The sequence below is a fragment of the Acomys minous genome, assembly GCF_964271855.1.
Source record: "Acomys minous genome assembly, chromosome: 18".
Taxonomy (NCBI): Eukaryota; Metazoa; Chordata; class Mammalia; order Rodentia; family Muridae; genus Acomys; species Acomys minous.
The window spans coordinates 38,553,876-38,698,054 of record NC_140501.1 but is presented as its reverse complement, the minus strand read 5'-3'; the positions used below and the strand labels follow the sequence as shown (position 1 = coordinate 38,698,054).

General features: G+C 35.2%; 1 long non-coding RNA gene and 1 pseudogene across 5 annotated transcripts; both read right to left on the bottom strand.

The window, feature by feature from the left end:
- Window positions 1-45,663: 45,663 nt before the first annotated feature.
- Window positions 45,664-47,717, bottom strand: LOC311589205 (heat shock protein HSP 90-beta-like; annotated as a pseudogene). Its single transcript has one exon. The product of its transcript is annotated as a heat shock protein HSP 90-beta-like (transcript).
- A 3,416-nt stretch (window positions 47,718-51,133) lies between these two features.
- LOC311589337 lies at window positions 51,134-113,794 on the bottom strand. Of its 4 annotated transcripts, XR_014776505.1 has the most exons (8): window positions 113,669-113,794; window positions 104,852-105,026; window positions 98,192-98,256; window positions 97,583-97,651; window positions 95,306-95,384; window positions 92,562-92,775; window positions 54,903-55,103; window positions 51,134-51,397 (listed from the first exon to the last, which is right to left on the bottom strand). It is a non-coding gene; the product is annotated as an uncharacterized lncRNA (long non-coding RNA). The 4 variants fall into 4 exon arrangements; XR_014776506.1 differs by lacking the exon at window positions 98,192-98,256; XR_014776507.1 differs by lacking the exons at window positions 51,134-51,397; window positions 54,903-55,103 and adding an exon at window positions 78,953-79,111.
- Between the last annotated feature and the right edge of the window lie 30,385 nt (window positions 113,795-144,179).

Here is a 144,179-nt window from a genome sequence, read left to right as displayed (position 1 = left end):
CATCATATAAATTTGTGAATTAATGGGCTTATGCTTCTAATAAATTGTAAAAACATCCTGACAATTATCATTTCAAGAACTACTTCAACTATATGGTTTCTCTTTTTATAATCATTTATAATGTTTATGAAAGTAGATTCTTTCTTCACCTCAAATAAATCCTCTATGCCATTTTCCAAAAAAAATCCCAAAACAAACAAACAAACAAACAACAAAAGTGCAGTGTTCAAAATGCAACTTGTAAGATATCAATGTCTATAGATTAATAAAGTACTTTAAAATATTTCTTTATTTTTCAATGCAATTTTATTTTCAACTCAAAGGTAACTACTCCTTTCTTTAACTCTCATGAATTTATGTAACAAATACCAATTCACTAGAAGCTATAATTGTTTTTTATTCTATTTTATTTTAAAAACAACTCGTGGATATCATTTCCTCTTCAGTTGTAGCCGTTGTTTTAGAACAGGTCAGTGAGTATATTTACTTCCTTGGTGCAAAATGCAATTTGCATGCAAAAAATGTGTTGGTTTAACCAACTTATTTTTTTCAAAGTGCATGATCTTTTACTAGTTTCTCAAAGAGCTAAAGACCCATAACAGCTCAGAAGATCAGAAAATTTTCTTTGTGTGTTTTCCAAATCTCAACATCATTTTAAAGGCTGTGGTCAACTATTGCCATGAAAGCATTAGAATTAATTTTAGAATATTCTGCTTATCTAAAAGAGAAAAAATGAAATTCAACTTCACTATCAAAGATGATTATGCATTTAAAACACAAAGTAACATAGACCATCATGTCAACAAACTAAAACAGTTTAATCACATTATTGTATCAATATACCTGGAAAAAACTGTTGACAAAATCTAACAGTTTTTTATTCTATATTAAAATTTTTTTGCCAAATTAGAAAAAAGAACTGAATTTCAATTTTATAATTTATCATTACTAAATGGTACATGTAACATCATATGCTCTTAAACTTGAAATTTATTTTAACTTGGAAAGAATGGGTTTCATCTTCCTCTTTCTATTTTATGTGTATATGGGTGTTGTGTTTGCCTTCATCTGGAACTTTAGTTCCAGGTTTGAGCTGCCATGTGTGTACTGAGAATCACAGCAGGTCCTCTGAGAAAACAGCCAGAGCTCCTAGTCCCTCAGCCATCTCCCACTAGCTCTAAAGATTTCTTTCCATCAAAAATTCCTTTTCAGTATCAATATCATTAAAGGGAAATACATAATAAAAATTTAAAAAACAAAGCTTTGGCAGTGGCATGTTCATCTAGTTTGTATTTCTACACACACAAAGAACTCTTTTTTATTAAATATTTTTTATTTTATACATACACATTTATATTATTACATATATATTCAATAAACTACCTATAGCAAGAAGAAGCATGACAGAATCAGGAATTATATAAATGTTACATTCTTAGTGCTTAGGCTATTTATTTTGAAAGCCTTGAAGAAAACATCTTTTCTATATTGGGGCATCTAATATTCTGAATGTAAATCAATATCTATTATATCTCCTCATTATCAACTTAAAACATTTATCTATACCTAAAAATATCTTAATCCCTAAACAACTATACTTAATTATAAAACTAAACTATCTGCTCTTCAACTCCATTAGTGACTAGAGAAGGAATAAAAATAATTACCTGAGTATGCTAGGACTGCAGGTTCATGTCTTTCCAAATGAGAAGATGAAAGAGACAGTTTCCTAACTGAAGTGTCACCCAAATATCTCTATAATGGTGGAGCATCCTCTTCAGCCTTATGGCTGAGTATATATGACAGACATATTTGTGAGGCAGGAATTATTGTGGACTTGCTTACTTTGTCTTGGCAGAGTTGGGCCATAGACTCTGCCTGCATCCAAGCAAGCTTGCTCTTTTTTAGGCAGAATTCTGTCTGTGGTAGAAAAGAGGGCATGTTTCCCACTGGCTCATTTGCCACATTTGAAGCCATCTCTATAAGGAGGTTCTTTAATGTTCATCATCCTCTTGTGGTAGGCTGGGTGTCGCCAGGAGTTAACCTGTCTCATTTTCAATGAATCTTTAAAATATTAAAAACATTTTAAATGCCATGTTCTGCATGTCTCTGAGGTTTTTGATTTCATTATTTAACTATCCTAACTTATCTTTCTATAGAATCACATCTATCTGCTGCACCCAAGATGTATATTCTTGTGATAAAAGTAGACTAGTAGTTGACAAGACCATTATTTGATCAACTAACAATTAACTTGTAAAACTTATTTATTCTAAACAGCCTGCAATAGCACTTTCAAAGTATTGGAAGTAAACCTTGTATTATAAATCATATATATATATATATATATATATATATATATATATATATATATATGTAAAATGTGTGATGAATAATGTTAAGTTTGAATTCTATACAACTGTACAAAGCCTAGAGTTTCTCAACCTTTAGAAACTGGACCACAAATGCTATTTCTATCTTTTTATACCATTTCCTCAATTTTATTTGGGCCCCTACAAAGGTACTATTTGTGCCAAATCAGCCAGAAGAGACCTTAAGAGAACAATGCCCCATTTCCTTTAAGGGTGCTGGGTAGGTTTTGTTTTGTTTTGTTTTGTTTTTGTTTTTGTTTTTTTGGCTATAGAGGGTTGTTTTCAGTGGAAGTTGGTAGTAAGTTATTATTGGTTTTATTTAGACAGAAAACAAGGTTGGACTCAGGGATGTCTCACTTTTCCTTTATCTTCCATTCTTAGACTTGGAGATAGGGTTGAAAAGAAAGAAGGGGGAATATAGAAATATATAGGGAAGGTAGAACAGAAGTAGATTAGTGAACCAACTCCTCAACTTAATGCCTTAATAGTCACTCACAAGGTTACTTTTAATTCACTATCAGCATTTTACATTTAGATGTAATAATTATTTTGAATGAAAATTTGTGCTTAATGCCTCTGACTAACTTCAGAAAATGTCCATAGATGGGAAGTAAGACCAAAAAACTCACACTAAAGGCAGGATATTACTATCAAAAGTAGAATATGTTGTTAACACATGAAGACAAATTGAGGGTACCATAGAGTCTATAACAGAAAGCATCTGTATGAGCATATAAAATATCTATCAGCATCCTTATAAGCATAGTATCCAAGTACCTATGAGAGAGAGAACATCAGATAAACCGTTGCATTTTTACTGTGTTTTAACAAGAACTAAAAAGTCCATTTTGCATATCAAGACACTGTACTAGGCATCACTATTTATATGCAGATGGGAAAGATTGTGTCATAATATCCTATTGTATATCATTGTAATAATAACATAATGCTTCCGAGTTCATTGAGAATATATATCCAGCTTTCAAAATAAATTAAAGTTTTTGTAAGTTATTGGAGATATTCCACGTTTCCATCTCCCTATTTTTTTTCCTTATTTCCTGTCTCATATGCTGATTTAATCACTTTGTAGTTTTCATTTTACCCAAGGATTCTACAATGGTGTCTAGAAATGTTATATGGCTTCTTTAATGCTCTTTGACATTAAATGAACCCTAAAAAATTTTATACTTATGTACTCTACATCTACATTAATAATAATTTGTACTCACGCAGATTTGATAAATCACTGGAGGGAAGAAATGATGGTATGTCAGATATAAAGGAAATCACTCACTGAAATATTCAGGGAGACCACGCTAATAATGAGCATATCTGCTTCTCAGTGTTATTTCTGCAGTCTCTTCCTTTGTGCAATAATCCTTTCTCTTTACTTATAATGATCCGGAATCTGCTTACTGTTCCATTTCTATAACCTCTGACCTAAGGTAATTAGTTTTCTTTGCTAGCATACCAGTACAATAACTATTATTTCAACCATTTCCCTTTAGAGGGAAGGCAGGATAATGAGAAGTCCCTTGAATTGTATTTGAGCAGTGTAACTTGATAAAAACATGAAACCTTGAGAAGCAAGTCAAGTCTATATTATGCATGTGATGTAATACATCCCATGTGTCTCTCATCTTAAAGTGCCTCAGATCTTCATAGGACAGCGTATTCAACCTCGAAAATGATATTTTGATGAGAGCAGACATTTCAGAGAGTCTAAATTTAAAGTTAGAAGATTATCTCTAGGGTTGATCTATTGGAATTACTTATCTGAGCCAAAGTAATTCAAGTAATTCAGGTGTAGTGAAACCCTTCTAATAAATTCAGAAACACCGTGGAGTAAGTGAGATTGGTGGCTGGAGCATTTAGATCATCCTTTTCCTTATCATCCTTGACTTTTAAAGCCTGCTCTTTTGAAAATGTGATTCAGAAGTCCAAGTGCTCATGGGCATTTGATTCATTCATTTTGAAAGACTGATGAATGTCTTCAAGTGGTAAATTCTGAGATACCAAAAAAATCCAAGTGTTAGTACACACAAATAAAAAATCAGAATTAGTAAGAATGTTACAGTTAAGTATATCTTGTAATCCAAATCTTGGATAAACAGGAAATTGTATTCAAACAGTAAAACTATAAAATACCTTTTGAAAAAAAAAACCTAAATATTCACTCAATGAATTCTTGAACTTGATATTGAGCACAGAGGAAAGATTTTCCTCATAGGCCTATGTTATTGGCTTTCAAGGTATATGAGTTGCTTTCAAGGTTTCTGAAGGGAAAAAGAACATTTATATTTTAAATATATCAAACTTCAGTTCATAGCTAGGAAGAAGTTAAAATTTAAAGATATTATCTTGATTTCTCCTTCTTCTTGTCTATTTAGTCTTTCCTCCCTGTATACTTTCTTCCCTGCATGCTTCTCTCCCTGTAGTATACTGCTGTCACACAATTTGCAACATTTGTTTTTTGATAAAATAGAAATTAACCAAACAGGGATGATATTTATGACATTATTAAAACCCCCGATTTCCATCTGAAATTTCTTACTACCTTATTGTGACATGTAGCTGTGTGCATGTGCTCATTTATACTAATACATAATATGCAATTTATAATTTTTACATGATGATAGGAGAAATACTAAATAAACACGGCTCCAATTTAAGTAATGCTGTGCTTTCACTGATATTATAAAATAATTGAACAAAGGCAGTTTATGAGAGAGAAGAGGTTACTTTGTCTTATGAAGATTTCAGCCCATGGGTGTTTGGCTCACTTGCTTAGACAATGGTGGAGAGCCAAGACATCATTACAGATGTGAATGCAGACCACAGCTGCTTACATCTGACTATTATGCCTCAGAAAAGGAAAGACAGGGAAGGACCAAGATCCCAAGGTCCACTCTAAGCAAGTAATACAAATGACTTATCTTCTTGCAAGGAGACTCTCACTTTTAAATGTTCTGCCACTTCCAATGGAGCCATATCATGGGGACCGTGAGTTTAACATGAACCTTTAGGAGCATTTCCACAGTGTAGCTAACTGTTTATAAACTGAACCATTTATGTTAACTGAGTATTATTCTGATATTTAGCTAAACTTCAACCATGAGTAGCAATTTTTAGTTTGTATTAACAAAAATATTATTCAGCTTTGTATTGTAGTTATGAAAGGTATATATAATTCCCTGATCTCTAGTATGCTTGTGCAATCAGGCTAAAACTATAATTATTTCTGCTGTTTTGATTAAAAGTAATTCAGAAGGAAGAAACAAACCTTTTCTTTCTACTTGAACTGGGACTTAAAAGTGTGTGATTTCTGTGTCTGTGTCTTAGGTTTTATTTGTTTTTGTTTTATTCCCCCCCCACCCACCCAATTTGTCTTGTCTTTATTTGTAATGTTTTGTTTTTCTATTTTTTTTTTCTAAAAAGAGAGAGAAAAAAAGAAGAGTCATGGTTTTGGGTGGATATGGAGGATATCAGAGGAGTTGGGAGAGGTGAAGCCATGATTGCTTTATATTTTATGAAACAAATGCTACACACTCACAAAACACACATATGTACACATACATGTATATACATATGTAATAAAGTAATATAGTTTTGTGAAAATGAAAAACAAGTTAATATGAGAAAAATAAAAAAGAGAGGTTTCAAAATTAGGAGGTTTTCATAAATAGTGAACAACTTGAATGACACTGGTTAATAGGATGTGGTGAAGAAATGGGTCTTGCATGAGTAAAGCATAAGACTGGGCATGGTGGGAGACATTCTCCATCATTGTGCTTTGTAGCTCTTATGGAGGCTGTGAGAATTCAAGTTGATACTAGGGTAACTGTATTTCATGACAAAGAGAAAAGAAAGTTGAATGATATAAAGAAAAAAAACCTAAAAACTACTATAACAAGATGGCGATGGTTAATAATGCTTTGCATTCTAAAATAATTGAGGGAGTACCTTTTTGTTTTCTCATCAAAGGAACAGCTCATGTGGTATGCACATATTGATATGGCACTCCACAATGTGTACGCATTTCAGAAAATTATTGTTCAATATGATGTGTTATTCACGGTTTTTGTCAATTTAAATAGACACAAAACTTGTAAAACATGAGGTAAAGAATAAATAATTGCCAAACTGTAGAAGCTAAACCAAGAAGTAGGCTTCAGATACTCAGTGTGCGCCTAGCATTAGTCTTAGTGCTTCCATAATTGCCATTCATTTCAGCCTCCTGAGAAGACACAACCTCGAGATTTTCAAAATAAATTTAGTTTTATGATGACCTTTCTTACATTACAGAGTGCCGTCACTTACTTTAGAATCACTATTTTCCATGCTAGATCCCTTAACTATTAATTGAAAATTAAGGACAGAAGGAAAAAAAAATGTGTCTTTCTAGTAAGCACCTTGGGTAAATTTATTACAGAGCTAGTCTCGAAATACAAACAAGCAACAACTATTCATCTAGGTAACTTCTTGGGTATTAACACTGAGACAGGAAACTGGTTCAGGTTCTGTTCTGAAAAGGACATCTTATAATTGTTTGGTGGGGGGGTGCAATGCTAATGAAGGCACCATTGGAAGACTTAGACATTCTGAAATCACCTTAGAGAGTGTTTGTACACATTAACCTGATGGATGGCACTGGCAATAGAATATTTTGAATCCCTGTTGAAATCTCTCCAAAGCACTATTACATGGCCTTTGGTTGTATTGAGATTATTTTAACTCAGAACTCTAGAAACACCCCAAACATATTAGCTAAGAGAAAACATTCAAAAGCAATACAAATGCATGCACACATACAATATACACACTCATACAATCTGAAAACAATATTAACTTTATTTCATTGAATTGTTTTTGTTCCTGACTACTTGTGCTCAAAGCTATACAGTAAGATAGTATTGTCTAATCTATATAGTAAAACATGGGCAGACAACATGCAGACATGCCTGCTGTCCAGGCTGTGTTCTCTGTTGTGTCACCATGGCAGTCTTATTCTAACCTAATTGAGTAGTGGCTACTCTGAAAGTTGCTCTTAAAGACTTCTTAAATTAAATTGCTCTTGATTTCAGCCGCTGGCTGTGCATAACTCACTGGCATGTCATAAAGGACTGTGGAAGAGAGAGGATTTTTTGCATAGTTCCTCAGAGAATTGTATTCTGTCTCATATGCAAGATCCCAATAATAAAAGTGTAAGCCAATATAAATATCCATCCACACTTTTCTGCATTGTTCCACATTTATGCTTTTAACCTTGTGTACTCTCCCTTACATGCCAAAAAATTTCTCATTTCCTGTCTCCTACCTGGCCATAGTCTAGCTTGCCTGATCAGTAGGATTAATGTTTTCATACTCTCACTGTCCATAGCATGTGCTGATTCTAATATCTATTACAGCCTCCAAATATATCTTAATTCTGAAATTATAGTTATAGTTCTTTACTTGATGTAAATGCCTCCATTGGAAAAATCTCTTTTTTTCCTGCAGCTAGCTATATTAAATGCTCAGTTACGTTTGTCAACTAGACTTAGCAAATAAACTATTAAGAAGAATATATGAAGATGATCAAGTATGTTTCCCTCATTGTCACTATAAATAACATACTGTTGCTTGAAATATTTTGTGTTGACCATTACAAAGAAGAATGGTTATCAGTCTTGAAAAATCACCACGTTAAATCTGAAAAGAAGGCAGCCAATTTTTTTTATATCTTCATTTGATGTACACTCATTTGTAAAGTTAAAGAAAACACAATATACACACAAGAAGTTTATTTATGTTTTTATGATGCGTTGATATTCTAGCTAAGGAAGTAATTATGCATTTGTTTTAACTGTTCATCCTATACTGTAGAGACAGTTAAGAATGTGTCATAATTCCTACAAGTCTGTCTATAAGAGTAATGACAGATTAACAATGGGTTACATGTTTTTTGTGAAAAGGGTAGAAAATGGGAAAGAAAGGACACGCTATATTTTTAAATGTGCTTGAATCTCTTGTCAGAACCACTTTGCCAAATTTTTTATTCTATTAATAGGCATAAAGATAAACTAATAGAGTATATGAATGAAATGGAAATAACTGATATCAGCAGAACATTTCAGACAAAAACAAATGAATTCACCTTCTCACCACTTCACAGAAACTTCTCCAAAATTGACCATATTTGGTTACAAGCAAACTTCAACAAATACAAGACGAGTGAAATAATCCCTTTTATCTTATCAAACCACTATGTATTAAAGCTGGAACTCAACAACAAAAGCCTACAAATGCATGGAAACTGAATAACTCCCTACTCAATAAGCTCTAGGTAAGGGAAAAAAATTAAAAAAGAAATAAAAAGTTCCTAGAATTCAATGAAAATGAAAGCACACCATTCTCAAATAATGGGATACAATGAAAGCACTGCTAAGAAGAAAGTTCATAGCACTAAGTGCCTTCATAAATAAATTGGAGAGATCCCATACTAGCAACTTAACAGCACACTTGAAAGTTCTAGAACACAAAAAAAAGCAGACACACCCAAGAGGAGCAGATGGCTAGAAATCATCAAACTCTGGGCAAAAATAAATAAATTAGAAACACAAAACAATTCAAAGAATCAACATAACCAAGAGCTGGTTCTTTGAGAAAATCAACATGATTGACAAACCCTAAGCAGAGCTAAATAAAACAGAGAAGGAAAGTATTCAAATCAAGAAAATGAGAAATGAAAAGAGAAACATAATGACAAATGCTACAGAAATCCAAAGAATCATTAGATCATATATCAAAAGCCTACATGCCACAAAATTTGTGTATCTAAATGTAATGGACAACTTTGTTGATAGCCACCAACTACCAAAATTAAATCAAGACATACAAACAAATTAAAAAGTCATATATCTTCTAAGGAAGTAGAAGCAGTCATCAAAAGTCTCACAACTAAGAAAAGGCCAGGGGTGGATGGATTCAGCACAGAATTCTACCAGACTTTCAAAGAAGAGATAATATCAATTCTCTTCAAACTAGCCCACAAAACAGAAAGAAAAGGAACATTACCCGACTCATCCCATGAAGGCAGTCTTCCTGATGCCTAAGCAACAGAAAGACTCAACAAAGAGAGAGAGAGAACTTCAGATCAATTTCTCTTACAGATATTGATGCAAAATACTCAATAAAATGCTCACAAACTTAATCCAACAACTCATCAAAAATATTGTTCACCAAGACCAAGTAGGCTTCATCCCAGGAATGTGGTTCAATATGTGGAAATCCCTCAATGTAATTTATCATATAAGCAAACTGAAAGAAAAATATACATGATCATATACTTAGAGCTGAAAAAGCATTTGACAAAATCCAACACCCACTCATGTTAAAGTCTTGGAGATATCAGGGATACAAGACACATACCTAAAAGTAGTAAAGATAATATACAGCAAGCTGAGAGCCTACATCAAACTAAGTGGAGAGAAATTTGAATCATTTCCACTGAAATCAGGGACAAGACAAGGCTGTCCACTCTCTGTATCTTTTCAATATAAGTACTTGAAGTTCTAGCTAAAGCAATAAGACAACTGAAGCTGATCAAAGGGATGCAAATTGGAAAGGAAGAGGGGAAAATATCACTATTTGTGAGTGATATCATAGTATACATAAGTGATCCCAAAATTTCTGCCAAAGAACTCCTACAATTGATAAACACCTTCAGCAAGGTTGCTGGATACAAAATTAACAGAAAAAGCAAGAGTTCTCCTCTATACAAAGGACGGAGTGGCTGATAAAGAAATTAGGAAGAATACACCCTTCACAATAGCCACAAATACTATAAAGTGTCTTGGTATAACTCTAAGCAAGCAACTGAAAGACATGTGAAAAAGAACTTTCACGAAGAAAAAATTGAAGAAAATATTAAAAGATGGAAAGATCTCCCACGCTCATGGATCAGGAGAATCAACATAGTAAAAATGACCACCTTATCAAAAGCAATCTATACATTCGATGCAATCCTTATCAAAATACCTACATATTTCTTTCCAGACCTTGAAAGATCAATTCTTAACTTTGTATGGAAAAACAAAAATTCTGAATAGCTAAAACAATCGTGTACAACAAAAGATCTTGGAATCTCCCTCCTGTATCTCAAGCTGTACTATAGAGCAACGGTATTAAGAAGACCATGGTACTGGCAAAGCAATAGGCTGGCCAATCAATGGAATTGAATAAAAAATTCAGAAACAAACCTACACACCTATGGACACTTGATTTTCGACAGAGAAGCCTAAACCATACAATGAAAAAAAGGCAGCCTCCTCAACAAATGGCGCTTATCTACCTGGAGGTCCACACGTAGAAAAATTCAAATAAACACATATTTATCACCCTGCATAAAACTAAAGTCCATGTAGGTTAAAGATAACCTCAACATAAAATGAGACTCACTAACTATGTTAAAAGAAAAAGTGGGGAAGAGCCTTGAGCTCATTGGCACAGAAGATGACTTTCTAAACAGAACTTCCTAAACAGATCAGGCTCTAAGGTCTGCAATAAGTGGGACCCCATGAAACTGAAAAATTTATTTAAGGCAAAGGACACTGTCAACAGAACAAAACAACAGCCTACAGACTGGGAAAAGATCTTTACCAACAATACATCCAACAAAGGAGTAATATCCAAAATATATAAAGAACTCAAGAAATTAAACACCACCAAGCAAAGTAACCCAATTAAAAAATAGGATACAGAGCTAAACAGAGAATTCTCAACATAGGAATACAGAATGCCTGAGAAACACTTAAAGTAAAGCTCAACATTCTTAGTCATGAAGAAAGTGCAAATCTAAACATCTTTGAGATTCCCTCTTATACCTATCAGAATGGCTAAGATTAAAAATTTGAGTGACAGCTCATGCTGGCCAGGATGTGGAGAAAGAGAAACGCTCCTTCATTGCTGATGGGAGTGCAGATTTGTACAACCACTTTGGAAATCAATCTGGCACTATTTCAGAAAATTGGGAATAGTACTACCTCAATACTTAGGTATACCACTCCTGAGCATAGATATGAAAGATGCCACAGCATACAACAAGGACATATGCTCAACTATGTTCATAGCAGCCTTATCATAATACCCAGAATCCGCAAACACACTAGATGTCCCTCCACTGAGGAATGGATAAAGAAACTGTAATAAATTTACACAATGGAATACTATTCAGCTATCAAAAACAAGAAAACCTTAAAAATTTCAGCCAAATGGATGGGACTAGAAGGATCATCCTGAGTTAGGTAATCCAGACCAGAAAGACAGGCATGGTATATACTCATTTATAATTGAATACCAGCCCAAAATGGATGTCCTCTGAGAGACTCTACCCTACACAAGATAGGGACAGATTCTAGGATTTGCAGCTGGACTCTATGCTAAGCACTGAGAGTTGTATGGAAAAGAGTTAGTGAGTGAAAGGATGGGAACAGGGGGTATAGGAGGTATTTTCAGGAGCAAGAGTGAGGGCTCTGGACCCAGGGAGGCCTGAACAAACTGATGTACCAATGAAGGACATTGCAAGCAGAGATCCTATAACTCCTGTTTAGATGTATCCAATGGACAGTTCATTCTCCAAGCGAGGAAAAGGGTGGAAAACAAGAGACTGCCTCTGCCAGACCTCTGTTGTACAGGATTTGATCACTTCCCCTTAGCTGAGAGGCCCTTTGGGAACACAGCAGAAGGGGATGCAAGCTATCCAGATGAGACATAATAGGCTCTGGTCAGATCATGGGTGAAGAGGACCTCACCTGTCAGAGGTGTAATAGAAGGGAATAGGGAGAAGAGGAAGGAAGGGTGGGATCGGGAAGTTGAGAGCTAGGGAATTATAATTATGATGTAAGGTGACTAAGTTACAATATAAATTGAACAAAAATGGACGAAAGATTGAAATTCAGTTACGCTCAGCAAAGTATTGCAAAGGACTCTGGAAAAAGAAAGAATTAACTGGTATTTGCTTATTTAGAAAACAGAAAGATAAGAAAACTGTGTCTTATAGCATTGTAAGATAATGTTTTAAGGTCAATTGATCACTCTATCAAAGAACTATACTATAGATGAAAAAGACTATTTTCCCTCAGAAAAATACTATATATTCCCTTATATATTCACCCATTTCAACACTACAAAATATCTGGACCATACTATTTAACTACTTATATTTTGCATCACTAGAAACACTTATATTAAGAAATAAATTAATTTTCATGCTTAGTTTTAGATTTTTTAATTTTTGAAAAGATTTGTATTCATATTTTTTCAGGTGATGTGTTATTGATGAGTCCCCCAAAGGCCCTAAAATGTTATAGAGACTATAGGTCTAGAACATTATATAGTTATAAAGCCACATAAACAGATTTTAATAAGCTTTCTTAATACCAAAGGGATGAGGAAACAAAGCAGGAATATTGATTTTGTTATTATCTGTTGGCCTCAATATTGTATATATTTAGACTTTGTACAACTGAGTAAACTTTATTGAATTGCAAGAGTTAGTTTTAAAACTTCGAGACTTGTAAAAATACAAACACAAGAAAATAACAGGCTGCCATGGCCAGTGTTCAGAAAGGAAGCCAGGAGCTCTTATGTATATTTCTTCTAATTTGTTTTCAAATATGCATAAGCTCATAGGACATTTTGGTAAATGAATGTCCCTATGAAGATACCATGAATTTCAGGAAATGTATGATCTGACAGTTACTAAAGAAATTATTCATTCTCCTGTATAAAAAATAAAGAGTTGCATTAAATCCTTGTAAACTGTCAGAGTGTGAAGTCTGAGTGCCTCCAGCAGCAGCAGTGTATGCTCTCAGCTCATTCAACTTAATAATACATTTTCAATAACCCATAAATTAGGCAATAAATTTATGTTGAAACCTAGAAATAACTGTCTCACACCTCTCCTATCTGTATATGCCTCCCTCTCCCTTTCTATTTCTCTAGCTAATTTCTCTCTATATATCTTCATCTTGCTCTTTTATAATGATTAGTAGTATTCTCTTGAGTTCATGATATTTTGCAAAAAGAACACAGAAAAAGAACCAAGCAGCATTATGCTTCAGGCAAAATACATAATTTCCCAAAAGGGAATAATAATACATATGATCAGGAATGCTTAAGAATTTATTGCTGTTGTTATTTATAATTATTTTATATCTCTTGTCACATATTATCATCATAAAATTCTCAGAGGATCAATGATACTATTTTGAAGAGTACCCATCATATGCTTGGAAGACATGTGATTTATGAATTCACATATGAAGTGGTGTTGAGGAAAATACTTAGACTAGTTTTAATGACTTCAATTCCACATTCTTTCTACAGACTAAATAACTGAATAATATTGTCATTTAATCGTGCCAGGTTCATGGCTGTTATAAGTGCTCTGAATTTCCTTCGTTGCCTCTGCCTTATGTAAAAATTCAAGTGCTAGAAAGCCCATTTCTGACATAGAGTCAAAGATGAAAGCATGATTTTCAACTTCAAATCCATGGCCTGAAATGGACTTTATAATGAAACTGAGTTGCTGGTAGTGTAGGAGACAACCAAAAATCAATGTTGAAAAGATGAAAGTAATAATAATAATAATAATAATAATAATAATAATAATAATAATAATAATAATAGAGAAAACTCTGGAAACAAATATCTTTTTCTTTAAACACTGAGCCAAGGCAGAGGAAAACATGCTGAGATCTAGAAATGGTACAAATATGTATTTTAATTTTTCCTTTTATTTTTCATATGATAACATAATTACATAATTTCTCCCTTTCTGTTCCTCCCTCCCAAATCCCCACATACACCTTCTTGCTTGCTTTCAAATATATTGCCACTTTGTTCCTAATATATATATTATACATATACATATGTATGTATATGTATACACATGTTGTGTGTATACATATATTGCTAAATACAATTGCTGATTTATATGTGTATACGTTTCTCAGGGTTGACCATTTGGTATTGGATAATAAACTGGTGTACACTTCCTTGAAGGAGACTATTTCTCCAACTCTCAGTATTCCATACTTGCCTGTAGTTCTCTGTACAGTTTAGGTCTCATAGGCTATCCCATATCTAACACATTTATTTTAGTAGTCTTTAGTGAGGTCGTGTTTAGTCTGTCATGTTGGTGAGAGTTTGTGAGTAACTCCTGGCCGTAATAGGAGACACAATCTCCCAGCAAACTCCCTGCTCTTCTGGCTATTACCACCACTCTCTCTTCCACAGAGTGACCTTAGCCAGAGATTAACAAGTGGTTCATAGTTACATACATTGAGACTCCTCAACTCTGTATTTTGAAAGGTTGTGGTTTTCTATGATGATCCTTATCTGTTGTATAAAGAAGGTTCCATGATGAAAGGTGTGGATATAAGGGTATATTATGAACATTGCTGAGATATTTTCAATAAGGAGATAAAATATAAATATTCGTAAACAGAAATGTTGGGCATATTTTTGGGTTGAATCATGGTATAGACAGTACTTTAAGGTAAGCTTTAATTTTTTCTTAATGTCAACTTACCTTGGGTGTGTACTGAGAATGTATTTAAATTTATTTGCAAAGAAATCATTTGTAACAATGTGAAATACAAGGTTCACTATATGGGACACAGTGCAGTTAATCAGCATTGGCAGTGGAATTTGATAAATATAATTCTTAATTACATACTAGTCAAAACGTATGTGTTCCAAAAATATTTAAAGACTCAGTTTTTTACCTGATGTAATGATGAAATCTTTTGTGATATTTTCATGAAGTTAGAAATGTAGATGTTTTCAAAGTATTTTTATAGCTCATCTCTTTCTTTAAAGATCCAATTTTGCTTTTTTCCCCCCATGTTTCTTTGAAACTGTCACTGAATATCCTTTTGTTCTATTTTTTACCTAGGTTCAAAAACTTAAAGACATCACTGGAGAAAGAAGAGAGTGAAATAAATGAGTTTAGATCTTTATGATCTTGTCTGTTTGTAATAGTTTGGTAGAAACTATGCTTAAATCTAGTGAGAATTTAGGACCTACCAAGCACTCTCTATCCTGTCTCTTGCCTGGGTTTGATATTTATTTGGGTTCAATCAATTCCTTCTTCCTCTGTTTTTCCTTCTAGTCCTAGAAAGGAGCTCTCCTGATGTAATCATTGCCTCTCTTCTCTCTTTGTTGGATGTCCTTAAACCAGCCCACACTTTTGCAAATCATGTCTTTACTAATTCATCTTCAAGATTCTCTCTTCAATGTACCATCTGTTTTCCAACTGGAACACTGATCAAGCAATTATTATTATGATCATCATTATAATTATTAAATGATCTCATTGAATTCCAAGCCAAGTGTGCTTATGAAGGGGATTCATAGGAACTACCTTGAGGCTACAAGAGCCATCAAATGGCATGAGCATATGTGGAACTGTCAGTCTTATAAGTAATTATCTAATATGTCAGACACTATAAAGAGGCTGAAAACTGTGTATATTGAGAAATAAAACCATTTCACTATGTATTGATATTTAATGAGTTGTCATAAAGTATTTCCACCATATCATATGACAGTGTGTTATATAAATAAGTATAAATGTGAAAAGTAGAGCAAAACAACTTATCTTTTATTCACTTTTGGTATTCAGGAAAAAGTATGTGATTATATCTTCTTAGAAGTGGTAAGAAAAGAGGTTGTTAAGAAAAATAGACTTCCCTGCCAGGACAGCAGCTGTGAGTCAGATGTAAACATGTTTATCTTGACCTTGCTAGGACCTGCTACTTCAACAGTGGGTCACTGAGCAAGGAAGAAGCCATGATAATCAGCAAATAAATCCATAAGCAGTAAGTATGTGGATGTGGAAAATTAAAAATATTGAGTTTTTGCCACTGATGTTGGATGGAATAATTTGGTACATGATATGAACTCTTTGAATATTAAGATACTATGAACCAAATCTGCTCAATTATTTAGGTACCCGAGTTAAGTAGCCAGTAATCTAATTTTTACAATGTTTTCCTCTGAAGCACTTTAACATATTTTTAAATAGCTGTTTTCTTTTATAAAGCTATAGCAAAATAAATTAGGATGAAGAATCTTTTCCTTAAACATGCTGAGAAGAAAAGAATTCATTTTCCTAGTATTTATTGTCACTGAAGTTTCCAATATCCCACAGAGCCAGACCAGTTTTTTCTCTTCTTCCTCATTTGGTTGACTGTGGATTCAGAATTGATTGCTGCTGGCTTAATATAGCTACCACAAAGGACTCATAGATTGTTTTATAATCAATCCTGTCTTTAAATGTCTATTAAAGTTTACTGCAGGAACTGGAATGTCAAAGTTTCTGTGACAAATGGTTCTCTCTAAGTCAATTGTCAAAACATTCTAAACAAGATAGCCTAGTTTTTTTCTCAAACTCATACAGATTAATAAAAACAAAACAAGTTATAATGTTCTAAAATGGCAGGCGAGTAAGCTCTATTACCTATGGTTAACTCACAGCTCAATATCACACCAAAACTTTTTATTCCTGACTAACTATAACATAGTACATATGGGGAACTTTGGTTTGATGCAGTAGGCTTTATAAGTATCTGGAGTCTAAACAAATATTCTTATGTACATTTATTTATAAGTAAAATATTCTCATTTATATTTCTTTGTATTATGATATGTTTGGGTTTTTAAAATAAAATTCAATTGTTTCTTCTCTTTCTTCTTCTTCCCTACCTTCCTCAGATACTAGTAGCTAAAATCTAGTTTTTAGAAACCTATTAAAGATATAAAGAACTTAAGAAATTAAACACCACCAAACCAAATAACCCAATAGAGAAATGGGGCGCAGAGCTAAACAGAGAATTCTCAACAGAGGAATATCAAATGGCTGAGAAACACTTAAAGAAATGCTCGACCTCCTTAGTCATCAGAGAAATGCAAATCAAAACGACACTGAGATTCCATCTTACACCCATCAGAATGGCTAAGATCAATAACTCAACTGACACCTCATGCTGGCGAGGGTGTGGAGAAAGAGGAACACTCCTGCATTGCTGGTGGGAATGCAAACTAGTACAACCACTTTGGAAAGCTATCTGGTGCTTTCTCAGAAAAATGGGAATAGGGCTTCCTCAAGACCCAGCTATTCCACTCCTTGGAATATACCCAGAGGATGTACTACTACACAACAGGGACATATGCTCAACCATGTTCATAGCTGCCTTATTCATAATAGCCAGAACTTGGAAACAACCTACGTGTCCCTCTATAGAAGAATGGATAAAGAAAATGTGGTACATTTACACTATGGAATACTACTCAGCTATTAAAAACAAGGAATTTCCAAAATTTGTGGACAAATGGATTGAACTAGAAATTGTCATAATGAGTGAGTTCACACAGAAGCAAAAAGAGCTAAATGGTATATACTCACTTATATCGAGACACTAGTCCAAGGTGTACGTCCCCATGAAAAACTGTACCTACCAGAATAGTGGGTAAGAGGGGAGGACATCCTATTGAAACTTTAGGTGTGAGAAGCCTGGGAGAAAGAGGAAATGGAAGGACCCAGTGGGTCCTGGAAAACTACAGGCGAGTCTGGGCCCTGGGGCCCTCCGCAAACTGTGGCAACAGCCAAGGAAAAAATAGGCAGTAAAAACCTTGAACCCCTACCTGGACTAGCCGATGGACATTCTCCACTGTTGAGTGGAGAAGGAGATCTAACTTTCACACAATCTCTGGTGCCCCATATTTGAACATGTCCCTTGGACGGAGATGCCTGGTGGCACTCAGAGGAAAGATAATAGGTCACCAAGGAGAGACTTGATACCGTATGAGCATATTCAGGGGGAGGAGGTCCCCCTCAGACACAGACTTAGGGGAGGGGAGGGGAGTAGGGGGGAAGGGGGAGGAAGGGAGGAGTGGGAGGATACATGGGATGGGCTAACAACTGAGATGTAATATGTATAAATTAATAAAAATGTATTTAAAAAAAAAAGAAACCTATTAAAGAAAAATTTATTTCAAAGTCTCTCATTGACAAAGTGAGAAAAAGTATAACACATACTTATCTAAAGTCTTTTTGGATCAATGTTTGTTTTAAAAAAGTAAAAAAGACAAAAACTATCTCATTAGAAAACCAGTACTTTTATTTTTTTGTAAAATCAAAATTGTATGTGAGAATTGAAAAATGAGCTGGAAAAGGAAACAAACTTTAAGTTCATGTTTGGATTTCCTTATCTAATAACTACATAAGAATACATTTAATTATATTAGACAATAACTCTCCTGCTTTCTCAGCAATTATAATCTTATTTAGGTGAGTTTGTAACTTCTTAGAACTAGGAAGTCTCTGTCAAAGTAAACTACCTTTGAAATTACCTAGTCTATGGTATTTTGTTTGCTTGGCTTTTTTTTCCAACTAGAACAGAAATAAACAAGAGCAAATGTTTTTAGACAGTGTGGACTTAGTTAAATTTAGTTCCTCATTTCCTACTCTGTATAATATAATAAGACAATCTCAAACTAGTACCATTTTTTACATATTACATTTACTTTCTATATGAATTCTTGTTTACCAGTCCAGTTAATGGGTGACAATATTTTAGTACGATGAATAATGTAAGAATGATTTTACCTAAGAGAGGACTGCTTTTTTTTTCAACTCTCTACTTAAGAACTTGCTGTTTCTAGGGAAGAATCTGAATTGTGAAGATTTAACAGCTGTGGAAGGGAAGCTTAGATTAAAGGAAAAGAAAGAAAGAAAGAAAGAAAGAAAGAAAGAAAAAAGAAAAGAGATTATCTCCTTGTCAGAACCTTCTAAACAAACTTCTGCAAGCACCAGTGACTCAAGCAGTAATAGACTTTTTGTTTCAGGTAAACAAGCTCTAGGAACACAATAGTGTTTTGTAGTATTTATGAAATTATATCATGGAGAATTGTATCAATTTTCAATTGGAAATTGTGGTAAGAATTGCCTATCTTGGTAACAGTGAGTGAAGTTATGTTGAGTAATGGGGAACGTAAATTAGGGAATTTTTCTGTGATCTCTCACTCCTTCCCATACAGCACCTTTTTTCCCCCAGAGTGCATTATACCTAAAACAGAGAAGAGTAATGAAAATTAGTAGGTCTGGTCCCAGTTAGATTAACAAAGGCAAAAGACATTTTAAGCGCCACTCCCCCCCCACCCCCCACCCCCCCACCCCCACCCTCAACCCTGAGTGTCAACTCATCTTGGAGTGGCTTGTTATTTCTCTCATGCATTTCACCAGAGGAGCTCAGGACATTTAAACACATTTCTCATTGACTTTCACAGAATAAAGTATCGTTCTTATAATTGAAATCCCACAACTCAAAGTAAAAAGCAGTGTCCTAGCTTTATTAAAAACTACAAAACAGAAGAAAAGTGAGTAATGAATTGCTCTTGGTGAATTATTAAAAAGGAGGCAAAGACGAGGCAAAGAGGAGCAGAAAGCATGGCACTTCACAAACACTGTGTGGCAGGATCATGTATTGGAAAATTCATTTGTGTTCTTTACTCCACTGAGGAGCGATCAGAAAGAATGAGAGTTCAATGTGTTTTGTGTTCTGCATTTTTTCCTTCTGTTCTAAGAAGCCTTTTGTGTTTCTATGCCTCAGGGGCCTTTCAGGGCTTAAAGCAGAAGGTACTTGAAAATAACCTCCTTCTGGCTTTTGTAAAAGTATAAACTAGGGGTCAGAAATTCAAATACAGACAGATGCAGGCAGTCACCTAATGAACAAAGCCATTTGGGTTTGACTTTCCCACCAGGTTCAACTTGTTTGCATATGTGTGTGTGTGTGGGAATAGTCTTTGTTTACACCAAAGGAAATACTGTTTTTTTTTTTTTTCTTCATAAAATATTAAGAACTTTAGTCCATCTTTCTCCTTACTTTGAAAGTCTCAAAGAAAAGCTGCTCTGGACAGACTGAAGGAGGCACCACATGGTTTTGAAGACATGTAAGATATAGGACAAGGCTGCCAACCTATGGGTAAAAGATGAAGTTTGACTTTGTGAAAACAAAAGGTGGGGTTTTTTTTTTTTTTTTGGATAAAGTAAAATAAAGAAAACAATGATCTAGGATTTTAGGAAGGACCTGATCTCTTTGATTGGCTATTTGCTAGTCTATTGCAACCATTACATTAGGCTTCTATCTACCCATAGACCAACACTTATGGACATCTTCCTAGACCTTGCATGTTGAAGAAATAACACCCAGGTCCTCGAGGAAGACATTTCTGGATGCAACACTGATAAAACATAGAAAGAGAGCTTAAGAGCTCAAAAGCAACAATTTAACTTTCCTAAAATAAATTCTATAAGAAAAACAAAAAAACAAAACAAACAAACCCTCCAAAATAAATCATCAGATAAAACATTTGTAATCATGAAGATCCCATGTAATTGTAACAATCTTGAAGAAGAGCTACGGACACAATCACAAAAGTGACCTCACCTCTTGTAAATAGCTGTGTAGCCAAGAGCGTTGGTCTCTTCTAAGATGATGATGGTGTTAATTGGAGTGTTAAGCCTGTCAGTCCATGTGTGAGGGACATCAGGTATCCTGACTAGCTACTGCTACAAGGAGAGACAGAAAGTTAGTGACATCACGAGACAGAAAGTTAGTGACATCATGAGACAGAAGGTTAGTGACATCACGAGACAGAAAGTTAGTGACATCACGAGACAGAAAGTTAGTGACATCACATTTGTGTGAGATTCCAACTTCTCGTACTAGGCAACTAGTTTTCAGCACTACAAAACCCTCAGAGCAGATGTACCTGGCTAGTATCCTATCAACACCCTGTGTCCTCTGGCCAAAATATAAAGAAATATATCAAATACACTTACAAAGTGTGAATAAGGAGGAATGTCCTTCTGGCCAAGGTTAAAGAGTGTGAGAACTGGAATAAGTTCTGGTTCAAAAGGAACAAGTTGAGTTCATGGGTAATAAATCATGAAATCAACTCCATGGCTCTCTTTCACAGAAATCACTCAAAATTTAGAGCTTAATGTCAATATTGGTTTGACTTAAAGTAAAAGCAGAAATAGAGGGGGAGAAGTATAATTTGCATCTTATCTAATGCTCTACAGCTGAGTTATCTCTTTTATCCGCCTCAATCCAAATGTGCATGGCACAGTGCACATTGGAAGATTAGGCAAACAATGCTCTATTTCTCTTTTGTGTCTTCAATCTCTTTGTTATTGTAAAAAATTTTTTTAAATTTTACTCTAAAATCAGAATTGTTTCTCCCCTTTCAAGAGTGACCTTCTTTCTCCTCTTGCTCTTCATTTTTTTTTTCAGGAGACATTTTGGCATGTAGAACATTTTTAGGGGAAGAATAGGAGTGGTGGTCTTCTCCAGGGAAGAATATAGGAATGTTTTGCCCAGTGTCCAGTGATCAGGCCAGAAAACATACACACAAATGACATGATAACACACTCAGAATTAGAAATATATGTACATATGTTTAGCTATATTTAGAAATATATGCATTTATACTTATATATATTCATTAGCAATTAGGAAAAACAAGAGGCCATGGATATGAAGGAGAGTGAGGAGGGACATGTGGGAGGGTTTAGAAGGAGAAAATTAGAAGCTCAAAAATGTGGAAAAACCACACCCATTGATAGAGTTTCAAATGGACTCAATCTTCAAAGCAAGTGCCTAATATGTCCCAATTTAAAAATGTGGCAAGATTTATATATCGTTCTGGCTTTTGTTGTACTGATACTGCTAGTATTGCTTTTCTTACTTGTAGTAAAAAATGGACAGTCATCTATCTATCTATGTACTTATCTATCTATTTATCTAACAATCATCTATGCTATCTATTTATCTACTTATATTTTCTCTCATTCTCTATGTTTATTTATTGCTTTCTGTATAAATATAATTTACCATCTACACTGCGTTCTTAAATTGTTTTTCTGGCTCATGCTCAAAAATGATCAAAAAGAGACACCAACAAAAAATAGACTATCATAATCAACAAGAATTTATAGTCACATTATGGGATACCTAATAAAGTAATACTGCTATTATTCCAATTTTTCAGTAAATTTATGATATGCAAAGAAGAAGTCAATAGGTAAGGATGGAAGAAAAAATTATCTAGAACTTATAAGTATATACCTTCTTTATAATTATGTGTTGAAATGTTATGTAGAAGTTGAGATGAACATTTTCATGTATCAGTACAAGGAAATATACTTTGTTTCACAGAATGTTGTAAATAAATTCAAATATATACACAAGATAAGTAACTATGACTTTCAACTGCATAATTGTCTCTAGAAGAAGGTAGACACTCTCAAGTTTAAAACAACAGCAGGGATTTAATTATCAGAGAAAAACACAGTTAAATTAAAGAAAACATCAATAGAGTAGATGTGAGACTCATTTCCTTTCCTCTAAGTTTTAATTTGAGAACTATTTGAGGTGGAGGCAAGGGACAAAATTTGGAATGGTAGAGAAATGAATTTTAGAGGACAGGGTGCAGTATTTCTTTCTAGACAATTAAGAGTTATCTATAGTTTGTGTGTTGTGATCCATTAGCAACATATAAGACGTGAAATAAGAAAAGTCAGAAAACACAGACTAGAGTCTCAACTCCAAATTTATTTCTCATGAATGTTTAATTGTTTGTGAGAAGCTGTGTGGAATTACAATAAATTTCTTTATATTGATTTGTAGAGGTTTGTTAAAAGAATAGGTTATACAAACAATAATCCTAATGAGGTAAATTACAATATCTTTACTCCAGATCATATCTGTTCTTTTGTTTTCCTTTTATTTTCTTTTTCTATTTTTTCCTTTTTCTTTTTGAATTGTCTAGCTTTACTAAAAAGACATATCAACATAAATTATTAATTTTGAATCAATTTTGAGTGAATTGCACTGAAATGAAAAGGTAAAAGTAAGTAAAATGAAAAAGAAAAATAACCTTTCTTACTAAAGAATTAAAGGTAAAATCCATATCTCAGAACCCATTATGGAACGCCAGGAGTAGCTGAATGTTGGCAGTGAATACCACACATGTGTGTGAAGTTAGGTAGCTACTTAAATCATGTGATTTGGAAAAAGCCAAATTTATCAATTTCACCTATCAAAACTATATTTCTGTCATAATATCTCATTTATTGTATGTGTTCTACACTTGTCAATAAATAACTGATTGGCCTGTAGCAGAGTCAGTAAATAGGAAAGAGACATTGTTGTAGAGAGAGTAAATGCTTTGAAATTGTGAGGTTCCTGGGAAATTCACCCTGGAACACTAAAGAAGACAGATGCCTGAAACCTGAAAGGAGGCATCCAGCCACATGACATAACTTAGAATTCAATAAATGGAATATTAGTTAGGAACAAATCAGAAAAGCCTAGCAATATTGGCCTAGGATTTTGTAAGTATATTTATGTCTTAGAGACATTATTTTTGGGAACAAGAGCATGAGTTAAAAAATGTGGGTTACAGAAAAACCCCAGCTAGATATGGTATACACCATTGGGCATGTAATCCAAGATTAGGATGCTAAATTCAGGCATTAGTCTACCAAGAAGAGACTTGATACCCTATGAGCATATACAGGGGGAAGAGGTCCCCCTCAGTCACAGTCATAGGGGAGGGGAGTAGGAAGAAAGCGGGAGGAAGGGAGGAATGGGAGGATACAAGCAATGGGATAACAACTGAGATGTAATATGAATGAATTAATAACAAATAAAAAAAGAAAAAAGAGAAAAGCTACTATGACTAACTGTTTAGGATAAATAAGAAATGGAAGTTAATGTTAGTCAATCAAACACATGGTCATATCAAATAGTTGTCTAATTTATTACTGAAATATGCTTTCTAGGTTGAACAGATAGTATATAGGTGGGGGGGGGGAAGGCAAAGTTTGCCTAATATGGATAGATATATAGAGGATAGATTGATTGATAGATAGATAGATATCTTTTAAAAACTCAGAGATATACAGAATATGACATTTAATGAGTTTTTGTTATTTTAAGGATTATTTGGCAATGAGACATGTCTGTTCCTGACAGCATCCCCCTTTGACTTTCAGGAACAGAAAGAAAATCTCCTTATGGTGTTTACTTCAATGTGTCAGGCTGCCAACATGTAAGAAACTGCCCGTGCTTCAATTGCTGACAGTATTCTGTCTAAAATGGACAAAGTTGGATGCAGGCAAGTCTACTGGTAAGCTTTGTAAGGACGGGGTAGGCTAATCCTTCATAATTTCTACTTCCAACAAAAAAAATCTGTCAGATATACTGGGCTGGAGGGATGAAGATTGATCCTCCAATGTTACAGAGGAGTTTAGGTGGACTGTCCAGGCAGCCAACTTTCTCTGTCAGTTCCGTAGGTTTGGAAGCTGCTTGCTAGGCACTTCCTATGGACTCAGGTAATACTTATTCCTTCTCCAGTCTCTGGTGGGTTTGATTAGATAGCTATAGTGTCATATGCAAGCTTAAATTGTTTAGGACTAAAGACCATGTTTTAAAGTCTGAGAAGGTGTTTTTAGGTTAGTAATGCAAGCTATGTTAGAAAATGATTTAGGTACAGAACTAACTCTAAACTCACCAAGGTAGGATAGATAACTGAGTACTTTCTCCAAAGTGTCAAAATACATATGGACTGGACATTGTGAATATAAATCTTATATGATTATGTCCTAGTTATTATTGTACATAGTCTATTATTATATAAAAAAGAGCCTATTATTGAACTAAATGGGGGAGATGTAGATATAATCTCTTTTATACTGTATAGATCCCTTGCCTGCCAATAAACAGCTAACTGAACTATAGCTGAGGCAGGAAACAGGCGGGAGGAGTTCTGTTAGAGACAGTGAACATTGGAATAGACTGAAACAAGCTGGGAATTTTCTCTCGGACACTGAGGAAGATAGGAATGTGAAATTCGAGTGGAGGTAACCAACCACATGGCAGAACTTAGAATAGAATAAACAGGGCATAGCATATGAGCAAGTCAGGGAATATGCATAGCTATATTGGCCTAGCCTTTTGTAAATATGTTTACATCTCAGAGTAAGTATTTCTGGAAACAAGGGCTTGGGTGAAAAACATAGGTTAGAGAAAAATGCTTTCAACACTCTGACAAGTCCCAGTAGTCACTATTTTAACTATAGTTTTTGTGGACTATTTTTTTACATATGTGCCAACTCCACAAAAATTCTCCATTTCTTTTTGTATTGTGGTGCATCTATTTAAGTTGATCATGAATGTTCATTTTGATCTACATTCCATAAATTTATTGTATCTTTGATACTTCATTGCTTCTTTTTTCTCAGCATCCACTGTCAAGTTTTCTTTGTGTTCTCATGTCTTGTGTATGCATTTTAAATCACTGAAAATGATTATGCCACCAGTTTCATAGGTTTTTTTTTTTTTTTGCTGTCCCCTTGTAGATTACTTAAATGTGTTCATGTTTAGATGTATTCCATTTTTAGTTTCTAGTTGAATTTCATTGTTGTGTTGATTATACTTTGCTTCCCTATTCCAGAAATAGTAAACAATTTGATTGGCAGTAGTTTCTTATACCCATGCTAATGTGATACAAAATATTCGGGTTGTTTCCGTTTTAAGTCAGTATACTGATGCTTTAAGGATACAGTTTGTATTACTGGATCATTTTTTTACACACAACTAAGTTTTAGCTTTTTTCCTCATAAGCATGGAGTGGACATCACCTTCCACACATCCTTATGAACAGTTTTAGCTACGCATCTTTCTAATGGAAACTAAAATGTTTGGATGTAATAATATTAAACCATTTAAATGTTACAATGATTATATATGCCTATTATCTTTTTGTGCACTTCTAACTTTTATTCCTTTTTAAAAAATGATTCATGATTTTTATTTTTGCCATGTGGAAGTTAATTATAGAATTTTTCATCTATCCATGGGGATACTCTCCAAGACCCTACCCTAAAGACGTGCATGAAGAGACTTGATCCCCTATGAGCATATACAGTGGGAGGAGGTCCCCCTCAGTCACAGTCATAGGGGAGAGGTGTAGGGGAAAAATGAGAGAGAGAGAGGAATAGTAAGACACAAGGGATGAGATAACAATTGAGATACAATATGAATAAATTAATAAAATATTTTTAAAAACCTGAATTATATGAAAAAAGAAAACACAGATAATACTGAACAGCTATATTTATATATTTATAATAAATATCAGCTTTTTTCTTGTGTATACATACTCATGATGAAACTGATTATATAAATTAGGGACATCAAGAAATTAAAAACAATAACAAGTAATAAAATAAATCATGTGGCAAGGTACAATAATAAAAGTTATTTGAATGTGATTTTTCTCATAAGATTTTTAGTTTGAAGTATGGCAGGATATTCTTTTCTCCTTCACAATTTCATAGAGAGAAAAGTCACTTATTATATTTCTGAACAGCCCTCAGAATATATATTTTTATTCATAAGAAAAATAACCTGTACTTTATTACTGAAAGGAAATTACAGTGTATGCTTTCCCCAGCATATCATTGCCAGGATAACCACTCCTAGGACTCTCAGCCATGATTAACTAAAATATGGGTTAATTCTTCCCAATGGCAACCATATGTGGAGACATGGCCTAACACTGACACAACTCGATGACTATCAGGCAGGCAGTATATTCAATACAGGAATTGGAAAGGCTTGTATGTGGGTAATGGCAGAGCAGGATATTGTGAGATTACATCGTGTTACTCATCAAGGTGCACAATTTGAAGCCTATGAGTTTTTTACTTCTGAATTTTTGTATTTAGTATTTTGAAACTGAGGACAGTGATAGGTAAATGAATGTAATGAACATATATCAGAAAATAAAGTATAATGTGATTTTCTCCACATTAAAATACTTAGTATTCTTTTTCTGTTTTTGTTTTTGTTTTGTTTTGTTTTCCAAGATAGGGTTTCTCTGTGTAGCCTTGGCTGTCCTGGACTCACTTTGTAGACCACGCTGGCCTTGAACTCACAGCGATCCGCCCGCCTCTGCCTCCGAGTGCTGGGATTAAAGGTGTGTGCCACCGCGCCCGGCCTTAGTATTCTTTTAAACACAAGTTTTAATGCTTAGCCTTCCTTACATTTTTCTTTGGTGCTTTCATTCTCATTAGTTTTTCACCTCTTCAAGGTAACAGTGGCCATTGCCTGACCTCAAATTATTGCACAGTTTTACTATTCACTTTCAGAATATCTCCTTCAGTTCAGAACATCTGTACTTAGGCTTTACTGTGAACCTAATTCATATTCAAAGGCCTTGCTCCCGTGCCCAAGGTTTATAACTCCGTTCCACATGAAATAAATGGGCCAGCATCATCTACTTCACCAATGATCATCTGAGAATTGCTTGGGAAAGAAGGGCTCTCTCCTCCATAGACTTCACTGTTGGACTTCAGTCTTGACAACTGGCCAGGCAGCCACTGTAGAACTGCCTCAGTAGCTGCTGGAGCTGGCTGAGCTCCTCCTGCACGCTCAGTGCTCACTTGCACGACTTGGTCTCAGAGCTCTGAGCCCTTGCCCCTTCACTAAGCCCCAGAATCACCCGTGTTCTACCTGTGACAGTCTCAGGCAGCAGCATTCACCTGCCGCATAACACAACCACTCCACCTTCAGAACTCCAAGTTTCCACTGCTACTGCCGTCTGGTACAGGCAATCTCATTAGAAGAACTAACTGTAACACAGAGGCAAAACTTTCCCACATCCTGGCTGAGATCAGAAGTCTTGTCACATGGACCTCCTTCTGAAGGCTCCAGCTGTTACTGAGGAAAGCTGATCCTAGCTCTAATTGCTTCCTCCCTTGAGGCCTGGAAGCCTATGATGCTCAGAGTTTTGGGCAGAGAGGCCTGTACTTCCAGGGCAGTGACCTCTGGTGGAGCTAGGCGGCAGCAGCAGTGGGAAACAAGGAGCCTCAAGAAGGGCAAAAATGCCTCATAACATGAAAAATAAAAGAAGCATAACTCTGAAATATGAGAACACATGCCACAGATTCTTTGCTAAGAACTACAAAATAGTGATATTATGATATGAGTAATATCCTGCTAACTTTCATATGTTGAAGCACTAAACACCAGACGTTTGTACTGTGAGATGTATAGAGATCTTTAGGCACAGATGTGTCCCTTAGGGAAGTCACCAGTTTTATCAGAGTAGACGTTAGAAATTGAGATTAGGATAAGAAAGCACTAGGCTGACACTTGAACTTTGGACTTGAGCACTTCAAACTAAGGAAGTATATTTTTGGTTTTAAACCCTTCAGCTTGTTGTAGCCTGTTTAGTCAACTCTATCAAATGAATACAACTGGGTTACTATGCACATATTACTTTTAGAAAGATATCAGAAACCATATGTATTAGTAAGTATTATCAGTATTATAAAGCAGATCTTTCATATAAACAGGAACAGTCATATTTCCTGAAAATCTTTTCAGCTATTGAATGGTGGAATATACCTTAGTGCTTAATATATATATAAAGGTACAATTTAGCCTATGCGTAGTACTTTCATCTAGTAACTACTATTCAGTTTCATTTGCTATATTTTTGTAATAAAGACCTGAAAACTGAATATAAGGAATAAAAAACTCAATATATTTTCCATTAATTGGATGTAGCTATAAGCATGTTTTTATTGTACAACCATTTTTAAAAAGTGATAGTTAGTCTACCAAAACAGTTTACTTCTTTAAACAGACAGGAGTTACACAGAGACTTCTATTTCCAAGTTCTGTTGTGCAAGCTTTCCCATCTAAGAAATGGTTCCTTATTGGAATGGCAATGTATACTCCTTTGATTTAAATAGAAGTGAGGTGTATTCCCACTTTGATAGCAGAGGACCAACATAATGTGCTCATTATGTAGACCTTGTTGTCCACATTTAAAACCCTGCTGCTCTGAAATAGGAAATACTGTCCCTGCTTTGACGATAACAACAGCAGTGGCTGTATGTAACTTTCAACAAGCATGTATGGGGAAGAGAAAGCATTAAAAATACTCAAAGTATATTGGCAGGAGCTGGCTGTGCATCATCATTCAGCTGTGTCCTCTCATTTACCTGGTTATGTGGTTTTACTGCTTTTGCCAAAAGGAGCATGATGCATAAGGTAAAGGAATGGTGGTGATGAGCTCTTCTTTGATGATTTATTGAGTGCGCAAGCCTCCAGCCCTTAACTAGACTGACATTTATCTGGGTAATTTTTACATACTTAAATGATGGCACCTTCTTGGGTTGGTGATAAAGCACCAGCTCCCCAATGTTAAAGCAGGCAGGCATGGGGGACAACCACTTTCTCTCATAACATTTCTGGTGATATGATTATACATCACTGGGACAAAGCCATGTCTCACTCAAGATTTAAAATATCCTTTTGTTTTCTCACATTTAGAGGAAAAAAAGTTTCCGAAGTTTTGCAGATATCTAGTGCTAATCACAATCCATATTTCACAAGACATGCACAAATGTCTGAAATAGACTGCATTTCATTTTGAAAACCCAATAATTATATGTTTACCTTCAGAGAATGAAGTCAATAGTTAGTATTACTTAAGGAAATCTAAATGTCATCCATTTTCCTCCCTTTCTTTTTCTGTTCTCCTCTACTATTCAATCTTGTTTTCATTCTTACTTTCTCATAGTCAGAAGATTATTTACAACAGTGCTATTTTGACTTAAACTTAAAGTAAAAAATGATTTTGGCATTTGATATGTGAGTAGATACTCTCCAGGTATTTAACTTTTCTTTATTTTAATATCCTTATTTATTATACAAATCCAGTTGCCTCACTGTTTATTTGTAAGGATTAATTATGTTACCTATAGGTTTGATACAGTATCTGCCAGTATTTGTCTCTTAAAATTCATATATTCAATCTCCAAGTCTATGTTGGATTTGGACACACATAAAACTATCTTCAGCTTCTGGTTTCAGTCTGACATACCAGAAGCTACAAAATCTCCTTTTATCCGAACTAGTCAAAGAGGAACATGATGAAAATGCAACAATTCTTCAAGGTTTAAGAAAAGTGAGGTTACAGGGTAACCACAGCTTTTCTTCAGCTAGAGACAGGAACAGGCAGCAACTGAACATCAAAGCTTCTGCAGCAGAAATTTTCATGGAAGAAAATGTTAGTATAGAGAAACCAGGCTCACAGTTGATACATTGCCGGGAGTTAATCATGGAAAATTAAGAAAATACAAGTCTTGAGAAAAACCAAGTCAGAGAAGAGCCTCTGCATAACTCAACATGAGCTTTATGTTGTGGAATTTTGACATGCTTTACAATGAATATTTGAGAAATGTATTCTACTTTTCTGGCTGAAGAAGGAATGGAATGATTCTAAAATATACATCAAAGCATTATCTCCTCTTATTGCAGATTTTTATCCATGTATATAATATGTTTGGTCAAATACATCTTGCATTGCTTCGTCTTCTAATTCCTCATATATCGACCCTACTGCAGTGTGAATTTTGGTTTCTTAAAAAACCCAGTTATGTTATGTGACTATGCTTTTGTTTAGTCCCAGGCATGTGGCTGCTTCACATTGCCCGCAGCAGCTAACTATCATGTATCCCATATTCGGACAGGAGCATGATTTTTGTCAGCTGCACATAGCTTAATTCTGGGAATCTTGAGAGCATATGTATAAATGGAAGAGCCCCCCAGAAGGGGGCCTGTGTGAGCTACTGCTCCCCCTGCTGCTGCTGGGGCCTGCTGCTTTGTGCTCATGTTGCTGCTTTTCCTATTGCTGGATTGCTGGTTTGCTGGATTGCTGGATAGTCTGAGAAAGAAGATGGTACTTGTTGGCCCTAGGAACCAGATGACCCTGGTCAGGAAGAAATAGTTTAAAAAGTTTTATGTATACTTTTCCCCTTTGCACTTCTTTCTAACCTACCTAGTGTTGGACAGTTGGAAGGAGTTGGGATGAAGAAGGAAGGTAGATATAAGAACCCAGTAAAATAGTCTAAAAACTATGGCTGCACCCTACCACACTTTTACCTCATAACTATTGTTCTTTCTCTCTCTTTACACACACACACACACACACACACACACACCACACACACACACACACAGAAAGAGAGAGAGCCAGAGACAGAGACAGAGACAGAGACAGAGACAGAGAGACAGAGACAGACAGACAGGGACAGACAGACAGAGAAAGAGAAAGAGAAAGAAGGAGAAAGAGACAGAGACAGACAGACAGACACAGACAGACAGAGAAAGCAAAAGAGAGAGAAGGAGAAAGAGACAGAGACAGAGAGAGGAGAGAGACAGTCTACTTAGTGTTGTCTGATGAATATATGACCACATATCTCCTGGAGCCTGGGTAGCTCTTAAAGAGCTACCTCCCTGAACACCATCTCTTCTAAAGCCCTCAGGATCCCTCATTTCCCAGTAGTTTCCCAAATAGGAGTGAAGCTTCATGATCCCTCTTCATTCCATGCTGGAAATTTGACTAGCTTGATCTTCTGAAGATGTTGTACATGCAATCATAGCCACTGTAAGTTTATATGTACAACAGATTTGTCATGTCCTGCAATCACTATTTCTCTGTAGATGTTTATCTCTTACAATATTTATGATCCTTCTTACTTGTTGGGATAGTATGCAATATAGACATCACTTTGAGAGCTGAGCACTCTGTACTCTCTTGTTTTCTGCCCTTGGCCAGTGTGGGTCTCTGCATTAGTGCTATTTAGTAGAGAAACACGCTTCTTTGGTGAAGGATGAGGCACACTGGTTTATGAATATAAAGATAAGGACTCAAGGGGAAGTTTAAAACTATGCTCATTATCCAAGTATCAATATTAAGTGTTTTCCTTAGGGCTTATATAGAGAGAGCTGGAAATATTCATCCTGAGTGAGGTAACCCGGAAGGGAAATTGCCACATGTTCCTTCTCATACTAGAATCTTAAATTTGAGACTATAGATATGTGAATTACAGCTGGAGTAGCTACAGAAATCAGGAAGTTAGTAAGGGTCTGTTGTCAGAAGATGGAGCTCAAGGTAAGGGAGTATATGTGAAATGAAAGAAAATGGGGGCCAATGGAACAGGTTAAATAGACGTGTGAGGGAAGGAAGCATAGAAAAAGGAGTATCTGGGAACAATGTCTAATACTAAAGACTTCTGAAAAGGCCGTATGAAATCCTACTGGCTCATAGGGTATCAAGTCTCTTCTTGGTAACCTGCTGTCCTTCCTCTGAGTGCCACCAGGTCTCCCCCTAGGGGAGGGGAATAAGGGGAAAATGAGAGGGAGGGAAGAATGGGAGGATACAAGGGATGGGATAACCATTGAGATGTAACAAGAATAAATTAATAAAAAAAAAAGGAAAAAGAAAGAAATCCTACTGGCATAGAAGTCCAATCTAAACATTTAAATATATAATATTATTGGATATTATACAAGCAAAGCATAAAGAAAACATCTCTAAAAGAATCATAATTCTTCTCTCAGACACCACAGGATATCAAATAAATAGCTCAGTGCTGAGTAATGCTTATCTATTTTTGAAGTGTTGGTCAGGTGCATCCAAGATCACCTTCCCTCAAGTAAAAACACTAAACACTATTGCCGTTTCTATTGCTTACTCTTCAGATCGTGATAATAAAACACCACATACTTGAACATAGAGAAATACTATCTCACTAACTTACAAGCTTCATCCTTAAAATACACTTTGTACATCAGATGGCTCTATTTCACCTATCAGAGAGAGAGAAGGAATCAACAGTCATTTACAGATGTGAACCCTGTGAGCTAGAGTAAGGTCAGCTTAGCAAGACACAGTCACTGGTGCAATAGTGGCATGGATCTTATGGGAATCACATAATAAATTCTGAGTGGATGTAAAGTCTGTTCCACAAGATGGATCTCACTTTGATGCTGTAACATGACTGTGCCACATGTCTGGTACATGTGGAGAAGAGAAGAGTATATCAGTTCTCTTAGAACTGGAGTTACAGATAGCATGTGCCATCACATGGGTACTGAGAAGCGAACATTGCTCCTTTAGAGCAGAGAGTGCAGTCATCCACTGAGAAATTTCTCCTGACCTGGAGCATTCTCTTCTGAAAAAGCTGTGTCGTCAAGAGAACGTTGTTAAAAAGAGCATAGCTTTGTAGGGCTTTAAGGAGGATAACTGAACACTGGAAAGGGAAATATCCGAATCCAGGCCACTGTAACTATTCTCTCACCTAAAGGTAGATGGTGCACTGAGACGCTAGTTCGCAGTCCAAATTTAATTCTTACTAGAAGACTTAAACCTGATTCTTTTCTCCTGATTCTTGCTACTTCATAGTGAGGTCAGTGTATAGCAACTCCATCCATCCCAAAGAATGAAATAACAATGCACAATAAAAGACCAAAAGCACAGTTTGTGGATACAGAGAAAGCAACTGAACCTGACTCAGAAAAAGCAGGGTTGTTGAAGTGATCAGATGGGGGTTTAAACCACCTGTGATTAATATGCTAAGGGCTCTGATGGGCAAAGTAGACAGCATGCAAGCACAGATGGGCAGTGTAAGCAAACAGATGGAAGTGCTAAGGACCAAAAATAAATATCAGAAATAACATGACAACAGAAATAAAGAATGCCATAAATGGGGTTATTAGTAGACTGACTCAATTGAGGAGATGATCTTTTTGTCCCCTTTGAGGATATCTTAATAAATACACCCTAAATTTAAAGTTAAATTCCAGAAAAAGATGGAAGCCCCGATCAGAATACCCAGAAACTTAAAGACAATTATAAGATGTGCAACATACACAAAATGGGAGGAGGAGAAGTAAGGATAAAAAAAAATACTTGAAACAATAACTGAATTTCTTCCAACTCAAGGCTAAACACTATACCCATGTCAGTCAGAAGCCAAAAGAATATGAACAGGATTAATGTAGCAAACCTGACTCCTCCAAATTTCAGAAAGTCAAGGGTGAGAAAAGGGTTGAAAGGACCCAGGAGATATATGTGCTGGCTGACCTTTGCAGAAGAGCATTTTGACTGTTCCCCAGAAGTTATGCAAGACGGACAGTTGTATCCTGAGAATTTAAATATTGACAGGGACAAAGTAAAACATCAGTCCATGGATCTTTATTCCACGGAATCAAACCTTATGAAGAGTTTCTCAGACAACCAAAACTGAGTAAATTGGCTCCAGTAAGAGTTGCTTTGCAAAAGTGTTTAAAGAAGTTTGTTAGAATACAACTAACAGGAGTCAGGGAATCATATACGAGTAAGAAAAGGACAGTGACTCCAGGAGGAGCACGTAAAGTGTCAGCTTTTATATTGATTATTTGGAATTGTTGTTTGAAATGTCTTTCCTGAATCGTCAATTTTGTTGTGCATCTTTCTCTTTATTCATTTACTTAAAGGTGTTATTGGATGAGATAAGATTTTACAACATCACATAGAGTAAATCCAATTATCCCTTCAGTGTGAATGGGCCTTGTTTAATCTGAATGCGCTGCAAACAAGCCAGCAGTTCTGTTGGGTCCTTAGCTTGCTGACTCTTCCTACAAATCTTGGGATTGGGCTACCTCAATGATAGATATAAAAGCATAATTCAAGTTATAGACACACACACATATATATACTGCCAACCTGATCATTCAGCAAAGGTGTTTTGAGCAATAAATGAATATTTTAGCAATAGAAGGCCATCAATAAGTTTTACAACTGACCCATATGGATGCATAGGACTCCTTTACTGAGTTTTTTTTCCTAGGGAAAATCTTAGTAAATATAATACGTGTAGTTCTTAAAACAAAATAATTAAGGAAAAAGACATACAGAATACAATACCCACTTAAAGTATTTAGAATTGTTAACTAAATTAAATGCCTACAATGTTACTTCTTCACATTTCAGTAAAAGCTTGGAGTAGTTTTCTGTTATGTTACTGTAGATGATCATAAACCAATCCCTAGACATACACAGAATTCAATCTAAACTTCTAGTAATATTTTTATTGTAAATCTCAGCTTGTCATTACTACATACATAAATACACATCTATTAAAATAAAACTTTCCTTTAAAGTGGATAAGAAGAGATAAAGATAAGATTTAATCAAACCAGCATATATTGTTTACAAAATTAAATGTGTTTCCTAAGATATAACAAATAGATGTACTGAATATAAGTAGATTAAAGTTCCTAGCTAGGAAAATGACACGCAAATACCATTTAACTTAAAATGCAGTGCTGCAGATGTCCAGCAGAAAGAAGGGGGAGGTTATAGGTAAGAGAAGAACAAATAAAATGAAAAACCAAATAAGCTCCCCAAGGGACTGGGAGTACTTGTGCCCCCCAGAAACAGCCATCTGATGTTTGAACAAGTACCAACATCACAGTTCTATTTTCACTCACCTTTCTATTTTCACCAGTTTATTCAAATTGTCATAACAATATAAGAGTCATATAATGTAACTTATAATTACATTCAATACAATGTTTTTGTTGTAGGAATTTTCAATTTCTTCTTGTATTTTCTTATGTTTTCCAAGCCACAGACTATCCCAATGTCCTCCTATTCTCTACCATGTTTTATTATCCTTGCATTAATTGATGAATGCAGATGAACAGGGAAAGAATGGCTGATTTACAATGGAGGTGCTTAGTTGCTTAGTGCTTAAGATAAATGATTCCATACCTCAGGGATGCATCATTTCATAGAGAGCAGAGTAGCATACATTTAATACTAGTATATGAATAAAAATGCTCCTCTGTTATGGTTGTTCTTCTCAACTGGTGTAATGTATAGCAAGATGTCAATATAGAATAATATCTATTATCTTATACCAACGTTCATATGTGTGGGTAGTTTAACTCTGTGAATTGACTTTGAAATCAATGTGTACGTATCCATGTGTATGTGCCTTCCATGATGCAGCCAAGTGGTATTAAAAAGGAATTATTGGGTGCTAAGGGAGAAATCACTGATATAGTTCAAGATTAATCTCCCAAATTTAAGAAGCAATTGCTCTTCCATGGCATGAATGTATGTAAGGGAGTTTACCTCACATACTATTAATATTTTCCCACTGATTTTTGTACAGGTATGTTTTATTGTCAGGAATACAGTGATATTCTTTTAAATCTCATTTTCTTATGAGATGAAGCTTCCAGAAATATCTCAGCAAAATTACATGTTAGGAAAACATAGAAAAGCGGACTCCCATTAAAAGGCTCACTTGATAGCCTTGACTTTTATCGTTATGATCACACAGTAGGAGCCATGAGTTTCACCCACCGACACAGGCAGGGTTTTGTCAAGCTGCATTCACTTACTTGACCTGTCCAAAGAGTGGATATAATGACACGTTTTCAAGTGCTGTGTAATAATCGACCAGGAAGCTTCTAGGAAGATCTATGAAAAGTGATAGCACCCCTGGTGGTTTTACTGGTCAGAGTTCCCACAAGTGTATGAATCTGTCATCCTATATGCTTAAGAAAAGAGACACACATTTGGAGAACTGACTTCTTAACTAGGTTGCTGATGCATCCTACCCTCCAGGTAGGAGGCTGTACCCCCTGTTAACTAGGCAACAAGACAGCAGCAGCTCCCGCACCAACTTGGTGAAAATGATCATTGGCCACTTGTGTTCAAAGTCAGCTTATTTTTCCAAGAAACACACTCACAAAGAATTATACAACTATTGAAAATGGACTGGCATGTTCCGTGATATGCCTGTCAAAACAGTTATCCCTAGAATACAATTTGCAAACAGAATAAGGTAATAAACTTATTTGAATCATGCAGAAATATTTTAAGGTCTTTAAGTCCTCTCAAACTCCTAACAGTGCCCAATATATATTGATTCCAACATGAAGTGGAAATTAATTGTGTCCTAATGTAAAAAAACAACTGAATTATTTCTTCTTGCCAGGAAACCTGTATGATCATCTACATAGGAATATTACTACATTAGTTGATTATTATTAAATATTCCTTGGGGTGGAATACTCCATGTGTTTGAATACTTGAGTCTCTGTTGATAGTGCTTTAGGAGAAGTATAAGAGGTATGGGCTTGTTGAATGAATTATCACTCCCTCCCTGGGATATGACTTTGAGGTTTCAAACATGCAACTCTTTCCCAGTGTTTCTCTCTGTGTGTATGTCTGTCTCTCTGTCTCTCTTTCTCTGTGTCTCTGTCTCTATCTCTCTCTGTCTCTGTTTCCCTTTCTCTCTGTGTTTCTGTCTTGCTGGGTCTCTGTGACTCTGTCTCCCACTCTTTTTCTCTCTCTCCATTCCTTCTTTTAATCCTCTCCATTTCCTTTCTGTTTCTATATCTCCTATCTGTGCTTCAAAATGAGAATTCTTTATATATTTTGCACATTAGCCTTCTGTCAGATGTACAGATGGTGAAGATCTTTTCCCAGTCTTTGGGCTTGCTTTTTGACTGTTGACAGTGTTCTTTACTTTAACAGAAACTTTTCAGTCTCATTCAGTCCCATTTATTAATTGTTAATCTTCAAGGATGTTAGTGTTAAGTTCAGGAAGTTGGTTTCTGTCCCAAAGAATTATACACTCTTCCCTACTTTTCTTCCAGCAGATTTAGTGTATCCAGTTTTATGTTGAGGTGTCTACTCCACTTGGACTTGAGTTTCGTGCAGGGTTATAAGTATGGATCTGTTTGCATTTTTCTAAACATAGACATCCAGTTAGACCAGTACCATTTATTGAAGATGTTGTCTTTTTTTCCTTTGTGTGGTTTTGGCTACTTTGTTGAAGATATCAAGTATCCATATGTGTGTGGGCTTATCTGGGACTTTGATTTGATTTCATTGATCCACCAGTCTGTTTCTATGGCAATACTCAGCAGTATTTTGTGTGTGTATGTGTGTGTGTGTGTGTGTGTGTGTGTGTGTGTGTGTGCACACGCGTGCACTCGTGTGCATGTGTGTCTTTTCTTTGTTTTTATTACTGTTGCTCTTCTTAGCTATTTTTTTTCCATATGAAGTTAAAAATTGTCTATCAAGGTCTTAAGGTCTGTAAAGAATTGTGTTGGCATTTTGATGGGAATTGCATTGAATCTGTAGATTGCTTTTGGTAACATGGCTATTTTACTGTGTTACTTCTACCAATCCATGAGCATAGAAGATCATTCTCTCTTCTGGTATTTCCTTCTTCAAAGACTTGAGGCTCTTTTTCATCCAAGTCTTTCGCTAGCTTGGTTAGAGTTACACCAGGATACTTTATATTTTTTTGAGGCTGTAATGAAGAACTCATTGCTTGATGTTACATCCACAATGCCTTCCTGCTGCACGTATTCCAGATGTAATGGTGGTGGATATAATACATAAATGCAAGCAAACCCTTCCTTCTATAAGTTGACATAGTCATGGTGTTTTATCACAGCAATAAAAAGAAAGTAATGTATTCCAAGGCACATGATTTGCGTTGTTTACCAAAGGATCAGGTTACTCAGGTGGATACTATCAGCCAGCATAAGACAAGTGAGAATGGAAGCAATTCTGACCTAAATTAAATTCCATTAAAGCATTTTTACAGTATTTCAAATTTGACTTCCAAAATATTTATTTCAGATTAGGTTAGAGAAATGTTTTAATGTATTTAGTATCTGCCTCATTGCTTATCTCATTATTTTCATTAGCTAGTTAAAAATCATCATTTTTCCCATAGAAAGGCACTGTTCATTTGAGTAAATATGCAAAAGTTTGCCCTTCTCCTTAATTAATCTTTTAAAAATTTATTTTATTGGCGCTATGTTAGTATATTATGATATATTGGGTCATGAGTTTTGACACCATTTTTACTATTCTTTTACAATAGATTGTTGGCTAGTAAATGAAACTCACAAAATGTGAATTTAATTTATAAAAATATAAACATTTGAATGTAAATATAAAAATGGTGACATACACAGTTATATATATATATATATATATATATATATATATATATATATATATATATATATATATCCTCTTTGTTATTATCAATAATAATGCACAGAAACATGAGGTCCGGTGTATCATAGTTACAGTTCATTCCTATATATTTAAAGCATATTGTTTCATGTATAATCTCCTATCATATAATTTTTCATACTATTTTGTTTTTTTGGGACAGGGTTTCTCTTTGCAGCTTTAGCTGTCCTGGGCTTGCTTTGTAGGCCAAGCTTGCCTTGAACTCACAGCGAACTACCTGACTCTGCCTTCTGAGTACTGAGATCTCAGGCAGAACTGATACCAGGTAAATTTATTTATATTTTTAATATTTTAGAAGAGGAAAATCACATTTACTTTCCAAATTAGACTCAATGCAAATGACAGCTTTGATTAGAAGTCATGTCAATAGGCCTGTCAAAAATTAGTTATTTCTTTTGTACATGATTAGTTAACAAAGCTGACTGGTTGAGTTTTGGAAAGTTTTTATCTTCTAGGGCCATGTATTCATCCCTTGGAAAGCATGGGTCCGTATAATTGACATATGATTTTTATTCATGAAGTATGATTCTGTTGACCTTCAGGCTTTTGCCTACAGAACATGGTGCGCCAATTTCTGCTACCTTTTCCCCTCATTTTGAAATTTTTTAACCTATTTCAAAGTATTTTACTATTTCTCTCATCTGTCACAACACATCAATGTCACTTTCAGAAACTTTGATCCATAATGCCACTGTTCCACCTTTCCCTCCTTTACTGTATAAATATCCATCACTGTTGACATTTAACATTCATGAACGATTGTAGCAGATTTTCCTTATGCATGATTGGCTATGATTTCCTCTACTTGGCTATGTGCTTCATCCAGAAAGTCTCTCAAGTTCTTCATATAATTGATTGACATTTTAAATAAATAATGCTATTTTCCATAGAAAAAACTTTTGTAATTATTGTATTTACAATATTATACATAAAGTTGCAAACATAAATTCAGCTTTTCCTGACAATTAAATTAAATTGATCTTATTTGTTACAACATATTACTTGGTGTGTGTATATATATACACATACATATAGATAGATCTTGTTTCACTGTGTACCAGTTACTGTAGAGATGATGAGAAAAATACAGGGTGTTGTGAAGTAATGGCTTAGATGTTGAGAGCACTTATTACTTTTACAGAAACCCCAGGTTTAGTTTTCAGCATCCAAACGTGGGTGTATCACCTCCTAGAACTCCAGTTCCAAGGTATTTGGCACCCTCTTCTCACCTTCACAGCTATCAGACACTTCTGTGGCACACTTACATACATCCGGAGACTTTAAAAAAAAAAAAAGATTTATTTATTTATTATTGTGTCCTGTCTGCATGTACACCTGTATGCCAAAAGAGGGCATCAGATCACACTATAGATAGTTGTGAGCCACCTTGTGTTTGCTGGGAAATGAAATTATGACCCTTTGAAAACAGTCGGTGCTTTTCACCTCTGAGCCATCTCACCAGCCCCCATTCAGGCATTCTTAAAACAAAATTTTTTAAAAATTTTTTTATTAATTTATTCTTGTTACATCTCAATGGTTGTCCCATCCCTTGTATCCTCCCATTCTTCCCTCCCTCCCATTTTCCTCTTATTCCACTCCCCTATGACTGTTCCTGAGGGGGATTACCTCCTCCTGTATATGTTCATAGGGTATCAAGTCTCTTCTTAGTAACCTGCTGTCTGTCCTCTGAGTGCCACCAGGTCTCCCCCTCCAGGGGACATGGTCAAATATGAGGCACCAGAGTTCGTGTGAAGTCATAACCCACTCTCCACTCAACTGTGGAGAATGTTCTGTCCATTGGCTAGATCTGGGTAGGGGTTTAAAGTTTACCGCCTGTATTGTCCTTGGCTGGTGCCTTAGTTTGAGCAGGACCTCTGGGCCCAAATCTGCCTATCATAATGTTCTACTTGTAGGTTTCTAGGACCCTCTGGATCCTTCTACTTTGCTATTCTCCCATGCTTCTCTTTAATTGTAAAAAAAAATGAGCATGACACTGGTTTTGTTCTTTTCATGAATAAAATAAAAGAATATAAAAGATGACTTCAAAAACCTCTACATATAAGTTTCTAAATTATTTGTATAAGCCCATTAAATCATTCTGTTTCAATATCACTTTTATATTATGCAAAAGATAAATTTAATTTGTTTTAATATGTAGATATAGATCATGGGGTGTCTATTCTTTTAAAGGGTGAGGTACACCTTTATACATTACATGGCGTTTGGCTTTGGAATTTTGAGAGAGATAGAAAGTTGCAGTTTTTCTTTAAGTTGTTCTAATTAATTACCTGTAGTTCATATTCACATAATATTTAGCTAGAATCTTTCTTAATATGTACACTATATTTTACTTAATGTAAAGCATGGGAATTTCTCTCTATGATTGACTGGATTGTTTTTCAGAGGAAAACATTTTAGTAGAAGGTTGAGCTCTGTGAGTTGCAGGTCAACCAGAGATACATGGAAAGATCGTCAAAATAAACAAATCAAACAAAAAAACCTTGAAGTCTAATTTTAGCATGGTATTTTCAAATCATTGCTATTGTAATTTCAAGAAAGTGCAGTGATGATGATGATGATGATGATGATGATGATGATGATGAAAATGATGACAAAGTGGTCATGCATCATGCACGATACATTCCAGAGGGTAGTAGAACTATCAAAGTTTGAGCCAGTGCTCAAAATCTCTACCTGTTGCAGTCACATGGTGGCATACAAAATTATCCATTCTAAACACACCAACATGATTAAAATTGAACCATAGCTTGTGTTGACTTCCTGAGAGTTAGATTTACCAAAAAGAAACTAAAGAAAAGTTTGACAAAATTTTTTTCAGACTAACTGTAAAATCTTTGTAACTTTCTGGTTGATAATTATTTTTTTCTGATTGTAAAGCAAGGCCTAATGCTAGAGCATAGAATATTTAGATGCATTGTCACAAACCATCTTCTCTCAGGAGACAAAGTAGAAAATGAAGCCATCCAGAAGATCCCATATATTTCCCAGTGCAAACCTGAGTGAGCTGAGGGATGGAGTGAATTCTGCCCATACCTGCAGACTCCTAGCCAGGAATATTGCTATATACCACCAGCAGCAGGGCCCAGCTTTAGTGGGATCCCTGCCCTTACACTCATTACTTATGCTATAATAACTTGTAGTGGCTTAAACTAACTTAATTTTGGAGATTTTGCCAAAACGGTAAATGCTTATTCCTCCTCCTTATTATTGTGTAATTGATTTTTATAGAATAATATGAAATTGAAAGATGCTAAGAAAAAGAAATAACATAAAATAACATTTTTTAAGTATCCTCATGGAATTTTCTCAAAACAAGATATGTTAGCAAAGGTTTGCCATATCAAGCTTAGCACTCACTATGTGGCAACTGCTTCAAAGTGTAGTGTTTTCTGTCTTCCTCTATAGTGTTCCAAGAGAAAGATGCAATAGAAAGAAATAAAAGCCAATTATTATATTTCCCATTCTTGAATCACTGGAAAGAATTTTTGTGTTTTTTAGACAAACATTCAAATACAGCAGGCAAATACCAACCTCTTGCTTAAGACATAGTTGGAAGAAAATTCTACCATTTTCTAATAAAAAGGCAGGAATAAAATTGTTACTGGTTATGAATCTTGACAAGAGAGGCTATGAATTGATTTTAGGTCTATGAGGTGAATAACAACGACTTGATGAACAGAGATTGCCCCTTAATCAATGTGGCCCAAAGCATAAATCCTTCAAATTATTTTTTAACCCTTAATCTGCTTTCACATCCTCCCTCAGCATCATGTAGTATGTATTTGACTTCTCTGTAATACAAAACAAGATTATTTAACAATGATATCTATAAATATAATAAAGCTCATAATTTCAAAACCAAGAAAAGTATTTATGAACTCAAATAGGTGGTTTTCTGAAGATTTTTTGTTGGTTTTATGTTTTACATGTGTATGCACATATGTGTATGAACCCAGGACCCTTGTCTTTCATGTAATAAAGCTTTGCTTTATTAACTAGCTAGGTATACACTTATCCCTGATTTCATATATATATATATATATATATATATATATATATATATATACATATCTGATAGATAGATGATAGATATATAGAAAGATAGATGATAGATAGATAGATAGATAGATAGATAGATAGAACTATGAAAGCACAGCCTCGCAGTGTTTATTTACTTATTATTGATTCATTTGATATTTAAACAAATAAAATTAGTGCTGGTTTTATCAGCATATGTACTAGAGTCAGAAAAGAACACAGAGATATCTATTAATCTAGGCAGGAATAATCTACTCTCTCTGAAGTGAAGTTTACAGCAGTACTATCCAGACTAATAAACTCCTTCTAGGGATGGGAGACATAGTTCAGTGTTTAGGGCATTGTCTGCTTTTCTAGAGTACCTGAGTTCAGTTCCTTTCAGCAACATGACAGTTTATTATAGTCTGTACCCAAAAGTCCATGATATCCAATTTCCTTTCCTGGCCTTCACAGGTACCAGGCATATAAGTGGTACACAGACATACAGGAACATAAAACATCCGTACATATAACATAAAGTACAATGAAATAGTGAAATAAAAATTCCATTTACAGATTGTGAAGAATATATTTACAAATACCAAAAGCAAAACGTAGTTCATAAACCAGGATGGCAAATGTAGATTATAGAATTATGCCCTGGAAAGTATTTGTATAAATGCAATTCACTTGGTCAGTAAATAATTACTATTAGAATTGATAGTAAATGCATTTGACTAAGAAAGTATTTGCCTTGAGTTGTAAGAATCCTAGGGTGTACAGCCTAAGAACCCATGGCCGCAGAAAATTAGCAGCCATTAAATAATCTATCTACACATTATTCCTTACTGAGTATATTTAAAGATGAGTTTTAGGTATCAAATTGTCATTTAGAAAAGCACCTGTGGATGTTGTATAAATCAAAACATAAAGAAACCACATGTATTAGCTATGCAAATGTATAAAACTTTTGTGTTCAAAAGTCACTGAATAAAATAATAATGAAATGCAAAGGAGTAAAGGGTCCAGTTAAGTCTGCATCAGTCACATCAATAACATGAGTTATAGTACATTTTGATAAAGATGTAAGTCTTCATGAAATAAAGAGGAAGTGACCAAATATCTGTTCTGCATGCATGTTCTTTCAAGAACAGTAATTGGCTAATTGTAGAATTGGAATATCTTAAATCAAGTTTACATTTCACAGTGAATTTCAATGTTGCAATAATGACTATTGTAATGAAATCATTAAATCTGAAAGCCAATATTAATTTATCATAAATCTCAGTGAATTACATTGGAAGATGAGAATGAATAGTTTAATATGATCTGTTTGATTATTTGATAACCCATGTTCACTTTCTACTTGCTAAATTCTTACTCCAGTGATAATTACATGATATTGAAGCATACTGCAGCATAGTGGTTCAGTGGTAAAATATTATCATTAGCCAAGGCTTATTTTTATTATATTTTTCATGCAGAATATTTTTGTTTATAGAGGTCTGTATATGGGATAATAAAACTCTAAATATTTTAAAACATTTGATGGGTACATTTAGAATATATGGCTCATGCAACATATTCAGTGTGTAAACTTTGATAAAAAAATGTAGCTTGCCAATTTCCCTACTTATAATTGATTAATTTTAAGTTATTCTTTGATCTATGCTGGTATATTAACATGGACATGCATGCAAGCATGCACACACATACAAACACCCAGACACACAAATACATGTATATATACATACATGTATTGACATCAAAATAAGTAATAAAATGTCTAAATAGTTATCTTGTAGGCTGATGTTATTCTAATACTGTTTACTATAAAAAGTATCTTAGGGTAGTTATTTGGAAAAGCATGGAAAATAAATGTAAAAGTTTATGCAAATATTTCAAAATTATATTTTACTTTTCCAGGAAGCCAGGTGAGTTTTACTTCCTTCTAGAATATTAAAACAAAGTATTTCCCTTAAAAATTGCATCCCCTTTATTTTGAATACTTTTTATTTCAGAACAAAATAAAACAAATAAACAAACCACAATACACAATACCCAGCCTTGCTACTCTGTGGAAGGGGATTTTCCTGCTTTAAGGCATAAAATCAGGATTGAAGAGCTTCTTCTTGACATGAACAGAGAGCCAGGTGGGTCAAGGCTGCTAGTGGAACCACAGGGAACTATACAGAGGGCATGGGCTTCGTAAAGTTCTTTAATCTAATTCTTCCATGTGAGAGGCATCCTCATCACCTTCAAGTGGGGGGAATCTCATCAGAAACAACAGCATTGGGATCCTCTGGCGACACTTCTTCATCAATGCCCAGTCCTAGCTTAATCATGTGGTAGATGAGGTTGGATTGGGTTTGGGGATCCTCCAGGAAGAAGCCAGAGGAAAGCAAACCAGTTTCAAACAGTATCACAACCAGATCCTTGACAGTTTTGTCTTTTTTGTCTGCCTTGGCCATCTGCCATAGGACCTCCACACTGGGGTGGTTAGGATTGTTCCCTAGATATTTTTTGGCAGTCATATAGCCCATTGTAGAGTTGTCTCTCAGTGCCTTGGCTTTCATGGTCCTCTGCATGTTGGGTGTCTGGCCATAGGTGTTTGTCACAATGTAACGGGGAGAAGAGACAAGCCTATTGGAGATTGTCACCTTTCCAACATTATTTTCTAATGTCTACTTCATGGGCTTTCAGAGACTCTCAAACTTTGCCTTGCTCTACTCCATTTTCTTCTTCTCTTCATCATCCTGTGGTAGCTGCAGGCCCTCCTTTATCACTGAGACCAGGCTTTTTCCGTGCAACACCTTGAGGTGCTGCACACGATACTCGTCGATAGGTTCAATCATATACACCACCTCAAAGCAGCATTTCTGCACATGCTCCAACAAAGTCAGAGTTGGCCACCTGCTCTTTGCTCTCATCAGTTGTATAGTAGATGCACTTCTGTATCTCCTTCATTTGAGACACATACTCTGAGCGGTAAGTCATCTGATCTCCTGACTGACAAGTGTGATTGTGGAGGAGCTCAGAGAGCTTGGATTCCAAGCTTGAAATTCTTGGAGAATGCCTCACAAAATTTTTTGTAGTTCTCTTTGTCTTCAGTCAACCTCACGGCACTTCTTGACAATGTTTTTGCAGATGACTTTCAGGATCTTGCACACCTGTTGCATTTCTAGGGAGATGTTCAGGATCAGGTCCTTGGATTCAATCACACCATGGATAGTTGACATACTCAGATATCATCTCATTATAGCTGTCCATTATGAACACATGATGGACATACAGTTTGATGCTGTTCTTCTTCCTGTTGTTCTCAAAAAGATCAAAGGGAACTCACTGAGGAATGAAGAATAGTGTCCTGGATTCCAACTGACCTTCTACAGACAAGTGCTTGACTGCCAAGTGGTCTCGCCAGTCATTGGTGAAGCACTTTATGGAATTCATGATATACCTCTTGACTGATATCATCAGGCTTTCTAGTTTAAATTGGCTTCATCTTATGCAACTCTTGCTCATCTATGTGTTTCTTCTTAATCTTTGTCTTCTTATTCTTATCTTTGCCACTGACATCCTCCTCATCTGCTCCCACATCTTCAATCTTAGGCGTCTCATAATCATCTGTATCTTCCTCTCTTCCTCTGCCTCATCACGACTGTTCTCCTCTCGTTCTTTCTCCAAATAGAAGGTGATGGGACAGCCCATGAACTGGGAGTGTTTCTTCACCACTTTCTTGACTTTCCTCTTTTCTAAATAGTCTGTCTGGTCTTCTTTGAGGTGAAGGATCACCTTGATACCCCAACCAGTAGGCTTACCGTGGTCTGAAGGAACTGTGAAGGAGCCACCAGCAGGAATATCCCAGGAATATCCAAGAAAAATCACTCATCATCAATGTGCATTGTGATCCCAACCACTTTCTTTGCCACTAGATAGGCAGAATAGACTCCAGCACTAAACTGGCCAGTCATGGAGATGTCTACACAGGCCTGAAGAGTATCCATGAAGGATTTTGGGCAGATTTAGTAATTGTTTCCAAGTCATTTATGAGATCATCCTTGGTCATGCCAATGCCTGTTCCCACCAAAGTTAGCATGTGCTCTTGAGGGTTAGGGGTGATGTCAACTTTTAGCTCTTTGCCATTGTCTACTTGAAAGGGTCTGTCAGACTCTCATGCCAAATCTTTTCCAAGACATTAGATGCACTAGACATTACTTCCTGGAGAAAAATTTCCTTGTTTGAGTAGAAAGTATTGACGATGAGGGACATCTTGACAGAAAAGCAAAATAGTAGTGCAGAGTAGGGTGGGCCCAGGTTCTAACCGATTCACATGGCAAACCGTGACTGTGTGGGGATAACTCAAAAGAACTCACAAATTATTTCTTTAAAAAAAGGAAACAGAGACACTTTCTAGAATTCATACTTTTGCTTTCTTTGAATATTTATTTTCAAAGAATATTAATGATTGAAGACAGTTTATAATTTTAAAGTAAAATGTTTTTCAATTAATTTAAGTAAAAAAAGGGACAAATTCCTAGGATGTTCCAGGCTTAGACTTAATGATTAAAGTTTATCTACTCTGTGGTATCATTTTAGAACACTGTTGTTTTGTTTGAATACTTTCATGTTTTAGGACCCTCAAATTTCAGGTTTTTTTGACATATGGTATATTTTGTAATCTGTGGCAAGTGGAGAGTAGGCAAATAAATAAATGCATATATTTGTAGAAATAAGTGAAAGTGTTCTTGTTATTGACTGATAACTAAAAATCCTGAAAGTCCACCACTATAGAGGTTTAGAAGCAGACAATATAATAGGCGTAGGCGAGATAGTAACTCTCTGAAACACAGTAGTGGTGGTGGTGGGGACGCTATGACAATAAGTTGTAGGCTATGGAAGAAAAAAATGCTTGTAAGGAAAGTCTAGAATTGGTGAGTGAAACGTCTAGAAACATGGTAGTTTTTGTTCTTCAATCAATTAAGACACAGACACTTGTTATATGTTAAAATAGCCTTAGTTACCCTAGGGCAGGGCAGTTATTAATCCTCTAAACTACTTTCCATAGTAGGCTTCAGGCATGGGATCCCTGTCTCAATCCCATGCCATCTCCTTTTAATAACTTCTATCAAGTTACCTCCCATCTATAATGCCATATACTTGTTCATGTTCTTTATCTGGACATGGCCTACAGTGTGGATGGAGAGTCTAGCCCAGGTGAAGAACATGAACAAGTATTTGGGGTTATGGATGGAAGGTAGCTTGATAGAAGAAGTTATTAGAAGTAGAGGGCATGGGAATGACATAGGGATCCCATGCCTGCCCTACTAATGGGAGGCAATTTAGAGAATTGATATCTGCCCTTCCCCAGGTTAACTAAAGCTACCTTGAAATAAAACAAGTGTCTGGCGTCTTAATTGATCACTAGCCAGGCCTACAGGTAATACAGATAATTTTAAAAACAATAGTTAGTCCAGACAGGTTGGTATGAGGTAAAAACCATTCTCGAGAGAGTTGTTTGCTGTGGATAGTGTGCAACGGCTGGCGAACTCTGAGTCATTGCAAGTGATCTGACCGTTAGGAAGGCACTGATCACACACTAGAATGCTGAAAAAGAGAATTGTTCTTATGTGGTGAGCAGGAGATAAATGAGGTGACACAGGATGTCTGAGATATTTGAGTCTTGCACAAGGAGACCATTATCTTGTGAAGGATATAAAACAACATCAAGTTTTGGAAGTTGCCATGAAAGAAACTAACTCTAAAGCTCTTCCTAATGCCATGTGATGACTGATAACAGTCTTACTCAGGATAGCTTTTTATTAATGTTAAGATTCTATTTAGAAAAATAAAATGACTTGAAACAGAAAAAAGCAAAGGTCCACCAATCTGAGTACAAACAGAAAAATGAGAATACTGCACTCTTTTCAAAGTAATGTTTATATCTTGTGGCTTTCTGAATTAAGTCAGGCTTCATATGCTATCATTTATGATAATAATTAAATCCAAATATAATAAAAACCAGTATTCTACCACTTTAAACTTCCTAATCAACAGAATAATGAACATCTTCCAGGGTAATTTCTTTTCTAACCTTGGAGGTTTTACTTATTTTTTTTTTTATTAACTTGTTTATTTACATCCTGATGTGATCACAGTTTCCCTTTCCACCTCTCCTTATAGTCCCTCCTTCTCACTTCCTCTCCTTGCCATCCTCCTATCCTCTTTCACAAAATGGAAGGCCTCCCATGGATTTCAACCTGCCTTGACATATCAATTTGCAGTAGGTCTAGGCAGGTCAGGCAGGTCAGGCAGGTCAGGCAGGTCAGGCAGGTCTTCTCCTATTGTGCCTAGACAAGCTGCCCAGTTGGGAAAAGATTTCCAAAGGCAGGCACAAGGTCAGATATAGCCCGTTCTCCTGGACACTAGAATCTCACTGCATCTTAGGTGACTCTTAATCTTGGATGCACCTTAAGAACAACCAAGGTATCCAATTTAAGAGTGTCCACGGCTGAGGTATCTGAAAGCAAATTCCCTCCAAGCATGGTATCAAAGGCAGTGTGTGCAAAATGTCACCAGGTAATCTTTAATATAAAGCTAGGTGGGGTCCATTAGACAAAACAAATTACTTAATGTTTTTTGTTCTTTCTTTGTTTGGATTGTCTTTGAAATGATATTTGGAGATTCAGATGATTGTGAGAAATTCTGTGGGCATTGTGTACTTCTCAGTGTTCATGTACAACAAAGACCAAGTTTATGAAACTCAATAGTGAATGAAATTTTGCAAAGTACTCTCTGAGTTTCATTCACTCTTTAAAAAAACTTATTTATTTATTTATTTATTTATTTATTTATTTATTTATTTACATCCAGATTATAGCGCCCTCACTCTTCTCCTCCTGGTCCCATCCTCCCTCCCTCTTCCCCCTACCCACTTCCCATACTCCTCAGAAAATGGAAACCCTATCCCAGTCCATTAAGTTGCATCAGGACTGGACATATCCTCTTCCCCTGTTGCCTGGGGAGGCAGTCCCACCAGTGGGATGTGATCAAAACGCAGGCAACAGAGACCATGTCAGAGACAGGCCTGGCTCCCATTACTAGGGAACATGATGCCTGAGCTGCCCATTGGCTACATCTGTGCAGGGGGGCTGAGGTCCCATTCATACATAGTCTTAGTTGGTAGTTCAGACTCCAAGCATCAGTGGGTCCTGAATAGTTGGTTCTGTTTGTCTTCTTGTGTATCTCTTGTCCCCTCTGGATCCTTCTAGCATTCTCTCCACTGTTCCACAAGACTCTATGCTTTTTGTTCAATGTTTGGCTTTGAATCTCAGCATCTGCTTCCATTGGCTGCTGGATGGAGACTCTCAGCAGAGAGCTAGTTGCTACACATTTATACGACACAAACAGTCACTCTGGTGATAATTTTAAAGCTGTACTAGGAAAACACAGTACTTGTTTTTGTCCCTAAATTATCTCTTTAGCTACAGTCTTAATATAAAGGAAGAAGAGAACTGTTATATTGATATTTTAAGAGAAAACTTTCACAATTACCTGTTAAATATCCAGCTTATTTAAGCAACATGTATATTATGTTATTTAGAAAATACTACGGTTATGGAAACTTCAGATGCAAATACAACTCTCCCCTAGAGATGGGGAATACAACATTTATTCAGCTCTCTGAAGGTAATTAGTCATTATTTTATGAGGAAAAGTCAGGTCTATCAGTTATTCTGAGGGTACAGGGAACTTTCTTTCCATCCAGCTTTTCATCTCAATGACAGTCCTGGAGGGAATCTTTTGATAGTTGATTATTATTTGAAGTGACAGGAGGCAGGCAACTTCAAACGAAGCAGCTTCTTCAGTCAGAACTAATAAACCTCGGAAGAGTCTTCTCATTCAAAATATTCCTAAGTCTGTCGATTGTGACCATAGGAGTGTAGGTGATGCTAGTGAAGAAAATATGTTATGAGCAAAAGGGATCTAATGTAATAAGGTCTGGGAAACATTGTAAAGAAAGACTATGAACCAAATAAAATAGAAGTTAATCAAAATAAAGTAGTTTCAGGAGAAAGGAGAGTCTTATCTTAAAGAGAATCTGCATTTTTGTGTTTGTAAAAATATAAGACAGCCATTCTTCTAGATGAGGGTTCTGCAAAATAGAGGTGGGTGTGAAGTGACACAAAGATAGGCAAATTACTCTTGCTGCAAATAAAACCCTCTGATTTTTTTGTTTCCAAACAGACAGACATCCTAAATCAAAGTATGTTGGGAAATAAAATTTAGGAGTACCTACAAATTTACAATCGTAAATTTGCAAAATTTACAATTTGCAATTGTAATTGCAAAATTCAAAAATGAATTCAAAACCAACCACCATGAATACAAAATATGTCGGTTATAGTCTGGCCCATATTGGTTAATGTGACTTTTCTGAAGGCTTGGTCATGCACACATGTGTACTGCTCTGCATTTTGTTAACCCCATATACTGCTCAGGAGCTTGGCCTGTGTCACTCTGCCTCACGATGAAGCCTACTGTATGTTATCAACTGCTATACATACATTTTGTGCTCTCATGTAAAGCCAGAGTTTAAGTGTAAACAAAGACTTTTAATGTATGTCTCAACACGTAAGAATCAAATCCATATATCTTTGTATTATATTTTTCTTGAGTTCTTTATTGATTCAAATATGTGCCGTATGCATTTCTCATTTGAATTTTGTAAAAGCTTATTAACTGAATCTTGGATTAGGGATATTACAGAGTTTTCACAAATTTCTGAAATGGCCCTAAACATACTTCTATCATCTTTTATTCATATTATCATAAAACAGCATTCTCAGCACATGAAATTATAAGATCAAAGTAGCAGTCTGAAAATCACTGAAGACTTTTTATGTCCTCCAGTACCAAATATCCAGCCAAGAGTTAATTCTTTATTTATTGCAATGTAAATTTGCTTTTAACTTTAATAAATGATAAAAATGTATATTAAATATTTTTATAAGATATAGTTTTTAACATGGTTATTATAATTTATCACCAATAAGAATTTATTTGTATACCTATTTTGCATACCTCTGGGCCTATGTTTTATAAAAATGTTTTGGGTGAAAAATGATTATAAATGGAAAATATTTAGGAAGCCCTCTTGTATATTCTTTAATTTCATAAAAGTATTTTACTACTAGGAAAACAACAATCCTCCACTGAATGTTTTTCAACAATGGATTTTACAGCTTTTTTTTTTTTTTTTTTTTTTTTTTTTTTTTTTAGAATTTCTATATTCCCAGTAGATATGTAACAGCATCATTTAAGTGAAAGTTGTCAGGGAAGACTTCGGGTTTCACATGAATTAAGTATAGAACTATGGATCACAAGCTTTCTCTTCATCTATTGCCTTTGGAATCCATTCATGTCCATTACAAATTCCAAGTTGATCAAAAACACAAGTAAATGAGGCTTGGGGTTGAAAGCTCTTGGATTTTATGGCAGCTACTAAGAAATGCAGCTGTAGCAGGGGAAAATTTCAGAGACTGCCTTCAGGAAATATCACAAGTAGTAATTGGCTAGGTCCCATAATTGAATTGAATCCTAATAATGTTGTGTCTTATATCCAGAATGAAATTATTATATGAAAATTATTATATGAACTCTTTTCATGAATGTACCTGAGTGTACATCTGTTTATCGTAGGTTACTAGAAAACTGTGGTTTTCAAATGATCTGTTCTTAATACAGTTTTAACAACTGTGAGAAGAATAAAGCTCCTCAAAGGGAACCAGGAAAATAGAAATCACTTCAAGTCATGATTTCCTTGAATATATATATATGAAACACCAGAAGATAGGAAATGACAACTTAAAAGATAAAAATTGACAATGGTCCTTGAGTTTTAGCTGTAATTTTCTCTCTCCAGATCTCTATCTTCTGTCTATTTCCTTGGTAATTATTCATAGAGATGCAACCAATAATAATCTGTCTCTTGTTCTACTATTCTTTAGTAGTTTCCACATAGTCAAGATTACACTCTTGCAAATATCTACTATGAAATCATTTAGAATCATCTATCACAAGCTAAATTGCCCCTTATACTTAAAGGCAATGCTTTATATTGTGTAATGTAATATTATATGGTTGGTTGATGGTGAATTTTTCCTACCTAATTTCTAAGAGCCTCTGAACAAGCAATCTTTTGTATATCATTGTGTCTCTCATTGGAATTCTCCAGATTGTTAAGAATTAGTCAAAACAGAAGAAAGTTTAATGGAATTTTGAAAAAGTACGTGGAACTATTTGTTGATTCTATGTCTCAATGTCCCTCAATTATCTTGGAATTTATTTTTCAAAAACACAAGTCCTCATCAGCATGCTGGACTTCATGATCCTGAGGCATTTCTGTTTTTCTGACTTCCTGTTACTTTTTACAAAGCATTAGGTATGTGCTCATAAATACACCAACTTGACCCCATGCTTGATAAACATTGTTTTGATGTGGATGATTCAACAAACTATTTTTAGCAAATAATTTATAGAAATACCATTATTTTTATTCATTAAAGCAAAGTGGATCATGTGTTCTTTATGTTTGAATTACAGACGAGATGTTAAACTTATTTTGATGAATTTATAGTGTTAAAGATTATAGAATAAATAAGTATGATAATGTTAAAAATGGAGATGAGAGAAACAACTCCCTAACATTTCATTTAAAAACAAATAAAATAAAATAAAAATTGTCCTATTGGAGCATAATTATTTGTATGCTAATAAAATTTAAAATATGGTAAGTACTCTAGGCATTTGAAAGCCCAAAACATAGCATATCTTAAAATGTCATATGAAAATTAAATTTCTTTAAAGGGTTTGTAGAAGATACTGAAAAACCTGACCCAATCATTCCTGTATTGCATATAATTTTAATATGGTTTATAGTATTGCTGTAATAGGTGGAGAACCCAGAACAATATAATAAAATCAGTATATATTAACACTTTGAATATAACATACAAGACATTGGGCTTGGTGCTTTTTTGTATATATATATTTCATTTACAGAAAAGAGTCATCATAAAGCCCATTCTCCATCATAAACACCGTTTCACCATTTAGAATCCCTTTTTTACAAGACTCCTTTAAACTTTATTCTATTTTTGTTATGTACACCTGAACTGTTTGACTAACTCTATATGTGCCTATTTTTAACTACTGAGCACTTGACATTGCTTAATATACTTATTTAATATTTTAATATATTATATTTAATATATTTTTATTTAATATATAAAATTCATGAATACAAACTGCATATTTTAATTTGAATACTTAGCCTAATATAGGTTAATGTAGGCATAATGTATAGATAGAAATTACATTTTAGTTAACCATAAGCTAAAATAATATATTGATTGTGTTTGGTTAAATGAAATATAATATTAAAATCACTCTTACCTGTTTCTCCTTGTTTTTGGTGTTCTTCCATCACTGGCTCATAATTATGATATGAGTTATCTGTTTATTGCATGACTCTACTATAGAAGATAATGAATGAATATTCCTTTCTTCAAACATGCCTTGCTGATCTAAGATGGCTGACTTTTCCCTTCTTCACACAGACAAAAATCTTTTACTTGTGTATCTCAGATTCAAGTTCTGATGATAGGAATTAAAAAAAAATAGAAAGAATATTGATTCTAAGTTACAATTGGATAGTGGGCTCCACAAACACAATGCAAAACCAGAGAACAGTGTAGTCTGCTGAATTATTTTACTAGGTTTAATGAGCACAAAGTATTGGGGAAATATTACCAGGCCATATGTGTAATCCAATGACAGCAAACAGCTTGTTGGTTTGGGTTCTTCAGAGTGTTACTTTCTTCCAGGTACAGAGAAGACAATTTCCACTTAAGGTCCTAAGCATTCCATAAACCATTTTCTTCCAGTTTAGCCTTACAACTCTGCAAGATAATCATGGCTCATAGACTGGCTTATGTTTTTAGTGTCTATTCTGGGGTTTACATGGAGCTAAGCACAATAGATATTTCATACAATAAAGAAATGGAAAACAAAAAAACAAAAACAAAGATAGAAAAAGGCACTAAAGCAATCAGGATATGCATGTACTCAATTGATCCTTGCAAAATGTTTGAGTAACTCAGAATTCCATATTCAATGATTAACCCATCTTTATTATATGTGAACTTCCAACGGAAAAGGAATGTGCCATACATATAAAGGTATCATAGCCATAACAATCATGCTCCTTAAGGAACCGTAATCCAGTGGAGTATGTTGTAAATGCTAATTTGTATTGCTAGCAGCTGTCACCCATTGTAGAAGAATGGCCAACAATAATCTGACCTCCCATGACCTTAGCAAAAATAGTACTTTCCAGCTGGGCGGTGGTGGTGCACGCCTTTATTCCCAGCACTCAGGAGGCAGAGGCAGGTGGATCGTGTGAGTTCGAGGCCAGCCTGGTCTACAAAGCGAGTCCAGGACAGCCAAGGCTACACAGAGAAACCCTGTCTTGAAAAACTAAAAAAAAAAAAATTTTTTTAAAAAGGACTTTCCTCGGTTCACTTATTTTAGAATATTGCGGTCTTAGCTCTGAATAGAAGCAATACTTGATTCTTAGTCATTTGGCTTTTATTACATAGTTGATTAGATATGTTCCAGGAGTCAGCTTTTCATGTTTTTCCATTTGCTCCATGAATGATATAAAGATAATGACTGCATCCTCTCTATTTCATAAATACAGACAATAGTATTTTAAGTGAAAAAATGGCATTATATAATGGAATTACTTTGAAAATTTCACGTCATATATTTTTACTAGTTGTTATATTATGTATGTTGTATCAGCATTGACTAGGTTTTTAAAAAAACTTCCTAAACCAACTTAGAAATATATTCATGTGTAAAATAAATTTAGTAATTCAACTATGTCCCTCTTCCTAATCCAATATCATTATTAATATATCTTAGAAAATTACCATTGTTTAACCTTAGAATAGCCTCTTAATTTAAACAGCAGGTCCATATAATCAGGTAAATACTTAATTTTGGGATGACTACAAATAGTCAAAATACTCTCTAATCATGGAGACAAAACCTAGTTCTATTTATAGTATATTTCTTGTTTTCACACTCTCTGCTTCCTTCTTTTTTTCCATTCTCTGGTCCTATTTCTCCCTTCAGTCCTTTTTACTCTCTTTTGTGCCCTACAAACCTTAATTTGATCCCCCTAAATCTACACATAAAGGAGAGAAATTACTTCCAAAAGTTGTCCGCAGAGAGACAGACAGACAGACAGACAGACAGACACACACACATACACACACACACACACACACACACACACACACACACACACACACACCTAGTGTCACTAACAGAATCCTGTTCCTATCAGAATTGAGTGAATTCATTTTATTCAGAATTCAAAAACACCTGTCCTCCATGTCCTCCAGCAAACATCACACACAGCAGAACTCCCCCTCTAAATCACTAGAAGCTGTATGAGACAGTAAAACTGGAGAGGGGAAGGGTAGAAACCAAACCACTTAAAAAGCTGGCAGCTCCACAGCTTTTGGGAATATGCCAATTTTGTTTTGCATTAAGAAAAAGGATGGCTACTTTCATGTCCTCTCATTTTTGTTTGCTGACTTGTTAAATGACATTCAGAAAGTTGGGTGCTATTTTCTTTACAGTATGAATCACAAAAAAAAATCCTGATGACCTACAGAAAATTTCCCAAACTGAAAAACCTAGTGGCCATTGAGTTCCAGGTGACAGTAAGGTTTCTTGTCAGCATCCCTTTCAAATGACTATCACTTCAGGTAAATAGCCACATTCTGTGACGGAACCTGGGGGACAGCTCTGTTTGAAAATTTTCGATGTTATTTGGAGAATCTTTCATGATTTTTGAATATACTGTTACAGCAATTAAAAGCAGAGGCATCTTAGAAGAATTGCAGTGTGTGTGTGTGTGTGTGTGTGTGTATGTGTGTGTGTGTGTGTGAGTGTGAGTGAGAGAGAGAGAGAGAGAGAGAGAGAGAGAGAGAGACAGACAGACAGACAGACAGACAGACAGACAGACAGACAGAGACAGAGACACAGAGACAGACAGAAAGAGGTTCAGTGCTAAAAGAACAGGTCTTCTTTATGTCAGGCTGGCCTGAGAGTTGTTAGGTAGAAGAGAATGACCTTGAACTTGTAATCCTCATTCTACCTCGTATGTACAAGGGTTACAGGTGCAAGACATTATTCCTTACACATACATATTTGTGGCTGCTCTGTGGACTTATAATTTTTCAGTGGTCCTTGTCCCAATGACATTGTTTAATCATTACATCCTATAGACAACAAGATTCAAGCTCGAGTCCTCAGCTTCTAGCATTTTCCTGTGCTTGTGGAGGCACAGAAGGCACACACGCTCTGTTCTGTAAGGACTTTGTAACCAGACAATAGCTTTTTCAAACTGTCTCTTAAATTTTTATTATTTTTAATTATTATTCATTCTTAAGGTGTGCACGTTTGCATGCCTTGGTGTGTGTGTGGAGGTCGAAGGACATCTTGCGGAGCTGTTTCTCTTCTTCTCTATGTAGGACACAGGGAGTGACCTCAGGTTCTCAGCCTTAGACAGCAAGCACATACCCTTGATAAGCCATCTTGTAGCCTGTAATAGTCTTTACAATATTTTAATGCAGCAAAATTCACATGAATAGAATAAGCTACATTAGTTATTTTCATATTTGTTATATAAAATTATATGACATAAAAAATTATAGCTACTTAGGTATGATTCTCCATTTCAAAAGTCACTTTGGCAGCATGTAAAAGTAACTCAGAATCTCTTTTTGCATATATATATTCATATATACATAATCATATATATATGCACATATATGAATCAGATTTTTTTTTATTATAAGAACCACATATGATTTACAACACATGGGAAGAAATATTTATTTTCACTTAAGAATTCAGATTTTTCAGTCCATTGGAGCAAAGAAGGCAAAGCAGAGCAGTGCAGTTCACATCACAGTGGTCAATAAACAGAGAACACAGAGCGAATAAGAGCCAGTTAACCTTTAAAAACATAACCTCAGTGAATTAACTTCTGTATCTAACCTCAGAGCCACAAGTTCCACCATCTCTAATAATAATATCAGTACTGAATGATGTAGCAGAGATGTCTGGAGGTGAAACTTCACCACACAGCACACCTATGTCACCATGACTCTGTAACCCCTAAGCTATTTTCTGTTGGTATAAATGAAGTTAGTATATATGAGTTTAAGCTTTTAACAGATATCTTTTTAAAATATATTTTATTAATTTATTCATATTACATGTCAATTGTTATCCTTCCATTACTCCCTCCGTCTCATTTTCCTCTTACTCCCTTCCCCTATGACTGTGACTGAGGGGAACCTCTTCCTCCTGTACATGCTCATAGGGTATCAAGTCTTTTCTTGGTAACCTGCTATCCTTCCTCTGAGTGCCACCAGGTCTCCCCATCCAGGAGACGTGGTCAAATGTGGGGCACCAGAGTTCATGTGAAAGTCAGACCCCACTCTCCACTCAACTGTGAAGAGTGTCCTGTACACTATAGAATACTACTCAGCTATTAAAAACACACAATTCCTGAAATTTGTGGACAAATGGATTGAGTTAGAAATGATCATAATGAGTGAGTTAATCTAGAAGCAGAAAGAGTCAAATGATATATACTCACTTATATCTACACACTAGCCCAAGGAGCATGTCCCATGAATGTCTTCACTTATGAGGAAAGTGCGACAGAGGGGAAGACATCCAATTGGGACTCTAGGTGAGAGAAGCATGGGAGAATGGGGAGATAGAAGGATCCAGAGGGACTTAGAAACCTACAAGAAGAACATTATGATGGGCGGATCTGGGTTTCAGGGGTCCTGGTCAAACTATGGCACTAGCCAAGGACAATACATGCAGTAAACTTCGAACCCCGACCCAGATCTAGCCAATGGACAGAACAAGTATCTCTTTGATGTATCTGTATAACACAGGACTGGAAAACAATACAAATGAATTAGGGAGTTGAAATATTTTTTTAAATATTTATTTTATATATGTATATTATAAAAGTAATTTTAACCCAATATATTCTGGTCACTGTTTCTTCTCCTCCAACTTAAAAACTCACCCTACTCCATAAGCTTTCTATCTGTTTCTTTAGAAAAAATAAACATATGCACATAACATAAATAAAAGCAATAAATAAGTAAAAATACAGAAATCACTCAGAGAAACAAAACTCATGAACATGTATTAACAGAAAACATAATGTATAACTAAAAGATTAATAAAATTAGTGTGAAAAAGAGAGAGAATTGGGAGATGGAGAGATGGCTCAGATGTTAAGAGTACTGCCTGCTCTTCTAAAGGTCCTGAGTTAATTCCCAGATCAGGAGAGATGTCACCCAAATCCGTGAGTAAGCTAGAGAGTAGGAATTGGGTAAGAATGTCTTTTAATATCAGTCATTTATTATAAAAACGTTTTGTTCTCCACATCAGCAGATTGTATTTTTACTTTCAAAAAATAAGAATGAAACAAAAAGGAGTGAATGTGAGTGTCTTCATTCTTTATCTTCCATGTCTTGATACTATCTAGTGATCCTCAAAGGTAACTTTGTCTCATAACAAACTATGAAAATAACTGAAGAAATCCATTGGCTCCACTTCATATTTTGGGCATAAGCATATGACTTTATCATGATGGCCATTTAGATAACATGAAGAAAGAATATAATTAATAGAAAGATGTAATATTTAAATTTATATTGATAAGGTGAAAAAAGAATTTCAAGAGCTCTCAAGCATATCTCTCTATACTCAGCTCAAGTACATAGAAGTAAGTTACAAATAACTCTATAATGCCAAGAAGCCTCATGTAAGAATGTTATTGATTATAACTCTTACTACATATCTATAGAATCCTAAAAACATTAGTTTTATAAATGAATACTTTCAAATTTATCACATTATTTCATCATGTTCCAAAATTGTACTATGTTTCACTGACATAGCATAAAACCATGTGCGTAATTCTATGCTTAAAGGAAACTAAAAAACAATAGAAGAAACCAACGTTGTAAGCAAAGAGATGAATTATGTATTATCACACTAGAAGTACTTGACCTTAGAGACGAGGAATGATTATAAGTATTACTAAGATATATAGCAGTTAAACAAAGCAATTATTAAAATACAAATAGGGCTTAATTAAATATGATCATTTTCAGAAAATAAAATGTAAAATGTGGACCCTTTAAATAATTTGTATTCATTTTTCTATTTCTTATGCATGCTTTGTACAGTTTTGAAGGCCAGTGAGAAACATTCCCTTGAGAGGTCAGGCTCAGCTTTCTCTTTACAAATCCTCAGAGACACAATTCAGCTGTACAGATGGCCTCCTGGTTTGGGCAGCTTGAGAAAAGTGTCCGTGTTCCTCATTAGCAGTTGAGCAACTGTGCAAAGTGCTCTGATTCATTCAAAACCTTCTGTCCTCAGACTTTTGATGAGTTGGGTACTGAGAAGTAATACCTGTCTGCTTTACTGGTCCCTACAGGGCATCTCATACAGGGCAGAAAAGTGGTGAGACTGACAAGAGCTCCCCTGCACCATGGAAGAGCATCAGGACTCAGAAAGTCACACTGTGGTAGTGTGCTTTAGACCTCATTGGCAGGAAAATGAAGTCTATGTGTAAAGAGTACAAATATTCCTGGCAGCAACTCGATAGACCTGGACCTCGCAGGTCAGCAATGAACTGCCACATCAATTCTTTCTTTGATTCTTGTAGTTTCCAAGTCTGTAGTGGTGTTTACACAAGCAAGGTTTCCAGAAATGTATTTGACTCTTAAACTGATTTCCAGTAAATTAGGCAGTGGCATAAAACATAAATTACAACCTGAAATAGTACTAGAAAATGATTATTAAAACGTGTGCCAAATTATATTTAATATCAAAAATGAAAGCTATGCTAATGAAGCCAAAAGCCCCACACTAATTTTTTTGCATACAACTGTATTAAATATAATGGGAGGGCCAGGAGTTATTAGCTTCTAGATCTTTTCCTTATTTATAATATAATGTATAACATCTCAAGGCCATTCAATATAATAGCCATCATTTTGATTTGTAAATGCATTGAATTAAGAAAATGACAGTTCCAAATTTGACAATTGTATATTCTTAGGTGTATATTGGGAAGGCTCTTTGCATGTTAGTCTGAAGGATTTATACACCTGAGCTGACAGCTGCTTGGAAAAACAGAAAAAAGGAGGGACATTGATACCAGACTCAAAAGTACATTTGAAAATTAATGTAGTTTTCTCTCTCTCTCTCTCTTTTTCTTAAAAAGCACTGAATATTTAAAAGAAGATTGGCTATAATGTTTCTTCATTGTTAAGGTCTCTCCTGTGCATTGTGAGATGTTTATTTGTGAGACTCTGGTCTCTGTTTCTTAGAAACCAGCATTAGTTCTCCAAGTTATGATATCAGGAAGGCACCCTACATCATCTATAACTTCATCCAATATTGCCAAGAACAGGGAAGTATGACTTTAGAGACAAAAACCTGTCAACCTAGGCAAGATATGGCAGTGCTGCTTCTGCCCACACTTTCCACTCCAGGTATAAATCTCTTAAGTGTTTCAGGCAGCCCAGATAGAAATGAGAAATGTAATGAGACAATAAGCTGTAGGGGTCAAGGACCAAAGAAAGAATAAAGCAGAAGGATCATACAAAATGTGGTCCAACAGAAGAGGAGCTCTCTGCCTCAGGCTTCCTGATGAACCAAGTGAGCTCTTTCTTTGCCAAGATCTAAAGTCCTTTTAACAATATGAGGTAACCCCTACAAAGCCACCAAGGGAAATAAGGGATCCGTACACCGTGAAGTCAGAGAAACACTGACAGAGGCCAGAGAGAGACTTTGTATTCTGAAAAGACACAGAGACTTTCCTGGTATCAGTTAGAGATACTACTGAGACAGGGTCCCAGTGGCCAGTTAACAGTAAGTGCCTCTTAAGTATTAGAAATGTTAAGGATAGATCTAGGAACTGGATGATTGATAGAATCTCCCAACTTTAACAAAAAAAGATGAAGACAAACTAAAATCCAGGGAGAACACATTCTCCTGAACCTGCAGAACAATAACTATACAGACCAGACTTTGGTGTAACTGAAACTCCTGGATAAATATCCACTAATGGTATGGAAGCTAAGGAAGCCACAGAAAGGTAGGCTCAGAGGGTTATAGTCCATGGCAAAGCATAAGAAAAGTTCAGAAAGCTAAATTTAATGGGAATAATTATAAAAGACCCAAGAAAATAACATATTACTTGTAAGAGGGAATAGATATTCTAAGATCAGCTTTCTAATCTGAAGAAAGAGAACATTAGTGCTGTAATGTTTTAGGGATGCTGGTGTGATATCTTAAAATCTATTGCTTTCAAATAACATTTTGTTTATTGAATAAGAATTTCTTAAAAAATATTTTATTACATTCATTTTACTTTCCATCATTTTTTTCAGAACTTCCCCACCTCTATCTCCGCTCAACTTCATATTTTTTTTCACTTTATCTCATAAGATACAAACAAACAAACAAACAAACAAACAAAAACCTAAAGTCCAGTTTGTATTTACTAATTACTCCTAGGTGACAGGACTTCTCTGGAAGAATATGGTTAATACAATAAGCGTCACTGACTTGAAGAAAACTGATGTTCCTCACCCAACAGCAATCAACTTTCAATAGCTCCTTAGCTAGGGGAACCACCTTTCAGAAAGAATAGAAAATAGTCAAGCACTCAGGAGGCAGAGGCAGGTGGATCACTGTGAGTTCAAGGCCAGCCTGATCTTACAAAGTGAGTCCAGGACACCCAGCTACACAGAGACACCGTGTCGAAAAACCAAAAACCAAGAACAACAACAGTAAAGAAAGAATAGAAAAGAAAGTTGTACTAAAAAGAAAGAAAACTAAAATTATTTTCAACAATAAATTTTTGTCACAGCAAAGGAAGTTCTCTAAACAAGGGAAATAAATGTTAAATAATAATAAAGTCTTGAGACACAAAACACGTAGAAAGAAAAATATGGATAAACATAAATTTGAGAAAAGGAGGTTTCTTTCTTGGAAAAATGGAAGCTTTAAAAAAAAGCATTACATATTAAAAATTTAGAAAATGTGTTGATGTCAGAAATAAATTTGTCATTTTGTAGCTGCTAGGAGTAGTAGTTCCCTAATGCTTTAAGAAAAAACATCCATGTAACTACACCATTAAAAACTATCCTCTATGCTGGCTTGCAGAAATACACAAATGACCCAGAGTCTAAACAGTAGACACAGCAAACCATTGAGAGTCTCAAAAGAGGTTCATACAGTCATTCACATCCAGATATATATATATATATATATATATATATATATATATATATATATATATATATATATATATATATTGGGTTTTTTAAAAGCAGGGTCTCTCTGTGTGCCCTTGACTGTCCTGGACTCACTCTGTAGACCAGGCTGACTGTGAACTCACAGCAGTCTGCCTCTCAAGTGCTGGGATTAAAGGCATGCGCCCCCACTGACAGGCTAAATAATTTATTCACATTATATCCCCATTGTTATGCCCTTGCTTTCCAGTTCCCACTCTTCCTCCATCTTCCACTCTATTGACCTCCCCCAGTTCTCTGATGGGAGGCCTCCTCCCCTATCATTTGATAACAGTCTATCAGGACTCATTAATGTACCTGGCATCCGGTTCCTCTGTGTGCCCCCAAGGCCTACCCACCATGGGGCAGTGATCAAATTGTATGCACCAGAATCATATGAGAGGCAGTCTCCTCTCTCTCTCCTTCCCATACACATAAATCATGAGCTACCATTAGCTACATCTAAACAGGGGTTCAATGAAAATGAAAGCACAACATATTCAAATTTTTGAGATGCAATCAAAGCAATACTAAGAGAAAAATTCAAAGCACTAAATGCCTTCATAAAGAAATTGGAGAGGTCCCATACTAGCAACTTAACAGCAAACCTGAAATATCTAGAACAAAAAGGAGCAGACACACCCAAAAGGAGCAGACCACTGGAAATAATCCAACTCAGGCCTGAAATCAATATAATCAACAAAACCAAGAGCTGGTTCTTTGAGAAAAATTAACAAGATAGACAAGCCCTTAGCCAAAATAACTAAAAGGCAGAGGGAGACTATTCAAATCAACAAAATCAGAAATGAAAAGGGAGACATAGCCACAGTCACTGAGGAAATCCAAAGAAACATTAGGTATTACTTCAAAAGCTCATCTTCCACAGAATTTTAATATCTAAATGAAATAGACAATTTTCTTGATAGCTCCCAACTATCAAAATTAAATCAAGATCAAGGAAAAAATTAAGTATTCCTATATCTCCTAAGGAAATAAAAGCAGTCATCAAACTCTCCCAAGGGTAGGGGTGGGGGGGAAATAACCAAGGCCAGATGAATTCAGCATAGAATTCTACCAGAATTTCAAAGAAGAGCTAATACCAATTCTCTTCAAAGTATTCAACGAAATAGAAACAGACGGAACATTACAAAACTCATTATATGAGGCCACCGTGACCTTGATGCCTAAACCACAAAGACTTGAAAAAGAAAGAAAATATCTGACCAATTTCCCTTATTAACATTGATGCAAAAATACTCAGTAAAATGTTTGCAAGCTGATTGCAAGAAGACATCAAAGAAACCATTCACCATGACCAAGTAAGCTTTATCCTATGCATGGAGGCATGTTTCAGTATACAGACACATCCATATGATCCATCATATAAACAAAGTGAAAGAAAAAGTATACATATGGTCATCTTCTTAGATGCTAAAAGGCATTTGACAAAATCAAACATTCATTCATGCTGAAAGTTTTGAGAGATAGGGGATACAAGGCACATCCCTAAACATAATAAAGGCAATATGCAGCTAGCCTATAGCCAACATCAAACTAAATGGAGATAAACTTAAATAAATTCCACAGGAATCAGGGAAAAGACAAGGTTCTCCACATTCTTTGTACCTCTTCAATATAGTAGTTGAAGTCCTACCTAGAACAATAAGAAAATTAAAGAAGGTCAAGGGAATACAAATGGGAAAGGAAGAAGTCAAAGTATCACTATTTATACATGGTATGATATTATACATATGTGACCTAAAAATTCTACCAAGGAACTCCTTCAACTGAAAAACACCTTCATCAATGTGACTAGATATGAAATCATTAAAATGATTTTTAAAAAATCAGTAGCTTTCCTGTATACAAATGACAATTGTGCTGAGAAAGAAATTAGGGAAACTACATGCTTCACAGTAGTCACAAAAACATAAAATAATCTTTCTGTAATTCCAATCAAAGAAGTTAAAGGCTTGTATGAAAAAAATTTTAAATCTCTGAAGAAAAAATTGAAGATGATATCAGTAGATAGAAAGATCTCCCACTCTCAGTGAACAAAAGCAGCCTACCGATTCAATGCAATCCCTATCAAAATATCTACACAATTCTTACAGATCGACATTCAATTTAGCCCACTGAAAGAATAAGAAAATGACTTAACTGATGATTTCATCAAAAGTAGTGTAAAACTAATTATAATAGAGTCTCTGTTTTCCATTTTTTGAGAATTGAGACTTATATGTCTTATTTATTTTTATTTTTTATTAATTTATTCAGATTGATCAGTTAATCTATTAAAAATATAGTTATGTTTAAGGGAACCCAAAGATAAAAGACATTTTATTTTTTTTCAGATAAAATTTTTTTAGTTGAATCAGTTTTGACCACTTTATACATAAATCTACTTTTCAACATCTAAGCCTTAACAGAATTAAACTCCAGGGCTCTCTTGCTCTTATTACCCTATCATTTCCATTTAACATAGTGAGTTTGAACGCCCCCTTCACATCTAGTGAATTCCTAGAGTGCACCTGTTCTTGTCAGGGAGGAAAAACTGATAGTACCAACTACCAGGGGACAATAAAATTCACGGGAAAAAAACACTGTCTGAAGACAATCTCTCAAATTCTTTGCAGGAACTGGGAGGCTCACTAAGAACAGGAATCTCTGATCCCAAGAGGAACTCTGCCAGTGTATAACCTTTCAGATGCTCACCAGCAGTGCTCAAGTCAACACCCCAAGCTCATGCTGAGTGAGAAAATAACCTAGTACTCTGAAAATCAGCACTATCTTCAACTTTGAACATAAAGTTATGGCTCTGGCTCCTGCTGTTGCCAATGTAGACAAACTACCAGAGTGTGTAGTAAACTAAATTAGTTTTATGTTGAATTCAGAAATTTCCTCATATCTATATGCACTACTTACACTCTGCATTCCCTTCAAAGTCCTCAGCTACTGACAGAACTTAAAAAATAAAGCCAGAGTAGTCTCTATTGCCTAACGGTCCTTGAACTTCAAATATACCATTTTTTCTATGTCATTCAGAGACCCGGATTTTCCTCATTTAGAAAATAATACATTAGAGGATGAGTTACACGATTTCCACTCTACTTCTCATATTTTGGACTCTACACTTTATGTTAAGGATTAATCTTAATCTCAATGGTCTCATAGGACAGCTATTTCATTCTCTTTCATTATAGTTTTGCTTTTTTTTTTAAAGTCCTGGCATCTTTGTAGTTTTTAATTCAATAAAAATTAATAGAATTAAATATTTTAAAATAACTCTAAGGGTAAATTACATAATTATAAAAATAAAATATGTATAATACTGTATGATGAAATGAATCATTTTTACAAAATAATGATATAATATTAGTATTTTTGTGAACGTTCATCATCAGAAAGTATACCTGTTCAGATCCTAATATGAAAGAATATTCTTGTTATAAGTAGGACTTTTCATTTGTCACTACTAACAAACTTTAGTTTAAAAAATCATTAAGTGGTTGATTGCTATCCATCAACTCCTTCACCTTTGGCATCTCTTTCATCCCCAGCAGAGTTTCCAGATATATACCATTCACCATGAATCTGTGAGTTTTCCTAATTCAAAGGTGGGCTTCTTCAAAATATTACTTTTCTAAGAAAGATGTTGTGAGAAGGAAACAGAATAGTGAATGTCTTCTGTGCTTTCCCAAGGTGGACTGGAATCAATTTATTAAGTATTTATTTTACCACATTAGTGTGTACTTCTCTAGCCATAGTTTCTGTCATGTTTTCCATATAGGGTTGGTCTGTCGGTACAGCACATAGGAGATCTTGTGCTTCTGGTTGTTAAAGCATTTAATAAAATCAACATAGAAATAACTGTGTGTTGTCTTGCCATCAATATGAGCTTAAATCATGACCTGCCATTTTTTTTTTAGCCACAGTATATAACTTGTTCCAGAAAAGATCCATGCAATCCACTTCATTCAGTCAGTTTTTACCTTGGACATCCTCGGTAATTAGCTTGAATTTCTAAACATACTTTTATCGTCCTGTAGATCAGGAAAGCTCAGTTCAAATACATGACCCTTGAGGCAATCAGATGAGAATTTTGGTTTCTTGAATCCTTTGAAGTCTTTTCCCCAATATTGCTAATATTAAATGTAGCTGAGCTTTCAGTTCAAGTACATCTTTCTTAGAAAATCTAGTTCTTGGCTCCCTTCTTGCCCTCTTTCTCAGAGGCTTGTTCTTAACAACCACCATGGTGCCTTTAGAGAATCAAAAGGTGTAAAAATGAAGCCTTAGCCCTACTATCCACTTACTCTTCTTGGTGGGAACTTGCATTCTTCCTCTTTTCTTCTTCCTCTTCTTCTTCTTCTTCTTCTTCTTCTTCTTCTTCTTCTTCTTCTTCTTCTTCTTCTTCTTCCTTCTTTTCCTTTTCTTTTTTATTCTATTATGCCCTTACTTCCTCTTTTCCTCCTCCTCTTCTTCTTCCTTCTTTTCCTTTTCTTTTTTATTCCATTATGTCCTTACTTCCTCTTTTCCTCCTTCTCCTCCTCCTCCTCCTCCTCCTCCTCCTCCTCCTCCTCCTCCTCTTCTTCTTCTTCTTCTTCTTCTTCTTCTTCTTCTTCTTCTTCTTCTTCTTCTTCCTCCCTCTCGCACTCTCTCTCTCGCCTCCTCCTCTCTCTCTACCTCTATTTCTTTCTTAGGCAATTTTCCTGTTCTGTTTACTTATTTATTTAATCTCTTTACAACCAGATCCCAGCTACCTCCCTCCTCTCTTCCCAGACCCACACTTACACCATCTCCCTTATTCTTCCCTTCTTTTTTTCTCAGAGAAGGGAAGGCCTCCATGGGTACCAATGTACACTGGTCCCTCAAGTCACAGCAGTTGTAAGGGCATCCTCTCTCACTGAGGCCAGACTAGTACCTCAGCTAGGGGAAAGCGATAGAAAGTTAGGCAACAGTGTCAGTGGCAGCTCCTTCTCCCATTGTTAGGAAACCCACATAATGACCATGATGCATATGTGTAGAGGGTCTAGGGGCCCTCGTTCTTTTGGTTAGTGGTTCAGTCTCTGTCAGGCCCCATTGGCCCCAGTTAATTTACTCCGTGTGTCTTCTTGGGGTGTTCTTGACCCATCATGCTCCTTTTATTCTCTTGATCCTTTATAGAACTCCCGGAGTTCCACTTATTATTTGACGGTAAGTGTCTGCATTTGTTTCCTACAGCTGCTGGGTGAAGCCTCTCTGAAGACAGTTAAATTAGGCTTCTGTCAGCAAATATAGCAGAATATCATTAATAGTGACAGAGGTTGGTCTCAAATTGGGCCAGTTATTGGTTTGCCATCCCTCAATCTTTGCTCCATTTTTATCTCTACACTTTTTCTAGGCAAGGAAAATTCTGAGTCAAAGGTTTTCTGGGAAGATTCTTGTTCCCCTTCCTCCGCTGGAAGTGCCCTCTAGCAACAGGAGGTGGCAACTTCAACATCCGTATTCTCCACTGCTAGGAGTCACAGGTTGGGTCACCTCCAAAGACTCCCATGTCCATTTACACAAGGGAATACCACTCACCTATTAAAAACAAAGTCATCATGTAATTTGAAAGCAAATGGGTAGAACTAGAAAGGATCATCCTGAGTGAGATAACTCAGACTCAAAAAGATTCACATGATATGTACTCACTTATAGGTAGATATGAGCTATCAACTATAGGATAACCATTCTACAATCCACAGACACAAAGAAGCCGAGCAGGGACCAAGGGACCATGATTGAGTCTCACTAAGAAGAATAAATAAAATAGACATCTGAAATAGATGGAGGGAGGGAACTGAATGGTCACAGTGGTGGAGAGGGGAAGAGGGGAGGGAATCAGGTGTGGAGAGAACAGGGATGGATTGGGGGAGGACAAGCAAGAGGATGGAAATCAGTGGAGGGGCATCTCTGGGACAAGGGACACTCAAGACAGACTTTCTTTCTGAAGTCCTGGAACTCACTTTTGTAAACCAGAATATTCTCAAATTGAGAGATCCCCTTCCTTCTGCCTCCGGAGTGCTTGGGTTAAAGGTATGTAAGCACACCATGGTTATCTTTTATTTCTTCAACTACAAATTGGCCTGAATGTGACTAGGACCATTGTTTTTATCATATGAAATTATATATTCAGGAAAACCCCTAGTTTCTAAGCAAATAGGGTCCGTTGATGACTCTATAGCTACCACCACATTCACCATTTTGAAACATTTCCTTCCTTATTACATCCAACCATAGTTTATCAATGTTGGTTTAGATTAAAAAATTACTGTCTGGTGTATTTTAGGCTAACATAGAAGCAAAATATACTAAGGTAATAGCAGGCAAATGCATAATGCTACATTTATAATGAGCCTTGATATATGTAAATAGAAATTTTATTTTCTCCCTCTGTTTCAATGATTTTTAACTGGATTCATCCTTTTTTCCTTCTGAAGTACTGCATATTAATAACCACTTGTATAATACTAACTTAGTGGCTGGTGTTATAGCTAAGTGGTAGAATTCTTGCCTAGCCTGTGTGTTGGTATAATTTTCTCATGGACTGTGTACAGTTTACCCTGCTTATTCAAATGCTGGTTTCTCTACCCCACTATCTGGATCAATCCCAATATTGCATTGTAATGTTTATTTTAAATATCTACTGTCTCAAATTTGTGTAAACACTCACCATTTGTTGTCTGTATTGCTAATAAAAACAAACTATCCAATGATGAACAATAACACATAGTAGGGTGTCATCTCTTGACCCAGTGAGTGAAGTGAAAGAGGAGGAAGGAGAGGATGGAGCCCCAGAGGAGAAGACCTGGAACTATCAGGGGAAACGAAGTGGGCCTAAGAGATGATTTAAAATCAAGTATAAGGTGGGAAATCAGAATGGGAGGAAACTATACTAGCATGGAGCTTTAGTATGGAGTAATTATTTCACAGCATTGCACTGTAGACTAATTAAATAGATCCTGGTCTCTTTGTGTGGTCATTTGTGTATGAAGCTGGTTAAGGAGCAGCCATTGATTTCACTCAAATAATAAGTTAATAATCATTGAACATATTGGTAAGATCCTACGTTCATTCACTAATACTGCTCCCCAAAACCAATAAAATAAGATATAAACTTTTCACCATATAAATAGAAATACATATTTTTAGATCTGAATTACCTCCCTGTTTGAACAATGAATCTGAAATTAGACATGGCCTTATATTAAGCAATGTTCCTGTTTTATCTGGAAGGTAATTCTGACTGCTGAACTCTAAAATTACTGCAAAATGTACAAGCCAGACACATAAACTCAAGATATCGTGTAGTATTGTTTCTTCTCAGGGACACATGTTTCACTCTTTACAATGGTAGGTCAATCTTTGTGAGAGATCAGTAATAACCAGTATTTAGGGGGTGGTCATTGTGTGCTAACGTCTGTGATAAGTACTTGACATTGATTGCCTCATTCAGTGTTCAACTAGACTGTACAGAAGGAACACAGTGTTTTCACATGTAAGGATGAAGTTTAGGTGTAACTTTAGATTATTTAGACAGATTTTTGTAGTTAGAAAGCTTTGAAAGGATTTTAGGGTCTTCATCCTCCAAACTCATATACTTTATCACTAATAAATGTGAGATGTAATTGGAGACGATACTCATTTCTTCACCTTTAAACATCCAATGGATCCAATACTTACACTTTATTTTATTAATCTGCCAAAATGCTCACTTGAAAACACCCTTGAAATTAACTTAAAACTACTAATATGTAAATTTAAGTATATGAATTTTTTGAATAAACATTTATGTATTTAAAGTGCTTATTTATGTGTTTTTTAAACATATGTCTTTGAATCATGAATAGGCTAATGTATAAATTTGTATCATAGAACTTAAATGATTATTCCTATATGTTTCAATTATGAAGTTATATCATAAATATGTTATAAGAATATGTGAGAGCATCTATAAACTTATGTAAATAAAAAGCCCTCAAAATCAAAATAGAGGAGAACATGCTACTATCACTTTCTTGAGTGAGTATACTTTCTAAGTTCTTTCTAAGTATTCAGTTTTATACCCATATATTATTGTAATTCTCATTCCTCATCAAAGCAGTTTCCTTAAAAAATAAAATAAAATAAATCAAAATAGAAGCATATTACCATTATGAAGTATAGACTAAGTGACCCCTACCAATATTTAAAGTATTAAAACCATTACCAATGAATTTTTCTGTTGAATGAGGCATATCACATGGACTTCTAGAAATATTTTACTCTTCATATGACATTTCACGATCCTATAGTTTTTAAAATTAAATATATTTGAATTTTACTAATTTTTCCCCAAATATAGATGTGGTTCCCTCCCAAATTGACTTGTCCTTTAAGATGTAGCCTAATGAAGTTCAGTGCAATGGAGCATCTTTCTTTGCAAAGTTGAACACAGGGCCACAGTGACCAAGAGCATTTAAGTCAGTACTATGTCCTGAAATGGAAATCCTAGCCTGTCTACAGAATAAATACTGCAGAAAAGGGTAAATTCCCACCTCCTCCTTCAGGGCACTCCTCACTTTTGTGTCCTAAATGATTCTCCTTATAAACCCCAAGAAAGACTTCTGTGTCCTTCATTACAACTCTCTGTATCTGACATATTTTCTTACCATTATAATAACTGGTGAGTCTACCAGACTGTCTTAAATAATCTTTACTTACTTCACGAACATTGTTGCTTTCTCAAATTTTGATTGTTGTCTTAAAATTATTTTAGGAGTCAAACACTTGCCCAAGCATCTTTTCCTAGCAAAGTCCTACTCATCATGGTGAAGCCCTTCCTCTCCTCCTGATGAGCCTCATTTCCATTTACTGTGATTCAGTAAATCTTCCTTTTACAGCTTGGACTTCCAACAAACAAATGAACAATTTTTCTAGTTTATCTCATAATATCAAGGTCCCTCTGACTCACCTGCCTCTTTTGCATTTTGACTCACCTGACTCACCTGCATTTTGTACCAACATTGAAACAAATCGTATAACCAGAAACTACATATTTCAAGCATCCATTATGATAAGTAACATAAATATCCCCTATTAGGAAAAGGGATATAAAAGGTAATTTCACAATGCAGTATATCACATTCAATTTTCACATCAAATATGAAAATTCCTGCCTTTTTAAAAGAGCTTCTCTACAGAAATTATTCTCATAGAATCTTCCCTAAAACTACCATTTTCTTTTAGCTCCTAACAGACAAAATTAAAGTTTGAATGAGTGTGGATTGTTACTTAAATTTTAGTAAACTTCTCATGTGAACTGATTGCTCTCTCTAAGGCTTTGGGTCTCCACTGATTTTAGAATTGTGTTGTTACACAGAAAAATAATACATACATATTTTGTTAGGACACTGTAATAAATGAATGCATTTTAACTTAGAGACAAAAATCACAAATTCAGAGGCTGCATATTTTACATTCTAATAACTCAAGGGATAAAGTGCCTGGAAGAAACTTATTTTTTGAATGTGTTTGTTCTTAGAATACTTGTTGATATGAGCCATATGTGTACTTTATCATGAAAATTTACATGTGGGGCTCTGGGAAGTGGCTGGGCGATGTGGGCGTATAAGAAAAAAAATACAAGTGAATACTCCTTTACTCCTATTATCAAGTGAACTGGCAGTGAAAAAAAGAGGTATTCATGGGGAATCAGGCACTTATTAGACACGAAATCTATTGATACTTTAGTCTTGAATGTTAAACCTATGAGTGATTAATTTTTATTATCTATGAGCTGCACTCTGGGTACTTACAACAACACAGAAGATGAGAACATTTGGTTTACATATAAAAGATGAAAACAAGAACATTCCATTTATAATGTTTTTCAAATATCTGTATTAGTTCTATTAGTTCTCCCATTGCATTTACAGACCATCTCTTTGTATCCTCATTCAGCATCTTTCATTGCATGGCTGCATATCTACATATTGTTTTTGTCATAAGCTCACCTTTCACTGCGTTTAGAAACAATCCTCATGTGGTATGATCTCATTTTAACTAATTTCAGCTACAAAGAACTTATGTTCAATTAAATTCATATTCCAGTGTTCTAGAGAGAGATGAATGTGGAGAGGATGTTATTGAGCTCAGTGCATCAATAACAGTACTTATTTTGATCAATAAAGTGCATGCAGATGCGCCTCATGTGCTTGGGAGCTTCATTTTTAAGAGCTAGTACTTCGGTTTCTGTCTTCACATTTTTTTCCTGACTCCTCTAATGTGTTAGAATGCAGTCACCATCGGCCTGGAAAAGAGCCCCTCTGGTGACATGTGACATAACACATCTCATCAACAAGATAAAGACAATCTCCTTTTAAAAATCTAAGATGTTTCTTTTGCACAGGATAACTGGACCTCTCATGAATGGCACAAATCTTAGTATTAGATCAGAGTCTTTAACTAATAACTTGTGGCAATAGCCTATAGGAGATATACTCAATAACAATGAAATTATGGTTAGATAGGGAAGGATATAAATATTTAGGAAAAGTATTATGGGTGCTAACTTGAAAAGAGATTTTGTATCTAAAAATCTTTAGGTAAGTGGTAAAAATAAAATTAAACAAATACAAAACAGACAATAAGGGTGTGGTGCTTTTCTATTGTACCTGGATGGAAAATGAGTTCAGAAAAAAGTACGCTGTTTTTCAAACTAGATGGGAAACAAAACAAACAAACAAACAAAAAAAAACAGAACTTGAAGGTTGATAGTTTTCTGGGTTTAGAGTTAAATCAACTCACGTTTAAATATATAACATAAGATTTACAAATCTGTTGAAATATTTGAAACATAAAATTCAATATTGAAGGGTATTGTTACATCAGTAATTGCAAAACATTTTGATGAATGCAAATTTGATCTACAACATTCACTGGGAAATATGCCTCCTAGAAAGAAAACTAACACACATAATTCTACGGTATGAAATGAAGATTTACATGGGACATGCAATGTCTCCTGCAAGCCTGTGTGTAAAAAACTTAGTCCAGTCATTGGACCTATTTTGGTAGAAAGTAAAAGCCTCAAAAATTGGGACCTGTGTGGAGGAACTGGGCCACTGTGTGTAAGCCTAGGATAGCCATACCTGGCTCTTGCTCCCTTCCTAAGCCTCTGTTTCTTGTGATTCATAAGATAAAGGAGTTTCTCTATCTAATCCCCACTCTCACAAGGACAAGGATGTTATCCCAAGTGCATAGAACTAAACAGACATGGATTGAACATGTGAAACTCGGACTCAATACAATATTTTCTTCAATTGTGTGGTTTTTTTTTTTAACATATTTTGTTATAGTGAGTAAAGTAGTCAACATATTTCCTTGATTGAATGTAGGAAAGTGACATGGCTTAAAAGAATCATTGGTCAATTAATGGCATGAGTCTCCCACTGAAATCAAGTTGACTATATATGAACTAGTGTTTGAAACTGTGTAGGACAACAAATATATATACAAACTAAAATCACTTAAAAGTTACATTAAAGGTATAGAGCCCCGGATTCTGTGAATTCTAAGCAGGTAAATAAATAATATCAGTCTAATTAAAAGTCTTTTTAAATTACCTTAATCTTCATAATGACAAAATGATTTTGTCCTAGGAAGCCATCAGTCAACATCAGTTAAATATAAATTAAATAGTACACAAAATTCTTCATTATTATTTCAGTGAGAAAACACATTTTACCATCTGATAGTTACTAAGAGTTCTAGATTATTTCCAATCTACAGAGCAGGAAAGTGATTACATGTTTTTTCTTCACGTTATATATTTATTTATTTTGCTATAACCAAAGAAACACTAAACTGATTGCAAGCAAATTTCAAGAATTGGCATCTTTTATATTTTTATTTTTTAAAATAAAATATACTGGTGTGAAATGCTTAAATTATATATTTCAAAATAAAAACTTTATAAGCAGTAAAAAACTATTCCTCAATGTTGTAAAACATAAACTAAGAATTTTTTTTATTTTCTTGTTCTTTTCTAATTGATAACATTGCTTCTCTTCCAACCATGCTAATTTTAACAGCAGGTACATTAAAGATTTTTAAGGAGGACATTTGCGTAAATATGTCCACAATGCAAAATTGAATGTGTTGTTTCATGTTGCTAAGACTGACTGAAATGGTCTGTTAGTTTAACTCTTCTTCACAGCAGTAGATAAAATAAGGGAACAAGAGACAATGGGGGCAAAAGAAAACATTACGCTTCATACCACCTTGTGTATAAAACCAAGTAAATCAGACAGTGCAGTGTAGGCTATTCAAGCACAGGAAAGCAATTTTGTAAAAGAAACAGAAATTGATGAGGTAGTAAACATCAAAGAGAAGAAATGGGTTTTGATTTTAAGTATAAAGATGTCTATTCAGAACGCATTCAGAAAGTTCAGAAAACAAGTAATCTAAATGCTAAGTATATGTTTTTGTACCAAATAATGGTGTGAAGTCCATCAGCAATAAATGGTATAATTTTTCATGACGTTGTACTTCTTTAAAAACAATAACTTAGAAAAATACATTTTGACACCATTTCAGTTAAAATCTGAGGTGTTTGTTAAAATAATTATGAACAATTTATTAAACAATGACTTAGTCAAACATAGTCTTGGAAATAAATTTCAAAAGAACTGTTAAGGGTTCAATAAGCTTAAAGAGACTAAGGGGGAAATTCAGTACAAGTGACAAGAATCCATGGAGTCTAAATGAACTGACACTATTCCAACATTGTTGCTTGCTGTGCTTTTCCTGTAAATGCGTTATTTGTGATATAGTTATTATAAGGTTAACCATAAATGTTAGTCTAGGGTATGGTACCTGAAATTTTTACCACTTTTCAACTTAATTTTTGTCATAAAATAATAAAATTGTGGATGAACTATAGAAGTAGAAGAAAAAAAACCAACTAGACCTACCATGCACTAGTCATCACTGTTAGACACCTGGAGTCAGTGGGTAGTAAAGGAGTACTCAGAAAACAGGGGCTGGTGAACAGCAGTAGTAGCAAAAGCCAAGCAATCAAATAACACGGCACGATGAATGGTATCAGAAGAGTTTGACAAGATGCCTTAGACTAGGCCCAAGTAGAGGGAAAATCCATAGAAAGAAGCACACTGCCTGCAAGTTCTGGGCTAAGTGGTTCAGACACTCACCAGTTGAGTCTTTGGTTGCTGACTGTAACTGGGCAAATGTTGTCCATGTTTGATGGTTTTTCTGGAATTTAAGATCAATGGGTTTTTCAGCCAGACCAGCACTCTGCTGTACTTGTCCCAACTAGTCTGTGTATGATTGAGACTGTTATAGGAACGTATAGATATGTATCTACTTCAAAGGAATGGAGTGAAGACAAAAATGAGATGTCCACTCTAGCAGGAAAATTAAAGAGTATCAAGGTAAATTATATGTAAATATTACCAAGAAACAGGCTAGATCAGGAAAATAAAAAATAAAAAAAAATGCCAAGCATTATAATTGGCCACGTAAAGTGCAGCGTGTCCTCAGAAGTATTTCATTCATTTGAGAATTCATTATTTTCGGCTTTCCGTTTGTTCAGAAAGTGACCCAGGGATACAAGAAGAAGAGAATTAAAGAAAGCATTTCTTAAAAGTCTGTTCAACCTTAGGAAGTTATCCTCACTCAGGCTGTGAGAGTTTCAAGCTTTTCATCCTGTGTTCTTTTTTTTTTTTTTTTTCTTTTCAAATGTCGATTGAGCCTCTCCTCTGTCAGGCACTGTGGTGGGGAATGAAGATGAAATACTTTAGAAAGGAAGCATCTTGATGTCCTTATGCAATTGTGGAGAAGAAAAGTTGGGGAGAAATTTTTAGTAAAATGTCGTAGCTAGGATGCTGAAGGGCATTGTGTTGCAGAAGAAAACAGACAAAAGGGGCATCTGTCCTAGCTTAAACAGTATCCCTCACAAATTTATGTCTCTCTGGAATTTCAGAATGCAATTTTATTTTTAAGTAGTATATAAAATATATTCTATTTTATGTTGGTTTTGGTTTTTTGACTCAGAGTCTTATGTAAGTGGGACTGGCCACAAAATCTTATTCACACTGTCTCTACCACTTGAAATCCTAGATAGTACATGTGCTCTGTGGAAATCAGGACTTCTGTAGATGCTAGTAGCCAACAGGAGTATCGAGAAAGGTTTGAGATGCTTTTTCCTGAGGGCTGTTACTTGGAACATAGTTGAATTATGATCTGTAGAAATTTGAAGAAAACAATGTCTTGAAGTAACTCTATTGTGTCATGAGTGTAGCTCTGGGAAATTCAGAGGGAATAATTATAACCTGAGAAAATTTGAAGTAAACGGTTGTTAAATGAAAGAAAGTTTTCAAATAATATTGAAAAAAACATATGAAAGTAAAAAATAGAAGGAATCTTTCCATGAAAATACTAATTCTTATAAGAAGAAATATTGAAATGGGTAATGAAGCAACTAAGCTAAGGAGAATGTATGAAGTGACTATCCAAGGCGCTTCTAATACTGAATACGGATATAAGACTTTAATGTTAGGCAAACATCCTCTCTCTCTCTCTCTCTCTCTCTCTCTCTGGCAAAGTAGTTATCTTGATGGTAGTTTTCAAAATTCAATTGAGAAGTCCTTAGTTCATCTCAATCAAATAGGCAGAGAAGGAACAGATCTCATAGAAGAAACATCAACAACAAAATTGCTTCTTAAATTAAAACAGGAGTAGCCATTTACTTAATTTGGAGATTCTCTATATGAATTAAGAGTCATGGATATATAAAAAGGACATTTTTGAAAGAAAAAATTTTACATCTCTGCCCCCCTGTGGCTTGAATAAATAAATAAGAGGCTCATGTATTTGACCAGTTGGTTGCCAGCTGATGTCTCTGCATTGTGAGGATATAGTCTTTTATGTGTGGCCCATTACTGGATAAAGTATATCAGTGGGGCTGGGTTTGAAAATTTATTATCTTACCAACTTCTAGGTTCCTCTCACTTTTTTTCTTTGTGCTGCTGAGATGTAACTTCCCACTCCTCCCTCCATGCCTTCCTCACCATTGTGCACTATGATCCTCTGGAAATGAGCCAAAATAGACTCTTTCATATGTTGCTTTTCCTTATAGTATTATAATTAGAGCATCTGAAAATCAAATAATAAAGTTTCTTAGTTATTTTTTCTGTTCCTGAAATGAAAACTTGGCCAAACCAATTTAAGGGGAAATGTCTTTATATTGATACACAATTCAAAGGTCCAGTCCATCATGGAAGGGAAGTCAGGGCACCAGAAGCTTAAAGCAGTTGATGACATCACATTCATGGTTAAGGTAAGAGTGAGGTATTCTGGTGCCCTGCTTGCTTCCTGGCTTTTGTGTAGTCTAGAGCCCAAGTCCAGGAATAGTGCTCTCACATTCAGGACAGTCTTCCCATAATAACTAATCTAATCAAGACATTCTCTCATGGGCAAGACAAGAGGCTAATCTAACAAAAATAACACCTCACAAGTATGACCAAAAGCATTTCTTCATGATTCTAGACCCTGTATAGGTGACAATCAATATTAACCAAGAGGGTTGATAATTACAAGAATATAGGTAGCAAAAGGAAAATGAAATAAAGAATAAATATTCTTGCATAATTGAGTACATGAATAATCATGTGAAGGATATATGATTTCAAGTTTGTAAATATGTGACTGAAGATACACACACACACACAATTATTGTGTGTGTGTGTGTGTGTATGGATGGATAGTATACTAATCTGCAGAGTGGAAGAATCTGAAAGCCGAAAGGAAGATACTGATGATTGATGTATAAGGGAAAAGTTTATTAGGGAAATAATTAGAAGTTTATTGTAATAATTATATTAATAAGTAAGAACTGGTGTAAGTGATAAGGATTTAAATGGAAGGACAGATTAATGACATGGCAATGTATAAACTATACAGAACTTACTTGTTATTGGTGGTAAGAAATTTTTTTTATAGGAGGGAGAAAACTTCTTAAAACTAAATCCTGAAATGTTATGTATGATCTTGGGAAAAAGCCGAACATATATGTGTGGTAATAGAGGAGATGAGAAAGGATACACAATAAAAGAAAATCTGAATGCTATCAGGAAATTTAACGATAATGAAGTAGTTTCTTCCAGAAGTAATCCTGAGTTGATGTACCTACAACAACAAAATAATACTTGTGCTTTCAGAGTTTGCTAAGTATAGAAAATATGGCAGGGATTATTAGGAATATGTTGTCCTCTATGTAATCAAAGCTGTCTCATTTTTCTTTATAAAAAGATGGCTTAATAGTGGAGGTGAAAGGCTACAGTAGAATTTATGAGTTGAGGAGAATGATACATGGAGAGGTACTCAACTAATGAAAATGCTTATACAAATACTTGTAGTGGGTTTTCTAGTAACTATGCTTGAAGTGCCTTTTTAGATAGGTCTGAGCCCAAGCAAAATTTTCAAATTCAACATAATTTCAATATTCTTGGTGCTCAGAACTTTAGTCTGGAACTCTAGACATACACCCATGAGTACAAGGGAGGTACTGGGTCTAGTTTTCAGACACTCCTAAAAAGACAGACATACCGTATGTATAAGTGAAAATGAAGATGCATTTGAAGGCATGGAACTTATGCATGAGAAAAAAGGTGTGACCTGGTGGTATTCAGTTTCTCTGAAGGGTAGGAGGTAAGGTTAATCGCTGGGAATGATTGTGGCAGTAAGTGGCTACAGGCCTTGAAGACAGTGGTGAAAACTTTAAAAAGCTCATTTAGGACAAAAATATCAGTCCACAGTTGCACAGAACTTTTAAAGACATCGTAATAATCCCATAATACACTTTTTCAGAACTATATTAGAAGTGATTGATGATAAGATGTTGTTATTCATAGGATGCTAAGTCATTTAGATCTAAATCTATCACTCAATGAAATAATTCAGTTTGTTGGTTCTTTTTACTTTGGCTTAGTTGCTTTTCTTTTTTCTTTTTTAAAATTTCTATGAAATTATTTATTTATTCACTAAACCACTAACCCATGAGCATACATAGACTAGGTACTAGGTACTCCCACACCTCTCCCACTCTCTCCTCTGCTCCTCAGAAAAGGAGGAGGTGCCCCCATGGGAACCAATCTGCCTTGGCATGTTAAGTCTTTTTAGGACTTAGATTTACAAGACTAAGCTCACCTTTAATCACTGAGGACAGACAACATGGCCCAGTTAGGGGATCAGAATCCAAAGACAGGCAGCAAAATCAGAGACGGCCCCACTGCAGTTTCTGGTGGACCCACATGTAGACCAGGCTGCACATCCACTACGTGTGTTTAGGGGGAATAAGACCAGTCCATTGGATAACTGTGGTTGGTGTTTAAATCTCTGTGAGCCTCCATGATCCCAGGTTAGATGACACTGTAGATCTTCTTGTGGTCCCGCTGGCTCCCACAATCATCCCAGCAACTCTTCCATAGAACTCCCAGGGGTCTAAAGTTTGCCTGTGTGTTTCTGCATCTGTTTCCATCAGCTGTTGGGTGAGGCCTCTCAAAAGATTTTCTTGGTTCCTGTTTACAGCCATAGCAGAGTAGCATTAATATTGTTGGCAGTTGGTTCTTTTCCATGATGAGGTCTTAAGTAGGTCCAGTCTTTGGTTGGCCCTTCCTTCAATTTTTGCTCCATTTTTTTTGTCACTGAACATCTTGCAGGCAGGACATATTTTTAGTCGAAGATTTTGTGGGTGGATGGTGCTCTTATCCCCATATTGGAAGTCAGGCTTGCCTACAGGATGTGGCCAAATAAGGCTCCATATACCTCACTGCTAGGAGTCTAAGCTAGCATGACCCTGATAGACCTCCTGAGGCCTCCTATATCCCAGGTCTCTGCCATGTCCCAGAGATTCCTCCCAACCTCTGATTTTCATCCTTTCACCTGGCCCTTTCTCCCCTACTCTCCCTACTCCTAACTCCCACCTCTGCTCTCCTTTCTATTGTCTCTCCTACCTCGTTCCCTCCCTTCCTCCATCTCCAATGCTTATTTTATTTCCCCTTCTGAGCAAGATTCAAGAATATCCCTTGGGCCCTCCTTGTTACTTAGCTTCTTTGGGCCTGTGGATTTTTAGCATGGTTATCCTGTATTTTAATGGCTATTATCCACTTATAAGTGAGTATTTACCATGCGTGTCTATCTGAGTCTGGGTTGCATCACTCAGGGTGATATTTTCTAGCTTCATCCATTTTCCTGCGAATTTCAAGATTTCCTTGTTTTTAATAGCTGAGTGGTATTCCATTGCGTAGATATACCAAGTTTCTTTATCCACTCTTCAGTTGAAAGATATCTAGGTTGTTTCCAGATTCTGGCTATTATGAATAAAGCTGCTATGAACATAGTTGAGCAAGTACTCTTCATATGGTAGAGCATCTTTCTGGTATATACCCAGGAGTAAGTAGTACTGGATCCTGAGGCAGAACCATTCCCGATACTCTGAGGAATCTCCAGCAATATTCTGAGGAATCTCCAGATTGATATGCAAAGTGGTTGTACAAGTCTGCACTCCCACCAGCAATGGAGGAGTGATCCCCTTTCTCCACAACCATTCCAGCATGTGCTGTTACTTGAGTTTTTAATCACAGCCATTCTTATGGGTGAAAGGTGGAATCCCATTGTTGTTTTGATTTGCATTTTCCTGATAACTAAATATGTTGGAGATTTCTTAGATGTTCCTCTGTCATTGGCTTCCTCTGTTGAGAATTCTCTGTTTAGTCCTGGCCCCAGTTTGTAAAATTCCCACATTGGTTTGTTGGTTTCTAATTTCTATAATGCACAGACCCAAAGAATCTATGAAAGTCCCAAGGGACAATCCTTGAATCTCACTCTGAAGGGAAATTGAAAAAGGCATCTGGAGTAGATTGAGGGAGGAACTGGGTGAAAAAGGAGGTCGGAAGGGAAATAGGAGTGGGGATCAAGTGTGGGGAGAGCAGGTGTGGTGGAGAAAGGACAGATAAAAGAACGCAAACTGGTGGTGGGCCATCTCCGGGACAGGGGAAACTCCCAGGAGTCTATGAGGCTGAACTTAGCTGACACTCCTTGTGGGAAGGATTGTAAGCTTTGTCACAGGTGAAAGCAGTCTTGGCGGGCTTTGCTCTTGGACACACCATGGATACTCCCTGAGATTAACCTTGAGATAGACTGGGTGAAGCCATCTTAGGTCTGGAATTCAGGAAGCAGACTGCGGGACTCGACCTGAATTATTGTGTTACTTTTTAAAAAATATGTTTTATTAATTTATTCATATTACATCTCAATTGTTATCCCATCCCTTGTATCCTCCCATTCCTCCCTCCCTCCCATTTTCCCCTTACTCCCCTCCCCTTCGACTGTGACTGAGGGGGACTTCCTCCCCCTGTATATGCTCATAGGGTATCAAATCTCTTCTTGGAAGCCTGCTATCCTTCCTCTGAGTACTACCAGGCTTCCCCATCAAAGGAGATGTGGTCAAATATGGGGCACCAGAGTTCGTGTGAAAGTCAGACCCCACTCTCCACTCAACTGTGGAGAATGTCCTGTCCATAGGCTAGATCTGGTTAGGCATTTGAAGTTTACTGCATGTATTGCCCTTGGCTGGTGCCATAGTTTGAGCAGGATCCCTGGGATTATTATGTTTCTAATTTACCCTCAATGGGAGGAGGAGACCAGCTCTTGCACATGAGAGACAGACAGGCAGAGAGGACGAGAGGGGCAGCAGGTTCAGACCAAGTTCCAGTGCATGTGGATTGGGAAAAGGATCTGTGAACAGACCAGACCAGTGTGCAGGCCAGAGACACCTAGGGACCCATACCGTGGAACGGATACTGGAAGGTTCACTCTTGTTTCCGTTTAATCTTTTTTTTTTCTTCTTGTGTAAGCTAGTTGGGTTGTATAATAAAGTTTAATTGTTAAGAAACAGAGCCAACAACTCCTAGCATCAGGGCTTATAGATCCTGAAGTTGCCACCTCCTATAGCAAGATGCAGCTTCCAGCAGAGAGGAAGAGACCAACTGACCCATAAAACCTTCAACCCAAAAGTTGTCCCAACTACAAGAAGTGTATGGATGAAGATGGAGCAGATATTGAGGGAATGGCAAGTCAATAACTGGCCCAACTTAATTGTTAAGAAACAGAGCCAACAACTCCTAGCATCAGGGCTTATAGATCCTGAAGTTGCCACCTCCTATAGCAAGATGCAGCTTCCAGCAGAGAGGGAGAGACCAACTGACCCAACCCAAAAGTTGTCCCAACTACAAGAAGTGTATGGATGAAGATGGAGCAGATATTGAGGGAATGGCAAGCCAATAACTGGCCCAACTTGGTACCCAACCCCTGAAAGAGAGCCAACCCCTGACACTGTTAATGGTATTATGCTACACTTTCAGACAGGAGCTCAGGTTAGCTGTCTTCTGAGAGGCTTCATCCAGCAGCTAACAGAAACAAAAGGAGAGACCCACAGTCAAACAATAAGCCACTCTCAGGAGTTCTGTATAGGAGTAGGAGGAAGGACTGTGGAAGGTGGAGGAATCAAGGAAGACCTGCCAACTAAACTAACCTGGGCCCGTATGGGTTCACAGAGACTGAACGAATAACCAAGAGCAAGCATGGGCTTCATCTAGACCCACTACACATATGAAGCAGATGTGCAGCTTGGTCAAATTATAGATTCTCTAACAATGGGAGTAGGTCTTGCCTCCGACTCTGTTGCCTGCCTTTGCATCCCTTTCCCTTAGCTGTGCTGCCTTATCAGGCATCAGGTGGAAAGGATGCTCTCAATCTCATCTCCAACTCAAGGTGCCAGGGTGGGTTGGTACCCTTAAGGGCCTCTCCTTCTCTGAGAATAAGAGGTGGAAATGGTGTAAGGGTACAAGAGGATGGAATTGGGAGGAGAAATGGGAGGGCATAGGATTAGCTGTAAAGTGCTTAATAAAAAGAAATAATAAAACAGAAGTATACTCTAAATCTTTGTCCTTCATATACTCTTACTTCTCTTTCCCATGAAAAAATTTCTCTCTCTCTCATACTTTATATCCCAATAGCAGTTTTGCTTCCTTCTCCTTCTCTCAATCTCTCCTGTCCTGCTCCTCTACTACCCAGATTTGTTCCCCCTCTGTTTCACTTCAGAAAAGTACAGCTTTCCCAGGGTTATCAACCAAATATGACATAACCTGTTACAGTAAATCTAGGCACAGTAATGAGCCAGCCTTACGGTTATTTTAAATGTATACTCTGTTTGCTTGTTTATTTCCTGTTTGGATTTATGATAGAGAGTAAGAACATGAATTTTTTTGCTATAGGGAATTAGTAATGTACCTGAGATGATTTGAGCATGGGAAATAATATGATTAAAATATATTGTGTAAAATCCTCAAAGAATAAGTCAAACTGTTGTAGAAAACAAGTTTTATTAAATATATATTTTATACAGACCTCTTTTTACACAGTTTTGTTTTGCGAGGCAGTCACTGTGACTTTATTCAAACAACCTATCTTTTTAGTTTAATCAATTATTGTACTGTTTCTTTGATAATTCACACACTATTTTTCCCTTATCTAGTTCTGTATCAGCCTGATGAAACACGTAATTTATTATTGTTGTAGTCATTGACTGATTATTTCTTATAAGTTTTTAGCGATATTAGTAGTTTCTCATAAAGTGTGTTCTCCACTATTTTCTAGTTTTACTGTAGTGATAGTTTTAATAGTTGTTTTGTAAAATTTGCTCATATTTTTAATTCCCAAAAGTTCATTTTATGTTTTCTTTTATTTTTGGCATGTGTGCATGCGTGTGTGTGTATGTGTGTGTGTGTACACAAAATAAACAATGTCCTCCTCCTTTGAGAAAGGATACTTTATTGGCTTGAATCTTACTGGCTTGAATTAGATTAGACTGACTGACCAACAGCTTGAGGAATCTGGTATTATAAGCATGCTCTCACCTGCATATTTATGTAGGAGTCAAAGTTAGGTCCTCATTATTTCAAGGCAATTGAGCCAATTGAGCTAAACCACTTAGCCCAGATGCTCATTCTTAATATCAGAAATTTCTTATTCTCTGGAGCTTTAAAGTATTTTTCATATAATATATTACAATCAAAACTTATTTCTATAATAAATCATCATATTTGTATGGTTTCAACTGTGATTTGTTTATTTTAAGCAGAATTTGTCTAACAGACCTTACTTTACTTAAGAAAAGAAGGATTTAAACTTTAGGATTTCTGTATGTCAGTATCTTTAATCTTTTCATTTATATCCTTCAGTATTCTTGATTGGACAGTTGTAAGTATCTACAGAGTTTATATCTTATAAATTATTTCTTTACTTCTTGTTTTTGTATTTTTTTTTTTCAGACAGGGTTTCTCTGTGTAGGTTTGGCCATCCCAGACTTGCTTTGTAGACCAGGCTGGCTTCAAACTCAGATTGATCTATATTTCCCCGCCTCCCAAATGTTGGGATTAAAGGGACTAATTTCTTTATTGAGTACTAATCTGCACTTTCAGCTTGCCCTTCTTTCCATGTATGAGCCTCTTCAATTAAGTAATCTCTTATAGCTAACCTCTTCTCTTCTAATTAGATCATTGTCTTCAAAGGCTGTATCTCATGGTTTCATCCTAGTCCTTCTAAAATGCAACTTAGAACTTTTTTTTTCTTTCTTTTTTTTTTTTTTTTCACTTCTGAGTCCTTTCCCAGACTGGCTTCTTATTGGTGTTCCTATTCCTGTAGTTATCATTTTTTGCTAAGTCAGGGATCACTTATCTGCTATTTCATTATCTTCCAAATTTAGTTTTTTATATTTTACTCTTCTATCCCATTGTCACATGTATGTCTTCAATAATTTAAAACATTTTGCAATAATAAAAATATTATAACTGAATACATCCCATCTAAGGAAATGTTGGCTTGCAAAATTATATATGTACATATAATATATATACATATACATATGAGTTATCCATTGGTGTTTTAATGTTATAATGTGTGATAATTACATGTTTCTTACACCACTCCTTATTGCAAGTTTGTTAATCCATGCTGGAGACACACTGTTATCTGGGATGCATTGTGAGTTGAATGCTTTCTTACTGTATATGGATATTGTAAAGAGATTCAAAAGTCAGAGTCAAAAAGTGTAGAAATACAACAAGAAACCAGAGTCTAACCATGAGCACAGCAGATATTTCTAATGTATAACTAGAGTAATGGGTTTCAATTTGTGGATAAAACTCCTTTGGGATGACTGGATTTTTCAGAAGGATTGCATATCAGATATCCTGAATATCAGATATATACATTGTGATTCATAACAGTAGCAAAATTACAGTTATGAAGTAGCAAAAAATAACTTTATGGTTGGTGGTCACAAACATGAAGAACTATATTCTTCACAACATTAGCAAGATTGAGATTCACTACTTTAGAGTACAGTTTAAGTGCTTCATAGAGTGCTGTGAATGTGATAATTAATAAAAAAATAATTTCCTTATAAGTTTTGTCAAATAGATGATTTGGGGTGGCATGATAATATATATGAGTGCATATATATGTTCATCATTTACTCATTTTCATCTATCTGTCTATCTATCTACCTACCTACCTATCTATTATCTATCTATAATATAAATTATTTAGAGACAATGTATCACTTCCTAACCCAGCCTTCTCAGGAATTCATAATTTTGTCTCAGCTTCCTAGTACTGAGATTAAAAGTTATGCAGGGCCACATGGCTCCTTACATAATTTTTTAGAGGAATATAATATACATTCTGAATGAATATATTATACTGGGCATGTATTTCAGATAACTAAATGCTCAGGATGGCCCAACAGTCTTATTTTCTTTAATTGCATAGCTGAATTATAGACAAAAACATCTGCACAGGGTAACAGTCAACATCTAGAAGATAAATGTATTTTGTATGCTAAAATAAAAGTAGCTAGAGGTGATTCAATAGACAGTGTTGTACATCTGGGATTTGCTTACTTTTCAAACTAACTTAAACTGTTTTTTTAGAGTACGATGTTATAATAAGTAAGACTTGTTAAAATATTCAATAAATTTTGCATATTTAAATCAAAACTGTATAATTAAATTTTCATAGATTATGCAAAGATATGTACATGCATATTGTTATAAGCTGTAGAAAACATTTAATATTCATTAGTTACTCAAAATACAATATGTTTTGTAGCTAAAGTTTTTGTTTTCTTAATAATGTTTTTATTTACTACTTGAAAATATCATTCAGTTATTTTCATCATACTCATCCCTGGTGGTAGGCCCTGAGCAGTGTCATGGCTTTGAAGAAAACTGACTTTCTCTCTCTTTTTTCTTACTTTTAAAAATTAATTTATTCATATTACATCTTAATTGTTATCTCATGCCTCGTATCCTCCCGTTCCTTTCTCCCTCCTGCTTTCACCCTATTCCCCTCCCCTCTTTTATCAGCCATCAGTTGCCAATATAGTTGGTAAGTGTAGGGGACGGACTATATAGCCAATGTTCAGCCATCAGACCCCAGCTGACCCTGTTGTGGTTCAGCAGTTAGACTAAAGATAAGATTTAGAAGGAGCCACCTTGTTGTAGTTTAACAGTTAGATTAGGTAAAGATAGCAAAATATTCGGTGTAGCAGGATGTTGTGACCTGCTTGGAATTCCTCGCATCTTGAGATAGCCTACAGCTGGTTTGCCATAGCAATATGCTTCCCTGCCCTCTGTCTTATAAAAACTCTGTGAAATTTTCAAAAAACGGGGTTTGATCAGAATACAGACTTGCCCCCTTCTTCGTGTCTAATGTTCTGTCTCTATACAGGAAAATTTTCCTCCTGAGTGTTAGTCGAACCCCGGAGGGCTGGGGCAGGTAGGAGTGGCACTTTATCCAACTTCCCCCTACCATGCTGGGACATTTTTCTAGCTTGTGCTTGTGTAGGTCTTGTGCATGTCATAATCTCTCTGAGTTCATATGTACGTCTGCCCTATTGTGTCTGGAAAGCTCTGTTTACTTAAAGTCATCTGTCACCTCTTCTCTTATAACACTTCTCCCTGCTCTTTCACACAATTTGATGAATTTATTCCATAGAAAGAGAAAAACTGAAAATTTGGCTCCAGCATTACTTGGAAATATGTAATAACTCACATAAAAGGAGTTCTTTCCCATAGGGATAAAAGAGTAGTGATTTAACAGAAACACATTTGGAGGTTTTATGACTTAAATAATTGAAACTCTAGAGAGTGAAATATGTCTAAATCTATAATTATGAGAAAAGTTGCTATTTGAGAATCAATAACCCCTTTGAAGATAGAATAGAAAACGATTATGTAGAGCATTATAAACAATAATCTTTAGAATGCATAGTGCATAGAAGACTCATTTTCTATCATACTAAAACAAAATATAGTATTCTTATCCACAGAATGTTGGCTTGGGTCCTGTGACAGCAAATATATTTGACATGTTTAGTGTATTTAAGGTCACCATGGAAACATACTTCTGGGTGTGTTTATTGGGGTGCTTCCAGAAATCTTCAGTGAGAAGGGAAGACTCACCCCAAATTTAGGTGCCACTATCCCGAGGGTGGAGCATGGGACTGAATGAAAAGGAGAAAGACAGCAGAGAACCAGGCTTCATCTTTGGGCTTCATGACTGCAGTTACAGCAGGAGAAGATATCCCATCATGACGTCACAAGGATAGACTATACCCATTCAAAGTGAGCTAAAACACAATTTCCCTTCCTCAAGTTGTTTTTGTCAGTATTTTGTCACTTCAGTGGGAGTAGAGGGATAGGGGTGTGGGGGTGTGGTGAGTACCTACTTATTGGCAGTGGTTGAGCAGGCCCCAGAGGCAGCAAAGGGAGCTCTGCCACTGTTAGCTGATCACCCAGCATACAGCAGCTGTTCCCCTGTAAAATATGGAGTTTTAGATGGTCATGATGGAGTAAGACCATCATGTTTGGCTTGGAAAACAAGCCAAACTTTACTTGTGAATCAGAGATTTATAAGGCCTGGATGGGGAGCAAGGGGGGAGGGTGTCAGGGCGTCATAAGGCTGAATGTGTCTGATTCACTAGAGTTAAGGGTGCCAGGATAATCTACGTACAGTAGTAGAGTGCCTTAGTAACACAGGGCCATTATTACAGGAAGGAAAAATAGTATTTAATTATTCTATGCATGAGAGGATTGGCTCTAGGTATATATAGTTAAGGGACATTTGCTGGAGGCTAGGGGTGGGATACTTCTAGGAATTCCCTGTGCTTGTTAAAGTTTCTCATCAGAAAAGGCTCCAGCCCGTAATTTTCTTTAAGGATTGTGTTATTTCCCTTACAAGATCTGGGGTTACCCTGCTGAGAAATGGGAGTCCATCTTTGTCTTCATAAACCAAGCAAGGCAGCTATATGGAGAAGTCAAACTTTGACCTTACCCAGCAGAGTCCCATACTGAATCAATTACACAGTAACATGGAAAAGTACCTACAATAAATATTTAGCCAATTGTGGTGGCTTCATTTGCTTAGAAATAAAATTTAGGCTGTGTACTATATTAGGTATAAATAAAATTCATATTAAGATACTTATTAGGTAGATACTGTGATGTGAATACTGAGAGTATATTTCTACCTTGTTTTTAAACAATTTAATGTTTGTCTATGGTTTTAAACGCAGATTTAAACATATTATATTCAAAATCAAAATGTTATCAGCCACATTGAACTGCCAGTTGAAAGTTCTCTGACTTCGACAGAAATGAAGGCATTAGTGACAGCGGCCCAACTTCACAAATGGCCATTTTACTTTTTTTCCCTTTTTCTTTGACATAATTCTTGCGCGCGCGCACACACACACACACACACACACACACACACACACACACACAAAATAAAATATAAGTTTATGCTTGCCAGGCTTATCTTGTGGTTTGAAAAAGTCTTTTTTTTTATTTTTTATTTTTTATTTTTATTTTTTTATTAATTTTTTTATTTTTTATTTATTTATTTATTTATTTATTTATTTATTGAAAAAGTCTTATCAGATTGCTTAGACTATCCTGGAAGTTTCTATTCTACTACATTAGAAATGCTGGCATCATAGATCTGAGCAGCCACTTTTCTATCCTGCCTTATTCTTTATCTAACACGGAAAGTAAGTCCGAGATGTCCTTTCTGCTTTGAGGGTTTTGTTACTAATTTTGGATGTTACCTTTTTGTTCATTAACCTAAACTCTCTAGTATGGCTCATTGTAACAGTATTCCTGTTTATCATAATGAAATGTTGCTAGATTTTTTAACCAGTTAAGATTCTAGCTAAATGGTGGTTGCTATCCTCCAACGGATCTTAGACATGAACTCTCTGTAAATGATTAGTTAGTGATCCTCCTGTCTACCCTTGTGATGACCCCGTGCTCTGGAGTACAAGGTCATGTCTATATTTCTGTTTTGGACTTTTGTCCCTGGAAGGGTTCACAGGGAAGACAAGTTCATCACTCTCACCATGCCTGCAGAAAAGCATTGCCCTGTCATTCTCTGCATTCCACGAGGTGGATGCTTCACCTGTCACAGGCTACTGAAAATCATCAGCTTTCATCAGTGGATCTTGACAACATGGAAGAGAAGATTCACCTGGAGGAAGCAGAGTGCATAGCATTTCAAAAGTGATCTCTAAAGACTGATTATTTCTTGTCCCTGACATCCTGCCAAAGGGTAGGTACAATGAGCATTTGGATGTACCTGGGCCTGCAAATCACTAGTTGCCTAGAGTTTCCATTGTTCTGTAAGAAGAGAGCATGCTTTACCTTTCCCCCAGTGTTTATTACAAGGTGTAAACTTTTGACTGCTCTGATATGCCTTGTCATTGATGAGCCAAGACTCGAATATAACAGAATGCTCCACCTGATGGAAATCAAGAATTTTGTATTAGATCTTGTGGAAAATAATGGAAAATGTCAATTGTAGGATCCCGGATAATAGAATATTTTTCTTAATTATGTCATTGAAAAAAAAACATAGACTTGTTTTCAGAGCAATTTAGGTGAAGTGAAAGGAATTTTCCAGGCCTGAAAGAATTTACTATTTAATCACATATAATAATAATCACAAAATTATCAAGTCAGAAGTTAAGTTGGCTTTTCAGAAGGGCCAACATTGTGCATGAAATTATGTCTATGTAGTACCCAATGCTATCTGGGACTTTGCTGATGTTTTCACTTCAGCTAATGTAAATGGTTCCTTTAGTACACAAGAGAAATCACATGAGACTTGTTATCAAATGCAAGATAACCCAGCTTTTGTTATTTTAGCATTCAAAGTGCTCACTTGATGATATTTGAAAGTCCTTACGACTGCTTTATGAGATACAGTTTTGAACAATACAATCTCTCTCCTGAAGAACATTATCAATGATAAACTAGCTTCCCCTGCACAGATCAGATTGGGGCTCAAACTGTTTCTTTCATCTCAAAAGAAATGTTGTGCTCATCAAAAGTAGCATACAGGAAGATAAGAGTCTTATTTTAGCCAGAGAGGATTCTAATCAAAGCAACTAAGTTCCAGTGCAAAGGGGAGCTCTAGAGCCTACCTCATGTTGATTGTGTCCAGTCTCAGCTTAGTGTACATTTGCACATTAAAAGATGTAACCTACAGTTCCCCCACAAATTTGATATTTTGAAGAAGTAAACAACTATATTTTCTGCTCCATTGTAGAGGAATTTCTCTACTCTCCAGAGTATATGAACCAAATGTCACATTCCAAGCTTACAGGGAAGACGTCTTCTCAATATAAGTAGAAAACTCTGTGGATATAAAATAACATTGTTTTCAAAACAATTTTCCTCATATTCTCAGTCCTGCCTGAGAAAACATCATGGGGTCAAAGGCCAAGATAAACTGCAAAAGCTATTCACATTGAGTTGGTTTGAGGTAAACAACCATTCCTTCCCCAGTCAAGGAGAATGACTATTGTGCTTTCACAAATGTTCTGTCCTTCAGAGTCATCTCAGTACCTTAGGGTTCAAACCATGTACAGTCCACACATGTCCTCCACCAATGGATGAGGACACGACCTTCCAATGGTGGCATAATACAGACAAATTTAAAGAAACCATAGTCCCACTGGAAGTCTCCCTCAGATCAAGTCAATAAAATGTACATCCACAGAACATGTTTTTTATGCACTTTTGTAAAATTTGTCATAAAAAGTTGGCATAACCCAATGTTCTTCACTAAACAATCCCTCCTCTTCAACATCTCTTTGGTTGGTGGAATGAACATACCAAATGCACATAAACATGCTCTTCACCCACAGGTTTCAGGCATAGACTTTGTAATATCAAATGCCCCTCTTTTTTTATTTTTCATTGTTGTGTATGGGTTTGTTTGTGCCCACAAGTACATGTATGCATGTATGTTCAAGTGTGTGGCACATAGTTCTGTGAGTGTGCACACCCTGTGAGTTTGGATGACACAGGGCATTCTCAGACTGTCTTGCTCACACACTGCCCACCATGAGTTTATGAGATAGTGAGTCTCACTTTGATACCTGCTGTACTTTAATTTCTATTGCTGTGACAAAACACCTTGACTAAAGGAAACTTAGGTGAGAAAGTGTTTAGTTTAGCATACAAACTGAGGCTACCCTCCGTCATTTTGGGGAAAGCATGGCAGCAAGCACTTGAGACATCTAGTCATGTCATAGTCACAGACAAAAGCAGAAAGAGGATTAATGAATGACTGCTTAGTTCTCAGCTAGGTGTATTTACTGTATCATAGGACCAAGGAATGGTTTTGTCCACAGTTGTCCACAGCTGGCTCTTTTCACTTCAATTAATACACTTAAGAAAAGATCCCACAGGCCAACCTAATATAAACAACACTCATTGATAGTCTGTTCCTAAACTGTGTCAAGCTGAAAATTAGAACTAACCATCAACCACAAAAGTATTTTTTTCAATGAGTGTTTAGAGATCAAACTTTGGAAAGTACTTTACCAATTAAGATGTTTCCCTTACCCACCAAATACATCCTGCTTCAAAAATCTTTTGTTCCCTGGCCTTCAATGATATGCTTAAATTATAATATTTGAAAAAACAAACCCTGGACCAAAGTGGTCTGACTTCCAATGTCAACCATCCTCTCTCTCTCTCTCTCTCTCTCTCTCTCTCTCTATATATATATATATATATATATATATGTATATATATATATATATATGTATATGTATGTATGTATGTATGTATGTATGTATATGTATATGTATATATGAACATAGCATTGCCGAACAGTACATAAAATAACAAAGGAAGGTTTTTCATTTATCAAGACGGGATTTCTTTGTGTAGCCTTGGCTTTCCTGGAACTCACTCTGTACACCAGGTTGGCCTAAAATTCAGAGATCCACATGCTTATGTAGGAAATACAGCAATAATACATGAGTACAACCTTGTATTCTAATTTTGCCTAACAAGAAGAAATTTATATCCAAGAAATGGACAATAACATTGGTAAAAAGGCAGAGATCTAAAGGAAAGATTAAAGTCAGAAGAATTCTTACAAATTGAACTGAAGATAAGTAGAGCTGAGGTTTCACTCACAGGCCAGATCTTCTCAGGGAATGAGCTAGCTCACATTTCCTAGGCATTAAGTGTGGTCAGACACCAAAGAGAGGATAGTCTCTGGATTGTTTAGTAAATTTATGGCTAAAATTAGGTAGACCCAGTAATGTAAAGGATAAACCTCCTTAAAAGAGGGCTTAATGGAAACAGAAAAGTGCTTGGATATTTGTGAGTTGTAAATGAGTTTTTACATTAGGAGTTTATTGTGTGTATCCTTATTACTTTCTTTTCTGTGCATAACATTATGCTGGAATGAATTTAAATCTATCCTGAACTTTGAATGCCATCAAGGACATTTCATAAAAGTCTGTTAGTATTTTAGATAAAACACGGCTCTTCTCAGTTATGTTTAATATCTGAACTACATAAAAATGCAATGGAAAGGTAGACTGAGACAAAGATGCCAACACGGGTTTTAAAGTTAGCTCTGTAAACTTGAAATAATTCTGTATATTCTAAATCTATTTTCCTGGATTTTAATATGAAGACTATTACAGAAAAGCAGTTACATAAACATTCTTGGCAAGAGGTGATATTTAAAATATGAAGAACAGAAGCACATCACTGTATAATAAGTCATTATTAGCACTACTATAAATAGAGAGAAATTACCATTTGATATGAAGAAATAAGGGGTCAAATAGTTTTTAGATTTGAATAAAACTCTTTAAGATTCCAGATTCCATATTCTAACATTCTTCTTCCAACTTACCTTTAAATCTGTCACTGTGGTGCTTCTTCAATGACATATTATTGGAAGGTAAACAATGTTTGTAGTTACTTCAGGGTCTCTGAATTAAGAATCAACAACAATAGCATTAACAACAACAACAACCAAAAAAACTAAACAACCCAAAAAACCTTGCCTTGTGTGTTAGAGGTTTCTTGATGTAATTTGGTTTTTCCATAAAATTGAAACTCCATATTTCATTATGGAGGGAGTTTGCAGTCTTGAATATTTCATTCAGACATTCTCAACTATTCCATTCAAAAAGGTTCATCTAAATTACGTTTCATTTTTCTTATCTTCAATTTTTATTTGCAGTATCTCTTCCTATTTTGTATACTGAAAAATCCTTTCTTGTGAGTCGGCAATCAGTTTTTTTTAAGTGCTGCAGTATTATTCAAGTACAAAATGAGCATCACATTGATTTAATACATATCTATAGTCAGTGCATCATTCTGAATAGTTTTTTAATTTCATCAAAATATGCTAAATAACTACTATCATATTTGATGAACACTTACTGAAAATTTCACTCAATCTTTAGATATTTTTTTTTCTGAAAATATTTGACAATAACCAAAGAGTCTTTAATTCTTGTTTTCTTCTTAATTGCAATGTTTTCTGATTTTGCCTTTTCAATATAATGTGGGGATATGCCTTTTCTTCAGTATGGGTACCTTCAATATGGTTAAAATTAATGATATAGTAATCTGCAGAATATATTCATTCCTCCGTGTTCCTAACTGGTTTTATTTTCAAATTCACACAAACTAGCTACTCAGTCATCTGTGAGGAGGAAACAGTAATTGAAAATTTGCCTCCTTAAGATCAGACTGTGGGAAAGTCTGTCAGAGATTGTCTTATTTGATGAATATATAGTAGAGACTTGATCATTTTGGATGGTGTTGTTCTTGGGATGGCAGCTAGGATGTTACAACAAACAAACAAACAAACAAATGACTGAAAAAACAGCACTATAAAACCAGAAAGCACCACTCCCCCACAGTCTCTTCACCTGATCCTTCCTGCAGTTTCCTGTCTTGTTTGAGTTCCTGCCATAACTTTGAATAGTAACCTAGTATATGGAGTTTTATGAAAGATAAACCTTTTCCTCTTCAAATTCCTTTTGGCCATGGAGTTTTATCACAGGAATAGTCAAGTCACTCCAACTAAGATATTCAAAATATAAACCATACCACAAAATTTGTATTTTGTCTTATTTATTTGTTTACTTATTTATTTATTATTTTTGTTACAGGGTCTCACTATGTAGAGCTTTCTATGCAGATGAGCTTGAACTCTAACAAACACCTACCATATGGGTGCTGGGATTAAAGACTACCATCCCAGTCCCTGGCATCTTTCAGTTATATTAAATTCTTATTTTCGTTAATTATTGTCCCATTCCACATCATAATGCCACCTCTGGTTAAAGCTAACATTTATTCTCCCCTATTGGGAATCACCTCTTAATATCTCTTCTCCACTGGAATTTCTATGAATAAATGAATAGCAGAAAGATTATCTGTTTATAGGTCTCTCTTATATACTGTTCATTCATTGCCTTTTCACTGCCTTTATTAAATTCATGTGTCAACTTGACCTCTCAAGGAGTGCCCACATTAAAGGTTGCTTTTAAGTGTTCCTATCAATGTTTCTGTGCAAGCAATTGAGTCAGCAGTCTTTGAGAAATGAGTTTCTTCTACAGTTCTGAAAGATATCACCTGACCCATTGAGAATCTGGACCTCAAAAAAGGGTTTATGAGATTTTCATTACTGCTGAAGCTCTGTACTAAATTTATTGATATATTTTGTCTACATAATGCATAGTACTTATTCATATATTGATGGATATAGATTCCTGTATACATATAATATATGCATGCCATTTTACATATGCTGTGTTATTGATATATAACTAAAAATACTTTTAAAACTATTCTTTACATTATATTTCAATCTAAATACATGTATTTTCTAAAACAATGTATAATATTAATATATAATATACTTCTAAGGTATTTTAAGAGCTTTTCTAATCTTTTTATCATTGCTGTTTTCAACATTTTAAATTCTTTCTTTAAAATGAGGGATGCCCCACCCTGACTCTACAAGGAAAGCTGAGTGTCTGAAATTGAAAGAGTGTGCATCATTTCTATCAAGAGCATGGCTGCATGTGCATTTCACAGTCATGAAGAAGATTATCTGGGAACACAGTGTGGGGCATAGGAATCTAAGAAACTGTGAGAGCTAATACTTGACCTTTTGAGGATCTTGGGGGGATAGAAGTTAAAGAAACTCCAGGTGGTCTTCAGAATCACTTGACATTTTCTGTAAGTGATGGACCAAACCAGAAAAAGTCAGGAAAAAAGCAGTTAAAATAAAGTTTCAATCCACTAGTTTATTGAATATATTTATTTAATATACCTCTTTGGCTCAAACAGTCATATAGCTAAACTGTCTCCTGATGCTCATCATAACAATCAACCTGACAGTGATATTTTTCAAAGTTCACCCCACTGTCCTTTTTTTTTTTTTTTTTTTTTTTGTATTATGCTCTTTTCAGAGCCTTTCCAACCCAAAAGTCTTAGTGATTATATCTCTTTGAGGACCTAAATCTATGTTACCAAGCCTCAATATTTTCCCTAGGCATATATATTTGTGTGTTTATTTTGGTGGGCTTGTTGGAGAAGCCCATGCCAAGTTCTCTCTCTTTCTTTCTTTCTCTCTCTCTCTCTCTCTCTCTCTCTCTCTGTCTCTCTCTCTCTTTTTCTCTTTTGTCTGAATATCAAAATGTAATGTTCTCATCTGCTGCTCCAGCACTCTGCCTATGTGCCACCACATTCCCCATCATGATGATAATGAACTAACCTGAAACTGTAAGCAAGCCACCAATTATACACTTTCTTCTATAACTTGCTTTGGTCATGCAGTCTCTACACAGATGCAGAACAATAAAACAGTATTAATTTATTTGCCTGTTTTTATTATAATCAGACTACTTAATTCAATCAGGGAAAATCAAATGATATGGTATTAGTAAGAGGTTAAAGTAGTAATTGTCAGTTCCAAAATACAGTCACCAGTACTGCTAAAGTCATGCAGTTGACTGAGAACAAATTATTATGTCAAAGTCTTATACATTTATAATATAAACATCATCTAATAATATGTGCTTAATATCATTCAGAAAGAGACTCCATGGAGCCTTTTCACCATTTCATAATATGAGCATATAACATGAAAATGCACTTGGAATTTAGACTTCACCAGGTAACAAATCTCCAGAACTTTTCACCTTTCCTGTAACTTCTAAACATTGATAATATTATATAGTTTGATATTGGTTTTTCTTTGCTTGTAACAGAGTCTCAACTACTCCCAAATGGCCTTAAAATCTTGATTCTCCTGCCTCCACTTCTAAAATTTTGAATTATCAGTAGTGTCCCATGATCTCTAGCACATAGACAACTATTAAAGATTTGTTTTAGTAAATAACTCTAGTGTATCTATTTGGCTATTATATGGAGATCCAAGCAGTCTTTATATTCTTTTTTTGCAATATTTTTGAGACAACCTCTCATTATGTACCTTGGCTGGAAATAAAATATAAAATCACTATGTAGCCTTTTGTGATCACCAAGTCCTGATCATCTTGCTTCAGCCTTCTGAGCTCTAGGACTGATTCTAGGGTATTAGTCATGAGTGATCTGGATTTTCCATCATGCCAATGAAATCAATATCCTCTATTTATTGGGGTCCTTATCTCTCTGTATTACTAAGAAAAATAATCTTCTCTTGGATGACCTTGTGGTCCACGAACTTCTCTAAGAAAACAAAATAAAAGCAACAGATCAAACTTACCATAGAAGCTGAGAAGTCTTCATTAATATATAGAGGCAGTATCCAGAAAACTCTCCTTATGTCTAATTTATGTTAAACAGTAAGTTATATATCTATCATTATTTATTATAGTCTATATAAGATATTAAATACTTTTCTTTTATACCTGTGGTTGACTAACAGAAAATCATAGATCAAATCTACAATGAGTTGCCTTGAAAAATAAATAGTATGTATGTCTATTTTTTCTCTACCTGATAGCTAATTGAGAGCTCTGTCTAAATCTTGATTATTTATATGATCAGTTTATTTGTTTGTATAAGTTGTTTTTTTTTATTAATTTATTCTTGTTACATCTCAATGGTTATCCCTTCCCTTGTATCCTCCCGTTCTTCCCTCCCTCCCATTTTCCCCTTACTCCCCTCCCCTATGACTGTTCCTGAGGGGGATTACCTCCCCCTCTATATGTTCATAGGGTATCAAGTCTCTTCTTGGTAACCTGCTGTCCTTCCTCTGAGTGCCATCAGGTCTCCCCCTCCAGGGGACATGGTCAAAGGTGAGGCACCAGAGTATGTGAGAAAGTAATATCCCACTCTCCACTCTACTGTGGAGAGTGTTCCGTCCATTGGCTAGATCTGGGTAGGGGTTTAAGGTTTACCGCCTGTATTGTCCTTGGCTGGTGCCTTAGTTTGAGCGGGACCCCTATGCCCAAATCTGCCTATCATAATGTTCTACTTGTAGGCTTCTAGGACCCTCTGGGTCCTTCTACTTTGCCTTTCTCCCATGATTCTCTCATCTAGAATCCCACTAGAATGTCCTCTCCTCTGTCTCAGTTTCCTGGTAAGTGAAGGCTTTCGTGGGACATGCCCCTTGGGCTAATATGCAGATATAAGTGAGTATATACCATTTGAGTCTTTCTGCTTCTGGGTTAACTCACTCATTATGATCATTTCTAGCTCAATCCATTTATCCACAAATTTCGGGAAGTCCTTGTTTTTAATAGCTGAATAGTATTCCATAGTGTATATGTACCACAGTTTCTTTATCCATTCTTCTATTGAGGGACACTTCGGCTGTTTCCATGTTCTGGCTATTATGAATAAGGCTGCTATGAACATGGTTGAGCAAATTTTCTTGTTGTGTGCTGGAGCATCTTCTGGATATATTCCAAGGAGTGGAATAGCTGGGTCTTGAGGAAGCCCTATTCCCATTTTTCTGAGATAGCACCAGATAGATTTCCAAAGTGGTTGTACTAGTTTGCATTCCCACCAGCAATGAAGGAGTGTTCCTCTCTCCCCACATCCTCGCCAGCATGTGGTGTCGCTTGAATTTTTGATCTTAGCCATTCTGATGGGTGTAAGATGGAATCTCAGAGTTGTTTTGATTTGCATTTCCCTGATGACTAAGGAGGTTGAGCATTTCTTTAAGTGTTTCTCAGCCATTTGATATTCCTCTGTTGAGAATTCTCTGTTTAGTTCCATGCCCCATTTCTCGATTGGGTTATTTGGTTTGGTGGTATAGTAGACGTCTGGAAATAATCAAACTCAGGGGTGAAATTAACAAAATAGAAACTAAAAAAACAGTCCAAAGGTATAAGTTGTTTTTAAACTTTATTTATTATAAGTTATTCACATTACATTCCAATTATTATTCTCTTGCTCTTATTTTCCAGTTCCCATCCTCCATCCCTCTTCTGCTCTATGCCTCTCCCTTAGATTTCTGGCCAGGGGAGGAAGGCCTCTCACACCATCTGATCACATCAGGTCTCATCAGGATAGACTTCATCCCCTTCCTCTGTGTTCCTGCAAGGCCTCACCACCAATAGGCAATGATAGAATCACAGACACCAGAATTCATATCAGAGGCAGTCCCATTTATCCCCACTCCCCACACACATGAAGAATGAGGTGTCCATCAGCTACATCTGGACAGGGGATCTAGGTGCTCTGCATGCATTGTCCTTGGTTGGTGCATTAGTTTGTGCAGGACCTGTGGCTTCAGAACCACAGAACTTGGTTGGTCACCTTGTGGAACTCCTGACCTCTCCAGGTCCTTTCATCCTTCCCACTCTTCCATATGATAGTATATATTAGCAACCTCACAAATTCTACCAAGGAACTCCTACAACTGATAAACACTTTAAACAAAGTGGCTGGATACAAAAATCAACTCACATGATCAGGAATATGGGCGTGGTTGTTAGCAGACATATACTTTATTGAATGTTGTGTTGAGTGTGATATACAAAGGTCATTCTTAATTCAGATTACATGGACAAAAGTTGAATGTCTGGAAACACATCTCACACAATATTAATTTAAAAAAGCAGATAAGCTTGTTGAATTGCAAGCATTCTAAATTCTCAGAGAATTCCTCCTGATACTTTATCTCTTCCATAGCTACCAGAAAATGGTGGATTCCTTAAGGGGAATAAAAAATGCCTCGAAATATTTTCACTGCTACAATTAAAATCATTACATAATTTCTTGTGAGAAGTAGCAACTGATGACATAGAAGTAATGCAATGGCTGCTTCACTATTTATTTCCTTTGTTGTGGAGATTTAGACTTGTCATTTCTTTAAATGGAAGATAGATGTTTTGCTTCAATGTACTTCACAGGAATAATTATTAAGCTTACTACTAGTTAATATTAATTGATTAATTTTAATTTAAAGTTTTTCTAAAACACTGAATTCATGGATTTAGTTTATGGATGGAAATTTACATTGTCCTGTTTTTTTTTCCAGAACATTACCCAAACTGTAACTTGTATTTTTCTTTTCACAGTTCTCAATAACAAGTTAATAGTATCTGTGATTGGTTCCAAGATTCTCATACAACTAAAAAAACTTCTTATATAGGGATATGATAATACTTTAAAGTTCATATAAATATATTATGTGTATTGCTATCAAGATGGAGAAAATGAAGATATACTCTTATTGACATGTTCATTTATTTAACTGTACATCTATTGTAATTAGAACTTCCAAAGTCCAATTCTCTCCAATACAAGGGGCGCTCTGATTATCAGAGTCTGAAATTCTATTTAACAAACCCTACTACCTGTGTTAAAACCCACACTGAAATGTATCATCTTTCATACTCTTCAATGATAAAGGAAATATGTGGATCACATTAAAGCATATTGTGCATACTATAGAATGTGCATTTCCATAAGATTTATAAATTAACCCGGGGTAAGGAAGAGGCTCATGCACTCTGGATAGGAGCAAGGGATTATTTAATGGGTTGGATCAGGAGGAGGCAACAAGTAAAAAAGGTTTGCTCATGTACTTTAACTAAACATCTTAGTTTTTTTTTGTAATATCATACCCATATACATCTATACTGTCTTTTTATAACAATATTTATGTTACTTTTCTTAAATAATCAAGTGTGTGACTATTAGATATTCCTATGAGTTTTCACAGAAAATCACTTAGAAAGAAAATTTTTATTGGGATTTTTACAATATTAAAGTAAATGAAAATTTAATGTAAATAATGTTGGAGATATTCAAATAAGGATAAACTAAAGATACTGAAACCCTCCTGTGTCCATGAACACCCAGCAGGCATTTGGTCTTTCCTTACACTGAGACAGACTTTGAGTATGCTGAAGAAACTTGGTTTGCATCAATCTACTCAGGTCCTTATAACCATACCTCAACCAGGATGGTTTATGTACAGCAGATGCATATTTCTCACAATGATGGATGTCTAGAAGTTCCAGGAAAGGCTAGGGAAATTTGTTACCTGCTGGAGGCTAACTTTCCAGTTCATTTCATAATATATCTTCAAGTTATGAAAGGGCACAGGGATTCAGTGGAGTCTCTTTCTGAAAGACACTAAACACCCTTTCTGTATCCTCGTGACCTGAAAACCACCCGGAAATCTCATCTCATCTCATTATTATGATTTTATACTATCAGTGTATAGGATTTTGACATAATAATTTGTTCTGTGGGCATAAACTTTCAGTCAACTGTATGGCCTTAGAAATACTAGTGACAATGAAAGGCAGAAAAGGGGCTCTTATATTGGAACTGACAATTATTACTTTAACCTCTAAATAATACCATGTCACATGATTTTTTTTGAATTAAGTAATTTTTGTATATTAGTCTGATGATAAAAAACAAAGACAAATAGATGAATGTTCTCTTACTGCTCTTCAGCTGTGAAGACAAAGGGAATTTATAGAAGAAAACATTTAATTGGTGGCTTGCTTACAAGTTCAGAGGGTCAGTCCATTATCATCATGATGAGAACATTGTGGTGGACAGACAAATAGTGTTGGGGGTGTAGCTTTGTAGATGAGACGTTTACATCCAGATCTGCAGACAGCAGGCAGAGAGACTGAATATATATATTCATATATATATTCAAATATATATATATATTTATATAACATCTATTAGGTATATCTATATGTATTTATCTACACATACATATGTATGCAAGGCCAGCTTTTCAGGAAATGAAAAAAACAAACACCGTAGTTACGAACAAGGACTTAACAAGAAGGAACATTGAAAAAAAAATAGATTCAAAATTACTGTCAGATGAGCTTTATTTGGAGATCCAGCAGCAACACCACAGGCAGCCATTATTAGGCATTAACATAGGAGAGTGTTAGAAGAAAGAACATCATCGTAGCTATAGGCATACATAATTGGTCATTTATTAAACCAGACAGACTTTCACAAAAAATCCTTTGATATTAGGAGAATTGGGACATTAAACTATTGCCAGAACAAGGCACTCCTGAAAGACAAGACAGACCCTTCAAATCCAGAGAGAAAAGAAATATTCTCTACTGGTGTATGTTTCCAATGTAAATGTAGGGATATCAATTTCCACACTACATGATATAGCCTGGACTGAGCAACATGACAGAAGTCACCAAAATCACTGGAACAAATTATGTTTCATTCAAGGTTGTCACTGGTTTAGGGATTAGAGGAGGGGAATGCTAGGCTTCTCATGCTGCTGTCATTAAAAAAAAATTATGTAAGTATTTTCTGCTAAGTGTTTTTTTTTTGGCGGGGGGAAAGGATGAATCATTTGCATGTTTACACCCATTACTTCATAGAGGGGAAGGAAAAAATAGAGGTCAATTATTCACCAGGTGAATGTTTTCATCACTTGGTGCATTACTATGACAAGGCTAGTGATGTTAGGTTATTTTTATAAATAAAGACTAAAAGGATTCCTTACAGGAATAAATATAAATGAGAGAGAGAGAGAGAGAGAGAGAGAGAGAGAGAGAGAGAGAGAGAGAGAAGCAGTGTGAGAGAGACACAGAGACAGAGTGACAGAGACACAGAGAGAGACAGAGATACTGACAGAGACCGAGACACAGAGAGACACAGAGAGACAGAGACAGAGAGACTGTGAGGTAGAAAGAGGAAGAGAGAGAGAGCATAGATAAGATACAGAGACAAAGATCTTTAATATAGCCTTTTAAATGTTCACTGATGTAAAAACATTCAAAATTATTAAGGTAAAATAATTGTTTTTAAAAGAATTTCTAAGTTATAATTTTTAAAATATGTGAATAACAGAAGATATGTTTCAAGACTGAATTTGACAATATTAAATAATAATCATTGAAGAACTACTGAACACTTTGACATTCAAAAAGTACTGTTCTAGTTCTTTTTGAAAATGAGAACACTTTACCCTGTACATCCTAAGAGCTGTATTATTGTAAAGAAAATACAAGAAGGAACACTTTTGTTTCTTGCATGTCAAGAATCACTTAATTGAATATTGGAAAGCACATTAAACTCCAGCAATTTTTCTCGCTCCATGAAGAAGAACAGAAGTCAGGTTCACAGTTGTTTTTTCTATATTTCTAGAGAAAAATATGAAGTAGGACAGTGTTAGATGACTGAAATTCTTCAAATTAGGAGAATTTCTAAATTACTTGATCATTAGTGTTATTTATTAAGTAAGCCTTATATGACTATAACAAATCTTCCTGGGGGTAATATACCTTTAAAAATGAATGCTTTTATTGGCTTATGATTTCAGAGGCTCATGATGAATTCCAGTGCCTGATAGGTTAGCCCAGTTGCTAACCTATCTTTGGGAATGCAGCCCTTGGTTAGGAAGTACATGATAGAACAAAGTAGTACACATCATGAGACAATGACAAATATACACATGATTTTGATGGCATGTGCAGATGATATGAAGACCTGCCATTATACTCCCTCTATGAGTACTGCAACCTTGGGTACTAAAATCCTATCACAAACAATACCATGGTCCAAATTATAAATTATTTAATTTTCTATATTATAAATATATTATATTTTAATCAATTTTACCTTCACTTTTCTAATACTAAATTGTTAAACTCATCCAATAATGATAATATTTACTGAATAATCTAAGAAATGAATTTCTTTTTTATGGAACTTGTGATTTAATTTAAAATTATGTTAAAACTGCTGAGTAGAGATGTGATTAGACTCTGAGAATGGCAGCTAGTTCATATCTTTGATTTCAGCAATTAGGAAGTAGATGCTTAAAAGGAATCACGAGTCTGTAGTCAGCCTAGATTGTGAGACATTGTCAAAAACAAAACTGAAATACATAAAAAACATATAAATGAAAACCAATTGCACCGCTTTATTGATAGAAATCTTTCTAAACACTTAGGTTAGCCTGATTTTGCTAAATCCTTGGTATCATTTTCCTACTTTATACTTAGTATATTCCTGAAACTGTAGCAATTCTTTCTTTATTGTACAGAAGGTCAAAAACACGAAGGTCAGTGCCAATTCTTGCATTTAGCAGTATTGAAAATAATAGTAAATTCTTGATAATGAGGTACTTGTGCAAAGTAGGCTGAGTGTCTTTTTTTTTCTTTTATGCTTTGTCACTAGAGGTTCCTAGCTTTCTGTTTCGTCCTGGAGAACAAATCCAATACTGCAAGACCTATCTTGGTTTTTCCTACTTACTATCCAGAATTGAAGTCATATGTAATTTCCCCAGACAATTTTTTTATAAGACATACAAAGAATAGACCTCCTTATTTTTTGTTCCTTTTCATCACTTTGTCAAAGTAGTGCAAAGAGTTTAAGTGCTATGGTTGCTCTCTATCTACTTTAGGGGTGTGCACTCTGAATTTGACTGTTATTTTTATGGGCAGGGATAAACTTAGCTTGTCCAGTCTTAAATTCTCATTGCATATAGCAATGATTTACCTAGTATTAGTTGAAAGAATAAATCAATGAATAAACCTGAAATTCAAATGTAGAATTTGTTATTTTTCCTCAGACCATATATCTTTAATCAGTATGTTAGGCTGACCATTTATTGGAGTAACTCTTAGAAATGAAAAATTAATTTACTTGCACATAAAGTGCACATTCTACTTTGAGAATGACTTTCAATTACTCCTGTGAGATTAAAGCATTAAGAAACACAGTTTGGATTTTTAAATGCCATTATGTTAATTGTTATCATAACTCCTTAATACTTGGTGAGAAGAGCTACATTAAATTATCCATTGCATTGCCCTTAATGTAAGAAGAGCAAGTGTTTGGTACTAAGTATAGAAGCACTCTCCCTGCAGGATTTTTTTTCTCGTCATGACAATGATTATGGAAAATGTAAGCCAGGTCAAGCATTCCCAGTTCTGTGTAGTTGATTTTTTCATTATTATTGCTCTTATTGTTTCTTTTGTGTGTGTGTGTGTGTGTGTGTGTGTGTGTGTGTGTGTGTGTGTGTGTATGTGTTTAATATATTACAGCAAATGCCCACTCTCCAGTAGGGTTTCCACTGGCTACTGGTAAAACAGAAGATACAGTTCATTCAGAGAGTAACATGATTAAACATGATTCTAATGACTTCAGATTAAAAAGATACTTGTGGCATCAGGATTAGTTATAAACAAGGATCTCCTGTAATCTGCAACATAACATGGTATTTATATGAGTGTATTTTTGTAACCAACATGCATTTGAAGATTTCAGAGACTAAACTAAAATTATAGATAATTATTTATACATATAGTAAATGTAAAACATGAAAATAGATGTGAGGATAGTGTTGTATTTACAACTATTTCTGTCAGTGTGAAGCAATCTTTCTCGAGCAAAGATTACATTGTTTGAAATTTGAAGAGGGGAGTCATTAAAATGTCTATAGACTATCATATTATTTTAATCCTTTTAAAATGTCAAACTATAATTATTTGAATTATGTGTTAGTTGTGAAAATGTAGGATAAGTCTGTGTAAAAATAGAAGTCTTTATAGTGTTTTAATGCATGTTTATAAGATAATGAGATGATCATGTGATGCATACAGCAATCATCAAGGTATTGTTTCAAATTAAATTTGCTCCCCAATGTACACATTCTGGGCAATTATCTCACCAAGAAGTCACTGAGTCACTGATATATATATATTAAAGCACAACTTGAGCTTTGTCAGCTGAGGGCTTTGGAGATGTGTTACAAATAGAAAGGGCAGCATTTTCCTCATTGGGGTATATGTTATTTGGAACTTTCTTGTTTTTTATATTTCTAACAAGAAGCAGTTGTGTTAGACATGTGTTCAGCCTCCTCCATGCATGTAGCACAAAACGTACCATGGTATCCTTTAGCTTCCTGCTCTGCTAGCCTTTATGCAAAACTAGAAATGCACCATATCTTTGTGTAGGACATGTGGATATAGGGATAGGGGAAAGTGTTATAAGTACATCCACTCTCTGGTTTTAATTTGAACTTATGTTTTCTTTGCATATATACATGTGCAGAATGTGTGTGCATGGTGCCTGGGAAGGACATAATGAAGTATCAGATCCCCTGGAACTAGATTTACACATGGTTGTAATCCACCATGTTGGTGGTGAATTTGAACCTGGGTACTTTGGAAGAACATTCAGTGAGTGTTCTTAACCACTTAATCATCTCTCTAGGTCTCTTATAACTGATAATGTATGTATGTATATATATGTACATATGTGTGTGTGTGTATATATATATATATATATATAAATATATATATATATAAATATCTGTATATCATAAGGCAAAGGTAGAGGAATAAATTAGAAGATATATCAATATTTTCTTCATAACTATCATAGTTACAATTCTCTGACAGCATAACAATCCTTTTTGACATTAAAATGTATCTATTTAAATTATTACACGTGTGTCACCTGATTTGGATCCAGACCAGTATGTGGGCTATATTTAGTGTATGAACTATATTCTAAAAATGTATGTATTTACCTGTGATTTTTTTAAAATGACAACAATAGCTGGCATATGTATTTTGGGACTGACATTAAATCATTGACCAGTAATCTAGCTTGGAACTATTAAACATTTTTTTCTAATAAAAAAATCCCTGTGTTTCTGTTTGCTCTCTTGGTTTACAAACCCTTATTTTCATCGGGAGGTGGGTATAAGTTATTATTGGTCTTATACAGAGAGAAAACTAGGCTGAACTCAGGAATGTCTCTCTTTTCGTTTGTCTTTCATCCGTAGGTAAGGAGATAGGAGCTGAAAAGAAAGAAAGGAGGATATAGAAATAGAGGTAGGAAGAACAAAAGGTTGATTATTGAACCTACTCCTTAATTCAAGGCCTTAATGTTACTCAAAAAGAAGGTTATCTCTTGGTATAGAATTTTGTATATTGATATAAATCATGGTCATGTCAAATACTAGTATGATTTAGTACAAGAATATATATCCTAAATCTAACAGATAGATATGATTCTATACATATATAAGGTAAACATGTTAAATAAGGTCTTCAAAAGCCTCAGAGACCCACATAATGTGGCATTTAAATATATTTTTATTGTTCTAAAGATTCTTTGACAACCAGACAAGTTAACTCCTGACAACACCCAGCCTACCTCAAAGAAGATGATGAGCATCAAAGAACCTCCTTATAGAGTTGGCTTCAAATGTGACAAACCAGCCACTGGGAAAAATGTACTTGTTTATGCCACAGACAAAATTCTTCCTAAAAATGGACAAGCTTAGATGCAGGCAGAGTCAATGGCCGAACTCTGCCAAGACAAGGTAAGCAAGTCCTCAGTAATTCCTGCTTCACAAATAAGTCTGGCAGTGATATTGGGCCAGAAGGCCGAAGATGAGGCTCCAACGTCATAGAGAGTATTGGGTGACTGTTCAGGCAGTAAATTGTTTCAGCCATTTTTTTCATTTTGGAAACTGCTAACCTGCACTACTGGTTCACTCAAGCATTTAAGTTTTACTCCTTCTCAAATCTCTGAGGGGAGTTTTACAATCAAGTTTAGTTGGTTAGGGGATAAGATCATTTTAGATAAAGATAAAGGATTTAAGTTAATAGAGACAAGATATGATATTGAATTGTATTTAGAAATTTAGACCCAACAAGATAGGAAAGATGTTTACTTCAAGTTTGCCAAAAACAAATAGGCAAATCACTATGAATGTAACATTTATATAACTCATGATTGGCTCATGGTTCTCCCTGCTGTATGTAGTTTGTTTTATTCACATGTAATAAAATAAATGTATATGTTAAAAAATAGCAGACACTTCATGCTAATACACTTTACCTTTGTGCCTCACTAGAAATGAAACATGACAGTATTTTAGATTTAAATGAATGAAGAAATATTTGAAAAATAATGGGACAGCTGGTTGATAACGCATTTTATTTTTATTTTTTCTTTTGTATATGCATGTGTTCATGTTTGTATGTGCATGGGTACATGAGTGAGTGTTTGTGTGTGTGTCTGTGTGTAATGTAGAAGTCAAAACATAATATTATTACTCTTTGTAAAGCATTTTACAAGTTTCTTTGAAACACATTTCCTCAGTGGCCCTGAATTTCATCAATTCATCTATGCTGATTGACTGATGAATTCCATGAACCCACCAGTCTCTACATTCTCACACCAGGAATATAGATGCATGCCACCAATATTTGACTTGTATGTAGGCCCTTGGGATCTGAATGCAAATTGTCACGCTTATAAGGCAAGCAACCTTGAAGAAAACATCTTTCCTATCTTTGTGCCTCTAAAACGCTGAGTGTTAATCAATATCTATCATATCTCATCTTTTTCAGATTAAAACATCAACCTAGACCTAAGAACATCTTAACCCTTAAACAACTAAGCTTAATTAAAACTGGACTATCTGGTCTTGAACCCCATCAGAGACTTGAGAAGGAATAAAATTAATTATATGAGTAAACTGGATGTGAAAGTTTAACAGCTTCCAAAATGAGAACTTGACAGATACAGTTTTGTGTCTGAACAGTCACCCAAATGTCTTTCTAATGTTGGAGCATCATTTTTAGCCTTCTGGCCCACTATATCTGATAGACGTATTTGTGATTCAGGATCTGCTTAGGATTTGCTTGCCCTGTCTTGGCAGAGTTTGGCCATAGACTTCACCTGTATCCCAGCTTGTCCATTTTAAGCAGAATTCTGTCTGCAGCTGAAACAAGGATATTTTGTCCAGTGTATTGTTGGCTATGTTTGAAGCCATCTCCATAAGGAGTTTCTTTGATGTTTATCATCTTCTTTGAGGTAATCTAGGTGTGGCCATGAGTTAGCCTGTCTGATGTCAAATAATATTTTAAAATGTCTCTAAATGGTATATTCTGTAGGTCTCTGGAATTTTTGAAGACTTTATCTTCTACATGGGAATAGTTCTGACACATGAATGTATATGCATAAACAATGCTTCTTCTTGTTGGTTACAGTAACCCTATGATTTATTATTAGATGCCATTCTTCATATGGCATGAGTGAAGATTTACAGGTTTGTTTCTTCTGCTCATACAAGGAGTAGAGAAACAGCCTTAATTGTTATGTATATGCTGCACACCTCATACATTTATAATTTTAAGACTGAATAATGCTTTTGATAAATTATGTTTTCAGAACAAAAGAACCAGACACTGATACAGGATCAGCCCTGACAGGATTCATTCCTCTCAGCATACTGGACACTGACATCCTGCATCCTTCATGTTCCAGTACTGCTGCTCCTCATCAGAATAGGACAACTCCAAGAACAGCTTTGAAGAGAGCTTGTGATCACGATTGGTCCAGCAATACAGACCAAGAAGAGTTTAGTTAAATCTGGAATTTCTCAACATTTTGAAAGTGGACCACAAATACTATTCCTATCTTGTTTAACCATTTCCCCAATTCTATTTTGGCACCTACAAAGGTATTATTCATCCCAAATCTGCCAGAAGAAATCTTAAGATAATGATCCCCCATTTACCTTGATGGGGTTTGGGCAAGTTTTTGGTCACCTTATTGGTCTACAGATATTTATTTTCACTGGGAGTGGGTAATAAACTATTATTGGTCTTATTCAGAGAGAAAAGGTTGCTGGACTCAGGGATGTCTTTCTTTTCCTTTTTCTTTATTATGTTTGGAGATAGGGGTTGAAAGGAAAAACCGAAGAGTATAGATACACATGTGCGTGGGAGGACAGGATAAAAGGTAGATTATTGAATCTACTACTCAACTTAATGTCTTAATTGTTAATCACAAGGTTATTTTTATTTTTATTTTTATTTTTTTTTTATTTTTTATTTTTTTTATTATTAATTTATTCTTGTTACATCTCAATGGTTATCCCGTCCCTTGTATCCTCCCATTCTTCCCTCCCTCCCATTTTCCCCTTATTCCCCTCCCCTATGACAGTTCCTGAGGGGGATTACCTCCCCCTCTATATGATCATAGGGTATCAAGTCTCTTCTTGGTAACCTGCTGTCCTTCCTCTGAGTGCCATCAGGTCTCCCCATCCAGGGGACATGGTCAGAGGTGTGGCACCAGAGTGTGTGAGAACGTAATATCCCACTCTCCACTTTACTGTGGAGAGTGTTCTGTCCATTGTCTAGCTCTGGGTAGGGGTTTAAGGTTTACCGCCTGTATTGTCCTTGTCTGGTGCCTAGTTTGAGTGGGACCCCTGTGCCCAAATCTGCCTATCATAATGTTCTACTTGTAGGCTCCTAGGACCCTCTGGGTCCTTGAGATTCCATCTTACACCCATCAGAATGGCTAAGATCAAAAATTCAAGCGACACCACATGCTGGCGAGGATGTGGGGAGAGAGGAACACTCCTTCATTGCTGGTGGGAATGCAAACTAGTACAACCACTTTGGAAATCTATCTGGTGCTATCTCAGAAAAATGGGAATAGGGCTTCCTCAGGACCCAGCTATTCCACTCCTTGGAATATACCCAGAAGATGCTCCAGCACACAGCAAGAAAATTTGCTCAACCATGTTCATAGCAGCCCTATTCATAATAGCCAGAACATGGAAACAGCCTAAGTGTCCCTCAGTAGAAGAATGGATAAAGAAACTGTGGTACATATACACTATGGAATACTATTCAGCTATTAAAAACAAGGAATTCCCAAAATTTGTGGATAAATGGATTGAGCTAGAAATGATCATAATGAGTGAGTTAACACAGAAGCAGAAAGACTCAAATGGTATATACTCACTTATATCTGCATATTAGCCCAACGGGCATGTCCCACGAAAGCCTTCACTTACCAGGAAACAGAGACAGAGGAGAGGACATTCTAGTGGGACTCTAGATGTGAGATTCATGAGAGAAAGACAAGGTTATTTTTAATTCACTGCCATAGAATTTTGTATATTTATGCAAAATGAGTTTAATTTAGTAAAATTAAAGCATCAAAAATTGTTGAACATTGAAGAGTCTACAGTAATCAATATCTGAAAAGATTTGGTTTCAAAGATAACCTGGAGCAATTAAGATATTTACCATAGGATTTTTAAAAAAAATACCTAAAAATATATAACCTCATATATACATTTGAAAACCTTATATTGTGTAACTTCTTGTCAATGAGGCATGCTTTTAAACTAAACATTATTTCAAAATGGAAAACTAACATTCTTAAATTGTATTTTCAGTCATTCTGTTAGGAGAAAATACCATGGCTCATGTTGAGCATGCCTAATTACTTCAGGTAAGTTTAGTAAAATCAAGAAAATATTTATTTATAAAGCTTTATGTGGGAGCTGAGTTGTTAAATGTCTAAAGATAAAACAAAACGACGTCTCAACAACTCAGTCCTTTTAGACACAGCTGAGAGAACTGAAGCCCACAGGGAGTAGGACACTTGTCTAAGGTCTCTTAACTGGTTAATGGGGAGAGTCAAAGGCTCTTTATGAGACCATGGTAGAAACCGCTAAAATAGCACCCGTGAGAGACATAAGCTCCTCAAACAACAAGACTACTCTCTGGCAGTTTGTGAGTTCATTGGTTTTCTTTAACAGGTCTTTCTTTTTTAAGATCAGTTATATATAACTTTTAGACCATCTTTCCCCAGGTAACAACTGGGTGAATAGTAAAATTTTGCACTGTACAAAATTGCTAAAAATAATGAGGCACTCATAAAGACAAAATGGATCCATTATCTTATTTCTTAAAATAATATTTAAGGAAGCATAAATATCCTTATGAAAAGTTACCTTAAATTTGTTGGCCTTTTGCTTTATGTTTTGAATTATAGTTTCACCCACTCTAACATATAAATATAACAATTTGAGAGTGAAGGCATCTCGTGAGAAAGAGCATGTAGTTGGTATGGAATTTCATATAAGAATTGGAATTTCCATTATAGTCTAACATTCCAGAATTTACATATATAATATACTATATGTACTATCTACTATACAATCCTGGTTCTGTAAATATAAACCTTCACACTAAATGTGACATCTTATAGTAAATTACAGTCTTCAAACAAAAAGCAAAATAAAGCTTTATCTTTTTCACAATTTAAATTTGCACTTTTTCCTGGAAGGGAATATATACAAACAGAGGAGGGATAGGTTATAGTAGATGATGAAGGCGTAGATAGAATTATATATTTTAGAACTGTACATTACATTGCAACTCCAACCTGTAATTCCAGCACCTGGGAAGGTAATCAGAAGGAAGAAGGAACTCAACTATGAAGCCAGCCTGGTTTGTACAGTGTTGATAAGGCCATCCAGGCATGTATGTTAATGTAAAGTCTCAAAAACAATGGCATAAAAACATAACACACTACAACAGAAATAATTACGTATTGAACAGATTGGAATATATTTCTATATCTATTGTTCTAAAATATTTCTATTCTCATCATTTATTTTCTTAATACTCTTTTACCATTTCTACAGTCGTATTAGTATTTTGGGGACAAAGAATGTGTCATAGGAAATTGGAAAATATGGGATAATTGCATATGCAGAAATAGTATATATGGATATATGTATATGAATATATTTATGAATATATGTATATGCATATATATGAATAGTAGTACCTCATGCAAAAATTCAAGTATATATTTGTGAATTGTTGGTGAAATTGTCAGTATATATGTGCAATTATATGTGGGCACTATCCCCATACTATCAGTAGCAATATGAGAAATTTATAGAGTGCCATGTCACACACTAACAGTTATTAAACAATGAATGTTATGTTTTACTTTTTATGTGTTTTGTTGTTTTGCCGGCATATCTATATGTGCACACAGTGTCCATAGAGGCCAGAAGAGAATGCTGGCTGCTTTGGAGTTGCAATTAGAGACAGTTGTGAGCCTACATCTGGGGACTGTGCATCAAACCCGTGCCCTCTACAAGATTAACTAGTAATCTTTAATCCTTGAACCATCTTCCCAGACACTTATGTACCTATTATAAATAACTAAGTGAATTTAGTAAAATGACAAACAGTTATTTCAAGACAACTACTCTAGTCAACTTTAATGCTTTGATATTATTTGCATAACTTTCAGTCATTTCACAATCTTCTGTGAAAGTAGAGTGTCCTTTCTGAGACCTGATTTGCATAGTGCTATGCTGTCATGTTTACCTTTCAAAATCTGAAGAATGTCATTTAGTTCACTGTCATAAAAATATCCCTACTATGATGTTGTAAGTATCTTTGAGTTCCTATTATACTATTCATAAAAAAATACTTCAGACATTCATTATTTCACTATTCTTTTAGTATAAATTGAAATTAATGTCCATGTTTCATCCTATCATATATTTCTTGTAATATTTGTATTATTCCAACTTTGAGCTTAATTTCTTCTCCAACAAATATTTTCAAAAAGTAAAGCTGTAATTTATCCTTTTTTAAAGTGGAAACTTGTTTTAAAAAGTTAGGGCGTGGTGGCACACACCTTTAATCCCAGCACTCGGGAGGCAGAAGCAGGTGGGTCACTGTGAGTTCGAGGCCAGCCTGGTCTACAAAGCGAGTCCAGGACAGGCAAGGCTACACAGAGAAACTCTGTCTCGAAAAACCAAAAAAAAAAAAAAAAAAAAAAAAACCAAAAAAAAAAAAAAAAAAGGTATACGGGAGTTTATTATTCTTTTGTTTTTGTCACATGTAATTTTTTTCAGCATAGAATTTGACTTTTAAGATACCACTTTGCAAAGTTTGATACACATGAGGTACTCTAAGATAAATGTTTGGTTCCATAATATTGGTTTTTCAGTAAATGTCAGATAAGAGTGAAAAACAATATAGTATAACTTGTGACTTCCTTAGGATATAAGTGGCAAAAAATTTAATTTCTATGGTTAAAAGCATAGAGGCATATATTTCTGCTTGTCTTTTAAAATTTCACCATAAATTCTTGTTATAAATACAACTGTATACTTCCTTATACAAAAGAGAGCAAGAGAAGAGCAAAGTTAGACATACTTGGGGTTTTGTAAAGTATATCATAGTCAGCCTTAGCTATAGGTAACTGCTGTATCAGTATACAGAAAATCAGTATATGAAAAGAAATAAATATATGTTCAAGAGATCAGGCTTTATATTTCAAAATAAGTGATGTACTTCCATAAATATATATCTATGATGATATTTGATGACTGGATTAGCAAGTGGCATGCACAATAATGCTATTTTCCACTTGAGATATATTTATTCAATTCTATATAAACATTAATACCTGAGTTTTTATATGAATTTTCTACACTACCGCACCATAAAAATAGATGTAATATCATTTTGCTGTTGTATCCTCACAATTCTATAATAATGATACCATTACTAAGATGGTTCTTTCATAACCGAGTCACTCTAAAATTTTCTTTCTTTACCCAGCTCTCCTAAGTGGATGGAAAACAATTTATGATAGATTCTAGTAGATAAGTAAAATGCTGTCATTTTCAGAGAACCTGTTTCTAAAATGTGTAAGAATGCTTTAGTACACATTTCACTCTACTTTGATGATCATTATCCTAAAAATGGATGCCTTCTCTTTTTTTGCTTCATTTTTTTTGAAGTTGTAAAAAGAACTCTCCTCTTTACTGTCATTTTTAAATATATGGATAATAGTAATTAATAACATTTAGAGGAAATAACTTCTGTCCTGTTAGTCGAACATGATGTAAGCCAGCTGTACTTTTATTTTCAATTAAATATATTAGGCTGATAAGAAACTGGTAGCTTCTAGCACTGTATCTGGTCACATCAGATGGTTATGGATTCCTTTAAGTTCAATTAGCTGAAATTATTTTTGTTCTGCATGTTTGTACATGTTTTGTGCAGGAACAATTCCCAGTGCTCCTGTGTATTTAAACTTGCTCTTGTAATTTATGCCCCACCACTGAACACATTCTGCATGTAGCCTGTACATAATTTATATCATCCTAAACTTCTGTTTGTCCTGAGGGGACATGCCAAAAGTAATAATAACTTTTCTGTTTCTTTATGCTGTGTCTATTTGAGTAACATACTTTAAATTCAGAATTACGATTAAGTTATATATTTTTGACCTTAATATCCTTAATTGTATTTACATGATGCTTCTAAAGATACACGATGACCATGTATTCAGGTTAAGTTTCATCAACTTCTGAAGTCCAATACTTTGATTCTGTTGAATTATACTTGTTGGTATACTCTTGGGGACTTGCACTAATGCTTTCAGTTTTTCCTTTATACTTCCTATTCCCCCTCTTTCCACTCATCCTTCATCCTCCTACAAAGTATTACGATGCCAACCCATTCATTTAACACTGACTCTTCTTGGTGTTATAGATATGGAGACAAAAGATAATAGCTGAAAAACCTCAGGCATACATACTAATAATTTCTTTATATCATGTTTATACCTGGACTCCATAGACACTATTTATGATTTTTGCTATTAATCTTTGAAAGCCAGCCTTAAATATGAAATCAAAATGATATATTTAAATTTCAGTATGATTTTTACATAGAGTTCAGAAAGACTATTTAAAAACTATTCCATTTTTTCTTTCAGAAAGTTTTCTACCTCTTGAGGAAAAATAAAAATAGAGTTTACTAGAGATAATTATTCATTAAAATTAAATTTTCTTCATTAAAGTAACTTTATTATATAGAAAGGCTGTCACAGTGAAAAAGAACTCTGAATTTGTTCTTTATGTCTAGCCACACTGGCTCTTTCAGTAACTAAATTGGCAAACCCATTGACCTCTCACGTTTTTACTTAAATTCACTGTAATATACTTTACATGCCACTTATTACCTAAAAATTCCTTTTTCTGTTACTCTAAGGATCATGTGAATATTAAAATATCCTTTGGAAGAAGTGTGACAATAAACCCAGAAAATATTTGAATCAGGATGATATAGATATGACTCTGTGTGTGATTCCCTTTTTATTGAGGCTTGAGTTTTAGGATATTCATCCTGGACATTGTAAACAGCTCTCCATTCACACTCACAGGATGAAGCAGGGGAATCTAATTTCTAACTCCTGATGCCTACTTACAATGTATACCTATTAACAAACAAAATGCTAGACAACATTTTTCCCTACTTCAAGTTTAATTACACATGCAATTCTACTATTTCCTTAAATAAACTGTTTTAATATGATTTCCAAGAACGGATAGCATGGTTGAAGTAGAATATAGCTTTTTTTGCTACTGTTAAATGCTGATTCAACACAACACACATACACATACACACATACACACACACACACACACACACACACACACACACACACACAGCAGAGATGATTCAAATGTAAGAAAACTGAACATTATGGAGAGTGTGTTGGGTGACATGAACCAGGAAGCTGATCAATTATGGGAGGGAACTCACTTATAGCAATTTGATCCTGATTTTATTTCATCATAGACTTTTTCCTTTATCTCACTACCTTTGTGTTTATTAATATATTATCTGTAAATAAAAACATTGAGTTCATAGATAAACATACATAGACGTGTACAAAAGATGTTTTTTCTTCTCTTCCTAATTTATGTTAAATCTAGAATTTAACCAGAAATAAAACTTGGTAGATAAAACAGTAAGAGAAGACTAGTGAACTGTTTCATTTTAAGTCCCATCTCTATTTCATTTCTAAACAATAAAAAGACCTCTGATAATGTGAAATCTGTTTGGAGATCTGCTTTAGTTTGTGTGTGTGTGTGTGTGAGTGTGAGTGTGTGTGAGTGTGAGTGTGTGTGTGTGTGTGTGTGTGTGTGTGTGTGTGTGTGTGTGTAACGTTTGTGTTGTTCCATATAATTTTATTAATAAATAGAGATAATAAGAAAGTTTTTGTTATTTTATCTTCTATAAACCATAAAATACATATATCAGTTTCTATAAAGAAATAGATATTATAAAGTGTAGAACACTTGGTGTCCACACTAAATTACTTCCTTTATATGTGAGAAAGGTGTAGCAGCATTACACTATAAGTTGAGAGTGGGAGCCTAACCAGTAGATAAATTTTCCTTAACAATGTGTGATATTTATGCTTCTCTAACAGCAGAGATTTTAAAATAAGGAAGTATTTGAATGGCTTTGTATCTAAAATTTTTAAATGTAGATGTGATGTTTTAAAAATGAAATAAATGATTTCAGGGATTACGTATAAATTCATGTCAAACCTATAAATGTCAATGGAAAGGCAAAAAGAAGGCGGGATAAACAAGCAGTATTTGATAAACAGCTATTTCACTTGCTAACTAAGGTTTAACTTAGAGTGCTGCATGACCTTTGCATTTCAGTTTTGGACATTTATAATGCTCTGATGAGAACAGCACAGATCAGACATTTTGTAAGTTTTGTTCTATGAGCACATTAATTATAAGAGCAATAAGGAAGCCCCATAGATATTAAAAATAGTGAAACTTATCTTGATGGTTTTTCCTATTTCTTCCATTGTGGAATTTTATTTTGTTGTTTTCATATTTCTCACAAAATGCAACATTAATTTTATTTTACATCTTTTTTCATAAGAGTGATTTCAGGTATAGTAAAACTGTTGATATTTATAACTTATTTTTATTTGAAATATACTGAACTGGTGTATTTACATTTTTTATACATTTAACAATAAATTAGAAATATGAAACAATTTGTAAGCATGCTTGTATTTTGTATTAATTCACTAGTAAGGGATAAAGTAGTATTTAGCAAAAATCTGCAGTGCTCTTAAAGTTCTATAATCCAAAAACACATAAGAAGTATTCAAGTTACCAGAACTTAAGTTTCCTGAAGAATCTTAAGCATATAGCAAGTGTTCACATTATCAGAACTTACGTTTCATAAAGAATTTTTAAAAGATGGGCATTCAAATTTTGATATTTTAAGTCTTAATATTCTAATTTTATAACCTGCAGTTAATATAATTTTAATGAAATTTTAGCTCGTTTTCTACTATTGCCTTATCTTGACACTGTGAATTTTCAATAAACCTCTAAAAATTACCTTGTATATTAATAGGTAATAGTACTATTTTATACTCTTAACTTCTATAGTTAATGGCACATTTCATGAAAATTGTCCTATTCCAAAAGTTAAATTTAAAATCTTACCTAATTTTATGAATATATATAATTTTATACATGTGATAAATATCCAAGAATGTGTGCATATGTTACACTATATTTATATGCATATATACACATATATGCATATAAACACACATGTGCACACATATATGTAAAACATGTAATTTGCATAGATTGCATAGACCTATATCTAACATATCTTTTCATTTAAATTATGCAAATAAAATACTAATGGAAGAGAAACAAACCTAGCTTGTTTTTTAATGGACCACACTTACAAAACAATTAATTGCCTTGTTCACTTGGACTTGTATTACCATGTAAACATTAAATCTTTATTACTACTAATTAATTTTGTGCCCCATGTAAAGCTCCAATAATACCTTTTCCCTAATTGTTATCTAATAGTGAAACTGAATTTAGGAAGGCAATTACAATATGTGTACTTGAGAAGTTTAAGTTTGCCAACTTAACTATATCTTTTACATAATATTTTATAAAAAAAATAAACAGTCTTCTTAGAAAGGAAGGAAGGCTAACTCATAAAAGGGTGGGAGGAGAATAAAATAGAATATCAGAATACAGTTGAATAAAGAGAATCCTTAGGGAAGTGATGGTGTGTGAATATAGAAGGTACAATAGCAATATGGTGACTGAAAAGGCCACAAGAAATCATATTAACATTTACTAAAATTAATGCATACAATTTTATTCACAAATATTCATAAACGTTTTCAAGGAACTTTTCTCAACTTGGTTGAGGTGCTCCCTCCAAGAGCCAAAGACCACCTGAAGTGAAACCTAATATTAGAGATGAGAATTTCTCTTATAAATTTTTGCCTAAGGCTGTCTGAGAAACTCCTGAAAAAGATAGTCTTTACCTGTTACTCTTGGTTTTCCAATAGAGGTTCTATGTAAGTCTCTAGTGCTGAAGACACCATATACTTCACAAAGAACCTCCAGGGGTCCCTGAGCTAGAGTGAACTGAATGCTGCACCCATGAGCTCTAACTTTCGTGATACCTAAATATGTATTAAAGTTTCTAAAAGAGGCAACCAATGGTCCTACCAAGATATGAATCCTATGAACCACAGAAGTGAACAGAATGGGATGATAACCCCAAGGCACAGTAGTCATACACAACTTTTTAAGATAGCCAAAAGTTCTATATTTGGACTTAACACCTGTTCAACAAGACAGAAAAGTAAAAACAGTCCTGTTATTGGAAACCTATTTAACTAGTCAAGCCTAATGAAATCATGGTTGTTGGACAAAAATATACAACCATGAATTTCCTAAGCCAGTGCAATATTTAACAGCAATAAATAAACATTTGTCTTTATACACAGTTAAGTGTTGTCTCTATCCCTCATCAATAAATCTTATATTTGCAACAGAAGAGATCCTCTCCAAAGAGCCACACTCAATCAATCAATATGCACAATTGTGGGGCCCAGCCACACAGGATAAATTTATAAAACACTTTTGAACCCAAGGTTCAGCAAATATTGTGGAAAAGGGAATATAAACACTGAGATCTCAATAATTATGAATTTGATGTTAAAGTCAGACCCCACTCTCCACTCAACTGTGGAGAATGTCCTGTCCATTGGCTAGATCTGGGTAGCAGTTTGAAGTTTAGGGCCTGTATTGTCCTTGGCTGGTGCCAAAGTTTGAGCGGGACCCTTGGGCCCAAATCTGCCTATCATAATGTTCTACTTGTAGGTTTCTAGGATCCTCTGGATCCTTCAACTTTGTCATTCTCCCATGTTTCTCTCATGTAGAGTCTCAATAGGATGTCCTCCCCTCTGTCCCAGTTTGGTGCCTCATATTTGGCCAAGTCCCCTGAATGGGGAGACCTGGTGGCACTCAGAGAAAAGATAGCAGGCTACCAAGAAGAGACTTGATACCCTATGAGCATATCCAGGGGGAGGAAGTCCCCCTCAGTCACAGTCATAGGGGAGGGGAGTAAGGGGAAAATGGGAGGGAGGGAGGAATGGGAGCAAAGAAGGGAGGGGATAACCATTGAGATGTAAAATGAATAAATTAATAAAATTTTAAAAAATTGATGTAAAATGTGTCTCCAAGTACTATCAAAGGCTACATTTGTACTCAGCAAATGATCATGCAAACGTGAGCTGAACAAGGAGGACACCTTGAACATACCAAACTGCATGGAGGAAGGCCCATGATGCTACAGCTCTACACTAGGACACACTACACATTCTACAACAAGATTTATTTTTTTTTACTTTTGGGAGGATTGCAAGGGTAGAGAGTGGGCATAGTGGATTGAGAGATGAGTATAATTGGACCACAGAATGTGAAATTGCAAAAAATTAAACAAAACCAACTTTTTAAAAAGTTTAAAAAATAAGACTATATAATTAGTTAATAAAAACCAGGCAAAGTTCCATCTCTCTTGATAAATATATTCAGTAAGCTGTAAAGCAATTTGCTTGCACTTCTCATCTGTTTTCAAAGCTATTATTAACAAATGAGTGCTTGGAAGACCAGATATGTTGTACTGGAAAAGATAGATGTGTGTGTGTGTGTGTGTGTGTGTGTGTGTGTGTGTGTGTGTGTGTATGTATGTATGTATGTTTTGTTGTATATATTACTTGTCATCTATATCTTGTACTTTCATTCATATGCTCATATGAATACGTGTATGCATCCAGACTTTAAAAACAACAACAACAACAACAACAACAACAACAAATAAAACAGGGTGAGGTCTTGTAACTTGTAAGCTGAAGTTTTGCAAAAAATAAATATAAAAACCCACAAAAATACCTAATCTGACAGCATGTCCACAATGGTGAAATGGCACTCTTATCCTAACAGTTACCAGCAGGAGTCTACTTGAATAAAGCCTACTCTACAGCAAAGATGAAAGTCTTGAGATGAGAGTCTACTATCACCAATTTCTTAAAGTAGTGTAATCCCTAAGTACACTATAAATACTTTTTCATACAATACAGATAAGTGTAACTTTTGCCCCTCACCAAAGATTCTCCTCTTTTTGCAATGGACATAAAGATACAACTATTCACAATGCAAAATGCTGGCCTTGAAGGCATGGTGTAAGTTGGTACATCAGTGACAATGTCAGCACATAAGTCTCAGGCTCATGAGGGAAGTGGATTAGAAAGATTGTAAAAATCAGAGGACCAAGAATTTGGGTGTAAGATTGTGTTCTCCAGATATAACAGGGAAGCTATACATATAAAATCTCAGCAAAATGACTGCCTAAACCAAGCCTGAATATTTCCAATAACTGTTGACATCTCTACATAGATGGTATATATCTTGTGGATATCACTTTTGGATGAAGAGACATTAGCAGTTGAAACTACTGAGAGTGGTTGGATGTGGTGGCACACACCTTTAATCCCAGCACTCGGTAGGCAGAGGCAGGTGGATCACTGTGAATTCAAAGCCAGCCTGGTCTACAAAGCAAGTCTAGGATAGCCACGGCTAACACAGAGAGACCCTGTCTCAAAAAAAAAAAAAACAAAACTACTGAGAGGGAAAGAAGTACTCATCCCTAAGGATGACCCTTTTATTGGGTTATACAACATGAAGAGGTCAGCCTTATGAACATATACATGCAGGCAACACTGAAGGCATGCAGCAGGTTCTAGTCATATATTGAGTAATTTATATGTACATGTTATAACAATTATTCAAAAAGAAAAGGCCATATATTTTGAAGAGAGAAGGGTGGGTAGCTGGAAAGAGAAGGAGGGAGCAGAACAACAGAGGGAGACAATGTTATTTTATTTTAAAGAAAATTCCTTAGGCTAAAAGAATCATGTATATTATTTATATGTATATGTGAAATGATATACATATATGTGCATGTAAAACATACACATATATAAAGAGTAGCACTAACCATGTATGCTTATATATTTTTATAATAATAAATATTAAATAAATGGAGTAATGAATTTGAAGAGAAGGAGTGACAAAGGTGATATTGGAGGTGGATGATGGAGTTGTGGAAATTATGTAAATGCAGTGCATATATATAATTCTCAAAATGTAAAATATTTAAATAAAAATGTGATCACAGAGGATATTAAGCGTTTGTCTAAACAAAATACGGTAAGTCAAAGGGAGGATGAATGGAGATTATATACTTTTGCTGTTGTTTCAAATGATAAGTTGTCTTTGTAAAAGTTTCCAAAGTAATTGCAAGCTTCCTCAGACAGAAAGCAAAGTCTTCACCCATACCTGTCATAGGTTGTGACTTTGTTAAGTTGGAGATGTGCAGATTTTCCCAAGGTAAATATAGTAACATCAGCCTTAAGAAACATGAAGTAAGACTTAAGGTGAAAAATATGGAGAGTTATAAAAGTAACTATACATATGTTATTTTATAACATATATTGTTATATATAGTGATACAATATAAATTATAATGTAATCTATAGGCTTGTATCTGCCTATATATTACACATATGTAATCATGTATTAATATGTGACATCACATAGATATTATAAACATACCATGCAAAAGCAGATATCTACTTCACAGAAAATGTATCCCTGGTGATTTTTGCTCAGGGTTCATTCAGCCTCACATTGCTTTTCTTGTTGATGGTATGTATGGTCTGGCTGTGAGCCCAGACTTCTCACACAATCATCACCCTGCGAATAGCGCAGGGCCAGCTGGTGTGTCTCAGGTATGGAGTACATGAAAAATAGCCGCCAATTTATTCATTCAGTTTCGAAAGCTTAGTAATTGAAGTCAAGATATGACATTTTATGTAATGGAGCCATGGACAATCTTGCAAGTAAATTAAATAGATCAGATTTTTACTCATTTGTTGAAAAAGAGTGGGGAAAAATAAAGTATAGCAAAAAGTATTTTTTCATAGAATCGGAATGTGAAATTGATCATCAATTTGTAATATGATGAGGACCTGGTGTAGTTATACAATTAAGAATGGTATAGTAAAAGATAGACACAAGGGGTAGAAAAGAATCAGTGATATCTGTCATTGCTTTATAACAAAAGAGTAAGAAGATAATTTTTATAACTTTAAATTAAATTAATTTAAACTGAAGTATAAACATGGTGCATATTTAAGACCCAGATATACCATTCCTGGGCATATAGCCAAAAGACACTCCATCATACAGCAAAGAACATTTTTTTCAAGTATGTTCATAGCAGTTTTATCCGTAATGGTCAGAATCTGGAAACAACGTTGATGCCCCGTAACTGAAGAATGAATAATAAAAAAAAGAAACTGTAGTACATTTACACAATGGACTACTCACTACACACACTACTCAGCTATTTAAAACAAGGAAATAATGAAAATTGCAGGAAAATAAATATAACTAGAAAAGATCATCCTGAGTGAGGTAACCTAGCCCCAGAAAGACATTCATGCTATATACTCACTTACAAGTGGATATTAGTCCAACATAGATGTCCTCTGAGAGACTCTGCCTAGTAAGGGATTAAACATATGCTGAGACTCTAGGCCAAACTCTGGGCAGAGTGCTGAGAGTGATATGGAAGCTTAGAGGGATGGAAGGACCCAGAAGGTTCAGGAGTCCCACAAGGAGACCACCTACAGATCTGGACCTGAGGTAGGAGGTGGGCTGTATAAACTGTGCTGCCAACCAAAGACAGTGCATGCAGTGAACCTGCTCAGATATAGCCAATCAACAGCTCATTCTCTAAGGTTGAGGGACAAAGACAGGCTGCCTCTGACATGTCCCCCGTTTGATCACTTCCACTTGGTGAGATGGGCCAGCAAGCACACAGAGGAAAGGGAAGCAGGTTAACAAGATGAGACCTGATAGGCTGTGGTGATATGGTGGGGGAGGCGGTCAGAGGTCTAGGGGAGCAGAATAGGGCAGAAGGGGGAGAGAGCATGAGAACTGGAAAACACAATGAAACGGATAAAAATCTAGATGTAATCTGAATAAAATATAACACATTTTAAAAAGTAAATGGTGCATATTATGAGATTCCATTATATTTTAAAAAATATGAGTTATATACAAGCTAATTACTTAAAATATGTATCTTGTCACTTCCTATAGTGAAAACACAAATCTTTTTCTTGTGCTTTTTTGTTTGAGTATTTCTATTGTGTGTGTGTGTGTATATATATATATATATATGTATATATATATATATATATATATATATATATATATATATATATATATATATATATTGTGTGTGTGTGTGTATGTGTGATTGTTTGTAGGTTCATGTGAAGGCCAGAGATATAATTCAGGTGTCTTCTATCATTGCTTTCCATCTTGTATTTTGAGACAGGGTCTCTCCCTGATGCTGCTCTTAACTGACTTACTGTACTAGCTAGACACCATGTTCTGTATTATGCCTGTCTCCTACCCAAAATAGCTAGGATTACAAGTGTGCATCGCTATGCTCAGTTCTCAGCAGTGCTAGGGGTCTGAACATAGGCTCTTACTTTTGCACTACAGACACTTCACAGTCTGAGACATCTTCCCAGCTCTGTTTATACCTTTAAAAATACATGTATATTCATTTTTACAGTAGTACAGTAGGACAGGCCTTCTTATGCCATTAAAGCTATTATCAAATATCCATGTGTTCTCCCAGGTCTCCACATTTTCACTGATGTAGCCAGCCTATGGAATTACTATTCTAAGAAGCAAGGTTTTCTTAGATATCATGGGATAGGACCTATGGATTTTTTTTTTTTGCTTTATTTATTTCACCTGGCCAAAACAAAATCTGTTTTTCACAGAAGATTTTATTTTAAAAAACAAAATTTTTCCTTATAAAGTGGCAACACCCTGTGGTATAATACTAACTCTTTTAAATATTGTTTTATTGCTGTGGAGACACCATGACCAAGTCAATTCTTAAAAAAGAAATCATTTAACCGGGGACTTGCTAACAATTTCTGAGGCATAGTAAATTATCATCATGACAAATAGAATGGCAGCGGGCACAAGTGGTCACTGAGAACTATGTGATAATCCATAAACAGAGAAAAAGAGAGATTCTGGGCATGGCATGGGCTTTGGAATTTCAAACATACGCCCAGTTACAAGGTCATACCTCCTACCATTTCTAACCCTTCAAATAGGACCAATACACGCTGGCTAAGCATTACAATATATGAGACTATGAGAAACATTCTTATTCTAATTACCACAGCTAGAGAACCTCATAGGAACTCAGTTTAGCCATTCACTGAAAATTCTAGCATATTGGAAATACTGAGTCTATACCATTAAAGATACTGTATCCTTAATTTTCCTTTGTGTCGCCTTATTTATTGCATCATGTTTTGTCCTATTTGGCTGTTGTCTCTTTGGGGCCTGATCTTTTCCAGAGAGGAAATGGAGGGATAGTGTATCCAGTAAAGCAGTGAGGTGAGAGAGACCTGGGAGGCGTTGAGGGCAGGGAAACTGTGGTCAGGATGCATTGTAGAAGAGAAGAAATCTGTTCTTAGTAAAAATAAATAAATAAATATATTTAATCATGAATCTTCATTAGGACTTTTATTTATAGCAATGTTTACAGCAATTAAAATGTACTGTGATGAGTTAGTTAAGGTTATCAGTAAGAAAAAATTTACTCCAAACAGTCCTGTAGACAGCAACTTAAAAGTATCTTCATTTGTGTATGAATTTATTTATACTGTGGATAGTGGCATGTGTATAGCATGGCCAGAAGCACACTAGTCTGCTGAAAGTTATAAAATGTGATGACTAGATTTTTCTGGTATTTTTCTAATAAATCTCATTGGAGCAAGCGTGATATAGAAAGACCTCAAACTAAAATTCGACTTACTAGGTCATGTTGTAGCAAAACTTCAGGTCATTTAGATATGAATTTTTCAAGTTACTGTTTGCTTTGTTTGCCAAACTATAGAGTTTTTCCAAACCAGAAAACTATTTTCCTATATCTACTGTAATACCAGTCTTTATAAAAAGTTGAAGGTTAAACAACTCTCTACCCTTGGTGAAAATGATACTGTTGGCAAATTTTTCTTTATTTAAACTTTTCTTTAACTCATAGTTTTTCTAACAGATATGTGGTGCTAGATATTCTTCCATTTCTTTGGAATAGTTTTGGATACACATTGCTCCTGGAGAAATCAACTTTTTAATGCTAAAAGTTTCAAATTGCCTCACATGGTCTATGTTTTCCTGACACACTGGTTCAGAACGTTAAGTATGAACTTTCATCACGAGTTGGTCAAAGAATTCTATGATCGAAACCAGTAAGGAATGATGAAAAGAATCAGAAGATTCACTAGAATGTGTCCAAAGTCAAATACAAAAAGACATTTTTGTACTTGGAAAACACGGAAATGCTAACTGTAAAGATAACAATTTGTGTATAATTCCTATAAAAAGATACTGTGAGTTCTCTTTCATCTTGTCTGGTTTGGTTGGGGGTGCATGTACTTGCATAGCAATTTGTGTGTCATTTTCTTATAAAATTTAAATACCATCTATGTTTGCACATTTTTGCAGGGAAGAGTGTCTTATCTGCAATCCTTGTTAAACTTGACTTTTTTTTTAAAGAAAATTCTTATTAATCTTCTGAGAAACTTTTTTTTTTGACCCTACTTATAATTGCTTCCCAAACTGAAGGACATTGGAATGTTTAAGTGGTATGTGTTCCAGAACTGTGATTGTCATGCAGAAGAAAACATAAAAGGGGGAGTTCCAGTAACAGCCACATGGTTATCTTAATGTTTATATTAGAAACTGTGGATAATTTGCTTCTTAGCATTAAATTAAATCCTTTATTAAAGTAATGGCAAGAACACAACAATGACAATTCTTTGTCTTTATCAAATCATAGATGAGCTCTGATTTAGAGTAAATTTGAAGTGAGAGGAGCATTTGGTTTTGTCATTTTATTTGTCTTATAAGTCCTTTTCTTACCTTTCAGCGATTGGCAAAACTTGGAATTTTTACTAATTAAATACTATTTTATAGATTATCTTGATGCATTACATATGTGAAAGTAACATTAGGAACATAATCAATGTATATATGGAAACAAACTTTCACTGCTTTCTTTAAAATGAACAGGACTTACTCCAGCAAGAAATGAAGTCTAGTGTCTGTGAATCTACAAAGTCAATAACAAAGGGTTGTTTTGTTCAGATCTACATTTTATTGCTGTGAGGCTGCTTTCTATCATCCAAACAAATTACGTGTTGGATGCCTCACTTTTTCTAAACTGAATATTACAGGTGCATATCAATGCAAAATACTGCTTTAATTTTAAGCTCAGCACTATGCTGATGCAATTTTAGGGAAACACATGATACTCATAGAAAATAAATTTTACAGAAACCTTAGCATCCAATCCCATTTACTGGTTAAAGGAAATTATATCTGAAATTTATTATTATTATGGACACTAAAGAGAGTTTAGGGACCTTTGGGCAAACTTTTTCATATCTCATATTTACTTTTCTATTGAAGAGAGACAATTTTCTAACTTTTTAATTAATTTATTAGCTAGGCTAATAATAATTCAATGTTAGACAAGAGAAAGAATAAAGTACTGTTTTAATTCTCTCAGGATTCTTAAAACAAGGATAAAATGTAAAATTTATGTAGGTCTTCAGTTATTGTTTACAAAGTGGTAAATATTTGTTTCAAAGTAAGAAAATAGAAAAACATGGGAACATGGTTTTCCCCTCAACTTTTTCTTGAATTTAATTTATTATTTTTATTTCTATAGATACATTTATATTATTACACATATATAAAATAAACTACCTACAGCAAGAAGAACCAGGAAAAGTCAGGAGATATATATATATATATATATATATATATACACACACACACACATACATATAAATGTATACACACACAAATTATATATATGTGTGTGTGTGTTTGTGTGTGTGTGTGTGTATACATTCATAGTGTAGGCTATTTGAATTTGACAACTTTAAAGAAAACATCATTCCTATTTTGGTACATATAAAATTCTGAATGTAAACCCATATCAATCATATCGCATCTTTATCAACTTAAAACATCTATCTAGACCTAAAAACATCTTAACCCCTAAACAACTAAGCTTAATTGTAAAACTAAACTTTCAGGATAATGTGATACTTTGATGCAGTTGAGCCCCATTCAGCATTCTGACAGCCCCAGAATTCAACTGCTGCATGACAATCAGTCATTCATCCTACACAATAAATGATCCTTCAGGAAGCCACAGTCAAGAACGATGGTGATTATAATCCTGAAGACATATAATCATTTATGTAGATTAATGCAGTACAGTAAAAAGGATGAATATTATTATTTCTGTTGATAAGTCCCATAGATAGATTAAATCAAAGAAATAGGGTAAATGTTTTGATAAAATACCCCTATTACTAGCAGGATAGATAAGTTTGATAGAAACTCTACATCATTATTGGAAAATAAGATATAAATTTGGATTTGATCTTCTGGCAGTCATACATATGATGTGTTTGTCAATAGCAGCCACTTAATGTTGTTTGTTTTCATACAAAAGAAAAGGATATTTAGATAATTTTATCTGTTAAATTTTTAGTTAGTAAGATAAAGAATTATTTCCCAAGGACTCTCCAATGTGTTTGTATTTAAATGTGTATGTGTGTTTATTAATTAGTCTTTGCATGATTTCTCATTACGTTTTGTTCATTTTGTTCATTTTTAAACCTCATTTATAGACTGATTATACAGTCATAGTGCAAAAACACTAATTAAAAAACACATACCATTATATCTAAATATATGTTTTAAACTATTTTGTCAAAAATTGATAAACTAATAATTCTGTAAAATAGCAGTGATTGCAAATAACTAGCACTTACTAATATTTTCCAGTTATTTTTAGGCAATCCCAATATTTATGAATATTTATGGAATATTTGAGTATATGTTTATTATTTGATAACATGAGTGATGTCATACCAAGCATGAATACAGTGTAATTTAGTAACAAGTTAGCAGCAGATATACATCCTGTTACTGGTAGCTCTCATTATCATAATCAATCATCACTATCGTCATCGTCATCATCATCATGACTATTTGAATCCAGAGATTCATTTTAAGGAGGTCATATCACCAAGTCAGTAAATTCCCTGATTACTGACAGACTCATACTTAATAGGTTTAGACATCTAAGTTTATTTACATATTCTACATGGCCATAGTACTAAAATTCTATAAAAACTGTATAGTTTTATTAGAAAGATATAATTAATGAGGATTATTTATGATGGACTTTGATATCATTATAAGTCAAGAAACTTTGCTTTCTATACCTAAGATGAACAATGTTTCTATAATTACATAACCTCCTAACATAATTGTGTGTGTGGACCCCAAGGAAAGTTAAGGGACTTCTGTAACTTGTTAGCAGCAAACAAAGTGAACCAAACTATAGATTAACAGTGATAATAACCTCCTTTCCTTTAAAAATATTCACATACAATATATTTAGCTTTTGTCTTCAAGGATAAATAGGAGTTTGGATATGGTTATATATCTTTGGTACTTTTTTCAGACAGTTGAAATCTTTTTAAAAATGTATTCTTCTTTTATAAAAGATGCCCAGACTGTAGCCTGAGCTTCCTTCTTCTCCCTCTCCTCCTCTCAGCTTCCTCTCATAACTTCTCTTTCCCATGTCCAGTGATTCTCTATTTCCCTTCATAAAAGAGTGGATCTCCCAGGTATGGCAACTGAACATGGTATAACAAGATGTACTTATATCAGGTATATACCCTCATATCAAAGCTGGGCAAGACAAACCAGAGTAGCAAAAAAGGTCCCAAAAGCAGGAAAAAGAAACAGAAACAATTCTACTGTTAGGATCCCACCACCCCTACCACCACCACCACCACCACCACCACCACCACCACCACCAACAACAACAACAACAATAACAGAAGCCCAATAAAACAACCAAATTATGTGTGCAGATGTCCTAGAACAGACCCATGCAGGCTCTGGAGGCTACTTTACTTTCTGTGAGCTCCTGTGAGCACTGCTTAGTTGATACTGTAGGTCATGTTCCTCTGGGGTCCTTGACTACTTTGGCTCCTAAAATCCTCCCTCCCCTTTCTCTCCAGGATCATCAGAGTTCAGCCTAATATTTAATTGGGGTGGAGGGTTTCTGTGTCTGCTCTCAAAAGCTTCCAGAGGAGGCTTCTCTGATGATCATTCTGTGAAGCACCAATCTATTAGTGTTGCAGGATATTATTAGGAATCATTTCATTGACTTGTTTTCCCAGTCAAAGTTGGCTCTCCCTAGGTCGCTGAGCCATACAGCTTCTGGATCCTTGCTGTTCCGGCATTCTTGAGATGGGCTTCCTTTGTTGGCAAGTTGGAACTGCCATTGGTTGGCCACTCCCCCAAGTTTGATCCACCATTGCATTTTGCAGTAGGGACTGGTGACAGGTCTTAACATTTGTGGATATAGTTGTGAAAATTACCACCAAGGGGAGCCTAGCTTTGTTATCTAAGACAGCGAGATTAGGCTGCATATTTTCTGTCTCTAGAAGTCTTATTCAGGGTGACCCTTATTGGTGCCAAGAGATTTCCACTAGTCTAGGTTTCTCCATCACCCCCTAAATGCCCACTTATATAAGCAGTATCATCCTATACTCTCCTTCATAGTCCCTCCCTCCTCCATGAGACCCACTTGTTCCCATCTCTACCTGACCGCAGTCCACTTACAAAATCTATTTCTTTTTCCTAGTGATATCCATTCATGCCATTTAGGCATCTCCTCATTTTCTAAGTTCTCTGGGTCTTTGAATTGTAGTGAAATTATGCATTCCTTAAACAGGTAATAACCACTTATATGTTAGTACATATTATGTTTGTCTTTCTGGGTCTGGGTTGCGTAGCTCAGGATGATTTTTTTTCTAGTTCCATCCTTGATGTCATTACTCTATTTTTAAGCCATTCTTCAGTTCAGGGACATCTTGGTTGTTTTTTAGTTTCTGGCTATAATGAATAAAACTGCTATGAACTAGTTAAAAATGTGTCCTAATAATGGAATGGAATAAAAAGCGGAATGCTGCTAAGTGCTTAAAACACAGTAAGGATAAATGAACAATTAGGAACATATTTATTAAGTTAAACGTGTTTGTGTACTTTTTGAGACCTGAGTAAAATTTCTGATATGGTGACTACATTGTGTTGAGTAAGTCATATTACTCTGAGTTACATATTAGGTGCCACACTCTGCTATCTTTAGCATCCTATGTACTTCAGTGAAATAACCCTCCATAAAATATTTCGAAACTCTTTATGGCATCTTGATCTTTTAAAGTGATTTATTTAATTTTTAATGTACTCATTTCCCATTCCAATTGTAGCCTCCTTCCTTGTCTCCTTCCAAGCCTACTCTCTCCCTTAGTCCCCTTGCCTCGTCTCAAGTGGACTGCCTGTATCCTCTTCCTCAGTGGCTGGGCAAGGCTGCCCTACCAGAGGGAAGTGATCCATGTAGAAGTAGTCCCTATTCCCCATATTGTGGGGGCTAACAAGAAGACTGTGCTGCCTATATACTACATCTTAGCAGAGGGCCTAGGTACTCACCATTCGTGGCCCTTGGTTGTTCCATCAATCTCAGCATCACCATTATCCTCCACCCAGATTTGTTGTCTTCAGTAGTCTCCTTGTGGAGCTCCTGTTCCCACCAGATACTTCTATCTACCAAATCTTTCATAAGACTCCCTGCACTACCGCCCTAAGTTTGGCTCTGAGTATCAGCATCTGTTTTGATGCCTTGCTGGGGGAAATCTTTCAGAGGACCTCTATGGTAGGCTCCATCCTGTTGTTTCTCTTCAACACCTTCTAGTGTCTATTCTACTTTTCCTTTTGAATTAGAATTTAACATTATCTCTAGGGTATTCCTTGTTATTTATCTTCCTTAGGTCTGTGTATCATCCTGTGATTATCCTGTGTTATGTGGCTAATAATACCTTATAAGTGAGTATGTACCATGTGTGCCTTTCTGGGTCTGGATTACTTCACTCAGGATGATCATGTCTAATTTCCTTCATTTGCCTGCAAATTTTAAGATTTCCATGTTTTTCATAGCAGAGTAGTATTTAGTATTCCAATGTGTAAATATACCTACCTCAGTTTCTTTATGCAGTCTTTGGCTAACTGACATCTAAATTGTTTCCAGATTATGGCTACAACAAACAAGCTGCTATGAACATGGTTGAGCAAATGCCCTTGTTGTATGGTGGACCATCATTGAGGTATATGTCCAGGAGTAGGTACTGAGGTAAAACTCTACCAATTTTCTGAGAAAGTGCCAGATTGATTTGCATAGTGGTTGTAGAAGTTTAGACTTCCACAAGCAAATAAAGAGCGTTCCCCTTTCTCCACATTCCTGCCAGCATGTGTTGTCCCTTGAGTTTTTTATCTTAGCCATTCTGATAGGTATAAGATAGAATCTCAGACTCATTTTGATTTGTGAGTATTTTATTGAGAATTTTTGCATCTATGTTCATAAGGGAGATTGGTCTGAAATTTTCTTTGTTAGGTCTTTGTGTGGTTTAGGTATGAAGGTGACTGTAGCCACAGTGAGTTTGGTAACATTTCTTCTGTTTCTATATTTGGGAAAAGTTTGAGGAGAAATAGTAGCAGCTGTTTTTTAAAGGTCTGGTAGAGTTCTATACTGAACCCATCCAGAAAAATTTCCACATTATTTAGATATTAACATTTTGTAACATATAAGCTTTTAAAATAAGACCTAATACTTCTTTGGATTTCCTCAGTGTCTGTCATTATGTCTCCATTTTCATTCCTGATTTTGTTGATTTGAATATTCTAACTCTGGCTTTTAGTTAGTATGCCTAAGGGTTGTTTGTCTATCTTGTTGATTTTCACAAAGAACTAGCTCGTGGTTTCCTTGATTCTTTGAATTGTTCTCTTTGTTTCTAGTTTATTGATTTCAGTCCTAAATTTAATGATTTCCAACTGTCTAATCCTTTGTGTGTGTTTGCTTCTCTTTGTTCTAGAGTCTTTGGGTGTGCTTTCAAGTTGCCAGTATATGAGGCACCAGAGTTTGTGTGAAAGTCATACCCCACTCTCCACTCGCTGTGGAGAATGTTCTGTCCATTGGCTAGATCTGGGTAGGGGTTTAAAGTTTACCGCCTGTATTGCCCTTGGCTGGTGCCATAGTTTGACTTTCACATGAACTCTGGTGCTTCATATTTGACCATGTCCCCTGGAGGCACTCAGAGGAAGGGTAGCAGGTTACCAAGAAGAGACTTGATACCCTTTGAGCATATAAAGGGGGAGGAAATCCCCCTCAGGAACAGTCATAGGGGAGGGGAATAAGGGGAAAATGGGAGGGAGGGAAGAATGGAAGGATATAAGGGATGGGATAACCATTGAGATGTAACAAGAATAAATTAATAAAAATTTTTTAAAAAAGAAGAAAGAGAAAAAAAAGTTGCCAGTATAAATCTCTCTAGCTTCTTTATGAAGATGCTTTGTGTTTTGCACTCTCCTGATAGAGCTGCTTGCATTGTGTCCTATAAGTTTGGGTATGTTGTCCCTTTATTTTCATTTAATTCTAGGAAGTTTTAATTTCTTTTTATTTTGTTTCTGACTCAGAGGCCATTGAGTAAGGGGTTGTTGAGTTTACATTAGTTTGTAGGCTTTCAGTTCTTTCTATTTTTTTTTTAGGTCCAGCTTTAATACATGACGGTCTGATAAGATACAAGGGCTTATTTCGATCTTCTTATGTACGTTGAGTTTTTCTTTGTGAATAAGTATATGGTGAATTTTGGAGACAGTTCCATGAGGTGCTGAGAAGAAAGTATATTCTTTTGTGTTTTGGTAAAATGTTCTTTAGATATCTGTTAGGTACATTTGATACAAGATGTCTATTAGTTTCATTATTTTGCCATTTATTTTCTGTCTCAAAGATCTGTCTATTAGTGATATTGGGGTGTTGAAGTCTTCCACTTTTAATATGGGTATTCAGTGTATGATTTAAGCTTTAGTAATGTTTCCTTTACAAATGTGGGTGCTCGTCCATTTGGGGCATAGACGTTCACAATTGAGATGTCATCTTTGGGCATTTTTTCTTTTCTTTTTCTTGGAATATATTTTTACAGCCCTTACTCTGATGTAATAACTATCTTCATTGCTGAAGTGTGTTTCTTGTATGAAGCAATATGATGGGTCCTGTTTTCACATCCTTTGTGTTAGCCTGTGTCTTTTTATTGAGGGAGTTAAGGCCATTGATATTGTTTTATATGTTGGTTGTGGTAGAGTTTGTGTGTATTCGTAGCCTTTCTTTTGGTTTTGCAGATGTGGGGCTACTTATTTCCTGTCTTTTCCTGGGTGCATTTAGCATTCTTGGTTTAGAGTTTTCCTTCTAGTATCTTCTGTAGGGCTGGATTTGTGGCTAGGTACTGTTTAAAATCATTTTTGTCATGCAATATCTTATTTTCTCCATCTATGATGGTTGAAAGTTATGTAGGATGTAGTAGTCTGGACTGGCACTTGTGGTCTCTTGGTGTCTGCATGACATCAGCTGAGGTCCTTTTTGCTTCATAGTCTCCATTGAGAAGTCTCTTGGTCTTTTTCTCTTGCAGCTTTTAATATTCTTTGTTAATTCTGTACATTTAATGTTTTGATTATTATGTATCATTAGGCTTTCCTTTTCTTGTCCAATCTATTTAGAATTCTGTAGCCTTCTGGTATGTTTATGGGCATTTCTTTCTTTAAGTTGGAGAAGATTTCTTCTTTGATTTTGTTGAAGATGTTTTCTGGGCCATGGAAGTTGGAGTCTTCTTCTATTACAATTATTGTTAGACTTGATCTTTTTTTTTAAGGTCGGAGATTTCTTGGAGGTTTTGTGTCAGTAGCTTTTTGGATTTGACAAATTCTTTGACTAATGTATCAATAACTTCAACTGTATCTTCCACATTTGAGACTCTTGCTTCCATCTCTTATATTCTATTGGTGTTGATTGTGCCTATATTTTCTGTTCTCTTCCCTAGGTTTTTCAATACCAGGATTGCATCGCATTGGTTTCTTCTAATTCTATTTTTTAGGTTGTTAATAGTTTTATTTCTTTCTCCCATTTGATTATGTTTTTCTGTAATTATTTATAGGATTTATTCAATTCCTTCATCTGTTTGAATGTATTTTCCTGTATTTTTTGAATGATTTATTTTCTTCTTTCAAGGCTTCTGTTATTTTTACCATCTCAGAATTAAAATATTTTAGCACTTCATAGATGTTAGTATCTGAAGGGCTTGCTGTGGTAGGTCCACTGGTTTCCTGTGGTGCCATATGGCTCTGAGTTTCGTTCCTTATATTATTGCTCATTATTGCTCTGACTTTTGCCATCTCGTTGTCTGTGATGTTAGCAGGCTTGGAGGTTCCTCCTATTGGGTCACTCTCTATTCCACATCTGTCAGACAAGTCAAAAGCAGGTGAAGAGAGCTCTAAGCCAAAGACTATTTCCTAGGGCTCCCCAAAGGCCTCCTAAGGGTAGTGGACAATGGGTTTTGGAGCCTGCCACAACTCAGCTTTGCTGGTTTACCTTTCTTTGTCCCAGTTGGTTCAGTCAAGTGTGGAGCAGGCTGATGTAGCTCCTAGCCAAAAGCTGGTTGTGTGCCTGACAAGCCTTCTTGTTATGATGGACAACATCGGTTGTGGCCTGTGTCCAACTCAGCTCTGCTTGTTTGCTTTAAAATTGATTTTTAAAACAGAAAAAATAATTTTTTATTTGAAACATCATGACTCTTTTATTTATGCGTTTTATTTTTGTTTACTTTTTGTCAATTTCATGGTTTTAATTTTCATGAATGAGATGTCAAATTTTAGATGTACATAGAACAGCAAATACTCCAGTTATGAACAATAGTAAAACACAGTATTTTAAAAATATTTTTATTGTTAAATTTACCCCTCAGTTTTTAAATAGTAGAAAGATGATCATAGTTTTCCTCATTTATTTTCTTTTTAATGAAAATGCAATCTGTTTGGTACAATATATAATAGTTAAGGCTTTCCTTCATCCAAGCACTCTGATATCCTTTGCACCTCACATCTCATTTCTGTCTCTCCTTGTAAAACAAACAGAACTTCTAAATAAAGGAATAAAATAAAATAAAACCATAAGTAAAACAGTTAAAGAAAAAGCATAATAATCACATATAAATATGAGGCATGCATGTTCCCACATGAATTTTAAAATCAATTGCATAATGTTTGGTCACTCCCACAATATTTGTGCCACAATTGCAATATTGCATAATGTGTGGGGGGCTCATTTTATATCAAGGGTTTTGTAGCTGGATAGGTGTTTAACTTGCCTTTTTGTAAGCAGGAGAGTAATTTCCAGTACTATGAATACTAGCTCATATGGGTGAAGGCTCTAATGAGTTGTGTAGATATTGTCTTCAGAAATGGGCTTTACTGGCCATTTGTAAAAAGCAATTCATAGCCTTAGTAATAGCCTTGGTTGTTTGAGGATTTGTACTGGTGTTGTTTCTAACAAAACTCCAAATGTTTTATTTTACCAATAAAGACTCAAGAACTGGATGTTGAGATGAGAGCCTGCTAGTCAGAGGGTCATAGAAAGCACCCAGCTGATATCCTCAGCAACATCCTAAAAGAAAAAGATAATTCTTCCCCCAAGGCCTTCTCAAAAACCCTCCAACTAAATGATTCTCCCTTCAACTTCCTGTGCATCTTTCTATTCATCCCTCTGACTTCCTCTTACTCTCTGTTTTTTTCCCAATGTTCAGTCCATGTCAGTTGATTGATTGCTTCATTCCTTGACCTGTGATTCACTTTATTTAATCCTGTTCTAGCAGAAAGTTCTCATATTACAGATGTGTGCTATGGCTGGTCCATACAAAAACTAAAATCAGATTTTACCAGTAAACAGCACAATCTCAGTGTCATCATAGATCCTGCAACATTTCCCTTGTTTTGTCTAAATAAAAAGGAAAGATTCTAACTCTAACACCATTACTCTATTTACAATAATGAAGCTATTTCTGCCAAGCTTTCCATGGTGTCCAGCTGAGTTGTAGTTGACCATTTTAAGATTAAGTTCAAAGTTCCATAAGGTATTAGTTTCAATCTCATACGAACTCAGCAATTTGAATGTTGTGATCAGTTTATAGTCAAAGTTAATCTTTCAGGGGTGTTTGTCAGCTTAGTGACAATTCTGGCTAAATAAAACAAAGCAGTCAACCCATAGGTTTCCACTGTGCAGAACCCTGTGGCAGAAAAGGAGTGAGCTTTACCCTAGGTTAGCATCACCACACTACATGCAGGTTCGTATTTGTAGGTCCCCATCATCTGGGAGGCATCAAAGGCTGTTCTTAGGAATGGTAAAAAACTTAAATATTTTAAATGCCACATCCATCAGCTCTCCAAAAGGTTTGAAAATGACAATCTACCAAGTATATCTGAGGAACACAAACATTCCTAGTTAGCTGCTTCATACTCAAACCTGAAAACAAGTACAGGAAGCTAGACGGAGCCTATTTCTAGAATTAGTTAGTACTCTGTATGACTACTAGTGTCATAACAGGAAAGTTACATACACATAACAATCTTATAGATTTTGAGATAATATTTATACCTTTACACAGTTTTAAAAAGCCAAATGAAAACTGTAAGTTTATGAGATTTTTGGAAATAGAATAGTCCCTCACCATCATCATTGTTATTATTTTTTTTCCTCTGTCCCACACCATGTGGCTCCTCTGATATGAGAGAGATTTTGGATTTTCCTTTAACAAACAGGCCTGTGATGTGATAAGGGAAAGACATGCTCTCACTTCAAAGCTAACTTTAATTTTTAATTGAATTGGGGCCAATAAACACGATTTGCCACTTATGTCTACAGAGGGCAGCAGGGACAAGTTACAGATGGGCAATACTCTTTGGCCAATTTACTCATCCATCCTTTTTCTTCAGATGTTTCACTTTGACAGAGGTCCTTGGTTTCCTTATTTGGATGCTGTTATACTCCTGGAAAAAAAAATAAAATCAAAACCCTGCCCTAACCATAACTCTGGGGGGTTCCTCTTTAGCAGCTTATATCACTCTTAGGGCATAATGTTCTAGACAACAGAAAAAGTATTATCTTTCAATTGATATTAAAATACTTCTTTTGAAAATTTGAAACTAAATATACCTCAGTTGGTGTGGATAAATATATTCTCTTTTCTCTTTATATATAAATTCAAGCTTTAAACTTATTTTTTAGATCAAAAAGGACATCCACTTTGAATTTCACCCTGCCTCTTACAAATGGCTTTTAAATTTAAATCACTGTAATGTTTATGTGTCTGCCTTTGCATCCCAATGGAAGGTGTGAACTGCTGCCTGGCTATGGATTCCTGATAATAGTTACACTCAGAGAGTTGTCATGGATTAATTTGGTTCTCCATTTCCCTTTATTTTTCAATGTTGGAGTAAACTTTGAAGTTTTTCACATGTGTAATCTATCATACTTGTTGATTTATTCTCAATGGATTTTCTGGCAAATTTTAATATTTTAGTCTTAGTTAAACATGATGTCAATTTGTCCACTCTTTCACTATTTTCAGATGCTTTATCTGTCTTTCCTTTATGAGCTACATTAAATTTGATGTCTTGGCTAAGTTTTGCTTGGTTCAGCTATTTCCATTAATGCCTGCAATGACCAGATATCTTTACCATTTATCTGCCAGCCAGTGGTTTTTCATTTTGATGACCATACACTTACACCATTGCATCTGCACCATAAATTGGAGAACATAGAGATTTTTCTTTTGCTTCCCTAGTTTTTATAATAGTAAATAGTGCAGTGCTGATTTTCTGGTTCCTTCCTCAGTATTTACCCTTCCATCCCCCAGCATATAGGCTTCTATTTTCTATTAGTTTTGTTTACATCCATGGTTGATGAATCATCAGTAAACCATGTATTAGCCAAATATTGTTACCATTCCACTGGATCCCACTTTTCAATGGGTATTTCTTTTGGGGGACGAATGAGTAGTTTAGGCATTGATGGGACCCTCCCCCAGGAACACTAAAACCCCTAAAGACTCCAGTTTCCTTGACTCAATCAACTCCATGTTAGGCTTCAGGTTTTCACTCTGCCTAACTATGCCAAGTTTCTAACATTTCCTGGGAAAACCACAAGTTATGGACAGCTCATGGGCAGCTAATCAGCTTATAGAACAAAATGACTAGATGCCGTGTTTTTATTACTTCATGGCCTTGGTAAAGAACACAGCTGGCCCCACCCAATCAAATTAAAGGTCAATTCCTGAGTAAGAACAAAACCCTCAGTGACTCAAAAAGTCCCCAGTAACCAAATAAACTACCAATCCTGAATCCTCTCATACACTCTGACTCAATTCTGACCAATCAATTAAGCTTGTCACAAATCCCACTAACCGTCTATAAATTGAGCCTGCATGCTAATTTTGAGGTCACCCTCTAGAAGAGAGAGGCTATCTTAGCATACTAGAATAAAAATACTCTGACTTTTGTATACTGCTTTGGTGTCTTTCTTCAGCAGATCGCCTGAACCCTAACAGCATGAAGATTATAGGCAACTGAGCTATTTCTTCAGAGCAGGTAGATACAGATCCTATTGCATCTTGGTCAGGAAGAATTCAGATAGCTACCAGTTCCACTCTCCTACCTCTGCTTTTATGGGAAACCCTGTGAAGGACTCTGCTTTCAAATTAATCCAAACTATCAGTGTAAGTGGCACTCTCATGACCATAGGGTAGTTGGAAATGACTGAGTATATGGTTCTCCATGCCTTATAAAATGTCCAGATTTGTTTCTCAAAAAGAGAGTATTTATTATCTGTAAGTGGAAAGCATTTACATTAGAAGACAATAGCAAAATGTTGGTGGACCTTTTCGGCTTTATGAAGAGTGCTCAGTTGTTAATTCACCAATAAACATACTATCAGTAATTAAGCTATCATCTGGTTCAACACTGGTCAAGTTTTCATGCAGCAAGATGAGCTTACCAGCAGTCACAAAGGATGTTCTTTATTCCTGTACATGTTGGAAATTCTCTGACTTTCTTATAACCCTGTAAAGGGTTTTTATAATAATCTGTAAATATGATATGTCATTTCTCTAGTGTACAAAAATAAAAATTAGGTCCTGTATCTATGTTTTGTCCCTCAGTGGTAGGAGTAAAGGCATAAGCCACCACCACCATGTTCACTGTAAGTCTGGTCAAATATTTTATCTTGGGTCTAAATCATTACAATTCTCTAAGATTTAGAAAGCAAGTCTTTAATCACAGTAGTTGGGAGTCAGAGGCAGGCAGATCACTGTGAGTTCGAGGCCAGCCTGCTCTACAAGGTGAGTCCAGGACAGCCAAGACTACACAGAAAGACCCTGTCTTATGAAAAAAAAAAAAGGAAAGCAAGATTTAACTGTAGTAATTCTTTGAACTCACTTAAAACATTTTAAGTTTCTTAACTCTGCTTTTAATACCAAACAACAAAATATTTTTATGTTAGAAGAAAACTATCACCTCTACTTTTTCAGATCTCTCCTGTTTGAATATAATCTTTATCAATTTTGATAGTATCCACAACTTTTGTTCTTCTGTGGAAACAAAGACAAAACCTCTTCCCCAACATAACACATATGCCGGTTTCCGTTTTGAGGTCAATGCATCTTTGAATTATATAGACCTACTTAATTCAGCAGATTTTTCTACTACCCATTCTCTTTCTGCAGCTGTCATTCTTTGCTCATCACATTAAAAAATTTAAAGTTAGTACATCATTATGTAATTAATCTATAGGGATAATACCCCTTTCTGTTTGTTAAGTATATCTTTTAAACTGTGATTAGATTTTTCTATAACTGCTTGCCCTATAGGATTGTGTGCTATACCTGCAATATCCTTCATGTTGTAATAAGCAAAAATCTGTTTCATTTTACTAGAGACGTATGCTGGAACATTTTCAGTCTTAATTTGTATAGGTATACACATATTATCCATAATGTCTTATAAATGTGTGATTATATAATCAGCCTTTTCACAACTTAAAGAAGTTGCTCACTGAAATCCTGAATATGCATCTACGGTGTGATGCACATATTTTAATCTTACTTCCTGTGTGTAATCAAGTTTTATTATACACAAACATGTAGGACATTGCCTTATAATTTTCTTGGCTGTTGCCAAGTGATAAGAAAATCTTTCTTCCAGTTTTTGCTATTTACATGGTGTTTTTTAATGAAATTCTGAGGTTTCTATTCGATCTTTTCCTATTCAGTCTTTTAAGTAAATTTCTATCAAAGGCCATGACTTAGGAAATAAAGAAGGCAATGGGATTCCAAGCTTATTAAGATCCCATTGGATGAATAATGTTACTTATGGCTGTTAAATCTGTTAATGGCCTCCATTTTTCTAATTTCTATTTTTAAAAAATACAGGGGAGCTTCATGTGCTGGTAGATTCTTCAATGTGCTGAGCATTTACCTCTTCCTGTATCAGCTGTTCTAGTGTCTGTAATTTTTCTTTTGTCACAGGCCACCGTACCACCCATAAGAGGCTGGTCATTTGACAATTTTAAAAGTAGGGCTATTGGTATGTTTGAGAGATCAAAAGCTATTGTTTTCTGAACAGTCTGTGATTATTCTTGATAATATCTTGTAATAATTTTTTCACATGCATTTGTTATGGTTTGTTTCTGTGATTGGAGAAATGTTAATCTGTGTTTTCTATTATTACAACAAGTCATGTCCTCATAAATTCATGGCTATATATGACTTTAATTTTTATTTGTCCTGATACTACACACTCAGCCCATCTTGTACATTGTTTTACCTGAGATAAAATTTCCATCAATGGAAGTTAAATATTTATTTCCAGAATAGGTCAATCAGGATCTTATGGTTTTGGTGAAATTATTGTTATATCTACTACTGTGTCTATTAAACTTTTTATTTCTATGCCATTTATTTTTATTTTTTTGCTTTTGTTTCTAATTACTCTTTTAAAAAAGATTTATTTATTATTATGTATACAGTGTTCTGTCTGCATGTACACCTGTACACTAGAAGAGGGCATTAGATCACATTATAGATGGTTGTGAACCACCATGTGGTTGCTGGGAATTGAACTCAGGACCTTTGGA